Source organism: Centroberyx gerrardi, chromosome 15 (genome assembly GCF_048128805.1).
Source record: "Centroberyx gerrardi isolate f3 chromosome 15, fCenGer3.hap1.cur.20231027, whole genome shotgun sequence".
In the NCBI taxonomy this organism is placed as follows: domain Eukaryota; kingdom Metazoa; phylum Chordata; class Actinopteri; order Beryciformes; family Berycidae; genus Centroberyx; species Centroberyx gerrardi.
In genome coordinates, this window is record NC_136011.1 from 7189216 (window position 1) to 7311111 (window position 121896).

Sequence of the window (121896 nt, forward strand, 5' to 3'; positions counted from 1 at the left end):
GGATAGTTTGAAACATTGGTTTCTACTGAAATGCATTGACTCACTGAGCAAGAGAAAAATTGGGGAATTATTGCAATTATATCCATTATATCCAATTATTTTCCATTTATAGGTTGAACTCTTCAAAAATCTGTTACCTAACCCAAAAATTATATTGCTGAATAAATCATGGAATAAATCTAATAAACCCATTATCTGTAAGTTGATTCACATCATTTATTTTTGACAGTCTAGCTTTCATTTCCTTCCCTTGTAAAGAGCAACGAAGCAGCATCGCTACAGAAAACAACCTTCTCCACGGCATTTTCAAATGCAATTCCATGCATCACCTACAGCACATCTTTAACAAAAGCAGCAAAAACAAAATGCTGCCAAACACTGCACGTGTACACAGGTGCTCTTGTACACCATGCCAAGTCGCTTTCAACTCCTGCATGGTACTGACTCAAAAGGCAATGCACGCTGACCACAAACGATATGATGCTGCTCGCGCAACCACCCACACACTCGCATTCAAATTAACAGGTGCCAATAGCTTCTCCAGGCTGTCTGCGGGGGAGTCCACCTGCGCAGAACAGCTAGGTTATGAACTCTCCGTGACACCAACGTGTGAATGCGCCACGGCATCCAGCCCTGAATAATTTGTGGGCTGCCAGCTGAACCGGGCTAAATGGTCTCCTAGCCCTTCAGAGATGCAGTCTCTGCTCCGCAATCTCAATTGGTCCACATTTCATGCATCTGGCACTCCATGATGAAAGAAAAACAAGGTCACAAAGTGGAGGTTGCACAACAGATTTCTCAAAAATGTATATGCTCAATAAATTATATGCTCCTCCAAGGATGCTTTCCAAAGCTTTCAGTTTGACTGACTTGTATACTGAAAATAGCATATGCTCTACAGATTTGAATAGTATCTCATGTTTCAATGAATATTGTAGTAATCATGGACAACTGGTAACAGATATATCATTTCCACATGCTGTGTTTGACATGGAAAGGCAAACACATGTAGAGTAATATGCTTTGTCTGCTGTCTGTTGTAAGTCCTGGACTGGCTCTTTGTATATGATCTTCTTTTGTCCTTCTATCATGTGTCAGTAGATAGTTACTATGTAAGATGTTGATATGCTTCTGCACCAATTCCACCAAGTCAAATTATTATACATTTATTGTGATTGGGAAATAAAGTGATATTGAATTATTTACATTATTGCAATATTGTGAAGCCTGATTCCCTTGAAGCAAGATGCGATAATTCAGAAATAATGACACTTAGAAAGCTGTAGAAACAAAAGTAAAAACCCAATTTAAAGAGAAAAGTTAGAGATGCAGAAGATGAAGAGAGAGCTGGCAAAAGATTTAGGTGACCAATGAGATATAACTCTGTAGTAGACTGTAGTCACAGTCTCTTTCATCTCCACACAGTATACATCACAAAGACGTAAAACCCCGGTGCTGATATGCTTTGTGAATTGTAACACATTCATTGTGAGGAGTTTCTCCAGCGAGGTCACTGGTGCATGCATGACAGAGTAGAAACAATGGGGATATCAATTAAAAGTGGGGGGCTCACCCACCTGCCCGGCTAAGCTTGATCAGCCCGGGCCGTCTGCAGGCAGCGTTCCTCCACCGGTGTCCACACATAGATCTTCAAATGAGCCAAAGCTTAGGGGGAAATTGCTGGATTCACAGCCCATTTAGCCCAATATTAACATAAATCATTTTGGGATAAACACCTAGGCTAGCCAGAAATGCACTGTAGCTCCACAGTCTATGGTTTCCCCCTTTCCTACTTCCATATGTTTTACCGGAGAAATTGCCTTTTTTTTTTTCCTCTATTACTAATGCTTTTTTTATTATGAAGAGCAGTTTTGCAGGATTTTTCATCATGAGCGATGTGGTGCAAGGGCTGAACCAAGGCACTACTCCCTTTTCCCCACAACGTTTTTAAAAATCAAATGTCATATAACTTCCTTTGATTTTCAGAAGTGAAACAGTTATAGTCCTACAAATAGATCATCTTTTTCTGACAAAGGCTGAACTCCCCCCAAACTTAGGTCATTCAAGGTTACTCAGAATATCCCTACCCACACACACAAATGTAACTGGAGCTGGCACGTCTAATTACACTGAAGATTGCAAACCAACATTCACTATGAATGCATTTGGCCAATGTGAAAAGATACATTTCTCATCTTTTATTTGAGCTTACCTGCATCTCTGTCTGACATACAGTAGTGGCCCCAATTTACCATGCCAATATCTGTATATTCTCATACAAAATGTACTATGACCTGTGGGAATGTACAGACCCTCGGCAGCTCCGATGCATATAACAGTACATGTGGTCCTGCATAATAGTTTTGTTTTTTGAGACGTAGGCAGGGTTCGAACTGAATCCCAAGTCTTGGGGGTGCCCACCCAGAAAGCGGGTGGGGTGGGGTCAGCAATAATAGTATTCATTTGTGGTACTCATTAATATGGGTATATTATTTGTTTATGCCAATATGAAACTAACTTAACCCTAACCTGCCACAGCATAGAGAACTGTACAGGGCTGATGTGGTGGCTGAATCTGCTGCCTAAGGCCATATAAAAGTTGAAAATCACAAATCCCAGAAACCACAAACATTGCAGTACTTATGTGCTGCTGCTGGGCTGGGAGGGTCTGGTCTGGTCTCCTGCTGGTCTGTACTGCCTGATGCTGAAGTGTGTTGGGTTGCACTGGGCTGACCTGAGGTGCTGCCGCTCCTCTGAACTCTACAATATGCAAGTTAAATATGTTCTAAAGAGTGTCTTAGTTGATATCAATGGTACATTATTTTTTTATATATATAAAAACACTACATTCAAAGCCTAACTGAGGCATAAATAACTTTGACACATGCTGTTACTGTTAGAACACATTTTTCAACATGGTTGAACAAACAACTTGACCATTTCTGGGGGGAAATAGTTACCCTTCAAAACAGAGAAGCCGCCTCTTTCCCTCTTTTTTCATCCACTTCTGAAGATAGGTGTGCTTTCTGGACAATATTCCACCAGTGTTTTCCATGTAATGCAGAGACATAGCCTAACTTATGTTTAGCCTTTCAAATTCAGCCTGGTATTTACCTAAGCAGCTAGACCTAGCAAACTTTGGCTAGTGTAACAAGCTAGCTAGCTACTGTTAGAAGTTAAAAATGTTTTTAAAAAATTAACTAATTGAAGAGACAGTACAATTTTTTTATGATAAAAGTACGTACTTAAGTTATTCACACACGCCAAATAGGGAGTTTCAGTAGTCCTGTTGTGGAAGGAAGTAGCTCGTACGACCGGAACCGGCGCGTTTGTTCTTCACGTTATCGACATGGGAAATTTACGTTGCATTCAGTGAAACTCGGAAATTTCTTCTTCTTCTTCTTCTTCTTCTTCTTCTTCTTCTTCTTCTTCTTCTGCTTCTTCTTCTTCTTCTTCTTCTTGTTTTACGGCGGTTGGCATCCAGCAACTCGGAAATTTGGAACACCTATGGAGATGTATACAGTATGCTGCATTCTCTCGGAAATGTGGGGTTTTATCTGACATGGGAACCCGTAAGTTTAGATTTCTCTTTCTTATAATGGGTCACTTGCCTCTTTTGGGGGGTCTCAGCCCCCTCCGCCCCTCAATTTGAACTCTGGATGTAAGCATATAATATCATTGCCATACACTATGTCAGGAAAAGGTTTTTGAGCTATAAGAGTGAAGTACTGAATTCGGCATGTTTATGTAGGTATAAATTACAATGTATTCTCTAAAAGCTTTAACTTTGTGGATATCCATAATAGCCAGAATGGTTAGAATTATACATTTGTTGATAGCTAGCTAGCTAGATGTAGGTTAAGTTATCAGTTGCCTCCTTAGCTTTAGCTAGGGTTAGATATTTTATCTGAATGGTCTCTTCAAACACAGCTATCCTGGCTACAAACATAAAAACGCCATAGAGTTTGCATGTTCGCCACAAGTTTGTGTGTTTCCTCCCACATTCCAAAAGACATGCAGATGGACTGGACACCAGGTGTGAATGTGAAAGGGAGCGATATTCTATCTATCTGTTTTAGCCCTGATGGACTGGCGACCTGTCCAGGGTGTCTTCTGCCCGGTGCATGCTGGGATAGGCTCCAGCCCCCCCTGTGACCCTGTAAAGGATTAAGCAGGTAGAGAAAATTAATTCACTCCGAAATAGAGAAAATAAGAGTTTCTGGTCACACCCTTGTTTCCTCTATGGGCCACCACCGCAATGAAACTACTACCACTACTATCAGTGTTTAGAAATAAATAACACTTTTTTGAAGACTATTTTTTTTTTACATTTTAGCCTTTATTTGATAGTTCACAGTTCACAGATAGAGACGGGAAAGACTGGGAGTGGGGGGGGGACGGGTGCATGTGATGAAGGTTCTGGACCAAAATGGAAATGGAAATAGAACCAAGACCTAGAATTACTCCCACACATCACTGCTAAAAGACAAATATAGAGAAAACATTGGCTCACACTCTTTAGTGCAAAAATCCTTTTCTTCTTCTGAAGGTGCAATTCAGCAATAGGCAAGATGTCTGCAGTCAAAATTATTGCCTTCATAACAGGCCCATTTGAGCACAGGAGTCGTGAAATTCCCACAGGGTTTTGATCTTGTGGCACCAAATACATGCATATTATCCCATCATAATGTTGCTCATTCTGCTTACAGGCATATTGCATGATTTGCATCACATCTTTCTCCGGCCTGAGCATCTGGCCATCCATAGGTCCGTGCATCTGCCTGTCCTGCTCCATTGTACAAATAAACAAAAGGGTTGAATGCATTTTGCTCTGAATAAACACTTCTCCTATCGCTCTACCCCCACTAAATCAAATCCTGCACCTAATTTATTCATCTCTCCCCATTTCTCTATGGCCTGGCATTGAAAAGATCGGAGAGAGGAAGGGAGAATTGCTGTTCTTCCTTTCTGAAGGTCTTCCATTAAAAATGAATGGGCCTCTGATTCTGTGAAAAGGAGGCTGGGATTGGGACCGTATCCCAGAGGTTTGGGCAGAGCGAGGGCTCGACGGGTCCAAGTAAAATTTCTACTCTTCTCTCTTTCTTTCTATTTTAGGCATTCGCGGAAAAGCGCATACGTGCTCGGCAAACCCTTCCCGGATAAAGGTTTGAAAAATATATTTGCTTAGTGACGGCTCTGACTGAGATGTAACAGAGAGGACTGCAGTAGCTCGCTTTGTGCCTCTATCTTGGAATGGTGAAGGTAAGCCAGACAAGGTAAGCTTAGTTTGAAAATCTACACCGGTCAGATTACATAGTTCATTTCTGTTTTAATGCAGACTAGCCAGTAGTTCAGAGCGAGAGAATGTCTTGATTTTCTGCTTTGATGAATTCTGCTTTGTATCTGTTCTAAGAGACACAGAAAATAGTTTATGCACATCCCAAACAGAGTTTAATCTCTGCGCCAGTGCTGAACAAAGGAAAAAGAATACTTGCACACTAAAACTTGCTCCTAGTAAGATTTACATGTGCAATGTTTCATGTGCAGTGTGCATTTTGGTGATGTATTACCTGATGAAGACCAACACTGGGTTGAAACGTAGCACAAGTAAAGCTTACTGGGAGCAAGAATCAGTGTGCAAGTATTTTCTTTTTTCCTATAGAAACAGCACTAATAACAGAGCATCCATAGTAATGGTTTCCTGGCTCTTTTATGTAACTCAGGGTCAAAGAACACGATGCAGGCCTCCATTATTTCCCACTGAATTTTCTACTACAAATTTGTGAATACCGCAAAGCATTATGTACTGTGCACACACACTCACAATGCACACACACACATACATATACATATATGCACATGCATAATCACACTGACATGCTGGCTTATTGGAATAATTAACTTTTTTTTCTTTGTAATGATGTGCGCATCAAAGTGGATGGAGTCGGAGTCAAGGTCCCAAGTTCTGCCTGCATCAGGACTGCTGCAGAATGCCTAACAAGACTGGTGAGCTGATAGGAAGATAGCGTTTTGAAGAGTGTGTGTGTGTGTGTGTGTGTAGCAGGACACGGAGGAGTAAAGGGGTGGGGGTGTGGGAGGGTCCTAAGATCATAGGGCGAAGGCTGCAAGCAGAATGCATCTTTAATTTCGACGCTGATGTTGTTTATCTTTCATCCTGTTAGAAGTGCAAAAGCCTGTGCCATGTAGAAGCCTCGCCGATAATTACACTCCATTTCAGATGATGCACTGAGGAAATCGCCCCTTGGTAAATCCCGAGAACATCTCTAACACCCCTCGGAGAAGAGTGTTCACATCAAAGCGGCATCAAGCGCTCCCTCACAGAAGCTAATTTCCTACAGGTTAAACTTGTGTTTGTCCTCGACAAGGTTAGCAAAGGAGGAAAAGCGATAAATCATGTGGGGAAGTCAATCATGTCCCGGCGTCTGAGATATTAGGTATTTGTCTGTATCCGTTTAGTTAGAGCATTCAGCCAATGCTCCACGGCGACTTACACTGACTGCAACAGTAGAAAATGCTTCAAATCCCAGCTTGCCAATATTACAGGCAAACAAAAGTAGGGCCAGAGCGCTGGGGCCAAAGCCACAGCGCCCATAACTGGATTTACATCGCATTTGCATGAGATCTTTCCACACTACATTAGGCATGTAAAGTGGAGATTGACCTAACAATGTGAACCCTTTTTTTTATTGCAGAGATGAGCTCACTTTGGCCATTACCCTTGAGAAATCTTTCTTTATTACCTTTGGGGAAGGTTTGCTGAGCACGCATGCTCTTTTTCAGCAGCATTCTGCCACACGTTCATACAGCTACACTCTTTCACATGGCAGCTGACCGGTGCAACCGCAGTCTTCTGCTGTTGGCCGCCGAGCAGCTCCACTGGAACTGGTGAGGGTTAAGCGCCTTTGTTTGCATTGGAACTTGTTTTCAAATCCGAACCAGATTTTCCTAGCCGGTCTCAGCTCGCTTTTCCACCCTTTAGGCTACTATCGACCGCATTGTTAGTAGGTACTGACAATGAAATGAATTGCTAATATAGTGAGAAACAAACTCAGCAGCCTTTGAACTTAATCATTATTTTCCAAACCTTTCAGACAAATGATTGACAGCTGCTACATACACCATGCCCTAGGACAAAGAGTGGGAAGTGGGCAGCACAGTAGAATGCCACCTCTATTCATTATTCAGTCTAGAAGTAGGCAAGTAATTATGTGGCAGCACCATAACACCTGAGTGACAGATAGAATTATTTACTAGTCGCAGTGTGGATCTGTAGGTGTTGTGTTTGGACAGTCATGTGTGAAACTTCTGTGACATTTTTCCGCACACATGATTTATGTCCTCGATGGTCACGGCTGTTCTGTCTTCGTCAAAAAAGACAGGCGACATGGAAATGAAGGTGATAGAAATGGAACTGAAATTACTGCATGATTTATGGATGCGGTTCTTTTAATACGCTTTGCCCAATCGTGAAATCGGCAAATTACACCAATCTTAACTGTTAATTGAACGTAATGGAAAATAATGAGATCCGGAGATGTACATAAACCACTGATCTTTATTCACTGTGCGCAACGCGAGTTAATGTCCGGTAATTGCGTCATTACATGCCATCTGTTATTGGTAATGGAAATCAAGAGGGTTTTTAAGTTTGTTCCTTAGTTTCAATCATTTACACAGGTAATTAGCTTGAGCTTCTCCAAAAGACTTGTTTTAAAGGTATCTCTCTTCACGCTATAAAGCCCAGTTCGGACAGGATTACTTTTACAGAGGAAGGCGGGACGATGTAATCATTACCGAAGCGTGTTATTTTAGTTCCTTCCAAATCTGCCGTGTTGGTCATTTTTTACGGACTGCACACGACCGAGGCAGCAAAAATTCTGGCCTCTTTTACGTCCTGTAAAATGGTCAGTAAAACAACGTGGGGCAAAGCTAGTCCCGTCCGAACTGACACCCCCGAGTATTGCGTCATTTCTTTTGGGAAAGCACTCTTACCTTATGGTTGTGGATCGCCAGCCAAGCGGCATTCACCCCAAACTGAGATCAGACCCAAACTCTGGTCCAGCTGCGACTTTTCTTTGCTCTTGCAGCCATGCTGTGTCGCTATTGTTTGAGAACGTCATCGTCAATTGGTACATTTTTGGTACAATGACAATGTTTAAATGGAGTAGACACTCCCATCTCTGTAATTTCGGAGACTGATTTCAAAGATCTCTGACCCCATGTGAATTGGCAATTAACCTTACAGATGTCCCGTGTAAAAAAAATTACTTTACATTGTTCTGAAAAGTCTGTAATATGTTCAAACAGTTGACAAAATCTGAAGTTGTTGTATGTGGAGGACTGTTTGTTTTTAGGAAGGAGGTAAAATTCAATACAAGATAATGGAATTTAACATTTGTGAAGCCTATTACATTTTCAATCTGTGCTTTCATGCACGCACTTTTCCCCCCCATGTTACACGGGGAAGTTAACTCTCCAAGAAAGATAGAATTACTTTAGGGATTTTAATGACTCTAGACAGCAATTTGTTCAAGATTAATTCAAGGCAAGCAGGGAATTTTTAAGAGGTTTGAAGCAATTTATTCTCAATTTGTTTGCCGCACAATGCAGTGGCTGTTGGGTGAACCCACATGTTTGGTATTAAAAAACACCAACACTCACTGTCCTCACGCCATCATTCGAACACTCGTTGAGAAGCCCAGAAGAGGCCTAACAAACTGGCTGCAGACAGCGTAATGCCTGTCAAATGAAGAGCCAAAGTTGTAATTATTTCACTTGCACACCGCACTGGCAGTGAATGGGAGTCATAATAGGCAATGACTGTTGGAGGAGCCCTCCTGTTGTGCATGAAGATCAGATAAATATAGTGAGAGACAGTCCTGAGCAGATTAATGCTATTTATCAGCATCTCTCCTGGGAGGCCTTGTGTCAGTAGTAATGGAATGGCAGAGCTCCAGCAGTCGTTCTGTTGACTTCAGCTAATATAACACAGTTCATTTGGTGATCAGTGTTCTCCAGAGTGCCTTGCAGAGCCACGACTGCATGCATTTTTACAGCGGGGGTTGGATCATTGTGTGTCCTGTCCAGTCCAATCTGTCTTGTGCTGTGTAATTTGAAGGTACTACGTGTAGCGCAGTAAAGTCAATAAGTCATTATCCACAGTCATTTTGAGACGTTAGTATGATTGCCATAAACAAATGAGACCATCATAGAGTAGATTGGTAGCCTCTACCGGCCTCTACTCTGCATTTTACATTGTGTGCCACCTGGTCGGATTTGGCGGGAAATCTGCTGGTTTGCTTTATGGCACAAAGTGAGATTGCTTTACGGCACAAAACAGGAAGAGAGAGCTGTTTTTCCAGCACAAACAGAGCTAAAGCTTTCAGGGTTTCTCGAAACAGCAGAGGGTAGAAAGAGTGAAAGGTTGACATTTGTTGACAACATATTTATCCTGTTCAGTAGAGACAGAGTCCTGTGTCCTGTCCCAGGCCACAGGACAAGACTCTACATTAAAGAGGGCAGGACACAACATGATTTTAGCACGGTTGCAGCAAATGGCAATCGAACCCCGATCCCTGGCAGTTTTATAGCCATGTTCTCCCCACAGAGCGACATAACCATAATACTCATCCTGAGATATTAGGTAGAAAGGAAAGTTATAGTCCATTCCTTTGTTTTTAGCGGTGCTAGATTATTATTAGATCCGGTTATGAACTGACCTTCGTGTTATTAAACTTTATCGACAGTTCTCCCCGGTAATATAAGAGCTTATTTATCCGCGGCAACGAGCGCGCGGGGAGGAGCAGAGGTGTGAGGTATTAGGGATAAATATTTGTCTCTCCGAGTGTACACTGTTTATCGAGGATTATGAGTTGGAGAGAGTAAACACTCCATGCGCGAGGGCGCTCGTCTCCTCCCATCCTCCCAAACCGCCCATCCATCACTTTCCTCGCCGATCCGTCACTCACTCCCTCAGCGGTCTCTTTCATTCCATAAATACAACCTTGCAAACACACCTCTCGCACACCGCAGAGCACTTTCTCGGAGATGTCACACTCAGTGGGACTCATATAGTCTTTGAAGGCGTGAGTGTGCATGTGTGTGTTTGTGTGTGTGTGTGTGTGTGTGTGTGTGCGCGAATGAGACAGAGATGGGGGAGTGGTTTGATTAACACATGAGGAGTTGAAACTCACAATTCATTAGCGCACGCTGCAGCAATATTAATTGGATACAAGCAGCAACCCCAAGGAAGCACCAGACTGCAGGAGCTGATTGTGTGTAATTTGATTTTCACACTGGTGAGAATAAGTCTTACCAATTTCTTTTTTTTCAACCCCACAAGTAACAGCCTCAATTCATCTATGTCACTTGCACTGGCAATGGATACTCCCAGTATAATACTTAAATGATCATCATTACCGCCTATATTACCAGTATCATTTGTCAAGGATCTCTCACAGTTGAAGTGATGCAGTCAGGCAGAATGGTGTGATGACAAAGCTGACATATTGCGGATCTGATATTAGTCATGAGCAGTTGATCTGATTTTTAGGGGCATTTTGGCGAGTTTAGTGAACTATGAAATAACATATTTGCACTGCGTCTTGCCAGATAAACACTCAATTTGTACCACTGAGATTTGTTCTTATTTAAAACATAATATACCATCGAATCAACAGAGTAACAATGAGAGGAATTTTCTACCGCTTCAGGCTGCGTTCTCGCTTGTTTTTCTAATCCCTCCATTTTTTCTCTTCCAGAACACACTGGAAAGAATCGCACGGTCATGGGCTCCCACAAATCACCGCCGGTGGCCCAGGGGGGACAGTAGTAGCAGTCACGAGTGAATAGTTGACAACTCAATGAAGAAGAAAAAAAATGCGAACAGGGTGAAATGCCAAAAAAAAGGGTGCTTCTAATTATCTTTTTTTTGCCCCTTCGTTTTTAATCTCATGGGCATGTTGTGAACTTTCAAGGACGGTAATTTCTGACCCTGGTCATTATTTATGTTTAAACATGACGCTTATGTCAGAGGATTTGAAGGGTAATTGCAAACTAACCCAACAGGATAATCTTTTAAATCTTTTTTTGGATCACCATATCTAAAGATACAGCATATCATTTGATGGAATATAAATAAACATATGATTGGTATTCTGCATGATATTCAGCTACAGTGAGAACTATTGGCTTTGAGGTTGGAGTAGCTGGCTGCATACTGCCGTGTGCATCACCTGCCTTATGGCTGCATCCTTCAAGTATTACATTCAAGAGCCCAAAAGGAAGCTACAGCAAACACGTTTTATGTTTTAAATGTTGTCTGTAGCAGAGCTGCCATGCCTCAGGCTTCCTAAATTCCCTTGTGGTCACCTGGGAAATCGCTTTAGGTTTTGCAGAGCTGTTCAGACTTTAGACAGATCTGTCACATCTAGGCTGTGACCAACGAAAAGCTCCGAGTCAGCTGGTAAATTTCATCTTAGAAGTGTCTTGCTGGCTTCACAGGCTGCGTAGCATGACCTGGGTTTGAAACCAACTCACAACTTTCCCATCCTTCTCATCTTTGCTGTCACTGACAAATGAATAATATTTCTAATAAAGCAGAAGCGGCATAAAAATGGAAATGTATACGGAAATTATAGTAAACACTTGGTTAAATGCTCCCAGAACTTTGTATGCCTGATCAGTTGTGAACCGGCGCTCCTGCTGTCACAGAGAGCAAAGATTACAAAGAAAGACTGTTTTCCTCTGCAGGATACAGTCATAAGGAAAGACCATTTTTCATTCGGCGCAGGTATCGACTGTGTAGGCCTGTCTTCACGCTGTGATCAATAGCAATGTATAATGTCTGCTCTCCACCAGTCTTAATAATGAGCCTTGAACACAGCCAAATTCTCATTTTGTTTGGCTTTGAAAGAATAACAAGGTTGTTAGTAACAAAGGTTACATTGATTAATATCCCTTCTCTCCCGCCGGTAGATGAGTAATTCTTGGTAATGGAACATGCTTTGGCCCGAAGAATCGATCGGCATTCATGGAAGTGATGAAAATCTATCCGGGTGATATCGGAGAAATGAACGAGGGGACGATCGCAGGGGGCCAATGAGACTTGTGCCTTTTCCAGACATCTTAACCTGATGGAGTAGAAACAAAGATAACAGGATGCGACAAGGCCCAAATCACAACAACAATAACACAAAGTCACGTCTGAACAAGTGCTTTCTCCCACCATCTCCTTATTGCCACTACTAGAATTTGAATCTAACACAAGCGAAGCCTCAGCAGAGCTTCACACGCAAAAAGAAAAAAAAAGTATGTGGGCAGCTTGCTTCCAACCCACAACCTGCTTGTGGACAGATTTATAATGACTCATTTGATTTGTAGCCAGGAGTGATTATACATACGCCAGATAATACATGCCGTACCTCCAGATAGGCCTACTACTTCTACCACGTATTACATGCAGTGAAAGCGAGGCATATTTCGCTGCCATCAAACATAAAAAAATTGCACATTTGTGTTATTTTTAAGTGGGAAAAAGAAACACCTTGCCCCGCCCCCCCCCCCCCCCACACACACACACACACACACACACACACATTCTTTTTTTGGCTTACAAGTGGCACCCCTCTTGAGTTGAGGAGGAGACGCCGTTCTGATCGCATTCATCTAATCCTCCCCCCCCCTTCCCACCCCCCTCTCCTCTCCTCTATCTCTGTGACTGAGGCAGATACCGGTGGAGGGCCAGATGGTGTGTGTTACACTTGTTTTCCCGTCGCGCGACTGTTATTTATACGCCACGGAGGCAATGGCAGGCCCCCTAGACGAGGAGCTTTTGTTTCGGCGAGCCAGAGAGGAGAGAGAGAGAGAGAGAAGGAGGAGGCGAGGAGCGAGAAACGAGTAGGAGACAAAAACAAATGTCCCTATTAGATTATCACCTCAGCCCCGGTGGAAGAACTCGTTCCTGTCTTTTGTGTGTAACTCTGGTGGCGTGGGCGTGTGCCCCACTCCTCCCCCTCCCCCCCTTCCCCCCTCCTTCCTCCCGCTGCCAGGAACAGAAAACAGAGGTCTGATATCTCAATATCACTGGTATTAGCCCGGGACAGAGGCCATGGATCATTTTAATGCCGCCTCGCGTACAGGAAGCCCCGGGTAGCCGATCGATGATACATGTCCCCCGGCCACCCCTGACACCTAGCAGCCCTCCGCCCCCCCCCGTCCCGCCCCACCCCAAGTCCCAGCCTTTATACCCCCCCCCACCCCCCTCCCACACACCCCCACCTCGCCCGCCCGCCCGCCCGTTCAATAAGCTGTGAGAAAAAGCAATATCACTCTTGAAGGCGGAGGAATATGATTAAAGCTTTCGCCGCGCCGTTATCATCCCATGAGCCGTTAACAGCGAGCAAAATGAAGCAAAGTGAATTACCTCCAGCTGTCACCGCGTAGCCCGCAGACCCGGAGTCAAGGGCCTGTAATGTGCGCCGCGCTGTTGACACTTAAAATGAGAGATACAAGTCGGAGGAGAGAGCGCCGCCACATAGACAGATGTAGGCCTCCGCCGAAGAAACATTGTGGCTGCGGTTAAAAGTTTCTGCCCTTGTTCTCACTGAGTTTTAAGAAGTAAATACTGTAAATACTATGAAGGGCTTTTTTTGAAAATGGTTTCAGGTGTGATGTGTGCAAACATCTTGATGCTGAATTGATGTTCCCACGACCGCCTACGCCAGTGCTGGAAACCGGTGTAAATATAGCACCAGAATGAAAGTTGAGTCTTCCACAGCTGTGACCTCCATCATTTTATAACAGTTTATAAAGCTGCTTCAATATGATTTTTGACTCTGCCACAATATCAAATGGTGAAAATGTTGTGCTTGCTTTTGCCGCCTCTGTCAAATGTTTACTGGGGATCCTCATATTAAAAAAAAAAATCTAAATAAGCAAAATTAAACACACGTGTCACAAATTAATGTCTATTTTAAACATTTCAAATAGACCAAGTGTAAATATAGCACCAAAATGAAAGTTGAGTCTTCCACAGCTGTGACCTGCATCATTTACAACAGTTTACAAAGCTGTGTCAATATGATTTTTTTTTTTTTTTACTGTGCCATAATATCAAGTGGTGAAAATTTGGTGATTGTCTGGGTTGATGTCGAACTTTGTCAAATGTTTGCTAGGGATCCTCAAAATGAAAAAAATAAATCCAAATAAGCTAAATTAAAACACACCCATCACAAATGAACAGCTATATTTAAGCAGTGTTTTTCCAGGTCAGCTAATATCACACAGTGATGTCTTTCCCATGGCGGGAGGCTGATCTGTTGATCATCCTGGGTAGGGTTAACAGTAAGATTGTAAGATTCAGTGATGCAGGAGACAGTAAATTATTACTCCTGTCATCTCCGTCAGACGGCTGTGCCTCCTGCCTCCTGCGGTGTTTGTCAGAGTGCGGAATACCATATGGATAAAAAAAGACCGAAATGGAAGGCCAAACATTTAGTCATTTCCAACATGCCATTTACTCTGTTAATCCCGTTCCTTATTACTTCTCCTGTTATTTGCAGAGCGCACTGTACGGAGCGGGGACGGGCGCGCCGGGGCGGAGAGATGGCTTATAAACACTCTGTCATTAGAAAAAACATTCGGTCCGTCCTCTTGAAAAGCCGAGGTTTTTGCAATCCCTCAAAGATAACGCTGCGGCTCACCATAAAGCGGAATACCATGAGCTCCGGCGAACTCTAATCAGTGGAGCACATCTGAGATGCCAGAGGAGATGAGATGGGAGCCAGACAAGAAGAAACAAGATAGAAAAGATGAGAGGAGTAAAGTGCGGGGAGGAGACTGATTGCCGTAGCTGGCTGTCTGATCCCTGTCGCTCTGTCCTGTTTGATTGCAGCCTTGTCAGCATGCTCCAGACCTGCTTTTTTGAAGCCGGCGAGTGCTGATGGACAACATAATGGTTTGCTCTGTGATCAGCTCTGAAATGTAGAAGGCACAGATGCATCGTCTGCAGCCTAAAATTAGACAAACCTCAGACAGCATTAGTGTTAAAAATAGTATAGGCAGAAACCGATACAATGGCCATTATCCCATGTGAATGAAAAAGAAGGGTGTTGATAAATGAAGTCATAAAAAATTAGGACAGGGACTCACTTTGTACCAGACACACAATTAAAGATGCCTTGGGATTCGTCCAGTGATAACACCCATCTCCTCTTTCACTTCTATTAAACAGGAGCAATCATCTAGATTGACACAATGAGTGCTTATAAAAAGCAGATCATCGTGACGCGGTTACTTGACAGCGACAGCTTCACTTCTCGGTGACAACTAATCTTCAGTAACCTACTTTTCGCTGTCTCCTTTAAAGGTGCTAAGCGTAACATTTGGTGTTTCTCAAAATTAAGACCACAATTCCAATTAACCCCATTGGTTCCTGCTACAAAGGATGTCGCTGCTTGCGCCCCCTCTCCCTCCCTGGCCTTTGTTGAAGAGCAAGAAGAAGGATGAGAAGAGCCGTGATAACAGCCAGTATGCATTCAGGCCTGGTATGCTGGTATGTGAGGCTGAAACTATGCAGTTAGAAAAGTTTTTGAAGAATTTAAACAGTTTTGTATTAACTGCAAAGTAAAAACATTCCAGTTTTGTTCTGTAAAGCGATCTCCCTTTGTGCTATAAATCAATCCAGCAGGTTTCCTTCCAAATCTGACCTGGTGGCACACTGTAAAATGCAGTGTAGAGGCCGGTAGAGGCTGCCAGGCTTCTCGCTGATGTTCTTGATTGTTTGCAGTATTTATACTGTCTGAAAATTAATGTGGTGATGGTTTATTGATGATAAAATGCTACACCTTTAGCACCTTTAAAAACTTGAAATAAGTAAGCTGTAATGCAGTATTAAGATAGCAATCAAATAACCCATGAGGCATGTGGTACATCTTTAGTTTTGAGACAAACATGCAGGAGTGTTTTTGGGAGTGGAACAGTGTTCCAGCAGTGAATTTGATGATGGAAATATGCATTCTGGTTCAAATTTTTTCTTCAATCTCTGAAAAAATAAATACAGAACAGTATGTTTCGGCCCCTTAAACAACTGGCTCAGTTGTTTGTTTTTTTACACCAAAGTTTGACAGCTGGTTTGTGTTGTGTTTTGGACCTTCGGGCCAGTCACAGCGCTTAAAAATGGAAAACTCCACCCAACCGGCAAGCCGGGCCACAAGCGCACAATGAAATGACAAGTGCAGACAGTTCAATCTGAGCCGCGGAGCTGCCAAGTTGTTTTGGGTGAAAGTGTTGAGAACGAAGAAACTAGACATTGTCTCATTTCCAACCCGATGTGAGTGATAAAACAGTGTGTTCAAGTCAATTTAACTTGTAGACAGACATGTCATTTTCACATTATCCATCTCTGTAACTGAAATGACCATAATAAAATAAAGTTTGCTTACTAGCTTGATTGACTGTAATGTTAGCTAAATATGTTTCAGTGCTGTACCATATATTAACATTGAGTTTATCTGAATATATAGTCATTTAAAACATTGCCTATAGACAGCCATCAATCCCATAACTTCTGAATACATGCACTGCTCTATTCTAACAGTCAAGTGGAGGCAGGAGGATCAATCCTCCAGCCAATCAGAATCAAGTATTCATCCAGTGAATTGGTAGAGTGGTAGAAAATATTAGTGATACCAAAATGTTGTCCATTCTATCCATATCACATATCATATCTTTTCAGCTATGAGTAATTCAAATGGTCTGAGAGCAGATCAGGCCTCTGTGACAGCCTCTGTTTTCAGGCTCTCCAAAACCTCACCGCTCCCGGTAGGCCTCAACCAATCAGGCGAGTTCTCTATCTACCGCCTGTCAATCACACGTGCACATAGCTCCATCTAGTCCTGACCTCCCTGCAAACTGCACAGAGAAAACAAATATATCCACAGAAGAGATGACATGAAACAGCCATAATCCAAACTGAACACTGGGACTAGAATAAACTTCTTGTGTAAGGAAGCCAGTTATTTCCCCCACTGCACAAGACTGTTCATCGTCAGTCAACCGGTGTTAGTAGCTTTGCAACTACGGTAGCTAATCTGTGTGACAAAAAAGTTTTTTTCTATTAATAACTAGACTGAGCATTTCTCCAAAATTCCCTACAGCAGCTTTAAGGTCACAATACCTGCCAAGTTATCACAGTATTTGTCATGTGGCCTAATTTGTTTTTGAGAGTAAATAATGATAAAAACACCATCAGAAACTGGGTTCCGGCAGTAAAATGACTTGGATCCCATCAATCTTCAATACTAGAGCTGCCACGAGTCATGCCAAATAATGTGAAAATGCATGAAATTGCACTTCTGTTTTTGCAGATCTTCCACGGGAGAAACCCCACATGTCCCAACCACTTCTGAAATGAATTTTACACTCTTGTCAGCAAAAGTCACCATCAGGATACACGTGTTTCAGCTGTCTGTGTAATGTTATACTGAGGATATTTTAAACCATTAAGAGTGTTTATTAATTTAACCTTAAAATCAAGTTAAAATTCTGTCTAAAAATGCATTCAAATGGAACCTTTTGCAAAAATATCCACCGGGGCAGCGTGGCCCCTAGTTCCCCCGGTGAATTCTGGCCACTGACACCACTTCAAACCTGTGTGCTTGTCCAAATAAAGGCTAAGGGTAAGACACCATTGCACCATTGTATATCCACACCACTGGCCCGACTATTGCCAAGCGCTCCATGTTTTCATTTTTTCGCTCAATCCAACGCGATGAGACGCGGCTCGCCCCTCGAGGACGCCCAGGAGTAGGTGTTTATTCGGCATGAAATGAGGTGAAGCCTAAAAATACATGGGGGTCGATGGGGGGGCTGCGGGGGGGTTAAATGATTGGCCCTTCCATTCAAAGAGCCGCAGAATGAACAGCGCCGCCTCATTAGCAGCTTGATATGGAAGCGAGTCCATCTGGAATAGCAGGGAGAGGAACTGGTGAGACCGGGACCGGGCACAGAGAGTGAGGGTCACACGCTGCTGGAGGATGGACAGACACACACACACACACACACACATAGACACGCACACTAACAGAGTTACTGCCACATACACAAACAGACAGACAAGCGCACACACATATACTGTACAGATACCCACACACATATAGATACACACTGAGTTACACCCACAGACACACACACACACACACCATTACAGACACAGACAAACACACACACACACATACAGACAGAGTTGCAGACACAAAGACATGCATGCGCAAACACACACACACACACACACAGTTACAATCAGAGACACAGCCACACAGATAAAAACAAAGAAACCCATGCGCACACACACACACACACACACACAAGACACAGACTGACACACACTGATATTCTCTCCCCCCGCTTGTTTGCGACAAAGAAGAAAGCAGAGGGAGGAGTGGAGCGTGGTGACATGTTGCAGCAGATGGCTCATCTCCTCCTCCTCATCCTCCTTCGCTCTGCCTCTCTTTCTTCTGCCACCTGTGGAGGAGGACACGCTGTCTCCGAGACCATCCGCCCCCCCCCCCCCCCGAGAAAGAAAGGATGCAGGTCATTTATCATGAAAGGAATAGGTCACCTCAAAATTAAGTTTGTCTTGTGACGGTGCGATTTGCACATCAGACCGAATACAAGCCTGAAAGTCACACTGACACCGATGGGAGTTTGTCTTCGGGAGTGAGCGATCCCGAAAAATCCATATTAAACATTCCACACAAATCACACAAATCTTCAATTTAATTTTCCAAGCAAATGGAAGGGCTCGTCATTTCCAGATACTGAAAATGAGAATCCATTCCTCTTTTTTTTGCCCTGGCATTTATTTAACATCAAAATATATATTATACCACTTTAAGCCTGTGCGCAATCTTGTGAAAAACTGCCTCTTAAATCAGACTAATTAATTTATTTTCACCAAATGGAGAACTTGGAGGCGGCGACAGAGGTCAAGAGGCGAACTCTCTCCCGAGCCCCGTCACTTTATTCCTATCCGACGGCGAATTCTCCGAGCTAAAAAGTCTTTTTCCCTCGCTCTCCGCTCTTTTGTTTCAGAGCCGGGCCGCAGCCGCGCATCGGTTTCACTTCTCTCCGGGTGAGTTGACGTCGTGACAGGCCTTGAGAGGCAAGGATACACAGTGTCCTTATTCTGTCACCCTCCTCCATTGGCTTTGACTGGCCCCAACACATGCATTCAAGCCCCTACAGCACAGCCAATAAATCACTGTCTTCCGATACAATACGAGAGAAAGTTTGCCCAAGGAGCTCGGCTCAGACATTATCAGCGTTTTGTCCTGATCTATTTTTGTCCACATTCTCTCTCTCTCTCTCTCTCTCTCTCTCTCTCTCTCTCTCTCTCTCTCTCTCTCTCTCTCTCTCTCTCTCTCTCTCTCTCTCTCTCTCTCTCTCTCTCTCTCTCTCTCTCTCTCTCTCTCTCCCTCTCTCTCTCTCTCTCTCTCTCTCCTCCGTTCGTCAATGTCTGACATGCAAGGATAGATATGCCACTCCGCTCAAAGTGCGAGGGAAAACTGCGATTTTCTTCGCCGCATTAAATGTATGGGTTGTAATCAAATCGATCGAAATTTGCGTCCCGGCGTCCTCTCGGCAATTCTTTGATCGGTTTCCCGCACCCTCACCTACGACAAATGACATCCACGCAATTATTCACATTTACGCGCATCATCCCCCAGTTTTCATCATATGCCAGAAAATGACCTTTGTCTCATCATTTTTGGAGGAAAGTGACACTTCCTATCCTATCTTCTGGGAGAGGCTTTATGGCTGTTGCATGTTCCCCTGGGTGTCCAGTGTCTTCCTGAAAGGGCCTCCCATTAATCTTTGAGCACCTCCTATCAATGCAAACTGTCCCGGTATCATCAGCTCTCTCAATCAACCTCATAATATCCGCCGTGATAAATTGACGGAGCCGCGGAGTGACCTTACGTCATTTTACGCCGCGATGTATCACAGCGCACATGCTTGTTAAAAGGTCAGGAGCGAGGCTGCAGTGTTGGGAGACACAGGGTGAGCGAGGCCTACCTGGCATATACCATCAACTTGTCAATACAAAGCTCCTCTGCCGTGATGGATCCGGCTGAGTTAAAAGAATGGGTGTCAGACAGGAATGATTGAAGGCTTCTGCCGGCGGAATCTCACTGAGAGAAAACTGGGGATTGGAAATGATTGCATAGGTAGAAATGAAAACTGATTGGATGGCAAAATACAACACTTTAGTCAGCGAATCAAGCACTTTTATGCAAATTCCGGCAAGCAATTTTTCATACATTCACACACCTGTCATCTCTGTCAGAGCTCAGAAATCGAACATGCAAAAAAGTCTGGCAACTGTGAGAAGCCAAAGGCAATTATTTGCATATAAAATGGCCACATGTGATTGGCTGAAACTGATGAATAAACACATGAGTTAAATTGACATGCTGGATGATGCTATACATTTGCACTTGTACAGAAACAATTTCTTTGGAACAATATTGAAATTTGGACAGTAATGACTTTCTACAATTCTGCTTCACCAATTATTCACCCTGTGCAGACCAATAACAAGCATTGCAGGTTCAGATGGGTGCCTCTCCCTTGTAATTTTGTTTGTTGAGTTTTGGACTTATTCTAATGAAAGTTAATGGACTGTTTTACTGTGAGTGGGGTGAAATGGAGAGGCAATGTAAATGGTTTGTTGATTCATCCCAAGCAGTGTGTGTAATAAAACCAAAATTGTCTGCAAAGTGTTAATATCGGTCCAGCCCAGCAAGCGCTTTCCATTTTCATTTTCCATTACAATTAGTGTACTTTGCTGTCTGTTAGAGTGGATGACCACTGCAGTTCAGCGCTGAAATGTTCAGGCATTTATGACCATCTCCTATGGCCAGAAAATAGAGAGACCCACTAATCTGTGATGTCACACTGATGGGGAATGAATTGTAATCTATTGGTAATGAACTGGAAAAGATGGAAAAGGTGACTCGGGCAAATTTCCTGGTGATATGGCTAGGATACATAATTTTCAACTCTGAAGCAGACAGCGTTACCATGATTAAAACTAATTTGGGTGCTACATTTCAAATAAAATAGCATGAGCCCACAAAGTCCCAGTGATTGTTAATGGTGTAGCTCCGAGCTATACTTGATTCTCTGCTTTTTAGCTCTACAAACACAATTTTGACTCTCCTAGACCATAAAAGTAATGTGCGAATACTTACATTGAGTGGTATACCCCTATAGTTCCTTTACATTGGTGAATATTTAATGGGAAAATGATTAGAGAAAGCTAAAGAGAGCAGGACAAGTGTAAATCTATTGAGGTCAGCTCAATTCATATTCTTAAGAAACTCTCTCTTCATCACCATTTCATAGTAAAAACATCACATAGCCTGGGGGAGCAGAGCCTGCTAGATCTGGTCACAACACTGCATCTCAGATCTCATACAAGTTGTTGTTTTTTTTGTGTGAGAAGAGATCTGAAGAGAAGCAGAGTGAGAGAAAGAAAAAAAAAGAGAGAAAGACAGAGACGGAGAGGGAGAAAGAGAGGAGAGGGGCCCCCGGGTCGAGTCCTCAAAGTGCCGGACTGCTCTACTTAAAGATCTTTAAATAGGGTGATTCACTAGAATGCCTTGCTCTGGTCATCTGTCTCTGCTCTCGTTGAGGCACCATGGGAAACGCCGGGGCTGAGCAACATGGGAAACTGGGCTAGGGTGTGGACAGCGGGTCATGTCATCACTGGAGGAACAACTCCAACTTACCCCATTTGCCCCATACGGGGATCAATGAAGTCCCGTCACGAGCGAATCGGCGTGTCCCTGCGGAGCCGCCGTACATTTGACAAAATAAGAGCGCAAATCTTGATCATAATTAAAACATAAGCCATAAGTCAAACCAGGAAGATAATGCTTTTATCGTGTGTGTCTCAATGGCGCTCATTGGCGCCAAAGTTGTTTAAATGGCGTCAATCCGCGTGCTAAGTGGACCTATTTACCTTCCATGTGAACTCTTCATGATTGCGGCTGATTGCCTCCGACCTCGGCGGGGCATCTGATGAAGGGATCCGCCGTGGCACCAGAGCGGAAGCTGCGGCTCTGCGGAGAGCGGCGTGCCAGCTAAATGATCTCCAGTGGACGCGGGCTTAAATGGAGGCTAAATGGCGACGCTGAACGCTCCTCTATCTGAAGCTCATTACCCGCCTCTCGATTCCCGGGAGACCTGGCTCAGCTTCGCGCCGAGCACTTTCCTGCCAGGAGGAGGGTGATTACAACATTTTGCTCGACAAAGCTCCCTCCCTTCCCGCTCTTCTCATCCTTTCCTGTCTTCTCTCGCCCTCCTTCCCTCTCACGCTGCTTTTCTTCTCCCTCTTTCATTTTTTTTTTTTTTTGCGCTCTCTCACTCCCTCTTTATTTCGCTCTCCCTCTGTTTCAGACTTGCTCTCCTCCACCTTGCAGGCACCCCGGGCGATTCATGCGCCGGCTGATTTGTCTTTGTGTCCTGCGTATGATTACAAGACTCGGAGACAAGCGAGCCGTGAATGCTATAGGAAAGCGTTTACTCGCTAACAGACAACAATGAATAGGCAGAATTATGAATCATGCAGCGGCATGTAATCCAGGCAGCGGCAGCCACAATGACAACAACAACACAGAACTGTATAGGAATCAAAAGCGCTTTGAAATGGAATCACAGGAGAGCAGGAGAAAGGCAAGCAGATGGGATAAATGCTGATGTACATGCAGGGTATCATCCAGCCAGGGAGGAGTGGAGGCCTACGCATTTCTCTGCCAAGGCTCGATGTACTCAAGACCCAGATGGGCAAAGATGTCCTTTTCAGTCTCAGCTGCCAGGAACTCTTCCTAGAGAGAGGACAAACAAGCAGAAAGTCAGTAACTGGATTCAGGAGATACAGCGGGCAGGCCAGTCTGAATCAGAATCACAATCAGCCGAGGGTAATAAATGTACCAGAATTTGTCTTAGTGCAGATACATGAAGACATATTCTCATTTTAGACAAGCTTCACAATTAATGGTGATTTTCATGCATCTTTATTTACAGTACAAACCGCACCGCAAGCTGTCAAAATCCATTTGAGATTTTATTCGCCCGGCTCGTGCCAAGGCTCGAACACGCCGCGACGGCGCAGATTTACATCTGACTGTCCACCTCGCTCGCACCATAAACACTCTAACCTTGCTCTAAGTGATTGCACTCTTTCGGGAGACGAGTATTTTCCCTGACAAATCACGACAGGGCTATTAACTGCTGGCCGTCTACCAACGCCGCGTGACAGGTTATGTCTCTATAGGAGCGGTGACGAGGCCTGACTCACCTTGGGAGCGAGGCAGCCTGGAGAGAGAGCGAGAGAGAGCGGGCTGTGATTCTGACACATCCTGCCTTCAAGTGCTAAACTGGACCTGACGCGCCGCGAAGAGACGGGGGGGGGGCGCCCAGGCTTCCACTGCCAGCCAACGGCGGAGATAGCCGAGCGCAACTGGTAACCGGCGAGGAGGAGAAAAAGCACTTTAAGGCACGTCTCCTGCCATGCCGGCTTGTTATTTATAATGCAAATGACAACTGGGCCGCACTGCAGCGTGGTTTGGGTGCACATCATATTCCTCTTTAAATTCTACTCTACTACTACTGTATTCAGGTTAGGGTTCGGGCCTGCCTGTAAAAATCAGTCTCGCATACAGTCAAGGTTTGGATTTTGAGATGAGATGAATATCCCGAGTCTGTGCTCTTTCTTGCCGTCTCTTTCATTCTCTCTTACACACGAAAAGTGTTTAATCAGTGCTGTCCAGAATAACAGTGTATTGTCAAAGCAACAGTGTTACATTAGAGTGAAACCTTCCCAGGTCCCGTTAAGAGGTCTGCCACTGCCTCTGTTATTATGCTCAAACCCCAGAGCCCCCTTGACTGTTCTAGCTCAGAGCGAAACACATGTGACACACACACATTGAAGCTATATATTCCCTACAGATACAGGATGAAGAGAAAGGGAGGAAAAAAGCAAGAAAGAAAAGAACACCGCTGGACCGGGCCGGAGCCAGGCAGATGTGATTTGTATGAAGTCCACATCTCTAACAACACACAGCCAGGCTTATTGGCCGGAGGAATCAGAGGGAAAACTCCAGAGATCCAGCTAACAGGGAAAAACACAGGGTAGATGAGATTCACTTCGCAACACCACCAATTTAGCCATTGTCCCGGATCAGGACTAAAGCCTGCTCGCCGCCGCCAGTGTCCAGTCTCCTCAATTCCTACAATCCTTACATGCCCTGTGGGAGGAACTGTGCTTTATTTACTTAGCACGGCCCACTGTGGGCTCTCGGAGATAAATCCACAAACCTTACATACGTCTGAGTTTTTCCCCTCAGGGCATACACAGGAAAACTATACTTGCAATGGCAAAAGCAGCATTTATTCCAGAGCTTTATGGTATACATCGCAAGGAGCTTAGACTCGGCGGCGGTTAATTAGAAACAGAGTTTATCCGCGTGACACCGGGCGACGTCTGAGCCACCGGCATTGCACTTCTTAGCGACCGGCAAGCCGCAGCGGCTCCGTCAGCACCGGGAGCCAGAGTGGAAGTGGTGTGTGTTACTGTGAGCCAGCGTCCTTGACTTAATAAGCCGCTAATCAGCTGCATGTTTCTCTGTCCGCCGCATAATGACATCCCTCGTGGACGCGAACACATATCGGTTCCCGCGAAAACATCTGCCCCTTCTCTGCTGCCCGTCATCCTTTCTCCCCGCCACCCGGCCCACCGCTTGATGGATGGAGCTGATGGACATGGCTGCCTGCCCAGCTGCAGCCCGACTGTACCGACGCATCAAAGAGAGAGAGAGAGAGAGAGAGAGAGAGAGAGAGAGAGAGAGGGAGAGAATAACCTAGGTAGACGAACAATCCTTCCCAGCAAGCATTTCACGGAGGTGTCCAAGTTAAATGTCCACCCAAACAAGTGCTAAATTTTCAGGATATGATATTACGGCACTGTAAAAATTCCTATTAAAATGGCTTTGGAAACTGTTTTGAATGGTTGGGGACAGGTTATAATTGACAGTTCACTGTCTGCCAGTTGGGTGGTGGTGGTGGAGTAGTATAAAGTGAAAGTGAGGAAATATATTTTGATTCTTAAAGACATATTTTTTCAGTTTATAATTGATGGTTTCATGTCCCAGTGTTCATGCATATTAGCATGTACTATAAGTTCAGGGTGAAGCTTTGTTATATAAAAGCCTATGTTTATGGTTACATAACACCTACGTAGGTTGTTGTGTGTTGAAAACATTGTTTTTTCATACTTCAGTTCAATGCTTTAACATTTCAACAATAGCAATGATTTCAAGGAGAAAAACAAAGAATTTGGGGGATTTTTACCATTTTAGTCTAAGCCCCGTCCATCCCCAGATTTATTTGTATACAAATGCTAATTATTAGTTTGGTTGAGCAAATCAAAATATACAGCTACAACTTCTATTCAATGTCAAAATGTTTGCTGGCTAACTGTTAGTGTGTGCAAGTGAAATAGATAGAAAGCGAGACAAAGATATAATGAGTGACAAACTGCAAAACTTAACTAGTACATGAGGTAGATAGATAGACAGACAGACAGACAGACGGTGAGACAGAGAGAGAACAGAACCAAGCTAAATGTCACACACAAAAGTATGCAAACACACGTTGGAATCCATGCAAATCCACTTACACAAGCTCACTCATAGGGAAATGTATCTGAACAGGAGAGCAGTGGCTGTGTGACCTCTCTTGTTGTCTCACTTTCAGCAGTCATTGTCTGCTCGCCCACAGCAGCAACAAGCGTGTCTCAAGGATACAGGTATTCAGGTCTGACTGAATGACAGGAGGACATAAAGGTTTCAAACTGTATGAAAGCATCATTTTTAAGATGCAGTCCTTTCACAGGACTAATGGTGCAAGCAACATATTCAGAAGTAAGTATTTTTTGAGGACATCCACCTTTGTATAAAGTGCCCAGTCTGCCCTCGGTGCAGTTCTATCACAGCCAGAGGGCACACACACACATCCACAGACAGAGAAGAATGTGATTGTTTTTTTTCTTCTTCTTCTTCTTCGCAAAAATCGCAGGCTATCAAATCAGCCATTACATGAGTAATGTTCTCAGACTCCTTCCTTTGTTTGGGCTTTCTTTCTCCTTACTGACAGTTGGAAATAGATTGCTTTATTGCCAAGAGATCAGGAAAAGAAAAAAATCCTTTGATTGCCTCTAAGTTAATTTATCTTTATTGCGGCACACAGGAAAGGGCTGACAGGGGCAGAAAAAAAAGTGGGAAGTCGATTATGCCCCTGTGTCTTGCTCCTGCAACGATCCACCGCACACCCACACTCCCCCCCCTCCCCCCGCGCGCCGGCCTGCGAGAGCTCGGCTCACACGACAGCCAGAGCGACCAGAGAGGGCACAGACACCTCACTAATCACACCGGCAATTAGCGCAAGCATCATAAAGCACCGCTGCCCATAAAACAGCTATCGAGCGGAGTGTCATCGCCATTACCTCTCCTCTCCCCGGCGCCGCTAATCAGCCCGTGCGCCGGGGCCAGAGAGGCGAGAGACGTGCGGCAAATAATCACAGCCCTAATCATAAACAATGGCATCTTCACTTGACGTCCCCGGTGTTACGCCTCTTTGCTCCTGTGGACGAGTAAACATTTGCAAATTAAAGTTATTTAGTTGATTAGGGGGCCCAAAGGTAACGGGTAACAGATACAGGGGAGAGCTCGAGGGAAGTGTAATGAAAGTTCAACGCTTTTCGTAGTCGTCTTGTAATGTTGCCGAAGTACAACTTTGGCACTTCTAAATTCTTATTTCCACTTGCATGTCATTGTCATTGATGTGGACCAATGACAATTTCTGACATATTTCATCAGAATGTGATGATACCTCCAAAACTGCTTCTTGCTCATCATGACTGCAAAGAAAATTGTTTTTCTCTGGCACTTTGGAATTCATACTTTTTTCAGTTCGGATACAAAATTATGATATATTTCAATTCTATGATTTTGTATTACTTTAATATCATTCTCCTAATGTTCTCTTGTATTACTGGTGATCGGCTGACTTCTCGCTCAGCTCCACACAGACAATACAAAAAGTTGTATGGATGCACAGGGTTTTGTTGAGATTTAGCATCACACACAAGTTCAGACAATTGAGGGTGAAATGCAACATCAGAGCTTTTCTCACACGGTTTGTTAGCACTCTGATCTGGAAAGTTTGGCTGGAGTGGCAACTTGGGGCTTTATTAATTCAAGATTTTTTTTTTTTTATTTTTTTTTACACGTGTCCAACTTCAGTCAGTTTGACTGATTTAACACATATGGGTCTGGTTTTCTGTCATGTCTTACAGTTTTTCTCACTTGATTTGACATATTTCTCCAAACTAAGATCCATGCTCTTAAAACAGTTCACACAGCCATCTAAGCCCTTCATAACAGTGTAAAACTAACTGTACATTTTCACTGTTTTCACGGAAAATACAAAACTACATATATCATTTTTTCAAACGCTACATACAAAACTCTCCAAACAAAGCTCCAAGCTCTCAAAACAGTTCACCCAGCTCTCTAAACTTTTTGAGTTTGCAAAACTAACAATACCTTTAACTAATAGTCTAATAATACATTTTATTGTTTTCACACAAATTACAAAACTACATACATAAATCCTGGGCTGTCGGAAATAAAAGGGTTGATGAGGAATAAAGTCAATGGTTACAACTTGTGGTTGCTTTTGAAACAAATTGTGATTCATCATGTTCATCAATGCTTCTGCCTTCTTACTGTATTACACATAGACAGGTGATTTTTGATGTCAGTATTTGGTTTTTATAAAGATGTGATCTGAAATAAAGCAGCACTTGCAAAATGAGAGTCTGTTTCGAAGGCAGTGTTCACTGAGAGCATGAACCTTAGCTGAGAACATGAACGTAATGAAGAACATGAACTTTAGTTAAATCAGTTCAGAAAAACTGTAGTCACGGACTCCATAGTCCACAAGCAAATAAACAAAAGTTAAGTCAGGTTCACGGAAGCCACTGAAATATTCTCACCAAAGATAATAAAGAGCGCTCTTACCCCTGACCTAACCATGGCCCACTGTCTTCGCTCTATGTTGTTGCTTGTTTGTTGCCTTGGCTTTCTCTTTCATTTACAAGCACATCCAACTCCTGAAGTTCATGTCTGAAGTTTGGAAGCATCTTTGAACTCGTGTTCAGTGTGAGAACGGCTGCTGCAGTCGTATGAAGTCCTCTCTTATCTTTTGAGCCTGTAATTGTAGCCCGGCTCTCCCTCGTATGGACCCAAACAGAACACTCTTCTAATGATAACAATAAATTAACTTTCTCTGCTCCACTGAAGCCCATAAATAATTAATTGGTTTGTTGAAGAGGGGCTGGTTTTGCATGACCAATTTGCTTCCTGCACCAGACAGTGTGATCGGATGCTGCTGCCTCAGCACTCCCATTCTGCTCAATTAAAATAGCACGTTGGCAAAATATGAGCTTTGTTTGGGAATTTTCACGGCACGTTTTCTTACTGATACGAGCCAGGACCTTCTGACTCATTTGATTTATCACACTATCATAGAAGAAGCACGTCAGTTGCATTGGTAAGCCGGTGGGAGGATGAGGGGCGGTGACAGCCTGAGGGTTAGAAAAGCCGGCTTGTGACCAGGAGATCGCTGATTCGAACCCCCTCCCTTAAAGTGACAATTCCTACATTTTGTTTTGTTTGTTTTTCTTGATTTTGGCGACACCTTTGGTATAAATGATCATTGCTTTGGTGTTTTGCACCCAGTGTAGCCCCTGGCCCAGCACAACTTGTATCCTCACTTTTTTCCTGGCGTTCTATGGCAAAAATCACTCATGCCATTTAGGGGACACAAAGAGGCATGGGGTTAATCCCGGAGACCACAGCGCAGCGCTGAACCACCTCAATGATTGTTCAGCCGAGTGTCCCTGTAAATAAATCATGGGCCAAACTGAAACGGGAGCCACGGATGGATGGGTGCCTGCGCCACCGCAAAGGGCCATGTCAATTAATGTTACATGACAGGCGGACACGGCCCGACGCCGGGCCTCCGCTGAAACCCTCTGCCATTCACTTTCATCAATAATGGAGCAGGATCTATCTCCTGAGCGAGCCGACACCCTGGTTCAGCCCACTCCCCTCCACCCCCCACCTCCTCCCCCAGCTGCAGCTCCAACTTCCCTCCTACTACCACGTCCCCATCTCTCTCATTATCCTCTCCCATCCTCTGTGCCCTCTCCTTCCTTCTCCCAAGTTCACACAGCCAACTCATTTCTGCTCTTTACAACTGTAATTCCGGAAAAATAGATTGCGGGTTGCAGATTTTTTGGGGGGGATAATAGCCTGCTATTGAATTCCCTTTTTTTTTTTTTTTACTGGTGCAAAACACAGGCTCAACACATTCTATAAATACCCCTCCCTTTATTTTTTCTCCCATTTAAAGACTGATAATAGGCAGTGTGTGGGTGGATGGGAGGCTGGGAAAGTGGAGGTGGAGGTAAAGAGGGTGAGGTGGCAGTGGTGAACGGGGTGACACAGAGGGAGAGAGGGGGCGGTGGAACTTGAGGAGGTGAACGGATATTATTCACCTCGGTATAGGGAGTAATTATCCTGAATGTGCTTCTCTTCTGTTATAATATATTCCTTCCCCTATCTGTGTCCATCACTCTTCTTCTTCCCCTTTATTCCCCAATCGCTTTCAGCCTATTTTTCAGCTGTTCGCTCCGGATTCCGCTGTCTGTCATTACCCCCCTTCTGTGAGGCAATAGCTGTCAATATGATTTATCATTGATAGTAATTGATGTCGTCCCACTGCGAAGACTGATTGGATCACCGATGCGCTGATACAGCCTCGTCAGGGACTAAAAAAAAAAACAAGTCCAGAAAAAGGCTTTCTAACCTAGATGATTTACCCAAAGTCAGTAGTGTACTCGCTCTCCATCTCTCTTCTTCTCTCTGTATGTCTGTCTGACTTTCTCTCCCCCTCTGTTTCTCATGACTCAATGCCATCCTTTAGCACATTCCTACATGAAGTCTGTGAGTACTAAGTGCTGCGCCATCACAGGACAACAACTTAAAGCTGCAGTAGCCAAGATTTTTTTTTATGGAAAAATACACTCGTCCTATCAGTCTAAATCACAAACTGGGCCTTCAACAGAAAAGAGATGCTGTAGATTCGTCCTATTTGTCAAAACTAAATTCTGGTGTCAGGTATGGACATTTCTCCGCCCACAAGAAGCATGCTGGGTGCAGTTGGCTTATGTCATGTGACATGATTTCTGGGCATTGAAGTGCAAACAGTTTTCGAACACCTCTCACTAGTTGCCTAGTGCCGCTTTAAAGATACAATCTGGAATGTACTTTACCATCTAATTACTGGAGAGAGGAGGAGGAAAGAGGCATTTTTGAATTTTAAAAGTCTGTAACCTAATGGTATGAACAAGGATTGTTCATACCAAGGAATGGTCAGGGTTTTTTTTTTTTTATTATACTTGGATGTGTGCCATTGTTTTATTACATGTGGTCCTATATGTAGTAGGTTTAAAGCTTTATTGTTGACTCATAGACATGGACCTTTGAAATATGACCTGTTTTTTCATTGGTCTAAGTCTACTAAGTGGTCATAATGACTGAAATGGCCATTTTGGAAAGGTATTTAAGATCCAGTGTTTCTTTGTCACGTGATAATAACGTTTTTACAACATCCATTGGCCTCCAAGAGTAAATGTTCTTCTTCTTTACCATCTAAATTCTTGATCCATCATAACTACAAATGTAAACAAACATTTTAAACCCTCAAAATACATGTAAAACCCAAAGTGAAAATATAAATGAACCTCCATAGCAATAAATCACTATCTAAACAAAAAAGCCACTAGTGGGGCGCCACACTGCAATTATTGATTTGGTCTTTAACACCAGGCTCACTCCCCTCACTGTGCACCATCAATTCACCAGCTCCTCCCAGTTCACACTCCCCCATCATTTCCATTAAAACCCCTTAATTGTTTCTCTGACCTCCATGCAGAACGACCCAATCACATGGCAATTGTAGCCTGAAATGAATGTCCATATTTGCTTTGTTCACATGTCACGGGGGGGGTCGTTACTTGGGTGGCTGGAGAGAACAGGCTTCCTGTTCAAGGAGAGGGAGGACAAAGGCAGGGCTACTACATATTTTCGCTCATGAAATCCATGATTTTTCCTCCATCACATAGAAAGCTGTCTGACCAATATTTGTCTCCGTCTTTTATTTGTTTTGGGGTTTTTTTAAATGTGTTATTTTGGTTAAAAGTATTTCAAAAAAATCTTTTGTACCTGTCTTTTGTCAAAAGGAAAAAGCTGAGATTTTATTGGAATACAACCTGCTTGGCAAATCACTTGGATGCAAAAAAAATATTGGAGGGTCCTAACAATATGGAGAAGCTCTTGAGCGATATTATATGCACATATGTGTTTCAGATAAGTAAGACCACATTAAATTTCCAGCATGATGTTCTCTCCAAGCAAGACAGAACAGCACGTATCATGGCTAGGGATTGGTCAGAAAACCTTTGGAGACTCTTAAGGAGTTGAATTAGATGTCACTGCAGCAAACACCTTATTTATCCACGTTACACTCAAATGAATGCTGCCACTGTATAATCCATTTTACATCCACGCTGATTTACCTGTCGGCAATAATTCCACTCGGCTTCCCTCTTACAGTCACAGCCTTTCAAGACCAGCTCAGGGACACACCAGAGAAAATGTCCAAACTGGTGTGATCAAAGCAAATCCCTGAAATGAAACATTCCTTGAACCCTTTTTGACTGGCAGCAAAAACGGAAATGTGTGCAGGCTTTTATGGTGAACCAGCAGACTCCTGTCTTTGTAATGCTGAGTGGCAGTTCCTTCAGAGGAGAACAGGGTTTTTAATCAAAATAAATGCAAGAAGACAGACAAACCTGTTGCATGGCTACTGCATTAATGCGAACAAGAGAGTCAAGAGAGACATTCCAACCCAGTGGAGGAGATCCTGATTATAGCAGCTGCACTCAGATTGGATTCAGGAGGCAGCAAATGAGCATCAATCAGCGATAACAAGCGGGCCAAAGTGCAGCGCTAAATGACCTAGTCAGGAGGGTTCCAATAAGTTTAGGGGTTGCACGGGGCATGAATGTGTGTGTGGGTGTGTGTGTGTGTGTGTTAGAGAGAGAGAGAGAGAGAGAGAGAGAGAGAGAGAGAGAGAGAGAGAGAGAGAGAGAGAGAGAGAGGGACAGTGAGAGTGAGTGAGAAAGAAAGAGAAAAAGAGAAGGTTCCAAGACCAGATGGAAAATCTGGGTTTGGAAAGTACTATAAATGGTTGCTCCCCTCATCTTTACCAACTACTGTTAACCCTGAACTGTTCCCATGGAAATGTTCTGTAGGCAATTATACAAGGACCTCCTCTACACCTGGTATTAAAATGTGATCTCCATCTGGATATGCTATCCGGGTAATGAACAATCCGATCACGCCCTTGCATTTACACTTGGTATTTATATGCGTTCTGGTGGTCTGCATTCTGTCCGCATTGATCAGATCTCATTTTTCACACGCACTATGCAAAGCAGGTGGGGAGGTGGCAACAAAAACAAACATGGCAAGTGTAAGGTCACCAGAAGTGATGTTACAGTACAGCCTATACTTACTTTTCCTTTGCTGTGGAAGGGGTCATCTGTTAGGAGTCTGTAGTAGGAGGCAACTCCAGCTCACCCATCTCTGCTCTGCCTTCTGCTTCAAAATATCTTCATATATATTGATCTATTTCTACACTCACCGAGCACTTTATTAGGAACACGGTGTTCCTAATAAAGTGCTCAGCACTAATACTGGGTAGGTATCAGCTAGCAAAAAAACATCCGCATCCAGGTTGGACGTGTTGTGCATTCTGAAATGCTTTTCTGCTCACCACAGTTGTAAAGAGGTTATCTGAGTTACTGAAGCTTTTCTGTCAGTTCCAACCAGTCTGGCCATTCTCCTCTGACCTCTCTCATCAACAAGGCGTTTCCGTCTGCAGAACTGCCGCTCACTGGATGTTTTTTGTTTTTCACACCATTCTGTGTAAACTCTAGAGACTGTTGTGTGTGAAATCCCAGGAGATCAGCAGTTTCAGAAATACTCAAACCAGCCCATCTGGCACCAACAACCATGCCGCCGTCAAAGTCACTGAGATCACATTTTTTCCCCATTTTGATGTTTGATGTGAACATGAACTGAAGCTGTAGACCTGTATCTGCCACAGGATTGGCTGACTGGATAATTGCATGAGTAAGCAGGTGTACAGGTGTTCCTAATAAAGTGCTCGGTGAGAGTATATCACCATTGTGACATTTTTACCTGCAGTGATGATGTATCTACCCAAAATTAGGACATTTCTAACCTCAGCGATGACATTTCTAACCTCAGCAATGATGTTTCTACCTGCAGCGATGACGTTTCTACCCTCAGCGATGACGTTTCTACCCTCAGCAATGATGTTTCTACCTGCAGCGATGACGTTTCTACCCTCAGCGATGACATTTCTAACCTCAGCGAAGACGTTTCTACCCTCAGCGATGACGTTTCTACCCTCAGCGATGACGTTTCTACCCTCAGCGATGATGTTTCTACCTGCAGCGATGACGTTTCTACCCTCAGCGATGACGTTTCTACCCTCAGCGATGATGTTTCTACCTGCAGCGATGACGTTTCTACCCTCAGCGATGACGTTTCTACCCTCAGCGATGACATTTCTAACCTCAGCAATGATGTTTCTACCTGCAGCGATGACGTTTCTACCCTCAGCGATGACATTTCTAACCTCAGCAATGATGTTTCTACCTGCAGCGATGACGTTTCTACCCTCAGCAATGATGTTTCTACCTGCAGCGATGACGTTTCTACCCTCAGCTATGACATTTCTAACCTCAGCGAAGACGTTTCTACCCTCAGCGATGACGTTTCTACCCTCAGCGATGACGTTTCTACCCTCAGCGATGATGTTTCTACCTGCAGCGATGATGTTTCTACCCTCAGCGATGACGTTTCTACCCTCAGCGATGATGTTTCTACCTGCAGCGATGACGTTTCTACCCTCAGCGATGATGTTTCTACCCTCAGCGATGACGTTTCTACCCTCAGCGATGATGTTTCTACCCTCAGCGATGATGTTTCTACCCTCAGCGATGACGTTTCTACCCTCAGCGATGACGTTTCTACCCTCAGCGATGACGTTTCTACCTGCAGCGATGACATTTCTACCCTCAGCGATGACGTTTCCACCCTCAGCGATGACGTTTCTACCCTCAGCGATGACATTACTAACTTCAGCAATGATGTTTCTACCCATAGTGATGGCATTTCTTCCCGCAGTAACAGCGTTTCTACCCGCAGTGATGGCATTTTGACCAGCGGTAATAACGTTTCTACCCATACTGATGCAGTTTCTACCTGCAACAATGCCGTTTCTACCTACAGCACTAATGTTTCGACCCACAGTGATGATGTTTCCACCCATAGTGATGGCGTTTCTACCCGCAGCGATGACGTCTCTACCCACAGTAATGGCATTTCTACCCGCAGTGATGACATACTGATGAGTGGTAATGACGTTTCTAACTGCGGCAATGACGTTTCTACCCTCAGCGATGACATTTCTAACCTCAGCAATGATGTTTCTACCTGCAGCGATGACGTTTCTACCCTCAGCGATGACGTTTCTACCCTCAGCGATGACATTTCTAACCTCAGCAATGATGTTTCTACCTGCAGCGATGACGTTTCTACCCTCAGCGATGACATTTCTAACCTCAGCAATGATGTTTCTACCTGCAGCGATGACGTTTCTACCCTCAGCAATGATGTTTCTACCTGCAGCGATGACGTTTCTACCCTCAGCTATGACATTTCTAACCTCAGCGAAGACGTTTCTACCCTCAGCGATGACGTTTCTACCCTCAGCGATGACGTTTCTACCCTCAGCGATGATGTTTCTACCTGCAGCGATGATGTTTCTACCCTCAGCGATGACGTTTCTACCCTCAGCGATGATGTTTCTACCTGCAGCGATGACGTTTCTACCCTCAGCGATGATGTTTCTACCCTCAGCGATGACGTTTCTACCCTCAGCGATGATGTTTCTACCCTCAGCGATGATGTTTCTACCCTCAGCGATGACGTTTCTACCCTCAGCGATGACGTTTCTACCCTCAGCGATGACGTTTCTACCTGCAGCGATGACATTTCTACCCTCAGCGATGACGTTTCCACCCTCAGCGATGACGTTTCTACCCTCAGCGATGACATTACTAACTTCAGCAATGATGTTTCTACCCATAGTGATGGCATTTCTTCCCGCAGTAACAGCGTTTCTACCCGCAGTGATGGCATTTTGACCAGCGGTAATAACGTTTCTACCCATACTGATGCAGTTTCTACCTGCAACAATGCCGTTTCTACCTACAGCACTAATGTTTCGACCCACAGTGATGATGTTTCCACCCATAGTGATGGCGTTTCTACCCGCAGCGATGACGTCTCTACCCACAGTAATGGCATTTCTACCCGCAGTGATGACATACTGATGAGTGGTAATGACGTTTCTAACTGCGGCAATGACGTTTCTACACATAGTGATGACGTTTCTACCCATGGTGATGCTGTTTCTATCTGGAATATCCCATCACATTCCCATCGCAATGCATGCTGTGTGCATTCACACCTTGCCTTAACACGTTTTTCCTTATCCAGATAAGACATGCGGATACAGATTGCATTTTGATACCAGGTGTAAATGGGGTCAAGAATGTGGCTGTGCCAGGCAGTTCCCAGATGTATTTACTGTACGTGTCTAACCTTCCCCTGCAACTAGTCTGCCAGTTCTTTGTACTAAATAAGAATGTGTTCTAGGCCAACTTGTGTGGCTAAATACAGGTTAAAAGTAAAAGAGAGCACAATCCAATACTGAGTGCAAAGTCGAACACTAACAAAACCCACACAACTATAATGAAATAGACCATCCACAAACCAGAGGAGGCCTAGAGGAAAAAAAAACAACTTCAAATCAATTTCTGTTTCTGAAAATAGAACACCCAGTGTACCAATTACCAGTGTAATGTTCCTGGAATGCTCCACTTCCACAACAATAATAAACAGTGACGATGATTCAACTTCTAATCCACTTAGTGTGTTTAATGAAATGCTACATATCGTTTACACCCATGTAAGACAAGGGGAAAAAAAAAATCCCCCCCGGGTCTTATTTCTTTACCTACACACAGCACTCCTCTATTGTATTCTATATTAATATTCTGAGGAAACAGAGGAGAATTAGGTACATCTCTTATTTTAGCACTATGACGTTTGCTCCACACTATTGGTTGCTTGAAATGTTGGCAATGTAATGTAAGAATTCAAGCTAATTCTATTGCTGTATGCATTGTAAATAGCTCTGGATTAAGAGCGTCAGCTAAAGACCTATAATGGAAATAGAAATGGTAATGAAATGGCATGTATGAGATGGCTGTATGTTGTAATTAGTATGGGATGTGTGTGGTATGTGGGGTAAGTGCAAGTCTATGTGCATGTGTTTATATTTGTTCTTCTTGTATCTATGCTTTCCCTGGTATTGTCTTTCTTTCTCTCATTTCCTATGTGATCTTTCCAAGAACAAAGTCCCTTTTTTCCTCATCACCACTAAAAGATGCTTCAATAGTTGTCACTATTGCTCCGAATATGACTTAGGTTGAAAGCTAATAGCTACACACTTGGCACTGAATGAAATAGGGGCACTTTTGACCTTGAAAAATATCACCATGTATGCTACACTCCTTTGTCAAACGTTGCTACACTGGGCCTATTCATCTAACTCTGTTAATTAAAATTCATAAGAACAGACGTGGCACCAAGGTCGAGAAGAAACGTTTGCAAATGCGAGCGGTAAGTGAACAACCTCCCCCACCTACTCGACACATCATTCCATTTATAAACGCTACAGGAAGTTTCCCAGCTCTACCAGCCTGCCACCAGGATGCTTAGAGGACAGAGACCGCACCCTCCTCAGCGCACTTGTCTGTCACAACGTACGCTTAGGTGTGTGTGTGTGTGGGTGTGTGTGTGCGGGTGCGTGTACAGTACGCGACGCCCTGAGGGTCCCTGTGCCACCATCCGCTAAATTAAACCTCTCCTCCTCTTCCTCTCCTCGCTGAGAGGGGCCTCCTTCCAGGCGGCTCCCATCCCCACCGCAAACACCACCTCGCCACGCCGGCCGGGGAGCGTTCACAAACGCCACTCCCCAAAGCCCAGTGCAATTGCCCTGTTATTGTCCACTCATCCGCTGCCCAGAGGGTGGGGGGACTGGGGGGGACGAGGGGAGTTTGGGGGGGGGGGGGGGGGGGTCGAAAGAGCTGTGAGCACTCTACATCCACGGTATTGTAATTTGACAGCGAGCTTTGTAGTAAATTCTGCTTTTTACCCTGGCGGACAACCACAAAAAGAGGAACTGTTGTACAATGTGGATAACGGAGGACTATCTTCACTTTGTGATCACTTTTAACTTAATTGCTTTATGCTTGACAAGGAAAAACTGAGGGGGCTGAGCAATCTGCAAAATTAATGTTCATTCAGTAATGTATTTTGTCAAGTCTTGAAAGGAATCTTTTATGGTTCTTTATACTAGTGTTTCTTCAGCAATGTGTCATAACCCAAGTTTGCGTACCATACGCGGCAACTCACCCTTTTCTGCCCTTGAAAAAAATTCAGCCAGAGTTTTAGATTAGTAATACAAATCAACCAATGATTTGGATTTGGAAGTTCTATGAAGATAGGGTGTTTTCAGAGAAAAAGAAGATTCAATAATGCTTTCCTGAAAATATAACTTGTTATATAATATAATTTGTTCATGGTGTTTGATTTGTGTTCTTGGTGGTTGTTTGCCTTATGATGATCACTGACTGGAGGTTATAGTTTACTCACTTTTTTATTTACCACACATCACTGCGCCGAAATCTAAACATGTTCTCTGTGGATCTAGTGTAACCGCTAGAAATGCAGCTAGAAATAGAGAGGTTTTGGAGCTAATACAGTAAATCTGATTTTTATTAAAAGCCTAGAAGTGTCTGATATTTTTTTTTTCACATTTTCTAAGAGGTTACATCCACAATTTATATAAGATTCTTATACACTTCATAACTGAAACTGCATACAGGTGAATGCCCATGCTTTCCTAGTGTAGTTTATTCTTCTTCTAAAAAACATTTGGTTGGCTGAGATCCACATTGCAGTGCAGTGCAGAGCGAGAGGAGTGTCAGGCAGGTGAATATAAATGTTGCTCAGGTAGGAGGAGAATATGAATGGTCCTCTCATATCAGTAACTGTGCTCCAGGACCAAAGCCAGGACATCCATGCTCACAGCCTTTTGACCAGAACCTCATTAATCACACTCCTACACATGACATAGAGTAATTACCCTCGGAGAGAGAGACACATACTGATACAGCGCACACACACGCACACGCACACGGTTTGTAATACACTGCATGTACATGGCATGTAAAGGTTTGGTTAAATAGCTAGAACACGCACGTGCGGGTGTGAACCGCATTTACATAAACATATTTATATCAGGTGTGCTCTAGTCTACACACTGCATCGTACCGTTGGGTATTACACACAAGCGCACACACACATACACACTGAGTGAGTTTCAAGGGTAGATCCTGCCACACACGGAGGGGTGTGTTTTTCGAGGTGTTGGGCAGGTCATGGATCCCTCCTGCCCGGGGAGGGAGTCAGTCTGTCTGGGCATGATGAAATCCTCCACCTGTCCTCATTCATCAAGCCCACCACACATATTAATTATCACAAACCTTCAGACTTACAGCAGAGGACACACACACAGGCACAACCCACCCCCCCACCCCCGTCCCTCCGCTCGGTCCACTCCCCCAACACGCACACATTGCTCTCTCTTTCTCTCTCTCTCTCCTACACACTCACTCATACGCACACACATTGAATAGTGAACCCCCCCGTCTGAATTCAGACCCTGCACTCCAGTTTAAATTCAACTCTAGTGGCGAGATACTGATGTTGGCTGTAACTGCCTGTGGCACCGCAAGTCAGCAGTGTGTTTTTAGAGGAAGTCCAGATGTCAGGTATTGCAAGCAGTGTCTCAACCCCAAACTTGGGTGCGATCACACCTACAGTTCAGTTTGTTTACTTTGGTCTGAACCAGAGTGGAAAATCTGCCTTTGTTACATTTTTGTGTTTGGTTCATTTAGGTTCACACTGCCCAATTACAAGTGAACCAGGGTTGTAAACAAACATCACAAGGACTCACAAGTAGCTTGTTTATTGGACAGAGTTTTGGTAACCTTAGAGATTTTGGAAGTCAAAAGAAATCTGATTCCAGTCCCTGTACTTTAGCTAAGAATGATGATGCCTCAGTATTCTTCTGCGTTCCTTCAAGGATTTGGGAAAGATGAGGTATTTCACCTCATCTTGATTCCACGTTTGCCCTCGGTTCATTTTGTTATTCTTGCCGAGCAGGAGGAACTGCTGCCACATGCTGCCTCATGCTGTCACCATCCGTCTCCTTATACCCATAAAACTTTGCATTTTGGGGTCATTTTCTGTAGTTGGTGATTTTTTGATGGATTATGTTCTCACTCCTAACAAACCGCACCACAGTTCTCTTGGAAGAGGGCCAAGACTCGCATTTTCAGGCGTCTCAGTGCGGATAGTTGGTGCCACCCGAGTTCGAATGCCATTCTTCTCACCGGCCCGAAGTTCAAGCATGCTTGGCGTGAGCCCTAAGTCATTGTGCCTCTATGTGACAGCTCTCAATCCCCCCCCCCCACCACGCAGCGATTCCCCCTGAGCCTGTCCTTAATTGGGAGGAGATCATTAGCTTGAGTTTAGCCCTGTAATCTTTTTTTAAGCATTTTATAATAAGACGGAGACCAGCTTGTATCCGTCGAGAGCCTCTTTGAAGCCCACACGACAAGATTAAAGTCCTCTAAATGACCGCTTTTGGTCCTCGGCTGAGATGTCTCCCCTTTAATCAGACGCCGCCGTCCTCATCGCTCCCCTGTTTCTCTGACACCAGTCAAACGAGGAGCGCTGACTCTCTCGAAAACGATTGGCCAATTAGAACGGCCGCGGAAAAAGATGAAAGTGTCATTATCGCGCCATCCTCAGCCATACGTCGGACCAATTAATGAGGGCCCTGGCAGCCGGTCCCGGACAAAAAGGGCCGCTCCTCCTTCCTGCCCAGAGCGAAGCGCGCGACAGAGAGAGAGAGCGAACAGAGGGAATAGTCAGCGTTCTGTGAAGGCGGTGGCAGCTAGTGCACAGACACCGGGACAGTTAATTGATCTTCATTACGTTAATTATGGCTGCGATGTGGACCGCGGAATGAAAAACGGGTCACACTGTTGAGCGATTCTGTCTGAACGTACCCGGTTAAGCTATCTGCCGACCTTGAAACTAGCCCCGAAAGTAATGGCACTGCGAAAGTGACTAAGTGTGTGTGTGTGTGTGTGTCCGGGCGTAAATAGTTTGCTCAGAGGGCAGTTGCACTACATATTTAAAGCTCCAACAGGCCGATGGTTATCTACTGTAAATCACCTCACATTCGATAGTTATCGCCGTGGCTGCGGTAATGGAATATCTCCCTCCTCATTTCCTCATCCTTATCGTTCTACACAATCTATTGGCCGTAACATCTTATCTCCTTTGTTTTTGCTCTTCATAGCACTTGACAAGCCTTGCTCCTTCATCAAACTCCGACAAACACATGCCGGGTTTCTGTAGGAGTGTGTGTGTGTGTGTGTTTTTGATTTCCCCCTGTCCACCCCAGTGCACGGATGGCTGCACTGTCAGCAAAGCCTGCCTCTGCCCTTGCATTTGAATAAACACCATCTGAGTTGGCTGCTTGTGTATAATATCTGTCAGGGAGCTGCCACCCCGGTGATCCCGGGACGCTGACCCCTGTCCCCGAGGGAGGCGGGGTGACGGGGATATTGCGGTGACAGGGTGTCTCCCCTGTCGATCCGCGCGGCGATACGCCTACAACACCCTCGTCCCGCTCCGCTCGAGACTCGAGAAGGGGCCCCGCCGCCCTGCCCCGCGCATGGAAATGAGCCGGGACGCCTTGCAGGACACAATGAATGGTTGCCGGGATAGGATAAACACGGGCTCCGACGACGCCTGTCACAGAGATTGATGGTTCCCCGCAACTTCTGTCGTCTTGTCAGTACTATAAACTTCTTCCCTGCTGAATAATTGAATCCTTCAGACAGAAGAGCCGTGTCAATCTTTCTTTTTTTACGCCGAGGAGCGATGTTTCCATATCTCACTTTCTTAAGACTGTAAGTCAGAGGGAAGAAAGAAAGCTGAGGTTGTGCACTTTCAAGTGATGTACAACATTAAAACTCCAAACGGCTCGGATTGACTATAAAAACCGCAAAGTAGCCTGCGATGTTCGACACATTTCAAAACCGGCTTGCATCGTTTTCCTTCTTTGGTCTTCAGTTATAAAGAAAAAGAAAAATGTCGGACAGAATAATCAAACATCCTTACGTGCCTAACATGTTGCTCTTTACTAAGAAAATTAAAGCCGTCCATCAACTTTGCCTTAGTCTGCCGCATAGAAGAGCATGTCAAACGTAATGTCAAAACTGATCTTCACGTGCGGAGAAGCGGAGTCTCAGCACAGCTAAGAAAACCCACGCGTCATGAGTGCCGTCTGGTTTTTGTTGTTACTATTATGACAGCCCATCAACACAGAAAGCATAGCACTGTCTAACAACACTGTATAAAACACCACTCACTTCATCTGCCAATATCTCATGTCTAGATGAACACGCGCCTACATGTTATCTCCTGAAGACGGGCCAATAAGGTGCATTATTCAAACAAAGACAAGGTGTTGCGAAACAAAACCTAATTAACTCTAGCAGTGTGGGCAAAATAAGAGTTAATTGGTTATTAAATCTAATGAGATGTGCCGTAAATTGATTTTTGTGCCTTTATCGTATGCCTTTTATACCAATGTGTAGGGTAAAGCTGAGATGCAATTTATTTCATTTGGAAATGTCGGCACTTCCCAACGCAATTAACTTCACTTTAACAAGCTTGTGCCTTCATATATTGAAACAGATGGATTTTATTCACTCAGCTCGCTCTGATGTACTGTTGTATACACTATACGTGTGAGTGTGTGTGTGTGTGTGTGTATGCGTGTGTGTGATGAAGCACTGCATTAGCCCGCCACCCCTGCCCACCTCTGTAAGCAGTATGCTATAATTAAAAATGTTGTTCTCGCACCCGTATCAGGTTTCTGCTCACTCAGAGTGGAAGCACATATTGCATGGAATAATTTGAGATAATTTGTCTAAGTTTTCCCTGCTGGGGCATTCCAACACACCGGCCTAATCCCTCCAATAACCTTTGAGGACCGGGGCTTGGCGGTAATTCACCATCCAGATTCATAAGCACACACTCCCTAGGCTAGACTTTGTAGCAAATCCCACCTGATAGTACACTCTGTACAAAAACACTGATCAGATTGCCTCTGCACTCGCTCACCGCCGGTGCATTCTGCCTCTCACTCTCTCTCTGTCTGTCTATCTCTGTTTGTCTCTATCTGTCCATCTGCCTGACTATCTCTTCCTCCTAGGAAAGGGCGTTCTTACTATAGGATCAACTGAAGAGGAACTTGCGATTTTAGGGGGTTCACTCTTTGCTTCTGTCCTCACTCAGAATAAACTAGGGCTTATTATTCTAGTATATTTTAGATGTATGTATTTGTTCAGGTCACAGGCAGGCACTTCACGTTCAGCACTTGTCATCTGCCCGGCCTGAGCTGTGAATGAACGGCTCACTAGCACAAATGCCATGAAAGCAAAATACATGCTGGCGTAACCAGTCCACTGCTTAAAGCTGCAATACACCCGTCTTGTCAGCCTAAATCACAGAGTGGGGCCGCAACAGAGAACAGCGTCCCATCTGCACTAATTGAGATGCTGCAGATCTGCCCAAATTAATTTCTGGTGTCGGGAATAGACACTGGTGGGAAAACTCTGTCCATAGGAAGTGGCAAATCGAACCTTAGGAGTGAAATATAATCTGCAGCGAGCGAACGCTCCATCCAGAGAAAGCATTAGATATTTTCCTCTCTCGTCCCTTTGCTATCTTTTGGTATAAAGCATCACAGACCGGCCGGGTTGGAAAACATGAGTGTGCTGTGTGCAGTTTACTGACATCACGTTAAATGATTTCTGGGTATTGAAGTTCAAACAGTTTTCAAACAGTTACCTCTCATTGCCATTCTCTCAAAAATAAAGAAATGACTAAGCTATAAAACAGACAGACACCACCTTGCCTCTTGTCAGTCTATCAGGATTGCTCAATCTAGAGTTAATGGTAAACCTTTTTGTTTTGCACATTACCAGCCAAATGAGTAAGAAATCAGTCCAAGTGGTTGTGACTCTAATAATGCACCGAGTACCTTGGTTTTGTCGTACAGGGCGTGGTTGTCCAGAAGCATGCGCCTCTCCATCCGAGCGTACCTCCTCAGGTCTCTCTCAAACTGCTGCGGAGGAACAGAATCAATAGTCTGAAACCAAATATCTGTTTAACTTGTCTGTTTTCATGGCACTGAAAGGAAATAGTGACTCTTATCTTCTTGGATGCACTTTATTCTTATGTCAGAAGCCAGAAAGCTTTTTTGATATCAGATATTCCTGATATTTTTCTATGTTACTGTACACCTGTATATTACTTTGTGTACAGTGCTCCTATTGATCTTCATGGTAGGTGGGCGGTGTACTTTAATTGTCGAAGATGTCTGTCACCTTTTAACCCGACTGCAAATCAGATTTCCCTGACAATAAAGTCTATCTTGACCTTGACCTTGTCTTTCCTCTCTCCAAGAAACATGTTTTTACTGTCTTTTCTGGAAAAAAACAACAACACTATGTCAAATCTACATATAAACTAAAACATAGCTCTTCAGTTCCTCAGTCATTCCATTCTGTCACTGTTGAAAGAGGAAGGCTGATCGCAAAAAAATGTTTCAGCTTCTACTAATTATCACCCAATAGTTATTGAGTTCACTGATCACCTGATCACTGGAAAACGTGTTGCAATGGCAAATTAAAATCTTGCCATCTGTTTATGAATAAAAGTGGAAACAGCACTGAGATGTTTTGCTGAACTAGCTGTGCTTCTTCAGTGAAATTTTACTCAAAACAGTAAGAGCTCACAAAAAACTACTCAGTGAATGAAAATCATTAAAACTGTCCACACAAAAAATGACCAATTATCATATCTGGCGTGATGCTTGCAAATAATTTGATAGGTCATTGCCAGTCAATGGTTGGGAGATTGTCCATTTTTCATCACATCAACAAAGCTAGTAAGCTAGTATGACTGAGTTTTTAAAAATGCAGGCTTTTAAAGGTACTCCAAAGATAATTGAAAATTTCATATATCTCAATGTTTTTTTTAATTCTTCAGTTATTTCTCACTTATTTCATACTGCATATATTTCATTTTTTGGTATATTGTCATATTGTATATATTTTCATGTATTTTTTCTTTGCTTTCAGTCTGTTCCACTGCTGGTATTTTGCATACTCTCATGCCATAACTAGTTTTTCCATACTTTGTATTCATACATTTCCACTTCACATATTCTTGACACATTGGAATCGTGAGTTAAATTAGGTTTAATATCTACCATTTGCTATATTCTCATTTATATTCTGGCTTTTCTTTGTTGCATCCTATCGCTTTCCTACTGCAACAACCCAATTTCCCCACGGCGATCATTAAAGTGTCATCTTATCTTACCTGACAAATCTACTTAATACAGGGACTAGAGTACTTTTAATTGGCTTCTCTCTACTTCTGCTCATGGATTCCAGCTGCAGCTACCTCACTGTCACCCCGTCTCTATATCAGCCTTCGTACCCTGGAGCCGGTCCAGCCCAGGAGAGCGTAGGCGTAGCGCTCCATAGGTGGGGACACTATGTCCACGCGCACCGCCCTCCAGCCCCTGTCGTCCCCCTCGGCCCTCTGGACTCCCCCCTCCACACAGCCGCCCTCCAGCCGCAAGATCAGGAAGCACTTTGGGAACTGGTCCATGGCCTCAAACCTGTGGCAGGGCAGCTTGTCCATATCAAAGGTGGAGGCCTGGTAGTCACAGTATAGCAGAATGCCCTGGTGGAGAGAGAGGAGACAATATCAACCTGTAAAAATAGCAATTAAAGTGGAAGTGGAGGTGGAGTGGAAGTCTTTGGAAACGAATAATCATATGTTTTTCAATTATATGTTTGGACGTTCCTTGTTGATGGTGAAAAAGCGAAATTTATGAAGGAAGGTGACTTTACTGGGCTCAACCAATCATCTAACTTTTGGGGCAGGGGGAGGAAGGCAGATCCTCTAATACTGCCAGCCAATCAGAGCAGTGGCTATTTCTGGCTGCAAGTAACTCCAAAACGGCCCATAGCTCTTTAGGTGGGACATATAGACACTGGTTAAAAAACAACCAATTCTGTGCACATTAGAGACGCAGAGAGGTGCTCAGCAAACCATGAGATTTGGTTATATGGTTAGACTATTAAATCAAATACTGTGAGTTTTTATTCTGCCCTGTTTTTCTTTTTGTGTGTGTGTATTATAGTGTATTTACAGCATATGGATGACACTTTACAGCTTAAATTGTGTTTTAGAATTTATTATATAGTGTAGTAGTTTATTGTGCTTTGTATTATTGTATTTTAATGTGCTGATGATTCCTGCCCAGGGACTACAGAAGCAAATTAGCCTCTGGCTATACTCTGGTGCAGTATGTTATATTGTTATATTACAAAGAAAGTAAAAGAAGATTAAAAAAAACTTCACAGGTGTGTTTTCTAGAAAAATGTAGGAAAAGTGAAACCCACACTCACTGCTGTTCATGAGATAGTTTATATTTCGCTCTTAAGTTTCGATTTGTCACTTCCTGTGGGCACCAGTGTCCATACCTGACACCTGAATTTAATGTGGACAAATAGAGTGAATCTGTGGCATCTCAGTTACATGGGATGGGACAATCTTCTATGTTGCAGCCCCACTTTGTGATTTAGGCTGAAAACACAGGTGTATTTTTACATAAAAAATCTCAGCTAGTGCATCTTTAAGCTCCAGTTTTCTCTTTTATCTCGAAGCTCTCCCCTCCGGATTCCTCCCTCTGGTTTACACATCTATGTGTAGCAGGTAGCTCTTTGGGACCCTGGGGAGTGGGAGAGGGGATAAAAAGGGAAGTAGAAGATTCAGGCCTTCCTTTTTTCTGCACCAAGCCTGATTCGAGTGTTTGTCAAAGAGAGAATTTTGGAAGCCCAGGTGTTCATTCTATGTTGCTGGGCTTGGCAAAGCAGTATCTGAGGGGATCCTGTTACCCAAAAGAAAGATCTGTGGCAACAGCCTTTGGCTTACCACTGTGTTTTCCCACACTCAATTTGTGACATTTTTTTTAAAGTTCCATTTGAAGGGTCTGTTTGCTGCTCTTGTGCTCAGGCAGTGTGAAATAGGGGAGAGGGAAGACAGGCTCACAGGCTGGTCTCATTGCAGGTGTTATACCCCCGGTTTGCTGTGGATTGTGTGCTTTCATTCTGAAGTACTATTTCTTTGATTAGGACACCCTATTTTATGATACTTATGTGTAGTGATAACTATAAATGTCTTTGCTTATATTTTCTCACCTTTTGATTTGATGTGTTGGTTGCCCACCTAGTACGAGTGAGAGTGAAACTAAGTGAAACTATGGAAAGGCCTTTTTGTACAAAAGGGTTTGAGAAGTGATTTGAAAGGAGGACAGTGATGTAGCCAGTCTAACCTCCTCAGGCAGGGCATTCCAAAGCCCTGACAGCAAACATCCGTTCACTTTTTGTTTTGAGCCTAGACTTAAGAACAGCCAAGAGAGTCCTGTCTGGAGATCTGAGGCTACACACTGGCTCATAGGGGGGTAAAAGGTCTGAAATATAGCTGGGAGCAAGGCCTTGACGAGGTTTAAAAGTTATCAATAAAATCTTCAATTCAGTTCTGAAACTGACAAGCAACCAATGGTAGGATGCCAGCATGGGAGGAATGTGGTCCCTTTTCTTCACATTTTGGCAACATTTCTTTATTGGAGAAAACATGATCAAATTCTTTTGGAATGTTGCTCAAGGTTTAAACTTGGGTTGAAAATGACCCCTTGACTTGAAGTTTTTAGATGCAGCCTTGATGTTATTGGTTTAAGGACCAAGAGTGAATTTGGTGCCTTCAGGGCCAATAACAAGAACTGCTGTTTTGTCAGTTTAACTGCAGAAACTTCTGAGACATCCAGTCCTGTATATCAGCTAAACAGCGATGTAATATGGCAAATTTATTTAAGTCACTGGGTTTTACTGACAGATGTAGTTGGGTATCATTGGCATATTAATGGAAGGAAAGGCCATGTGGTGCCAAGTGGTAGTATGTAAATTGAAAATAAAACTGGACCTAGAATTGAGCCTTGATGTATGCCACATGTCACTACAGAGGCAGAGGAAACAAAGTTATCAATGGAGACACAAAATTTTCGATTTGACATGTAAGATGAGAACCATTACAGCGCAGGCCTAAGTCTAGTACAAAAAATGTTGTGAATTGTATAGCACTGGCACACTCCTGCATCTGCGTTCATTAGGAGATGGTTTAAAACCTTAAGAAAGGTGGTTTCATTGCTATGGTGCTGGAAAATCCTGACTGAAATTCCTCAAAAATGTCATTGCTTTCCGTGATCACTATGAGTTTCTTTAAAACCACTTTTTTCATAATCTTGGAGGTAAGACTTAGAGATAGGCCTGTAGTTATTTAAAATGGTTGAATCAAGGTTAGGTTTCTTTAGAAGAGGCTGGACACTTGCCATCTTAAAATTGTCAGAGACTCAACCAGCAGTGTTTACAATGGAGAAGAGAGTGGGTTTTATCGCCCCGATGACCTTCTTGAGGAATCTGGTGGGTGTAATGTCTAGCAGACTGGGGGACGGTCTCATGCGTGATACAGCAGCCATAAGTACTTGCAGAGAAATAGGTGTGAAGTGACTGCATAAGTCCAAGTGAGGGCATGGTGTAGGGGAGAAATCTTGGATTGAATACCCTGAACTGTTTTTTTGGTGAATGAGTAGTAGTGTTGAGTGGCCAGACACTTGTTACCTAGGTGCTATATTGATGGCCAGTAAATGAGAGTAATTGTCTAGACTGTCTAGATCCTTGTTTCTCCCACGTATGTCCATCCAAATTGCAGCTGGAGCTCAGTTAAATTAAGGTTGAAAAAACTGCAAAAACATTGTTAAGTTGATCGTGACTAAGAGCAGAGGTAGCCAAAGGGTTATCGATGCCAGTGAGAGGACACAGACCACTGTGTGAACATCTGCTCAGACTTGTCATCAGTCTAATTTGAGCCCGGAGTGGTGAAAAAGGGCTGGTCGAGTGTGAGATCCAACAGAGAGACGAGCCTCCAGTCGGCCACAGTAGGAGGCTGAACCCCATTCTCTGGTAAATGGTTCCACTCTGCAGATAATGGAAATCTCTGCCAAGTAAGATGTCAGCGTGTTGAAGAGAGAGAAGGAGAGAGGGGCACTGATGAGAAACAATGCTAGACGTGTAGAAACGAGTGAGATGGAGAGAGTGCAAGAGAGTCAGAGAATACAGGGTTTAACCTGCAAGAGAAAGTAAGAGATAGGAGGAGGAGTAAATAGCAGGAAAGACAGAGAAAGAGAGAGAGAGAGAGAGTCTACGAATTGATTTCCTCTGGGCTTCAGCCTGGCTGATTATGCTTTACCCTGGATCCAGGAGTGCTAAGGCGATTAACATTACAAATTGTCAATTTAATTCCGGCACCCAACGTAATTGTTGGGATACCGCACTCCTCTCACTGGTCATAAATCTGCCGCTCTCTCCTTAAAGAGCAATAATTGGGGAAGGAAGTGCAGCGACCGACCACTCTTCCTGTCCAACCATTGACTGAGGTTAATCACAAAACATTAAACACCTTGTCAGCATAGCCAGAATAGCCAGTGCTGCCTGACCGTCTTACTGCACACCGCCACTTATCAGAAGGGGACAGCGCTTCCCAGAGGGCATTAAGGGAGGGAGGGAGGTGGCGGTGGAGTCATTAAATGACAGCGAAAGGCTTGAGTGACATGCGGGGACCAGATCTCGGCGAAATCGCGAGGCCCCTACTTACTTCTACTCCTCTAATTATCTTCCGGGGTTGACCGGTTAGTCGTCCGGGCGCAGGCAAAAATCCCCGATGTCACCCCCACCCCCCTCCCTCCCTTTTGCTTCACCCCTGGACCGCTCTCTGTCTGCAATTACAGATAACCATTCACCTTCCAATAGCAGGCAGGGAGAAGGATTCTTAAAGTTCCCTTTACGTTCAGTAATAGCTTAGCTAAAGGCAGTGACAGTTCCCACTTAGATAATGAGGCCAGAATGACAGCATAAAAGGACTTAAACACTGACTAATCTGAAATTAAAATCCCCCCGAGCCACACTTGAGACAAGTTGTGGGAGAATGTCTGCAGCCCATCTCGTACATAAGGCCGTAAATGTAGGTCACTTATTATTCTGTCAGATATTTTGGTCCCTCCTGGCAGTACATTTCCTTTAGCCTCGAATCGTACTGATGCCTTAAGAGAAAAGTATTAATGAGTTATGGTGACAGTTGCACAGGCCATTAAACGCCTGAATACGGACGCCCTTCTTTGGATGAGGCTTGTTGCCCTCGTGCCTGTATACGTACACAGTCGATTCTCTTCCTCTCTCACTCTCCGTCTCTCTCTGCGTCTCTGACACACATACACTCGCAAATCCACCATAAAAACAGGATGTCATGAAGTTCCCGTCTCAGCAGCGCCAGGGGCTGTTTAGCCCAATAGCGCTCTGTAATCATCTCCCACGCAGCAGGTAATGTCAGCGAGCATCTGAGAGTAAGCTTATTCCACCAGAACTGTTTACAGAGGGAATTACAGAGGAGGACAGCGGGAAGATAATCTTTCCCCCAAAGCTTTGCCTCTGAGTGGTACAAAACAAAACAAAAAAAAAGTCAAGGGAACATGATTTTTGAAATTGTGATCTAAAAGCTCAGCTGTTTTTTTTTTTTATTCGATTATTTACTCGCGTCTTTTTCTTGAGAGGGCGCGATGAGTGGTCGCCGCGGCCATGCCACCCGCGCGGCCACCTGCGCCCCGGAGGACGAGCGCAATGTTGTCGGGAACGCGAGGCGCTGTGATCTAATGTCACATTCCCTCTGACTCACAGAAAGAGACTTCAAACCCTGCCTTCAAGTCGCAGATTAGCGCATGTTAGCGAGGCCCGTTTGAACTGCGCTTTGACTTTGATTCAGAGCTTTGCCGGAACGAACAAGACTGATTGCTGAAATTACAGTGCAGCATTTTAAAGTGCGCGTGTGTCCTCTCAATGTCAGTGGAAGTAACCATTACTGTTCAGATTTTATTTGGATTGCAAAATGACTAACTTTCCGTGACTGTAAAATAACCCCGACTGTATGACCGACTCTTACTGAATCAGTGATTCTGCCAGAGGGACAGCTCTCAGATCTCTGACCACACTGGCTCTGATCAAATGCGGGACAATAAAGCCGAGCTGAAACGCATTCATAATGGCGGCAACGCATATGGAGCTCTGTCTTCAGAAAACAGCACTTATGCGGTATTCAGAGACAGAGATGATAGATGGATGGAGGATGAAACGTGGCCCTCTCAGTCTCTCCATCGCTATTACCAGGGCCAAGCTGAATCTCATCTGTCTGCCATGGAAGCTGGTGGCTGACCTTGCCTCTGCCCCCCCCGAGTTATGCTTTCAGAATCAGCGGGAGGAGGAAAAAAAAAAAAAAAAATGATGAACCCGTTTTTACAAGGACGTTTTCTAGATAGATGTATTTTTAACTCCCCGCAGGCTGAAGGGGGTGCTAACGGGCGGGGGGGTGGAGGGACTGCCCACGATATTAGTCCTGAGCGAAGACACGTGGGCCCCCGGGGGCTCGATTGCAGATGACAAGGTTACACGACTTAGAGTCAACCTCTGCTACCTCCACTTAATCACTGTCTCTTGTGCCCCCGTCCCCACAGACCGGTCCCTCTCCATCCCCATTCCGCCCTGCTGCGAACAGAGCTTCCGGTCCTAACACGCCGTCCCCTCTTAGGCTCCTAAAACCCTTTTAACGCCTGCCCTCCTTCCTCGCTCGCCCGCCTAACTCACTATCTCACAGCCGTTCTACCTCCCTGACCCCCTCCCCCTCTCCCTCGCAACATACACACACACGCCTTCGCCCCTTTTCCCTTTACTTATAACGAGCAGGAGTGGCGAGCGCTCCACGATAACACGGGAGGTAATTATCGTCAGGACGGGCCTCTGAAGTAGCGGAGGCAGCGTGTGGAGGTGGGGATGGAGGGAGGAAGGAGGATGGAGGGATTTATTTTTAAACCCAGTGATGACAAAGAGAAGCCTGCGGCTAGACCAGACACCGCGGTCCTGCTCTTCATCAAACACTTGTCTCCTCTCATGACCCTCTCCAACTAGGCATTCATCTAAGGGAGAAGATGGTGTTGCCAAAGGAAAAGACCTTCCCCATGCACCTCTATTATTTTTTCTGTAGAATGTGTACTCTTTTTTTGTGAGTGATACGGATCGTCTACCGTCCATAGCCTGTTTGCACTGGTCCTTTGCACTGTATGTTCTGTTGTGCTTGTGCCATGTTGTGTCAGAATGTCCTCTGCGACAGTATAAACTGTGTCTGCATGTCGCAAATTGGAGTTTTACTTTATCAAACATTTCTTAGAAGCAGAGCTGCTCTGGAGGCAGAAATAATCTCATTGGTTGAGTTAAACCTCAATGGACAGAGCCAAAGAACCACAGGTTTTCTTCTTAAGTAACATTAGGCTGAATCCCAGTGGAAAAGGCAAAAGGTAAAAGAGGAAGAAGCTAATATTATGAAGCCTAGCGCTCTTGCTACTAAATGGAAAAATGCAATTTAACCATACTGAGTTATCTTGGTTAGCTAGTTAGCCTAACTGACCTTCCAAGTTTGAACTAGCCATACTAGCCTATAGCTATCTAGGTAAGCTAGTTAGCTGCTGCTAGCCTCATTTCCATTTAGATTTTTATTTAGATTTTGAGTTCCTTCTTTACCATTCATGTTGCTAACTTGTGGTCCGAAAGACTGGTTCTTTGGCTCCGCTCATTTAAATTGAACTCAACCAATGAGATTATATCTGCCTCCAGAGCAGCTCTGCCTCTCACCAAGACAAATTTCTGGATATTTATTATACTTGCCAAATAAAGTGATTCTGATTATTCTTCCTCTCAGTGGCTCAGTCTACATGCATGCACACAATAATGTATTTGCCCTTACTCTGATTTTTAGAATAGTTGGACCAATTTGTCTAAATGCAAAAATATATACAGTACATATATATTCTGTTGAAATTTCAATCATAATCCTGCAAAGCCTGAAAGCTGGATGAAATCAAAAAGCGTAAACATTAAGATGTTAAACTATGTTTGGACAACTGCGCCATGTCTTTTAACTACAGTATAAATATTCTGATTACGACCTCAATGTAATATAATTAGATAAATGTGTTAACATGATCAGAGTTTTAATTGGACATTTCTGGAGTGCGTTGATATTTGTCACTTTCGCTCTCGCTCACACATTCTCTGTCTCCTGTCTCTCACTTTCTGCTTCCTCTCATGCTCTGCCTTAATCAATCACTATCTGTCTCTGTCTCTTCTCTCTCTGTCTCTCTTTCACATTCATCCTCTCATCCCCCTTCCTCTCCTCACACCCCCTTCTCTCTTTTCTTGTCCATTTTCCATTAAGGGATCCATTTTCCATTAAGGGGTCTCTGGCAGTGCCCATGGTCCTTGAAAGCCCCGCTGAAAGTTCTTAAAGTAAGCCACTTCTAAATTGTACTATTTCTCTTTTACTATTTCACTCACCTTATCCCAATCTCTTTCCATTAAAGGCTGCTAAATCGGGGGAACTCAAACCATCTCTCTCTCTCCGTTTTAATAAAAAGACTACAATGAATGTCCAAGGCCACAGCTCTGAATAGTGGAAAAGTGACCGGCTCCTTTTAATGCCTTATTACGAAAACATACTGTATGCACTTGGCTCAGAGATATTCACTTAATGTAATAATTAAACTATTTATATTTTGTAGAGGACAAGCCAATAAGTAGTTGCAAACTTGCATTGCCCGTTGACAATGAATGGGAGATTGACTTTGTGGATTTTTGAGGTTTTTCTGAAATTTTATATCCAAATGAGCTTTATATGACAGCTGTGCTATCCATTCCAAACCATATGATATACTTTGATGAGTCGGAAATCACACAAGACCCGGTCATAGTCACGTTTTCCATCTTTTCTAATTCATTCTCAGTGTAAAATCATTTGATATAACCCTATGAACCCTCTTATTTCTGGGAAACGGTAATGATTGTTCACTAATGGGCTACAGACTGGGAAGACAGCTCATTATAATAAAGCTGCACTTGGCAAGATTTTTATGTTAAAACACACCTGTCTTATCAGTCTAAATCACAATATGGGGCTGCAACAGCAACTATTTCAGACCTCGTACATTCGCCCGATTTGCCCCAAGTAATTTCTGGTGTCAGGTGTGGTCACTGGTGGGAAATCTTCACGGCGCGCAGGAAGAGACAAATCGAAACTTAAGAGCAAATAAAAATAATATTTTAAAAAACCCCAAAGTTTACCCATAACAACAATGAGGCAGCTCTCCATTCAGAGGGAGTTTTTTGACATCGTTTTACATGATTTCTGGGCAATGAAGTCCTTCAAACTTCAACAGAAGTTTCAAACATTTAGTTCTACACAGAAATCATGTACTTGATTCTGTCATTATACACAATTAGCTTGCTATCTCTCTGCCTGATGTTTCCAACTTTATTTTTCAGCTCTTTCTAAAATGCTGTGAAATAGAAATTACTCTTGGGTAAATTGACCTTAAGTGATCATCCACATGCCCATTTACAGCTTTATAGCAGGTTAGTGCAAAAAAACACGAAAAGGAAAACACACTTACTTGCTGTTTCAGTCTGTCAATCACATTGACTAGCAGACCCTCCTCCTTCCCCCGCTGCGGTGTAGTCAGAAGAAAGTCTACATCGTGACCAAACTCTTTCCCCCTGGAGATTGAGAGAGAGAGAGAGACGTAGCACTAGTAACCACTCACTGTATCCAAGAAATAATGAAAAGAGAATTATCTTTTAGTCACAGTCCTTAACTGATGCACGGGGAAGGTGGCAGACGGAGCTATTAAAAGCATAGACCATGCTAATGGCAGTGACTTTTTTCATTATTCAAACAAGTAATTTGTCCTAAGTTGTTAAGTCTAAAGGCTCCCTTTTTGTTGCCTCAGCTGTCAGAGCTTTACCGTTTATGGGAATCATCATTTTCTATTTGGATCACTGTAATAAAGCACACCCATATGGAGGCTGAGTGGGCTTACACAATGCACTCTCTCCGTCAGCAAAACTGCAGGCAGGCAGTGTTACAGATGCAGTATTGTAAGCGATTATCAAGTGATTATCAAGTAGGAAAAGATACACTGAAAAGCTCAAAATATGTACACAGCAGGCATGTTAAAGCTTTCCACTGGGATCAGCTCACTGAGGAGATTATTTAACCTCTGAGTTTGATTGTTCGGTAGTGAAGATTTTAGGTTTTGGTTAGGTAAGATCCATTCACTGTTGAACTCATGCTGAACAATGTATCTTGGCAGTGTATTTTCCCCCGAGGATGACACATTTTAAAGTAAGTATGTTTTTGTCCTTGTGTTTTTGTCACAGACATTACCATATTCTCTGGCTGTTGTTGTGAGTTTAAAGGAAGCAGCCTTCAATATTCAATATTCCCTATGAAGATCTCGATAATCCGAATGATCAAAGAAACACTCTGAAACCACTAGTGTATAAACCAGTTCCTAAGGATTCACAGACTCTTTTTAATTAAGTTTCCTGCTTTGAAACGTATTTGAGAGAATGTGAGGTCTGCTCATTGACTTCCATTCAAGCAAGGCCACAAGAAAATGGTGCCAAGAATCACCTTGGAGAATCATGCTTATGTGATGTCCATATGTTATTTTTGATATAAAAATCACCAGATAGCAGAGCAATGGGAAGCGCTTCCTGGTTTTCCCCACCTAGCTTTGTTTTGGACTTCAAGGTAGCACCCAGACAAATAAGCATAAGCCTACAGGCCAACCATTTGCAATCCACAGGGACAAAACAACCTGCCAACAAGTCAACAAACCGTAATAGAGATCTGGATGTCGAAGTATTTACCCGTGTAATCAGATTTAAACCATCTGTCCACAGAGGATGACTCAGACGGCACGATGTGGACTGATGATGCGAAATGATGGGTCCGCTAAATCGTCCTCGCATGGCACTGACTGTTCGGCTTTTTCATCACACATGAAAGTGAGAACACGACTACGCTGACACAAAGAGACAGCGAACGCGGCCGGTGACTGCTGAAGTCGCCCCTCAAAGGACTGGAGCTGCACCCTGCCAGCCTGTGATCCTGTAGCGCACAAAGAGGGTTGGCCATCGCCTGAGAACCCGAGCAAAGTGGCTCTAACCCAACCCCGCTGCTACCTGCCAAGAGGCCAGACATTGTTTCAGACTGATCACTACACACACACACACACTCTCTGATAAACAATAGGCAGAAATCACACGCACATAGGCGCCCGTCTCGCAGTTAACAACAAAGCAAAAAAACGAGAACAAATGTTTCAGGCGATGTAGCACCAAAGAAGCCTCGGTTTGCTGCAAGGCTCGGCGTTTGATCTCTCCTCGCTGCCTCCGCCAAATGAATGATGGGAGCAAAAGAGACGAACATTAAAGGAAACGGAGAGAGAGAGGCCGCGAATGAACGGCTTGTGGGGAAACTTCAAAAAGGTCACCGCGGCTAATTCAGGGGGCAAGGAAGTATGAGGAAACAGCCATTTAGAGCTCCGCAAGGCATGATAATGGTTAGCGTTAGCGGCAGAGAGAATGTACCCCCTTTGGTATTAATAGAATGAATGTCTGGCTTGCAGGTTCACCCAGCAGGTGTTGCCTTAGTTACACAGCCATGTAATTTGAACTGGAACTTTTAAGTGTGACTGTATTTGAATTCCTCCAGTATACTAATGAAAGCATCTTGGTGGGAGTCGAAGGTACCTAGCGTTCCTCCAATGTTTTTCCCCCCAGTGGTACAGATGTAGGCCTTTTTAAGTCCACTTATGTGAAAACTAGACACCTCTATAATGAGCGGACTGGTAGGACAGGGCTATTTGAAAATGCACCACAGATTCCCATCTGCTGAATGAGCAACTTCCCCCCCCCCCCCAAACCTTCCAATGCTCTTAATTGGCAAAGCAGAGATTCCACAACACTTCTAGCTCATACAGCACAGTGAAGTTGTTAAGTGAATCTCACTGCTAGCCTCTGCTGTGCTGGCAAAACGCACTCGAGTGCACTGCATAAATGTGTGCCATGAATAGCAAAACCAAAGGGGGAGAGAGATCATCAGCATAAATTCAGTTTACTTCCAATCACCTCAGAAAAACACTATGATTTTATCGAGGTGTCTGTGTGTGTGTGTGTGTGTGTGTGTGTGTGTGTGTGGGAGCGTGAGGGGCTGACATGGGAAATTGGTGCTCCTTGAGCTTATTTGAGGAGAAGACACCACGGCATTACACTTTTTAGCTTCTTAACTGATTGCGCTGGAGCATTAGTATGTGTCTGGTCTGTGCAGATACTTCCTCTGAATCAACCCCAGTCAGCGGAAAAAGAGACGACAGCATGTCAGGCACTTTCTCTCCAGCAAAGAGGGTTTTTTCTTTTTTCTTCTTCTTCTCTCCGACTCTAATGGTGCACCTTCACAACACAGTGTTTTTTACTCAGCATTAGGCATCCGCTCTCGCCCAGCGGGACGCACGGCCCGGGAAGACTCCGGTGAAAATACTACCTTTGATGGACTTTTAACGCACATGTGCACAGCGACACCGGCGGCGTTCTGTAACGTATCGGCGGATCTATAATCTTGCACCTGGTGCGAATTCAGCGGGTGTGCACCTCTATCGCGTGAGGAAAAACAGTAAATTATTGAGCGTTTTTTGCGCAGAAGCTATGAAATATACATGGCTATTTACGAGTTTGTGTGGCCGACAGGGCGACACGTATGAATAATACAGATGCGGGAAGTGTCGCTGCGGCTGGAAATTTCGCAAAGAATACATTTGAGAAAGTTCACCAAGGGTAAGAAGTAGCTGGACAGAGAAGGGCTTGTATCTTCCTTGCTATCTTACTTGTTTTCACTGAATTCAGGTAAGAAAACATGAAAACCATGGCGATCGTCAGGAAGATAGAAGCTAAAAAATACAGCAGTAGGCCAAACCTTATGATCACACATCTTGCTCTTTTCTACATTGCTGATAAAACGGTTGGTATACCACTGTTTTAACAACCATGACACGCTGAAATTTACTGATAACAATGAGTTATCTCAGTTGTTGTCCGAGGGAAACAATGAATTTCAATCCTTATGCGAGGATTTGAGAGCAGACGGCGTTGCCACCCTCCGTCGGTGTCACTTTGAGTCGCATTACAGACGATCTAACGTTAAATAAGACCCGCAGTGGGGACACGCCGAAATAAACACAGCGCTCCGCTGACACCGCATGAGCCTTTCACACGCCGCGGTGGTAGGAGCTGTATTTTCAGCCTAATCTATTTTTAATCCCCCCCCCCAACAAACCGCTTTAAGACTCGTCACCCGCCTTCCACAGCTGTCCTTTCAATAAGGCTAATGTCACCGGCATCAACAAATCCTCCGCCACGCCGCTTCCCTCTGAAGTGGATGACGGCTCGGGTGTGCCGGAGCGCGGCGCTTATTTCGTGAAACTTTGGGAGGCAAGTTACTCCTTTGTGCGCATATATATCCAGAGATGAAAGATTTGCCAGAGCTGAGTGTATCTGTGAATATGCAAAAAAAAAAGGGGGTATATATTTCCACTTTTGACAAGGGCTATCAGCTGGAAAGATGAGTCGCAAAGCTAATAAGGGACTTTGAATCATGCTGGAAATTATAGGTAATTAAATTGAGCTTTGACAGGAGTTTAGGAGGAGCATTTTCAAATATGTCACACTGAGAAGAATTAGTGGGTTATTAGTGGTGCTGTTGACATCTTAGAGAGCACCTAACTATACTGGTGTAATAGGCCTTATAATGCTGCCTGCTGCGTTGAAACCATGTCTGGAGAATCTGCTTTTCAGCAAGATAAAGGTAAATTACTTACTTACTGACTTATAATGTACAAGTTATCGTTCTTCAGTTATAGCTCCGCGTGATTCCAATTAGGTTTTGTGTAATGCTCCCCGAGCTTGCACCAAATATCAGATGAGATGAATGTGTGCTTCATCTCCCCGAGTTTGAAGACATAAAACCTCTCTCACAAGGCCCCTTTACGCGTTGCAGCAGCCTCCTGGCCCATAAATCTAGCGCAGTTCCTCCCCTTCACTCCTGATGCTAACTATCCATGATGCTCTAATCACTTTCCTCATCTCTTTCACCACATTTTCCCCTCGAGGAGATGTTATTTACATAATCAGATATCATTCCAGCTGTCATTTCTCCTTTTGAAGATTAAAAATGTTGGGATTTTTTTTTTTTCTCTCTTTTGCTCCTTTGAGAGCATCATCACTCAGGGGAAAAAAAAACACGGACCTATAACCGCCGTGACAAATTAAGAGGTACACACTGCAGTCCAGTCCCCTTTAGACTTTAGCTCAAAGTCACAACAATTTTAGGAGTGTCAAAAGTAGGACAAACTGGTATCTAACAGCAGCCAGCTTCATTTTTTACAACACAAAAGACAGAAACAGAAGATTCCAGAGGGTTTTCAGAGGAAAAAGGACAGAACTCTCCCTGAATACATGTACTTTTTGCAGCTGAGGCACTATTAAAGACCATCGGCTAAGCAGTGGCAGGTCTGTCACCCCCATTGAGAAGCAAGCGCCCGTCCTTACCGCCAGACTGCTTTTGAATTATTTACCGCGCACGCCGATGGTTATGGCTAGATTTTTACAACACCACAGAGCGGAGTGCTCCATGCTTACTCAGGCACAAAGCACTGCACATAAAAAAAAGAGCAGCACAAAGAGGTGGTGACAGAGGGAGGCGGGCAAATAGCCCCGCTCAGTAGGCGGCCTTTAAGGAGTGCTCGGCCCCGCACTCAGCAGCGCCGCGTGATTGACAACCTACTGTATTTGGGCTGCTTAATGTAATTGCGACATTGTGACACACGTGGCCCGCGCGCACGGGTTCCCGTTCTGCACGGTCGAGAACAAAGAGGCCGCGCTGATCCGCCGCGTCGTCCAATTACCTCGTTTTATCCGCTGACTTACACATGCAGCAAATGCAGGGGGTATTTCAGCACCTTCAGCTCTAATGCCTCTACACACACATACATACTGTACTCCTATATGCTAGTAGTGGCCGCAAGGGATTCTGGGAGACCCCCTGAGACATTCCTAATGTCTTTGCATCCCCCAGTGCATACCCAATATGACTTGAACAATATTGGAACTGCATTTATTTAAAGAAAAAAAAAGAAAAAGAAAGAGTGGAAGATAGAAAGTGCTGTTCTATTTCAACTACCATATCAAGACTGAGAAGAGGAGACAAGCCTTGTACCTGCGAAAGCCACCTGTCACTGCCAGTACGGCGTCCGGCGTGATGGCACGGCCAGCTTCGTCAATAATGTTCCCCAGGGCCCGGGCCTCAGCTTTACTGACAGCCCTGGAGATGTCTCCATAATGCAGAAAACCTGCGGGGGGAAAAAGACCACGTGGCTATTAGTCTCGGAGCCAGCCATCAATCACAGCCATTTGCTCAGGGGAAGCGGAGAGTCAGGGTGAATTAAAGCTAAGGTAAAATGTGATATGGAAGCACAGTTCTGGGGCCTGATATTCGGCGTCTACCGTGCGCTGAAAGACGCGACGGGGCTTACCGCCGCAGACGAGATTGAGTTAAATGATGATTGATGCACGTCCTCAATCTTGCAGACTGCGTACAGCTCACTTTGTAGTTGAATTGTCATTTCCTCTCATTGTGTAGACAAGCATTAATAATGTCTAAAAGAAAATACGGCTATTTTTTTCTCATTCTGCTTTTCCTTAGTTGCATATTGATCTATGACTAGCTTGCTGCCAGTTAATTACAAAATCTTTATTGATAGCTCCGTCTTTATGACAAAACAAATTCAGAAAAAATGGGGTAATTCATGTTTCTGCTGCTTAAAACTTTACATGAATACAGAATACAGTGGCAATGAGGCTTCCTATACATTTTCCATGTCAAAGACAACCTTCACTTCACTCACTGCCAGGTATTAAACATATTTCTTGTTTCCTCCCTGTGTGAGAGGAAGACAGATGCTATTCCCCTGCGCAGAGTGGACACTGCAGTGTTTGGGAATGATGGATTATGACTGGGCTGATGAAGATGTCTGTTGGCATAATACATTACCGGATGGAGTTTCACACTGAATGGGATCCTGTGAGCGCCGCGATATAATGCTGTGAATTACTATCTCCCGCTATGCTATATGCATCAAGCAGCAGCCCAGGCAGGTCTGAAGGTGCAGAAAAATGATGCAGATGAATGAAAAAGTCGACATCAGTATTTTCCTTGAAGCCGTTTACCCAGTTACACTCTAAATACTCTCTTCTGTCACTGACAGCAATAGGGGTTAATGCTATCTACACATCCGGATGCTTTTATATTGCTGTATTTGCTCATCCATTCTTTTCAGATTTAAGCGTTGCCTCACCTCAGAGAATCATCACCACACACACCGAACCATTGTTTTATTTTAACACCACATTAAGTGACGACTGCCTTGGCAAGCTTACCAAAAACCTTCCTCCAAGCTCAATCTGTAATTAAACGAAATAACATTATGACAAAAGACAATTAGCGAAAAGACAACTCCCCGCAGAAATACGAACAGGAGCTAAAACAGCAGCGGCGTCTCCCTCCGCATGCGCCAATTACGCTGTAAACAAATCATAACTGTCCCATGGAAAGTCGCAGACCTCTCATGGTCTCTGCTTTGATGGGCCTCTCCGCCCCGGCTGATTGATGAGAGCTTGTGTGTGAGTTCCGCGGCAAGCTTTGCCCTTCACTGCCGCTATTCATTGATTTTTATTACAAGCACCCCCGCCGCCTTTTCCATTGTGTTTTGGCGGTAAGCTCCCCGCTGATCACATCTCATCACACTTTCGGAGAGAAAACACGTTACAGCTAGCGCCTCGGATAAGGAGGCTGCGGCGGGACAAAAAAGGACAAAAAGTCTCAAATGACAGGCTCCCCGGAGGAATATAACTATTGGGCGTTTGAGTCTCTCTCTCGGAGGCAAACTCTTGTGGTATTTTTTCAATCTGTGGCTTGTTCTAAAAGCAGACATAGTGAGGTGTTTATGTACCAGTTTGCTGCATCCGGTTTAGCTGGATGCTGGGCTCCGCCAGAATGTCAGTGAAGGAGCGAAGCCCTCTGCGGTGCCACCTGTCAGCCGTCTTAGGTCCGATCCCGAACACGCTCGTGAACAGCTGGCAGGGAAGGAGGTAAGGACAGAATCAAGAGGACATGCTATGAAACGAGAGCTCTTTCGGAAAGGAGTTAGCGTTCAAAGTCTCGACGTCCTTAAAGATAGCGAATGCAAATGCAACAGCACAGACCGTTTTCAGCGATCATTTCAAAAGAGGCCGACAAATTGACGACGATGGCATCCACTGACCTTCAGCGTTTGATACCTCTCATCAGAGAGTGTTTTCTCGACTTCAAACGAGCGGCCATATTGAAGGATCTCCTGCAAAAGATAAAAGCAGATGAGATTATGAAGGAAAACAACGTCAGTCTTTCTGTTATATCAGCAATTAACAAATAGCCCCAGAAATTGCGGCTTATTTTGAAAATAGATTCCACTTAAATGGAGCACTCCTCATATCCTCATTTCCATTTCTTTTCAAGAAAATAACGGCTTTGTTGTTGTGAAACCTGGGATTAATACCGGTTTTATGGCATTCATAAGACGCTCATGGTAATGTTTTCCCCCAGCTTCTATTGTTTATTCCGAAACGACTTTGTTCCACATTTAATTGCCTGCCGCTCTCAGCAGAGCACAATTAATTTGCTGGTCACATTTTAACTGTCTTCATTATGTAAAAGGCATAAAAATCGGGGCAGCAAGACGGTGTGCAAGATAAACAACATCACAGTTATCTGGTTAGTATCAGCCGCCTTACAAGGCTCACTGTGGAAGTGGGTAGTTTGTTAGTGTTGAGTATGAATATGTATGTTCGTGCCTGTGCAGGATTGTATGTGTGTAGTAGGATAAAATCAGCTGCATTTTTCGAAGAAGCGATGCCGTCCAGTATCAACGAGCGAATGAATTTAGGCCGGAGACTGTGAGTACAGCGCAGTTTAAAGCGAGCCTTCACTGCCCAATGATGCATCCACCCGTCCACCTCTGCTTTTCAACCCTCCAGCTAAGGCCAACCTCAAACGCAAGGATAATGCTCCAACACACTCCTCGCTCGGGGGGGAGACACACTTCTTCGCATGCACAAACTCTCCACACACACACACATACACATACTGACTATTCATCCCTAACAGTGCCTCAGTGCTCCAAAACTTTCAAGTCAGTAGCTTTATATCTCCCCCGTACCCCCCCCCCCCCCCTTTGGATGTTCACTCAGCAGCAACCGATTCAGCGGCTGCTGACAGAGTGTCACTCCGATGTTCGCGGGCACATCAAGCGTTTTGTTTTTACTCTGTTTGGTTTCACTTTGTTTTTCGCATCGTGCCATTTTCTTGTTTTGAGCTGCGATCTGTACAAACAGACAACCCAGCGGAGAAAAAAAAACCTCCCTCACTGCGGGTGTACCTCTGAATCTTGTTAAAAAAAAGAAAAAAAAAAGAGGGAAGAGGTCACTCTCAAGCTAGTCTAATTCAGTCTCCCGAGGACATTTCTTTTGTTTTGTTTAATGAATCTGTCTCGCTTCTGACAGATTTGACACATTTTGAGGCTCGCTCGGAGACCCGCGGTGTGTGTGTTTAGGTTTAGCGTGTCAGGGAGTCGGGCAGCGGAGCTCACCTTGTTCTCCTACAGGGGCTCTGTGTTCTCTCCAAGTAAACATTTCCTGACACTTTCCCTGACAACCTGCCATGATTTCCGCCCCGAGGACGACTGGAGGTGAGGGGATGATTACCAAGTGACCCGATACGACATTTGTTCCAAAGCAGAGGTATGTTTGCGTGACGCCTGTCGGTGCGTGTGCGCTCATGTGTGCGAGGTATGTTTTGCGAGTGTGTGTGCAGGACACGTCTGAATTAGTGTTATCATGATAATCAGAATTTCAGTACTCCTGTGATAGCCTTGCGAAAGATTGAATTCAATACTGAATTTTAGAAAACTTCAATACTTTCACCAAATGTTTTTTTCTGCAAGATGAAATTCCATTTCAATGTCACCTCCAGAGGGCGTGTTCGAGCAGATTGGAATAGTTAAAAGAAGAAGGAGGAGGATTGGATTAGACAGAGCAGCAGTCTGGTTCATAACAGTGAACTGCAGCAGTCAACGGAGTCAAACAGCTGAAAACTTGACAACAGCATCTAACAGTCCACTGTCTTGAACTGAATCCCACTCCACCTAAACTGGTGCCAGGAGCCAAATATGAAACTATTTCACTTACAGAGCCAATAAAAAGACTTGGCACCCAAACTGCATCAAAACCCCTGAGCAAAAGTTGCTGCAAAGCTGTCCAAGTCAAATGCAATAAGACATTGCTTGGTGTTTTTTCTTGTTTGTTGTGGTATTGTAGTAGGACTGAACTTTTAGGTATTAAAGGGGAAATATGTAACAATTTTACTGCCCCATAGCATATCTGTGGAGGGTGGCAGGATTATTGATCAATACCAATGACTCAATGACTACTTATTCAGGTACTCTCAAAACATTCAGACTTTCAAAACTCCCAATCCTCCTCACCTAATTGCATTTTCAACTGCTCAACGAGGAGGGTGCTACGAGAAAGTGACCGGCATCGCAACACATTCCAGCTCCAAAGGCTAATAAGCCTTGCTCTCAAGCCAAAAAAAGCGAATGACAAAGCAGTATTATTATTGTTGTATTTTGCATGGTGATATATTACCTCTTCACTACATGTTTCTGTTGGATCTCTGCTCTAATTGGCTAGCCTACTGAAAATGTAACTTTATTGTTTGTGTCAATTACAGCCTGCTCAAAAGGACAGGAGGGGTGAGAGGTGAGATTTGCATAGGAGGAGATAAAATCTATCAGTGTTGTTGCAGTTGCTACTGGTCAGCAAAAGAGGCCAATAAACATTATAGATTATTTAATGAACCTTTAAAATTCGTGACAGCGCTACTCTGAATTCACGATAAAGACAGTATAGCTGCCCCTGGATTGGTTGAGAGTGATGTGGAGCCAGACTCCGGCCTTTACCTCCATGACTGCCTTGGTGCGTTCCCCCAGGCAGGGAAGGTCCTGAGTGGCCCCCAGAGACTGCACCGCCCAGGGCAGACTCTTCAGGACGGACGCGGCTCGTCTGAAGGCCAGGCATGGGCCCTCCATCTCGCTGAACTCGTAGCTCTCAGCCAGCACTTCAAAGGCGTCCTAGAGGGAGAGGGAGACAGTGAGGGGCGAAAGGCAGAGGAACACGGGAAAGAAAATAAGAGAATAATGCAGGAGGGGAGCCAGGATGGCAAAAACACAGGACTTGCAAGGTCGCAGCATGGGGGACGTGAGCCGAGTCTGTTTGTGTTGCACTGTATATCACAATGAGTTTGCTTGGTCTACAGCTGTAGAACTCGTAAATATTGATAACTTGGCGGCGGGCTCTCAGCTCAAAGTGGGCAGCGATAGGTTCTTTTGCGAAGTCAGTCATCAGAGACACATGTAAAAACATGCAAATCAAATATTACTTCATGCTTTATTGGACAGTTTACAGTGGAGAGACTAGAGATTCAATGGCCATTGAACTCGACATGCGCAGTTGTCCACTTCTGCACCGCAAACACCCACACACTTTCTTCCCAAGGCCTGCGATACCGGTGGGCTCTCTCGGTTGAGTATTCTCTTTGGAAGGAGGCAAAGAGGAATGCGGGAGGGGAAGAAGGAGAGGAAAAACAGGAGACAAAGAGGGAGAGAGGAAGCAAAAGATGTGTCAGGTGTGCACTCACATGTAAGACGCACTGACCCGTGGAGGCAACCAGACAGGGATCGGAGCTCCCACTACCCACTCCCTCCCTCCCTCCCTCCCTCCTCCACCCCTCCCCCCACCTTCCGTCCCTGTCGTAGTACAGTACAGGACCCGGCACGCGGCGCTTCTCTTCCAGCTGACCGGACAGAGGCACTTGCAGGCTGGCGAACACCAGAGAGGAACCTGTCATTTTCCACTTGTTCACAACAGGCTCCCCAGGGGGCAGCGGTGGACTTTCCCTTTCACAAAAGCAGCCCGGCACAGTTGAAATTTCCCTGTTGTTCTTTTCAATATGGCTGCACCGAGAAGTTAAGGTTGTTTTTTTTTTTTTGCCCGAGTGGTCTACGAGGCGGGTGTTCTGGGATGAAGTCCTGACGGAATTGCTATTACCCAGGAAGGCTGCGAGTTGTGCTTTCACCGCAAAACAATATCCATCTGAACAAGTCATTTCATGTAGTATTGAGTCTGATTTTCACAAGATAAGTATAAAAAACTGCCAATGTGGTGAGATAATGCTTCCAGTGCAAATCAACTATTTTCAAGACATGTCTTCAATCATGTGTTATTTTCTTGATACCAGATGAGTGATCTGTCCTGTTCTGCCTTGTTTCAAAATTTCTGAAACAAGTGAAAGTGCATTGGAATAAGTGGAATTATCTCATCCCACTGACAGAATCTTTCACTTGATTTAAGAAAAATAATATTTTTGATATATGGTGCCTCCCTGCCTTCTGCCCAATGCATGCTGGGATAGGCTCCATCCCACCATAAAAAAATAAAAATACTAAATACTCAGCTTGCAGCTTTTTTTTACAGTGTAGCAGTGAATTTGAACATCATTTGCATTTCTCTCCTAATTTTACAAGTTCTACAAGTAATTCTGAGAACATTTGAGCAATGATTTTCCTTGCACTTCCATAAAGTGCAGTGACAAATACATTTTCTGAAACAAGTTCCATCTCACACTTTCTAGTGACAGAGTACTGGCACGCAGACTGAACATTTGGCACTGTGCTCAGCTGGACCGCTTCAGGGTTTGTGCTGTTGCTGAACTGAGCTGCTGTTGCAGAACCAGGCTGAAAACAACAACATGTTGCCAAAGGACAGTTGGTTTTACCATTAGCCATTCATTAGCTAAACCAGTAGTAGTTTTATGGATGGCAAAACATTTAAAATTAGATTGGCATTGTAAATGATTCTGGCTAGGAGGGCGCTGCATCTTGCTTGGTGCAGTGAGAAAAAAGTGCCGCAGGTGGGTTTTGTGCCTGTAACATCTCACCCGTAATTTCTAACAGGAAAAGGGCAGTGCTTTTCTGAAAAGTTTAAGTGTTTTTACTTGAGGCACCCAGATCAGCCCAACTAAAAATGGGGAGTCTCTGAAATAAGGTGCCAGGTACGGCTCTTTACATAGTGAAAGCTGCTTGAGAACAAACGAGAAAGGCATCAACACTCAGAAAAATAAACCCAGTGACCACAAGGCCAAGGAATCTCTTGTCGGTCTGAGATACTTAAATATCAAATCCAATACGACTCCTCAAAAAAGAGTGAGTTTCCTCAAATTTTTATGTGCCATCTCACTCTTTGTTGAGTAGTTGCATTGGATTTGATGCTTTTTGGCTCAGCACTCACAAGAGTTCCATTGTTAATGTGCACTTATTCCCCCTCACACAAACTTTGTAAATAGCTTCAAGGATAGGAAACTGCTATCTCATCATTTTAGTTTTATTTAGAAATACTTTCAGGTAGGCCAAAGCATTGATATTGCCTCTTGTGGATTCTCGCTACAGAATCATGCTACTGCTGACTATTGATATACAACAGCATGTTAGGAACGTGCATTTCCATATTATGCTAATGCTAACATGCTGGTAGATTGCCCTTTCTGTGATGCAGAAATCAGTTGTGTGAAAAAAGAAGACATAATGCTGGAAATACATATCAATGAAATTCCACATTGCGGATTAAACCTGTCTGCCAGAGCACGGTAGACTATGCCTGAAGGTGAAATGCTGACAGCCGACCGCAGGGACTAAAGCTGAGGAATTCTAAACCCAGGACCTTGACTCGATGCAGCACAGTTTGACCAGCAGCCTCGGCCATATTTACGCTGCATTTTCTCCTCTCTGGCCGAGCCCTGGTCTGAGGTCAGCGCACCACCCGCAGTCCTGTGCGGACATGCGGCCTCAGGTCAGTGAGCAACAGACCTTTGTCCAGTTCACCCAGGAGAAGCGCTGACCCGTTCACTGCAGTACATGGACAGGGATGACCCTTTACATCCAAGCACACACACACACACTCAACATTCAGCCGGGCTCCCCTCACAGCATGCAGTAACTAGAAGAAGCAAGCTCTTAATTGGAGAGGTGAGAGGTCATGTTTGTGTTGGGCAAGAAAGTGTGCAGTGTGCGTGTTTGTCTGGATGAGTCAGAGCTACCAGGTGTGGGGTTCCCAGCACCTCACTAATAATACCAATTAAGACAAACTGAAGTTTTACTACGGATTGTAAAGAATAATGCGAACAGATTAGCATCCACTCCTCCCATTCTCCTCTGCTCTCCGCTCACTTCCCATTACGTTCTCTCTCTACCTGTAGCTGTCAGAGGCAGACGACTTGGAGGACTTTGGCCACCAGCTGAGTTGTGAGTTGTGAGTTGTGAGTTAACCATAATTTAGGTAGGGCAAAATGTTGAACCGCTCTTTCTCACCATGCTCAGAGTTCCAGTTGACTGCCTCCTAAGGCTTTGTCCTGTACGTGTCCCAAACTGATGAACAGTTGCATGAGCACAGATTGGACTTACAAACATTTCTCAGAGGCAGAACAGCTCTGGAGGCAAAAATAATCTCACTGGTTGAGTTAAACCTCAATGGGCAGAGCCAAAGAACCAAAGTTTTCTAGCTAAGTAGCCTACCATGAAGCCCAGCAAAGCCAAGGGGTAAGAGAGGAGGAAGCTAATATTATGAAGTCTACTGTTCTTGCTACTAACTGAAATAAATGCAATCTAGCCATACTAAGTTGTTGGTTAGCTAGTTACCCTAGCTGACCTTCCAAGTTCAAACTAGCCATTCTAGCCTATAGCTACCTTGGTAAGCTAGTCATTGGCATTTATATTTTGACCAGAGTTCCTTCTTCATCATTTAAGTTTGCCAGTTAGCTAACCTGCGCTCCAAAAAGCTGGTTCTTTGGCTCCACCCATTGAGGTTTAACTCAAGTAAGATTATTTCTGCCTCCAGCAGCTCTGCTGCTGAGATACGCTTGTATAACTGAAACTCCAATCTGCTGCAGTCGGCCTCAGAGGAGCTGGTGTTCAGAGATGAACTTCTACTGACTCGCTTTTACCTGAGAAGGCTAAGAGTTGTGCCTACATTGCAAAAATATCCATCTAAACAAGTCATTTAATCTAGTATTGAGCCTTATTTTTCCTAAAATAAGTACAAAATGTGGTGAAATTATTTCACTTGCTTCCAATGTAAATTGATTAGTTTCCAGAATTTTCTTGAATCATGTTATTTTTTGATATAGTGGAGTGATCTGTCTTATTCACCCTATTGGCAGAATTATTCACTTGGTTTAAGAAAAAAAGAAAAACATTAAGACTAAATACACACACATACACACACACACACACACACAGCAGCCAGTCTGTCAACTGTCATGTTGTCGAACCAGCAGCATGGAGTCAGCGCTAGCTGGGGGGACGAAACCACGCTGGATATGCATTCACCTAATTAATGAGAAGTTAAGGCTCGAAGGGGGACTTAGTGTGCGGGGACGTTGATATAGCACGCCGATTTACCCCCCGCCACCGGATATTACGGACATGCCTGCAAGTCATGTTCACACAGCAGCCCGCCTCACTGCGTGGGCAAACAGGAACCATGAAAGGAGGACAGAGAACCCGCTGAGAGTAGTTTTAGCAAGATTACCGGCTGAAAGATGGATTTTACTGATCCCCTCTCGAATGAATGAGTAATGGCCATAAGGTTGGATATTCCTTCATGTCACTGAAACATATTTTTAAACTGTACCTCAACTGAAGAAAAGGCTGTACCTTGTAGAAGGTCTATATTGTCCTCTGCAAGTCACTCAAAAGAAAGTTCAAAGCCCTCTGCTATTAATACAAAATCTAAAAGCCTTTATTAGGCCATGGCAAGATTAAAAGCAATGCGTTCTGACCACTATGGTCTCCATCAGGGTCATGGAGAATGGAGTCACTCAAAACTTTATTTTGAGTGACTCCATACTTACAGAGGACAATAAAGCCTCTTACAAGTTACAGCCACTTCTTTTGTTCAATTGAGGCTGATTTCTAAAAAGCTCCTGCAGATATTAATTCTACAAATAAGGCCCAAACAGCACTTCAATTTCTCTAGAAGGTCAGTCGGGAGTGTGTGTGTGTGTGTGTAAGAGACCTGAGCCAAATGGTAGTTGCAAATAATTCTTAGCATTTGCTGTAACCTGGGTGGAGTTTGCCGCATAGGATGATGCTATGAGTACCAGAATTACAGGTTTAGACTAGACTATCACAGGAAAGTTACTTGAAGTCATTTCAGTGCACTCTTCTGTGATCGACTTACCATACCTGACACAATCCGGATTGTTCTGATGCAGTACACCCAACCCATTTCTTTGTCTAAGGCGGTGAAACCAAACACAGAGTATTCCTTGTAGAAATACTGTTTGACCCAACGTCTGATCCATGCAGCTTGTTGTCTGTCGGTTTGCTGAAGTTGTGAACAGTAACTCCACAGGGTGATGGAGGGAATCAATTTGATGCAGTTAAGGATCAGTGACCCCTCCCTCCCCCCTCCTCCTCCTCCTCCTCCTCCTCGGTGCTGCTCCTATCAATATGTTGGACAAGCACCAGAGGCCTTGTGATGAAGGAAAACAAATTAAAGACCTTTAGTCCTCTCTCTCTCTCTCTCTCTCTCTCTCTCTCTCTCTCCCTGTCTCTCACCTTCTCACTCACTCGCTCCCTCTTTTTCTCCCTGCCCTCATTAAAGTTAGTGCCGAACTGTGTGTGCAAGTATGTATGTTTGTGTGCATTTTGTCTGTGCATTTCTATGTGTCTGTGTGTGTGTGTGTGTGTGTGTGTGTGTGTGTGTCGTCATCAGAGAAAAGGCATTAGATGCTGCACGTCAATCAGCCAAGACACACACGTCAATATTTGGATCTGCGTACATCAGGCTTATGGTGAAATTATGACAGGGGAGGACTGAAAGGTACATGGGTAAAAAAAAAAAGAGAGGGTGTAGGCTGGACTTGACAAAGTGTGTGTGTGTGTGTGTGTGCGTGTGTGTGTGCGTGTGTGTGCGCGTGTGCGTGTGTGTGCGCGTGTGCTCTCTATGTGCGTATATCCTAGTCACAGTGAGAGCGAGACAGCGAGAGACAACAAGAGAGACAAAGAGAGAGAGAGCGCAGTGAGAATGGGTAGATGGGGGGAAGGGGAGGGGAGGGGAGGAGGGGTGTGAGACATAACAAAAGGGCAGGGAGAAGTGATAGGGGAGTGAAAAGAGTGAGAGCCAGAGATGGTGAGAGAGATAGAGAGAGAGAGAGAGAGAGAGAGAGAGCGCGGATGAATAAATCAATAGTGCATGGCTCTGGAATGAAGGGCTGCCTGCTGCCGGCGTGTGATTGACAGCTCAAGGGCGCTGTTGCCGAGATGATGCCTCTTCCTCTCTTCCTGATCCTGACACCTCTCTGCGCCATCCACTTCCTCCTCCATCGCCCCGGCGCACCCCCACCGGTCCGGGATCCGCCTCTTCTCAACAACACCCACCCCCCACCCCCCACCCCCCAACAAAAGTCATCACGGGTCGCTTCCTCTCACACTTCCTCTCTGTCTGGCGCCCCCACCCCTCCAAACACATAGAGCGTATACGCACATAGTTGCACACATAGGTACACTCACAAACACATATACAATTGCAGAGGTATTAGTCTACTAAGTACGGTATATAAATTATATGTGTCTATTCTTAAAACCGGGCTTATGACGCACTTAGAGAGAACAGAATTGCCGGCTTGATGAGCAGAATGGTGTGCGGAAGGCTACAGCCCGCATCGATCATATTTACTCCGTAACCACAGCGGCCAGGAACCGAATAATGGACGAGAAATGAACTTTTGCTTGTTATATAGATTTTCGAAAGGCCTTTGACTTTGTTAATAGGAAATTATGACTCGACTGTCTTCTCAAGGAGGGGATAAGTGGAAAATTGGATTGGGCCATTCAGTCGCTCTATAAAGCTCCTGTTGCATGTTTTAGAGTTAATTGGTTTCCTGTCCCATCTGGGGTAAAACAAGGTGAAAGTCTTTCTTCTACTTTGTTTGCCATATTTATTAACAATCTAACAGGTTAAACATCTTACTGTATGCAGATGACATAGATTTGGTATCAGAAAATGAAGAGGATTTGCAATCAATGTTGACTTGTGCTGACAACTGGTGTAAAAAGTGGAGACAGTCAACTGCAGCAAGACTCAGATCATGTATTTAAGGCAATTTGAGATTAAAAGGAGCGATTTTCAGTTTCAGAGTATGTTGACAATTACAAATACCTAGGTTTTAATCTGGATGAGCATCTGACCTTTGAATACAGTAAATTTTTATTGGCTGAATCAGCAGGCAGAGCTCTAGCTGGCATAATAGAGAAAACGAGACAGCTGGGTGATCTGGGATATGCTACTTACTCCAAACTATATGACACGTGCGTGTGCCCAGTTATGGATTATGTGGCAGGGGTGTGGGGCTCTAAAAGCAGTTTGAAAGGTGAGTCTGTTCATAACAGAGCAATACAGCACAAATTTGCCCCCATACTGGCAATAACGGGAGACATGGGATGGGAGCCGTGTGAAATACGATGGAAAGCCAGCCTGGTAGCTCTGTGGAATAGACTGATACAAAAACCGGAGGACAGAACAGGCAGGAAAATATTTGTATATCAAAGTAAATGTACTGCAGACATCTCCTTGGTTAAAGCTGTTTTGATTTGATCCTGATTTGATTTGGTTAAGTAATGCAGATAAACACTAGTTATTCGCATTTGCCGACTATCTAGAGAAAGCATGGGATAAGCATGCAAAGAGAACATACAGTATATCTGATTTTTAATATATTATATTTTTGGATCTTGTGATAGGCTACAAATATTTTAGTATTTCCTCAATCTTTATTTTTGTAAACTATGTTTGCCGTGCAGCTACCATTTACTGACAAGTGATTGTATTTAATTATGTTTTCTGGTGTCTTATAATCCTGTAAGGGATGGGTCATAACACAAGACACGAAAGTAAATTTTATTCATTCATTCATGTACACACTCATTTAAAGCTGCACTCGACAAAATTTTTATGTAAAAATACACCCGTCCTATCAGCCTAAAATCACACAGTGGGGCTGCAGTAGAGAAGAGCATCTCATTCCCTCTAATTGAGACGCCGTAGATGCGGAATTTCTCTGCCCACAGGAAGCGACAACTCGATACTCAAGAGTGAAATACATCTGTTTATTTTTATTTGAAAGTATAATTGATTTTTTTTTATATTGGTGGACAGACATACAAGATACAAACACATACACATGCACCCACAAATGCGCACACCCACGCCCTCACAAATACAAACAGACAGACAAACAGAGTCCTTTCCCTCTGTACCCTCAAAGGCTTTCACGCATTCACAGGCATTACATCATTACTGTGCCGTGTGATCAAGCGGACAGAGCAGGACAGATCAAGGATAGTTTTACAACTCCGGATCAATAGCTTGGCCCTCATTAGCACTGTTACAATACAGCAGATCATTCCCTGCGTCTGGCGGTTTGCTGTTGCTTGTTTCTAAAGAGAGACTTGGTTTGCAGAGACAAGGGCAGAGCGGCTCCAAATTCCCTCTACCTTTTGTAGCCGACTTGAGTATTTGACTCGGTTGTGTTTTGTCTCCCAAGATGGAATGATTTACCTGTGGCTCGCACAGGACCCCCTCTCGAACAGCCATTCATTCTAATCAGTAAAGTCTTCTTTGATGTGCCTTTGTGGGGGGGGGGTAATGAGTTAATCATGGGGATAGGGAAATTGAGTGGGATTGCTAATTATGGAGGTAATGCTGTGGAAAGAAGCAGGGGATAAGGAATGGAGCAGCAGCCCTCCCCAGGTGAGCAGTGTGTGGGTGTGCACGTGCGTGTGTGTGTGTGTGTGTGTGTGTGTGTGTGCGTGCATGCAAGCACACGTGTGTGAACGCGTGTACACGTGTGTGCATCAACTATGTACATTTGCCGTCAGTGGGAACCGAAAAGTCATTATGAAGCAGATGCCTCACAGGCCCTCGGTAAGCTGTGCCTAATAGGTCTTACAGAAACTCATCAGCGGGTCTCCACCCTCCCACACAGACGCACACACAGGTTCGCCAGTCACTTCACAGTCATATGGCACATTTCAAAATTTCACATTTCACATTCCGTGCCAAATACGCCGTCAAGGGAGTGCTGCTGAAATGTATCGCAAAAAAGCAGGAAGGAATGGATGAATTGCAGAGAGCGCGCCCATGTTGATGTGTATTGTTTGGAACCTATTCTCCAACGCCCTCCATTAACTTGCAGTATCTTTTAGCAGGGTTATGGTTGTTCCTTTAGGTCCCAGAGGCAACATTTCTACTCGCACACTGCCAAAACCAAAAATGCTGGGTGCAAGTAAAGTCTGGCTTTGTCTATTTTGTTCACCTGCACAATATTGCACAATATTTCTTTCTTTGTTGGGTGTATTGGTTGGTTGGTTGATTGATTGACAGCGTGCAGACAATGCCTCGTTCCTATTTTCAGACTAGTACAGCGCGGTGCACCTGCAGATGTATCACCATCATCTGAGCGCAACAACATTCCTCTCTTCTTTCATTTTCAGAACCTAAGCCAGATCAGCCGCTTCCCCATTCTGTGCGGGAACCTGTGTATCCCTCCTCTACACCCCTCCTCCACCCCCCTCCACCCATCAGACACTCGCTGCCCACCGGCCAGATGGCGGAGGGACAGATCCATCATTTGCTTGTGAGGAGCGGCACGTCCGTCGCCCATCCCGGCGCGGCGCGCGGCGCCTCGGGGTGTGTCCGTGCCGGCCCGGTGCCAGGGCTCGTGGGCACCTTCAGCTGTTGCGCCTTCGCCGTGCCTCAGCTGCAGATGCTACTCATTTGCAGGTTAATGTATCTTGGGAGAGTTGTGTCAGAGCGCCGGTGAGTGAAGCCAGCCAGCCACCCAATTAGAGCAGAACAGATTAGGGTGGGGGGATTTTTTACATCGCAAAGTCAGAGAGCGAAAAAGCGTCTCGTGGGCGAACATGTGAAGGTGCAGTTGTGTCCGGAGTGCGGTTAGGTAACGGTTTCCTTACTGTGAGAATCTTGTTATTGTTTTCTGTGGTTGTCCGTCTCTGGCAGGCGTACTGAGAAACAGTGGCCACAGGAGTGGGTGTAGAGCCTTCTGACAATGTGGGCAAGGTGTCCTGTATACAAAAATAAATCAGAAACTTACACACACACACACACACACACACACACACATCCACAGGCATACGCACTCATATATTGTTTTAATTGCTAAACTCTTCTAAATGGCTGCCTGGCTAAATGTGTATAAGGCTCTTCTTGGATCGCATAGAGCCAGGAGTTCAAATTGAATTACATAAAAATGTAGCCAATTGCCTTCAAGAAGTTATTTTTATGACTGTGTGTCTCCAGGGCAACAGGCTAATGACACTCATCGCACAGTCTGGTGGCATCCAAATCCATTACGCTACCTAACCCGTGGCATTACAAATCTGCTCGCCATCATCCAATTTGCCTCCTGTAAATTGCCTTTTCATTCTATGAAGAAATGGCTCCCCATTTGTAATATATGTGTCAAAAGGATTACCAATGTAATATTAATATTCTTGCAGACAATTAGACATCACAAAGGAACATTGTGTCCATGAAATTACCCATGGATTGGTCGAGGGTGTGATACAGAGAGGGAGGAAGAAGATGAGGAGGAAGATGGGGAGATATTGTCACCATGCTGAGTTGACTAAGACCGATGTTGAGGACGGAATAGTGGGAGCCTCAGAAAGATAATGAAAAGAGCTAGTACCTCTCACACTGCTGGGCTGAATCAATCAGTAAGGGATTCAAAAAATGTTCATCATTTATTCCCTGCCAGGAGCCTTTCCTGTTCTCCAAAAAAAAAGAAAAAAAGTGAATAACTTTGAATATATTTCACGGCACAATTTTTCTGCCAATCAAAAGTGAAACTGCTTTAGAAACTCCCTAACTGCGCTCCTCTAAATACAACAGGGGGTTTTCCATCACTTTTCCACCTCAGCTGCGGTTTGTTTAATCCAATATGGGATTGTGGGTCCATGGAGACAAACTTCTGTGCATCAGCATGCAGAGGTGGGTTTGGCCCATCTGGGCTCAGTTATTATACAGGCCCATAACTCTGTGGAGGTAAAGCTCTAAGACTGATCTCAGAAGCAGCGCGTCCCCCTCCTGGCCTCCTCTCTGGTGTCCTCGCCACCTTCGCCGTTCAGTTTGGATACATCTAAACTATGTGTTCATGCCGCCTGCTTCATTCCTCGCCGCCCCTTCCTCCACATACACTTCCACCATCTGCTGAGATGAGAAGGTAAGTGTTGCCGGACCCCCCCTCCCCAGCCCATCCCTATCTGGAGAGCCTGTCCCTGCCTCCATGCTAATGCTCGTCACGCAGCCGGGGAGGCGCACTCAGGTGGGTTAATGAAATCCTCTCGGGCCGCCGAGCGGGGCAGGGGTCGCCGAGGTCCCACCTCCTAAGGGAGGCTGCCTGCCCCCCCATCCATACACAACAACCCGCCTCTTAATAGAAGGTTGGCGACAGACTTCTCTCAGGGACACATGTTGGCCGGGCTCACCGAACGCTTCCACAATCTTCTCCTCTCTCATTCCTTTCAAGCAGCGTATTAGAACATCTTATCACCTCCCCACTTAGGCTAAACAGTCTCTCCGCGAGCCGGGATGTAATGGAAATATTACATTTCAATGGGTTTTAATACTTAAAATTCCTCCCTTACTCGCCGTGGAATATTTATGATAGTAAAACACATCGCATTTCCAGACTGTTAAGAAGAGCTGCGGGCAAATGTGCCGGAGAAGTAGCCCGCTTCCGGAATATTGGATCTCTACATGGTAGCTCCTTAAATGGATTTATAACTCATAAAAAACAATCTATTGGAAGCGCCGCGCACATAAATGCCACTGTGTGTTGCCTCGTTCACTTCAGAGAGGGAATGCATCACAAGATAAGCAGAGAAGTGGGCTTCTGGTTACCTGGGGAGACAGGTCAATAAATGTCAGCATGGCATCATTAGCCTTGTCACTTAATGATGCAGCCGACTAGAAGCGGAATATTGATGTGTCACACTCCGGCACGTCACGCGGACATGTGGAAACACTGAGACACAACAAGACAAAGGTGTTTTTTTGATATTTCCCATAACAAAAGGCACGAACACGCCGGACGCCATCGTGGGAAAGCGTGGACGAGGCCCGGCGAACGTGACTTTGGTAGGCGGAGGACTGTGTTTTTCCCTCTCCGGTGGTGGTGGAGAAATATATATATATTATGTCCATTTAAAGCAGGCGACATATTTCTTTATTTTGGATCCATATGCTGCGGAGCCCCCGTAGTGCCATCCACCAGGGAACAAATCTGTGTGTGTGTGTGTGTGTTTTGGTTAGCGGGCCGCTCTGAGCCCTGACGTCCAGCTGATGGGTTTATTTGGCGCTCCCACGCAATATAGAGGGGGGGGTGGGGGGGCGGTAATGCGAGCAGAGGCTGAGGGAAGTTAGATGTGTTCTCTTTTTTTTTTTTAGAAGTCCCTGTCAGTGGGTTCAGATTGTACACATGCAGGGAGAGGAAGAGACTTGCATGCATTGCATTGTCTTTCTCACTTTGAACACACTATTTACTATGAAACACCCTCACGAGAACATGCATATGCATTCCTTGGATGAAAAAACACTGAATATTCATATCACTGCTAACTTCCATTTGTATATCTTACACTTATATTCCATTCTCCTGTTATTGTCTCATTCATATCTCTGTTACTGCCTCCTTCAAATGCCTATTGACATTTTGTTTGCAGTCATCGCATAAACATTTTGGATCCATCGCCCTGACAGCATGGCCAATTGACTTTGTTTGTTGCAGCCTGGTCAATGAAAAGCCTCCTGTTTGGTTTGTAATGCCATCTAGTGCTTACCCTATGGCTATCTAGATAGTTCTTAAGAGATATGTGACACACACACACACCTGGATGCAGTGTCTGGTCTCCACGGCGACAGGTTTCCCCTCTCTCATGCTGTCAGTGAACCAGCTGATGTCCACTACCTGCATCTTGGGTAGCTCCTTCAGGCCGCGCCCCTTCAGCCACGCCCACAGGCCCGCGGCCTCGTTGTCCTCTGACACCACATGGGTGACCTCTTCACTGTAGAGGAAGAAGAGGGTAACTGTTAATCAGTTTGATTGTATAACAGCTGAAGGGTAGTGATGAACATAAGAAATTATTCCACTGTTCAAATTCAAGCTCCAATAGCTATATATTCTGGTTTCTGATCCTAGGATCCCTAGATTTGGTTTAACTTGAAGATCTACTTCACTGTTGGATTTAACAAAAAGAACATTGTGGTATTTGTCTCAGCAGCCTCTGCACAGCGGAGGTTTTCGAGTGAAGCTTTTGAAACGCAGCACAAATCTGAGCATCATGGTCTTCCGCATGCTGTTCGGGGATCAACACTGGGTGAACAACACTCACCGCAGACTCCCAGCGCCTCCCTCCGACATTTGATAGCCGAGCCGTTCAACCAGCATCTTCTACAGCCCCGCAGAGGCTTTCTCAACAGACTTTTTTTTTTTTTATCGCGGCCTCCTCCCTTCTGCTTCCCGCCACGGTGCCTAACTACCATACCCAATCAGGGCGCCCAGCCGTGCATAATTACCCTCAGCACACTCCTCCTCTTCCTCTCTCCTGGCAGGGGTAAATCAGTGGAACGGCTCCTTAAGGGACGTCCCAGCAGAGCTCAGGCTGAGGCCTAATTGGCCAAATCACTGGCGAAACTAATCTGCTCCGCGTACCGGCCGCTGATGGCCCGCGTTTAAAATGCCTCCACAACACAAACAAGTGGACAAAGAGACGCTCACTCAGGACGCATTTCAGGTACTGTAACGCAGGGACATGGCTATTATCTCCACACACTCGCCTGACCGCCACGATGGAGATTTCCCTCTAAAATCACAAGGGGCTGAATTGCTACGTTCGAAACAAGATTGAAGATCATAGAGCGAACACTCTGTTTTCCTCTCCTCTCGCCGTGTTTACCTAGATATAATCCAGCCCCGGACTTGGATCCTTATCTGATGTGCGACCACAGAGAATGTAAAACGGCAGATTGACATGCAAATGAGCTCGAACGCAGCCCGGCACCAGATTGTACTTCCCAGAATCAGTGGGACTCTGAGCCCAGGCACAAGGACGGGCTAAAGTCAATGAGCTTTGATATGGAGAACTGAGTCATCTCCCAACCCGCCTGTTCCCTCCCACAGTGCAAACCAAGAGGCAGATCAAAGACGGAGTGTGTCCATAACAAAATAAATACAACTAAGACATCAATATATTTAATATACGATATGCTAGGGTTGGCTTAACATGCCGTGTTCACAAATTCCCTTTCTAAAGATTCCGCATCGCAGCCAGCAGGCTTCGTGCATTTGCCTTTTGGGGGTGTTCTCATGAGACATCTTCACTGAGGAATACATGACTACTGTAATTAGTTAAGTAAACACTAAGTAAATTAAATTACACAAGATTATTATTAAATTTACCCAAAAAAGAGCAGCTTTCATGCCTCATCAGCCAAGATGTCATATCACGGATAAACAACGAGAGGAAATGGATAATTAGGACAACAACACCCTCTGAGTCTATAGATAGGCAACAACTTAAAGTGACGATGATGATGATTAGGAGTGAACTTGTGCTATGAAGTGTGTGTGTGTGTGTGTATCTTACCATTGGTGAAAGGGCATTTAATGTTGCACATCAAACAGCCAAACGCATCAATATTTGGATCCATGTTCGTGTACATCAGACTTGAAATTATGAAAGTGGAAGACATAAGTGTGTGTGTGTGTGTGTGTGTGTGTGTGTGTGTGTATGTTTATATATTGTGTATGTTTGCCTCTGTATATATCTGGCCATATGCTGGAGGCAATGTGCCCGTTATTTGTGTAAGACTAGATGCGGGAGGTGTTGTTATCAAGCTGCAGCTGATATCAGATTTGTCGGCTTGCAGAATTAATGTCAGTTTGAGGCAGGCACGGTCTACTTCCTGTCGTTGGTTTCAAACAATTGTATCAAGCCAAGTGTAACCGTAGGAGCGCTCAAGCTGTGTTTCTGGGAATGCTGCCATGCCCAAGCTGCCGCACGGCTGGCAGGCACACTTAGACATGCGTAGAGACGCACACACACAGACGCACGCGTGCACATGTGCACACACACACACAAACTTTAAACTCTTCTCACTCAAAGACACACACAAACTTTCTCTCTCTCTCTCTCTCTGTCTCTCGTTCTCTCTCTCTCTCTCTCTCTCTCTCACACACACACACTCAGACCCTCTCATCAGAGCAGCTCTACAGCTGAGCTCGAGCCGCCTAGCCCTGAAAACAAAGACTACTTTCTAACATGGGAGGATGCACCAGCCTTAAATGAACTTGGCATGGCGGCTTTGTGACGGCTGTCAAGTGGAGGACTTCCCCTGTGTTCGCTGTTTGGGATTCAAAGATACTTTCAATTAGAGACTGGAAAAGTTATGAAACCATGCTGTTCCCGTAATTACCGCACAATGGATGATTCATCATTGCTAGGAACCAGGAACCATTTTCACAAATTCGCAAATCCCTCCTAGTAAAAACTCTTCCCCTAAATGCTACTTTTTTTTAAAAAAAACTTTTGCTAAACTCATTAAAAAAGTTTCTATGTACTTTCTTAGGTTTCTTCCAATGTTTTTAGTTGTCTTGCTGCTATTGCCAACAAGCTTCAGCTGGGCTGGCCAACTTTCTTCCCTTTCTTGAACGGATTTATAGGAGCTGTGAGTTATGGTTGAGGTAGAAAATCCACTAAGGCATCTTAGAGACAGGATGGATGCCCTCACCCTTCCTGATTAAGTATTAATGGGACAATAGTGGCTCCCTGATTAGTTAATAGGGCCTTAAGTAAAAAAAAATGTAGAAGTTTCTAAGAAAATGGCAAGATCACGAGTTAGTAATGAACAATTGATCTTCTCAATAACTTCCTAGCTTTTTTTCTACAAATCTTTAGGCTTTTTATCTTATGAAAATGATTGGGTCCGGTGTCTGGAACCCATGACAGTCACACAAAAGACAAAAGTAAAACCATAACAGCGTATACCCAGAAAATCAATCAGACTTTTACACAGCCTGATCTCAGCTAAGCGTAGAGATTAATCTCTATGGCTGCAAGTTCATCTTCACTCTCTTGATCTTCAATCCAAAACGCTTGGCAGACACAATAATTGCAATATCCACATTAATGCATCTGCCTCAACACACTAAGTAGGAGTGATTTGTTTACTTAGGCAAGGAAAGAAAATGTTGTGTCTTAATTTTGCATTTAATTTAACCCTCAAATTCGGTCAAAGTCTACTACACAGAATAGTCACGCTCAGTCAGTCCTCTATACTATGATATTCTGAGGGTTAACTGGTACAACAGGGCAGTCATTTTTTGACTATTTACCCTCAATCACTCAACTGTATGAAGCCGCTTGGCCAAACTTTAAACCAAACTGAGGCCCTATGTTTTGTCTTTGTGTCCCGCCACTGGAATCCATGACAATCAAACACAAGACAATACCATTCTGAAACACAAACAGTGAAAACCCAGAAAATCAATCACACTATCCAGTGATTCATTAAACAGCCTAGTAAGTATCTTATGTCCAAACTTGTCTTTGTTCTCTTGACCTTAAGTCAAAAAATGCTTCTCAGATACCAAACAACAAAATTTCCCAACCTGAGGACGTCTTCCACAATGAAGCCCTTTGACCTGGCCAGCTGGGTCAGGAAGCTCCTCCTGCTTCGGCCCATCTTCCTCTCCACCAGGTACAACCTGACGTCCCGAAACTTCACCTCTCCCTGCCTCTGAACGCCGGCCTCCACCGGCCTCGGCCTCTTCCTCACACCAGGCCCGACGCGAGCTTGGAGCATCTCTTTGCGATGAGGTATCCAAAGTATCCCTACACCTCTAGGAATTTCTGCTGCAAGTTTTGGTTGTTGTTGTTGTTGTTGTGCACCACTTCACTTCCATCCAGGAAAAACACCCACTTTGGTGATGCCACAGTTGTTGATTTCACAGTTTTGCCCAACACCGAGACAGAGCGTCAGCTGGAACAGACTTGGCGAGGGTTGGCAGACAGGAAAAGCCTCTGGCAACAGGTGTTCATGATTTGGTGTTTACCAAACAGAAACCAACCGCCAAGGTTGAACGGTTGAGGATTGTGGGAAAAATTATAAAAACACCTCGCTGGCATCAAGCACTAACATACAGTCAAAGAAGTTCTGCCAACATAAGTTTGGAAGAAACACCACCTGATCCAGCTACTACTTAAAAAGCTGGTCAAGAGCTTTCATGTAATTGTGATTCTACAGCGCTGGCTGGAGTAAAAGCCTCGCTCCTGGGAGACACTCGGGCTTTGGTCACCTCACAAAACCCCCACAGCTGTCCTGCCATGTCCAGTTCGTCTCGCCACCTCACCGTCTCATTATGTCCAGACCGAGCCTGCGCCATCTGCTCCGCCGCTTTAATTAGCTTACCGCCTTAAACGAGCGCCTTTGTGGGCCGCTCCCCCGAGATCCCACGCGCTCCTACACGGCCTTTGCACACACACAGATATGCGAGCCGTCGATGATTGGGCGCGTTTATCTGGAGAAAAGAACTGCACATGCAATGGTCAGGAACACAGAGTGATAAAGGGTTTAATCTGTTTAACTAATTTATTCCTTTTTGCCTCCAAAGAGGTAATTACAAGCTGCGGCGTTGCCTCGCGTTGTTTTGATTTCTCTGCTGCAGCGGTCGGCAATGCGAAAGAATGGGTTTAAATGTCACCATGTTGTAATTATCTACAATAATGCATCTGCTTCACTAGACCAAATAGCAATGATTTGTTGATTTTGGCGAGGGGGAAAAAATCAGTACAGCCCTTGATTCTACATCTAATTACCGATGGCCGTGTTCGTTTCTTCACTTTAATAAGCACACCTTGGTCCTGTCTGCAGAACAGAATATATTACAGCGCTCTCATTAGTGTGGTGTTCCGAGGGTTAACTGGTGTCACAGGGCAGACTCCACTAATTGTTTGACTATTTACCCCCCTCACAATCACTCAGCTGTATATGAAGCCGCTTGGCCCCGGTCCAAACTGAGAGCCGATGAAATCCTAACGTTACACACCAAGACGGATGGCTCCCTCGCCGCCAGCAGCAATCACACAAGAGCAATGAAGCCCATTTCTCATCCGACTTTCCTCGGCCGCCGCACGGCCGCTTTAGAACTTCATCCACTAAAATGCATATCAGCGTCTTACATGTTCAGTTTGGTCATAGTTGGATCTAATGTATGAATATTAAGAGGGTTTTTTGTTTTGACAGCGGTAGCGAGATCGGACTGATTCGATAACGTAATGTTCTTAAAACATAATCATTTTTTGTAATTGCTTCTTACTTATCAGATTTTTTTTTTTTTTTTTTTTTAATATTAACATATACACTACCAGTCAAAAGTTTGGACACACTACATTTTTCTTTATTTTTACTATTTTCCACATTTTAGAATAACAGTAAAGACATCATAACTATGAAATAACACAAATGGAATTATGCAGTGACCAAAAAAAGTGTTAAAACAAATCAAAACTATCTTATATTTTAGATTCTTTAGAGTAGCCGCCCTTTGCCTTGATGGAAAGGCAAAGGCTTTGGAAAGAAATTCATACATTGGATCAACTTCACTATTTATATTTGTCTAAGAAACTAATTTCAAGCATTTAAGCAGAAGCCTTTAGATCAAAATGGCTTTAAGAGAATGAAAAACATGGTGCATCAATCAGGTGTGTCCAAACAGTGTATATATGTATTATTCTACTCCTGTTCAAACATGATAGTATACATCTTTAATATGAAAAAAAAAAAAAAAATAGTGTAACTTCATGCACCCAATACTACAGCCAATGGTTTCTCATATTGCCAGCGTCTTATGTACATGGTACATGCTCTAGTATCTCCCAGCTATTAATGTCTGATTAAAGATGAAAGTTTTGCGTAACACAATGTGGGTGCTGCCAATAATAAGAGCTCTGGGTCCAGTCGGCCCTCTCCATTAAATATTTTGGAATCAATAGTCAACAGAGCATCAAGGACTTTCTTCTCCAAAAAAACACAGCCTGAAGGTGAGTCTCATTATCCAGCTTGCCAGCAGAAGATTTACTGTTTTGTATCATCAATATTTCAGATTGCTTCCCACCAAAGTGAAAACACATTCTCAACACCACACTGAAACAAAGTGATACGTAAAAGCAACAATGATTTCCTTTTGTTTTCAGCAATTGGACCTAGTTGGTGACTGATTTGCATCTGCAAGGAAAGCGTGTAGCTATATGTTAGGATTGTATTCATTATCTGGGGAGTTTTCTGTTTTCTGTTTTCTACTCTTGGAGATCTTCTCAAGATGGCTCTCACAACTGTCCGTGCTTTGCCTCTAGAATGTAACATGCGTGTGACACTTGATGAGAGGAGAGAAGAGTTTGTCTCACCTCCTAATCTGTGATGTCAAACCGATGTACTGCTTTGCTGAAAATGAATTGGAAATTGAAGAAATTATAATAGAAACATCGGTATGAGATCACAGGCTAGAGACTTGGCGGTCCTGTTTCCAGCTTTGAGACGGACTTATTACTGGCATATGTAAGAATAGCATTTGGGAAACACTTTAGATTGAGGAACACATATTAACTATTAATAAGTTGCTTATTAACATGCATATTAGTAGTGTATTGGTTCATTATTAGTCATTACAAACTACTTATTAGCACCTTATTCTGTGCTATTGTATTCTACAAGTATACCCCATTAACTATGGGTTTTCCCTCAATAGCCTTCTAATTAGTGCTTATAGCAGTCAGTAAGGAAGTTTTAAATTATTAAACTTTTGAGGGAAAACCCAGTTAACAGTTAATGTGTTCCCTAATCTAAAGTGTTAAACAACATTTGAATTCTCAAACTGAGTGTTAGTTCCTTTGTAATCTCCAACCCCACCTGACAAGTTTGAATGTCATTTATCTGATCTCCAAAGCCCAGTGGTGTAATCAGAAATGTTAGTCAATGAAAGATCTCCTCACTTCCTAAAAGAATTGAATGAACAAACTCTTACACATGACTTTCATTAGAGACAGTGGAGCTATATTCCCTGATCTAGACCACATCAGCTATCAGCTTGCACCTCATAAAAGATTAGACCTAAAAACAATAGATATAAATCATACAGCCTGCCTGGTCATAAATGAAGCATAGCCTAGCTGCAAGCCGAGGGGAGAAAATCGAGTCACACTCTATTATGGCACTTTGTTTCATGAGGCTTTCATATAGATTGACTTTGAGGAAGTCCCTGGTTCCCTTTTGTAGGTATTTAAGTGCAATCGCTGGGACAAATTTAGATTTTTTTGAAACTCGTATGAATTGCTACATTACTTATGGATGAAAGAAAGTGAAAGAGAGAGAGAGAGAGAGAGAGAGAGAGAGAGAGAATATGTGTTCCCCTAATGAGGTGACCTCCCTGTGTGTACTTCCCAGTGTAGAGGCAGACCGGTGTGCGAGGGGTCAGTCTATTACTGTACTTCCAAAAGCAGACTCCACTTCAGAGGTTCCCCGCCGTGACAGAAATGAACCTGCCGTCCAGAGAGGAGTGCGAGGCGTGGAGCCAGGCACAAGTGGCCTACTTCATGTGCCAAGTGAGTAGAAGAAATATGGGGAGAGAATATCGGGACGCTGGTGGATGCTGATTAAAGATGGCATCTTGAAAGTGTGTATTACTGGAATTGATTTCTCATCCTTTTATACTTCGGCGGTTCATTCTGGCTAATAAGGGCATGGGGATAATGTAGATAGGTGGCATGAAACAAATCCAAATCTCTAACAAGGATGTGTTGGCACTGCCTTAACACACTGTCATCTCATGTTTGACTATATCTTTTTTATACAGGCAGGCTCTGGTTGAAGTGAAGCATTAGAATAAATAGATAAAGACCGAGCTGTTTTTCTTACCTTGAAAGCTATTTAAGAGGACAGCCAAGTGGAAATTAAGTTCACTTAATCTATACAGTTTATAGTTTATGTAAATTCATTCAACAAGGTAAATCTGTTCTTTACTGCACTCAGAACCAAATGCAAGACTGCGCTGTGACTGTGAACAGACTGAGAATTAATGGGCAGAGATTCTTGGTAAGTTGCCTCCCTTCACCTGAATCTTTCCAGGAAATATACTGTTACCGTCATTGCTGCAGTTACATCATTTGTTAATCCGTTCAGGATCATATCTGGATTGAGGCCATGTTCAATTTGTTATTCTAATTACATCAGAATGGACAAATCCTCCCAAGCAATTGTGATTGTAATTATGGGTCTGAAAAAGAGCAGAATAATCACATCTCCTAGAGCTATTTTTGCCAATAGTCGACTGTCAAACTCAGTACAATCCAGTTTACAATGACAAACATTTTGTACTGTTTTAACCCTTATTTAACAGGTTGACCATGTCCATTGTACAGGAGTTTGTTCATTTGTGTTCATTTAGAAGTTTAAACTCTGATAGGAATGGTAACCCTTCAAAATGCAGAATATTATCCAATGAATATAAAGTTTATGTCGTGTTTCAGCATTGCAAAAATCCAAAATTGAAAGACTGAGGAGAGTTTACAGGATATGAAACATCATTAGTCAAGACTCGCTCCCTTGCGTTATTTCCCACACTCACTCAGTATGTAAATAGTGGTCCAGCTAATGTGGAAGTGAGTGTAACAATTGCAACTTCTGCTTTGATAATCCTGTCTCACTGCTGTGCCTCGGCACTCTCAGTCGGTCGCATATCCACTTTTAGGACCCCCCACTGTTTCTGTGAAACAGACTGACATGGTGCTCCAGCGTTCTGTCTCTCTTTATTTGGGAGAGAGAGAGAGAGAATGATATGAATTGAGGCTAATGAAGCTGTGATCCCTATTTATTTCAGTAAATCATTCAATCTGTTTCAGTCATGGAGGGGCAGAAAATTTCAGGAATTTTTCAGCATTGAGACAACTGAGGCGTGGATTGTCAAAGGGGTTTGAACACAATACTAGTTTTTTGAACTGTCAGTGTATTTTTTCTTGGTTATACCTCGGCCATTCTTATTAGATGTGGGCATGCCTATAAAAGCATTCATTCTTTGGTATGGTGGGTCTTTGTGGCGGCCACTTAAAACGCTCTTGTCATCCCAACAAGTGAGAGCAGCAATCTACATTTCTATGCATTATTCACTGACCCTGGGCTGATTCCATTTTAGGTGAAATATCACAGCAATACCTAATAAGCACCAGGGATTCTGATGTTCTCCACGTTCATTTCTAATTCAGCCCTCCCTATCTGGCCGGCTTATTTCCCCAAAAAATTTGGTCAATGGGGATTTCAGACCAAATCAATCAAAGTGATTAATTCAGAGAACTGGCTTTGATGTGTGAGTTACCACAGCAGATCTGAAAAATACATATATATGTGTATTGACAGATCCCATAGCTACACATCCAGCCAGTCCACCTCAGCTCTATTAAGCTCAGGTACGCCCATGCTTGTATTGAACAAGAACATTTCACCATAGCTGCACAGTTGGCTACACACACACACACACACACACACACACACACACACACGCTCACTCTCTCTCTCATGGTTAACCACCTTCAGGCTGTGAAGTTTTAGAAGATGACAACACTCAGACGTTGACACACATTCCCAGTCGTACAGTATCAATTCTGATCTTAACACCCAGTTGTATAGACTTTTATCAGTTCGCTTTGATGCTGTGAGCGGGATTTTTTTACTAGAGCTTGTGTGACAGCAGAGGATGCACTGGTATTGAATGTGATACCATAGTGGCTGAGGGGGAGAAAACAACATAATGCAACATTTGGTGTGAGAATTTATGCTTTCTGGTGGATTACCACACCACTAGTACACCAATATTCAATGTAGAGTGATATATTGTTTGTTGTATGTCTTGCACTGTCCCTTTTTACTGCATATGAGGTCCTGGTGTCCTTGTACCATGTGTGTAAGCATGAACTGCGTTACTATTTAAAGTAGTAACCGGCAAGATCCTCATTTTTTGATTTTGGCAGCATCTTTTGGTGCAGAGACCATTTGTCAAACAGTGTGTCCAGTACTGTGACGTCTTTCTCCTTGGTGGTAATCCTCCTGCTAGCATAAATTCTCACACCAAATGTTGCATTATGTTGTTTTCTCCCCCTTAGCCACTATGGTTCCACATGGCCAAAAAATGCTTCTAATTCCAAATTGACTCATTGGGAATTCAGCGTGTGTCTAAGGAGAGAGAGGGTCGGTGGTGGGGAGCTCTGAATGTCAACCAGTGTGGGTGCTGCTGCTGAGAGCTGCTGGTAGCTGGCTTTGCATATCCACGTGATGTTTAGAGCAAAGATCATAAAAGCTCAAGTAAGTAGGCCCGAGTAAGTAGGCGACGCAGATCCAATCTAGCGTCATAAGACAACATCAGAGGCAGCTATGGCTCTACCCAGAATGCTTGCATTTTCTCCACATTAGGTCTGCAAAGCCTCTTCTTCATTTGATGGATAAAAAAAGAATCTAATTCCGTCTGAGAGGTGGGTGGCTGAACACTAGACTACAGTACGCTGGGTAATGACAGTCAGTCACCTAAGCACATTGTAGATAAAGGTAATCTCCCTCTTTTTGATGCCATGTTCACTCTCACAGGTAGACGGGTTAAAAGAGGTATGTAGATCAAAAGAACTGTCACTCCCCATCTCTGTGACACTGGCTGTCATGTAAGTAAGTCCGTCACTTTCATGTTTTGAGTGTGAGATCAGCAGTACAAACGTCTGCCACTTGATGTAAAGGACAGCGTATCCACACATCAACTGCAGTAGCGCTGACACTACATGGTTGTTTTTGTCATCATTTAAATATCCATACATGTGCAATGCTGAAATTGTACGCAGATGATGATATGTGCTTTACAAGGCAAGTTTTCTAAAAGGTAGTTGAATAGAGGAGGAAGGAATGCAATTTGCCACCAGAGGTTGGGCGTTAATTACAGTGGCACTCAGGTCGGAGGTCTTTCCACCCATCTGAGGCTGGGTGATAAATGAGCAGGATCATGTGCTGGTTTGAGAGAGCAGCCTGTTAGGTCAGACCATGGCCTTACTACATCTGATTTGAATTTCCCCTTGCATGAATGGTATAGGAAACTTTCCAACAGAGCAAAAACCTTAAACCAGAATTCACGTGTTATTCCTGTGAGTTTGGAATATTTAGCACATAGACCAAACTGGTATATATAAAAAAAAAAGGAGTAAAGACTCTATGACGTTATCAAGAACAGGAGGCTGTGTGCAGACGCTGTGACAGAACCAAAGGTAATTTTGTGGGCATGTAGCTGCTAAGCCGTTCCCTCTACTGTGAAATGAAGCTCATTTCAGTGTAAAAGCTCTAACAAATGTTCCATTTGTCAGTGCTGCGGATGGAGCAGCTCCGGAAAGAGCATCTTGATGACACCGCATCGCAGAGTCTGGGGCCCGATCTCAAACCAACCATGTGGCCGCTTGCGATTTCATCAGGCAGTCACGTATGAACGGTTGAATGTTCAAAAGTGATCATCCAAATGGCTTTTTTTGGTGAAATGAGATTCAACATAGTCCAAACTGAGATTTCCAATTGTCATTTGCCCTCTCAAGTGCTGTCATCATTTTGGGGTTTTCGGGTTCTGTCTTTGTGTCTTGCCTTTCTGTTTTTTTTCATCTATGGCAAAAATGAATGGGATTTTTGGATCCTGTTTACCAAACGTTCTGTTCTTAAAATAGGGGAAATAATCTAAGTAGAAATGACATATGACTTATCAGTTATTAGGCTAGATATTTTAAAGCATAACTGAATTTTGAAAAAAAACCATGGTGTGGATGAGGCATTATCTTCACTTCACAAAGCCACAAAATGCTGGAATGCTAAGCTAAGTATGGCTAGTGATTTATTTTTTTATTGCCGCTTTAAAACCCATGAGAATCCACTTGAACAAATAAAGAAAGGCAAAATAGAGGAACCCTCGAAAGTCAATATTAGCGTTGGACTGAGTTACAGGCAATCATTTTAGACCCCTATTCATTTTCACGTTAGACTGAAAGGGAAGAATCCTTTATTTGGGCTGAAAAATGATGTCATGCTTGAGAGGACAATTAAATTACACACAGCTCTCACTAAACAACTAGGAACTCTGTGTGTGATTGCTAGATTACGTGCTGAGATGTTGCTGGCTGTGTGACTGAGGGATCATCCGATGGGAACTCTGTATTAAAGGACTACACCGAATTTTAAGGAGTTTGGCTCATTGGTCACCAAACCCAATATGTGACAAGAAAATTGGCACCAAAATCATCTCTGTGTCTCCGGTTAGATAGCTCTGTCCTGTGTGCATGCTAACACTTTAGCATACAGTATGTTTAGCAATTGTAGGCGACTAGTATTATCCTAAAGGTGCGAAAATGAGAACTTGTTGTAGTTTAGGCTGGATAGTTAGTTCATTTTAGTGACACAGGTCTAAACCTGTCAGTGCTTGTTCATGGGATCGGTAAAATAGATAGAAAATTAAACAGAAACGAATGTACTTTCACCAAAATTATCTCTGTGTCTCCAGTAGCTCTGTCTGGCGCGCATGCTATCATTTTAGCATACAGTATGTTACGTAATCATAGATGATTTTCATTATCCAAAGTATGATAGACCTTTTTGTAATCTAATTGGTATTAGTTTTTATTTTATGGCTTGTAGATTCATAATTTATGAAAACAAAATCACTAGTGAAGTCCGTGTCAAATCGACAGCACAAAAACTGTAGCTGTCTGGCTAACTAGTCTAACTAGTAACTAGTCTTGCGGGAAGAGAGATCTGCTGCCAGTGAAACAGCATTGTTTTTAGTTGAATCTTAAGCTCAAGCTCAAAGGGGCAGATAACCACAGTATTTCCAATACATGTTGGCTAGTCAAACCTGGCAAACATGTCTTACCTTTCTTCAACAGCTTGCATTGGTCAGCAGTGAGCATTTGTGGCCACATGAACATGTTCATCCTCTCCTTAAAATCCCAAGACATTTGCTTCCCTCCCTTATCCAATCTGTGCAGAAAAAAAAAGTCTGGAGCTCTGCCAAAACTGACAAAATTCTCAGATGCCAAACTGCTTTGAGAAGCAACTGTCAGGGCCGGGCCTATATTTCACTTGTGTACTTTTTACACCATTAATGATTACTTTCGGTCTGAATATGGGACAATTTTGTGGGGGGTGGGGGGGCTGGGGGTCATTCAAAAGTGTAAACCAATGGGATATCAGTGAGGGAGAGAAAGGCAGTTTCAGTTGATGTGAATAAAATTTACATGGTGTTACATGGAGTTTTAGCCAACTGAGCCACCAAGACAGACCTTTTAGAGAATGTTGCCCCTGGCTAGAAAGAAAGTAACAGTGTGTGTGTGTGTGTGTGTGTGTGTGTTTGTGTGTGTGTGCATGTGTGTGTGTGGTATCATTGAACTGGCAGATTCACTGCACAAAACTTTCACATGAATGTGATGTGGCATAAAAACTAAAAAAAAAAAAAAAAGGCCATTCATAATGAAGTACAGTAGATCTTTTCTTTTTGATACAGAATAAGGAAGATCACCAAGTTGAGATTCTCTGGAAACAGGCCCAGTGTGCTAAACATAATATTCTACAAGCAGAAATCATGATTTATTTTCAGAATTAGAGTGAGGAAACAGCAGCTGACTAATCTAGTAGGGTCTATATCACCGTGCATATATTACATCGCTCATATGTATTGGCTTTCTGGATGATTACACCTGGGATCTCCATGCAGGGTCCCCCCAGTAAAACCTGTCCATTTCCAGCACTGCGGGCCTGTAATACGGAGGAGCTGTTGTGTCTCATTTGAACAAGCGCAGACACTCCCATAAATAATTCAAAGTGGGAGCAGTGCCTGAGTATGCACTGGAGCGAACTATTTGATATTTTATTCGGTGTCAAAAGGCTAAGTCTGATTTTAAAACAGATACTTTTTTTTCCTCCTGTAAGTCAGTGAGATGATCAAGGGTGGATCTGTGTAGCAAAGTTCATTTCTTTGAAGGAGGTAAAGCCGATCATATTAAGTGATCTCACTCGCTGATTTACAGATGATTAAATCACAGGCTTTGCTTAAAGGGGGTTTATTCCTAGAGGTAATTCCTAGAGGTCTTTTGTTGCACCATGGTTCACACATTCAGACAATAAGGCAATGTGAGCTGCAATAACAAGCCCCCTCTCTATTTAATCTGCAATCAAACTCATAAACTGCTTTGGTAAACTACTATATCATCTACTATAGGCATCTTAGGAATACATCATTGCACTTGCACAGGGGAAATCTGCAGATAAAGAGCCATGCATTATTCATATCCAGATTAACTAGCCATATTAGGTCCATACCTCATAAATTACTGTTACATTTACCTCTTATCACAAGTTTCTCACTTTAATTGTTTTGTTTAAAAACTTCCAAACTTAAAAGTGCAATTACAAACTTTCACAAACTTTTTTTTTTTTTTTTTTTTTTTTTTTTTGTCATGGATCTTCATTACTTTATGACAAATAAAAAAAAAAAAAAACAGAAGAGAGACAGAGCAAGGAGCGACCTGGAGCAATGAATTATGAATGAAGAGGGGAATACATAATTTAGTGGGATTTGTTGCATATTTTATGGTAATCATGCTCCTTTCATTTACAAATCACAAGTGCCTCATTGCAAAACAGACAGGAAAATGTGTCAAAAAATTACAGCGCAGCAGGCAGTCAGATATACGTTCCCGAAATGTTTGATGATTTGTGAAAGCGTATGGTATATGGTTTTGTATCGTTAGTTAGGGGAGCGAGCTCGTGACTGGAAGGTCACAGGTTTTAATTCAGGCAGCGAATAGGGAAATGAAAAATGAGACTTTTTACCACTGCTTTTGAATAAGCTATTTTTGTTTTTTAACCATATACTTCTTACATTTACTTTTTGCACTTTTTAAAGATTGCTTCTCCTGTTCTTGTGTCCCTTTATGATTTATGATGATGTCATGACCTGTTTTTAACCATATTTGTAAAGCAGTTTGGGTTGCATTGCTGTATGAAATGAGCTACAAAAATGAAATAGGATTTGATTTGATTCTCCCATCCCTCCACATGTACCATGTATGATCCCTTGAGCAAGGCACCCATCCCCCAACAGCAGCATGAGGCCAACAACATCAGTCTAAGCTTGTAGCACTGCTAGGTGTTAATATATGTATGAATATAATGTATGTAACCCTCTCTCTCCCCCTGCAGCTAAAACCCCCAGGCCATCGCCGTGCACCACAGAAGAAGTCAGCTCTCTTCCTCTTTAGAAGGGTTAAAAGAGGAAAAAAACATGGGTGCTGTTGAAATGGCCCTTAGTGAGATGCTGCCATCTCCTGTTAGATAAGAGGCGATGCATTGCCGTAGATGTCATGTATTTCTGTGTGCAGCACTGATGCCCAAATACCTGTATTTAGTGATGATGACATACATGCAGCATCGCCTCTGGTGTCACAAGGAATCACAATCTGCTCCGTTCAGTCATTTGTGAACACTGCAGTCTCTCATTTTTGCCCAACTTGTCATCAGGTGTCTATCAGTTCATGACAGCCACTGTTGTTATTTTACAGAACCTGTCTGACAGCGACATGAGCAAGTTTAGTCTCATCCACCAGCCGTAAGTAACTTTCATACAGCATGTCTTCATACACTCTCTTCCCTCCTTCCTTCATTCTTTCCTTCCTCTCTCCTGTCTATTCTTTTATGCGTTCTTCCTTAATCACACCAATTACCGTTCAAGGTCGCTCATGATCTGAAAATATCACCTACGGTACTTTTGCTGTCATGAAAGGGAAACATTTATGGAATACTTAAGTTATTCACAAAATATGTTTTCTTACAAAATTGGAAACTGATATATTTACTTTAAAGTAACTGGAGGCCTCTAAAATTAAGTTAACGTGTGCTTCATTTGTGTGCGTGTGTGTTTGCATGTGTGTGTGTGAGAGAGAGCATGTGTATGCACATACAGTGCTTATGTTGTATGTATGCCGGATGCCTCTGAAATCAAATCACTATGTATGTTTAATTTGTGTGTGTGTGTGTGTGTGTGTGTGTGAGTGTGTGTGCAGGTGTGAGTGCATGCGTGTAGTTTGTTTGTGTGTGTGCACATGTGCAGCTGGCTTTGTGTGTGTGTGTGTGTGTGTGTGTGTGAGGGGCCTTTCTGTCTGTCTGTCTGTCTGCCTGCCTGCATGCACCTGCACATTTAAGTGTATGTTTGTGAAATATGTTCCTGTTCATGGGTCCCCATGTGTATGTGTGTGTGCCAACAGTATGCAAGTGCACAGTGAGCCAAAATGCTTGGGAAACAGACAAAGACATTTTTTGTCAAATGATTTGATCTTCAAAAAAAATTCCAACTTTTTCTTGTTTGTTTCTTGAGGTCAGTTTCAATTCGCTCATTCTCCTGAGTTCCTGTTGTCACGAAGTGAATCAGATGCTCGTTCAGTCAGGAAGTTGCGCGAGGACTCCAAAGAGCTTGACATTGGCACATTAGTCATCGCTGTTGTTTTGATTGGCCTTGTTCAGCTTGGGCAGTAAAATTCCATGTAAACAATTTACATAGAGCAACACTGAAATTCTGCAATGCAGCGTGATGTTTGGATGCGTCAAGAAGAAGAAGAAACCTTTGGCTGATGTATCTTGTGATTACAGCTGCACTTCTGAGATGATTTATAGTTATTACTACAAATATCAACACTAACAACTGAGTTTCAGCTTTGAAACGTTAATTCTATGCCACGGACAAGCAAGAGCATGAGAGAACATTTTCCACTGTCTCTCACAGCCAGAAGCAAGACAGAAATTAGTCAGTCTGTGACATAACGTGGATGCACAGCTCCACAGAGAATGAGCTGCAAAGGCAAATGGAAAGGTGACAGGATACGAGACAAAGTGTAAAGACTTCAGCACGAGGACACAAAGTGCGCTCAGTGGCCTCCCGGTCGCTGTCAGCAGAGCAGCGGCGGGCTGGATGCGGGGTAAAGGCTCCCCGTCGAGGATGAATCATGTACAGTGGGCTCCTTAAAAAGCCAAGCTGTCTCTTTAAATCTTGTTTCAAGTCTGGAACGGTGCGAACGCGTCTCGCCGCAGACGGCTTCCTGGTTCCTCCACATCTGTTGTGGCTGAACCCCGTCGTGGCCGACTGTGATCAGAGCTGCAGCAGACATTTATTTTACCAGAAGTGCCCGTAGTGACATAGTGACGCTGACAACACGCCGTACGCTGCGGATCATCCTGCAGCGCTTCTCACGGGAAAAGCTGCACACTCATCATATTCACTCCCTGTCCTATTCAAAGGTTAGCTGTGGAAACAGAGAGGATTACGCCATGGTAGTTGTGGTACTTTCCGTGAGTCACCATGCATGACCTCACTCCCACACCAGTTGTCAGGCTAAAAGCACTGGCGGCTTAATAAACGCCCGTCTTACACCTACAGCCCATATGGAAAGTGTCAGACCATGCATAGGTATATTTTTTATAAAATGTAGTGAAGGTGATTTAAATGGGTTAGCTGTAATCATCTAAAGGCAAAAAGGACGCCCAACAGCGACCGCAACAATAACAATGTTATTTGTGTTGCAGCTTTCAAAACAGAGTTCAAAGGACTTTATACACAATAGAATATTAAGACTAAGTCATAAAACTGACAAGTAATAATCTATATAAATAAATGTCAATTTTCCTACTCTCTTGCTATAACAGAATAGTGATTCAACCTATAGCCAGTTCATGAAAGCTTTTATTTTTTGCTGATCTAAACACCCGGTGTCTGGTAGGTCTTTATGGGGAAAATCCTCTGGTGCACAAGAAGTGCTGACTTTTATGTTTCTAGAAGCAGCAGTAGCGGTTTGTTTGGAATAAACAGAAGAAGAACTGGGTGGTTAGCGTGAGCAGCGATAGCCACCAGACAAAGAAAAGAAACTCAAACTTCATCTACATAAAATCAGAGGAAAAAGAGGTCACAGTGCTGGACACGCTGTTTGATTGACAGGTGATCTCTGGGAAGAGCAGTGCAGAAACACCACAGCAGTGAGCGCTTAGTGACAAAGATGGAGGCAAAATAAGAAAATGAGGATCTTGCGGATTACCACTTTAATCGAATACAAATACAATGCAGGTCAGTCTCATATAGGCTTAAGTGGATATGGTGGAAAGTGTGGGTGCCCTGTTCCAAAACATGCACCCACCATCTATAGACCTCCTCCAGTGACCTATTTCAAGGGGATGCACACTCTCCATCTCCAGCATGTTACAATCCCAGTCAACATGACTGTGTGCAGTAAGGTATTTAGAGCGGGGATGTACAGCTGGGCCTTTTTCTGTTGGCAGCAAATCTGTTGTTCCCTCCACTATACTGGAGAGAGTCGAGAGATGTGATTGCAAGAGGTTTGTTAAAAATGTGGTCACTGAAGTGTGTGTGTGTGTGTGTGTGTGTGTGGGGAGGGGAGTGGAAAAGAGAAGTGATTTTTCTGACAGAGGTGGTTAGAATGAATTCCCTCCCCTCTGTGACAAAGAAATGACCTGAGCACAGCACACAGTGTTCATTAACAGTCCAGCAGTCAGGCAGCACATGCAGAGTTAATGCATCAGAGGAATAATACCCAAAAATGTAAACTCCTGCATCAGATATGAATATGGATACATTAGGTAAACTCGCTGCCCCTGCCACTGCGAAGATTCGGTAAGCATTTTTAATATTCTTTTGGGCTTTTTGTGCGGACAATTACACAGGAAACAGTGATTTTTTTTGAAAAATATGACTTCTGCTAAATTGCGACTCTATTAGGCAATACTTGGAAACAAAAATCTCATCATTTTTTTTCATATTTGTATTGTGGTGTCAACAAAAGCGTTGTGCTCATTCCATTAACTCTGCATTTACTCTGCAACATGACAAAAGGTCCAAAACTTGGATGGGGAGAAAAAAAAGAGAAATCATCACCATTTATATTAGAAAACATTGGAGTATAAAAACAGTCAACTATTTGTGTGGCCGTGGCATAAATCTACACCTAAATGCAAACCATGCCAGAAAAAGTGAAATTGCACAGAACTACAGAGGAGCTGAAGAGTGACAGACTAATGTGAACGTTAGAGTAATTACATTTCTCCAGATTGCCTCCCTCGCCCTCTGTGGCAGTGTAATTGCGTACTGTGCGGTTTCCAAAGGTCTGAGTGCACCTTTGCGCTTATTCTAAGTGAGAGCTGGAATGATAATGGCCATTACTCGCCCAGAGCCGTTGTTCAGCACATAATGCTGCAAAAAATTCAATACATATTAATCTTACTTTTTTTGTTGCAAAGATTTTTCTGAATGACGTGAGCCCAATAATGTGTTTTTCCCAGGCAGCTTCAGAAGATCGTTCAGGACATCAAGAAAAATGACGGCGGCCTGCTGAATAAACTGAGAAGGTATGCAACACTGATATCAGACATAAAAACAATATTGTGATAATTCAATAATTTTAGCGTATTGCTCAGCAGAGGGCAGGACTCCTAGACGTTTGATCGGCTAAAAATACCATTGGAGTGCAAACACATGGGCGTCAGAAGACAATGTTGATTCCTCTTTCATAACTGTTGGAATTACACAGAGCCACAAACTAAAAATAGTCACTGAAAAACTCGAACAGATGGCTGTTCTCTCACTTTCCTTTCCTGAAATGAAACCCTTTAAGACACATAAGGACACATACTGTAATGGCACACGTGTCCATCTATTCTGTGACTGACTGGTACAATAGTCATCTAGTAACTATGAGTATAAAAATATAGTCATTTTACACGTCTACAGCAAAGGTTTCTGGCATGATGTGGTGTATGCAAATGAGAAGATGTCACTAAGATATCCCCGCTCGAACAATTCCACTCTGTCAATCACTCATCACAATTCACATAAATCACAGTTTACACTGTATATTATATATATATATTTCTATCTGTTTTCCCTGTCAAATCCTGTCATTTATTGTCCGCTGCTATTTTCAATGTCTCTCTATGTGGCAGACTCAAAAGCAAACCACTCCCAAAAGTGCCTGCGAGAGATTACCATGGTAAGCACTATCTCTTTTTAACTGTCTCAAGATGAAATGGTATGAACGAAGCATTAAATACAATTATTTTTCTAGTACATGTTTTCTCTTAAACTGAGTCCTGAATATAAATGGTTTGAGCTGATCACTTAACAGATTCTAAGTTAATTTCTGCTATAATGTATATCAGAGCCACACTGCCTGAGACCTTGGAAGCATAAATATCTCCCAGGAAAGTTTCGGGCCGCTCTTAACTAGAATTCATAATTTTTCAACATATCTGTGTATCTACTTTGGGACAACATTTGTCACACAATATGCTATAATAATAGCAACACATACTGACAAGATATACATATTGAAAATGAACACAATGTGTTGTCATGAACTTGACGCACAGATGTATTGGACATCTTTTTAAAGAGTGCAGAGATGTTTGGATTTCCACGAGGGAAACACTGGTTTCCAGTCCAGTCTGTCATCATTACACAGTAACAACATGCTGTATGCTGTACTCTGCCTGGGAATCAGAGGCAGAAAGAATAAGAAAACAGCACTCATAAAATCATTTGAAACAAGTAAGAAGGAAGGAAGAAGGCACAAGATAAAAAGATGGATGTGATACTTCACAGGCTGTGATTCATTTTCTCTCATATTGTATTTGACAAGTGTGAGTGACGTATACACACTGTACTTCACAGTATACAATATTCAGCCATGGTTTTAGATTCTGGTGTTATACAGACCTAACATCAAGGTAAACTACAACTATACAATATACAGTCCCCCCTTCCATCCCCCCAACACACGCGCCCACACACACACACACACAGAGAGAGTATTTTCAAGCACCCTCACTCTGGCATACGCTGACACACACACTAATGTAGAGACAGATAAATACTTCATATACAGTGGACTACATGATCCCTGAGAAACAAACTCTGCATCAGCATTATAACCAACTAATAAAATAAAAATAAGATATATAAAGTATATTGCACCATACAAGTGTTGCACAAGGATAACCATTGCACATAGCCCTGGCCAAAACCATCAAATCCCTCTCATTTAACAGTCTACTGAAGGAACAAAAGACTTGCTAAACCTGGTATTTTCCTTTGCAGAATCCTACCTTTGCCCCGATAGCTTAGTTGGAACCTGTTGTGTAGAGGAGAGGGTGAGTAGGGTCACTGAGGATGCACTCAGCCTTACTCAGAATGAGGTCTTTACACCACTGGGCAGCTGACATCTGGTCACACCCAATGACTCTACTCGCCATCTTGATAATGCGCTGCAACTTATCTTGGTCTTGGTTGCGCATGTTACCAAACACACAAATCAGGCCAAAGGACAAGATGCTCTGAAGGACAGCCTTATAAAACAGTTGCAAGACATAACGATCAACATTAAAACTGTTCAATTTTCGTAAGAACAACATTCGCTGTTGCAGTTTTTTGACCTTCACAGTAGCACATTCGTTGGACTTCAACTGGTCATCAATTTCTATCCCTAAGTATTTATAAATATTAACTCTTTCAATGGGTACATTGTTGACATTGGTGAGTGGGACTTCTCCTCCACTACGTCTAAAATCTATGACCATTTCCTTTGTTTTAGTCACAAAGTTTTAGTCACATGCTGGAGTCTATGTAATAAGAATATTGGGCTTTCTTTCCTATATCTTGTAACAAGATCGAATGATCTTTTGACAGAAACACTTTCTCTATTGCCCATCAATTCCAGGAAGTCTCTTGTAGGCGCTGAAGTTTTACATTAGCAACAGCTCAAGTTCAGGTGTGTCCTTTGTCGGAAGGAAGGCAATACTTTCATATAAATGTGCCTTTCTTACACAGTAATTGTTCATGGCTGCACCCACTTGGAAAGGGTTTTTTAGACTTACCTGGATTGTACAAGAAAGTGTCATTTCCTCTGGAAATACCAGGTTCCAACCATATCCGTTTTTAATTTATTTCCTTTTTCAAATATACCCTGCATGTTCTGCAACAGTGCCTCGTTAAACATTTCAATTTACTTGATAAGAAAGCTGAAACTGGACTGCAAAAAGAAGCTACACTTAATTGTATGGTCTGACTGGGTTCTTACCACACTCTCTCTCTCATAATCCAATGATAAAATGGAGTTATCCACATATTCATCATCTTTGAATAATTCCTCACATAATGTAGCATGCATGTTCTGCAACAAACAGTGCAGTGTACAGACTAACTATGGTGCAACTGGACTGTTTTCAACTGGACATTTAATTCTATGCCCCCCCACCCCGTCCCCCTCCAGCGTTACAAAGCAAACCATTACAATTTACAGTGTAAGTAATTTGCAACTGAGCTGTAAACAGGAGCAACATTTAATTGTGTGATATTACAAACAAACCAACAGCCAAACAGAAGCAAGGACTGAAACCAGTGATGCATAGCCAAACTTCTCCCTAGCCACACTGCAACAAAGTCCATCTTAACAAGAACTTTAATATAGTACTGAATCCTTAAAACCGTATTTTTATCAAAACAAGTCAAACATTCTGATATTTTGGATGAGATAATTGCGTGTTTCAATACAATTCTGCTTTTTAAAGAATAGAGAAACAGTGTCGATGTATTAAAATAAGGCAGATCGCTCCACCTGTTTCCAGATATGGCCCCTTGTTTAGAGGAAGGAAACTGAAGTGAACTGAAACAAGTGAAATTTCTCACCAAACTGGCTAATACATTTAATTGTGTCTTAAAAAAAAAAATGAAGTAACTCAATACAAGATAGAGATCTTTATATAGTGCAAGAGATGAGGAGACATGGTCCACTGGTTCCTCAAAAGAGAAGTTCACTGAGAGAGGAGGGTCTCATGCCAAAAATGAGACATGTACTTTTTGTAAATTATGACACCTATTCAGATGATTGCTGGCATGAAAATGAAACTTACTATTACCTAATATTTTTTGAATACCTAATATTATCTCTGTGTTTACAGATGGTGACATGCAGCGTGATGAACAACTGTCTGAAGGCGAATTTGTAAGTTGGGCTGAAAACTGTAAACTCAAACAACGCAGGAGTTATTTTGGTAGTGAAACTTTTAACAAACAAAGCTCGTTTGTTAAAGTATGTTCTCACTGCCACAGGATAGTGACACTTATGAGGATCCACATGAAGACCATGATGACAGCTATGAGCCTCCTCCCAGTCACAGGGCCTTCACCACAACATCTGCTTCCTACCCTCAGGGGGAGTATGTTGGTCAGTACAGCCGCTTGAGAAAGGATTGTTTCATTTTCACCATTACTTTTTGGACTGAAACATGACCTGTTTATTTTCGTCACAATACGTGGTGAAAAGGCAGCTAATTGGGTACTGGTTTTAACGATCTTCTCCTTTTTCACACTCAGTCCAGCACCTAGACAGCAGGTCCCCCCACTCACCGTAACCACAGAAAACGAATACATCCAGAATGCCTGTTATCATTAGAATTTGCATGTACCTTCAAATTTCACATGCAATTTCTATATCTTTAGTAGTTTCTTTTTTGCATTAACCACTCTTTTCCCGCACAACTGGAATTGAGTAATTTATACCCTTCAATAGCCGAAACTGATGAGAAAAAAGCCACAAAACACAGACTGTGGTGCTGAGGTTGAAATGGCATTTTATGCAAATGCTGACGTCCTGCTTCTGCTTCTGCTTCTCTTTTCCAGGCAGCTGCAGTAACCGGCCCAGCCAGCCGCCCAGGAAGCCCGGCCGCCCAACCAAGGCCTCCAAACCACTGCCCCCTAAACCCACCCAGATGGCTAGTGATGAGGTGACACAACTTAGTTTCCGTACCATAGTTAGACAGAAGACAGATGTCTGTTATGCTTTGTTGGCTCGCATAAATACTGTACTTCAGGCCCACGTGGGAGCTGAGTTTCACCATAGATACTGCTGCAGGCCCTACATCATGGCACCCTGAGGAGTTACATCAGATCCTGTGTATTGGTCAATAGCTTCCACTGAGCACGGACAGATTTTTCACAATAGTTTGTCTTTGTTGTCTTGTAGGAGGATTACATCAATCCAGACGGCAATAATGATGATGACAACTACATAGAACCTACAGAGAAACCACCTCCTAGTAAGATACAGATAGATCAGATACAGAGTACAGATGAGAAAGATTTTGGTATATTAATATGTGCAATAAGAACAATACTGATACTACTACTATTACTACTACTGCTATTACTACTACTACTACAAGTACAAGTACTATGACTATTATGACTACTACTACTACTACTGCTACTACTATTACTATAATAATGCCATACTTCTCCTCAGATCCTCCGATGCATGGCAGGGACAGAGCAGTGAGGAACTCCCCCTTGGTGTCTAAACAGTTACCAGAGCGCCCTCCTAGTCCTGGTAGGCTACAACATGTTTATAAAGTGGAAACACATACCAGTAGTGAGGTGCTGGCTAACAGAAACAGAATTCCTCTATCCCTAATATTGGCTTTGGTTATGTTTCAGATGTTTATGAGGTTCCTGACGAAGAGGTAGGTTTTCTAATGGTCAACAGCAATTACAAATAAGTATTAATGATCATTTATGTGGAATTAATCTTTGGTCCCTTTTTAAGGCATCGTTAAAGGAGAACTCTCCTCCAGTAAGCAGGTCAGTTTCAGACTCATTGATGACTTTTTCATGAGTTACGTTCATTCATATCTTTTTTATAAACTTTAGCTATACAATATAAAATAAGTGAATTTTGGAAATGATTTTGAAAGCATTTTGAGACAAATTGTTTTCTTCCATCAACATTACAGACTGTGTCCAATCCCCAAAACACATTCACAGTCTTTGCCACCTATAGCCAGCCCCAGGTAGGTCTGCTGACACTGAAAACATTTAATCTAGAGGCCGACACTCAGATTTTCTAAGATACATTGTCAAGATTGCAAAACAAAACTGTATTTGAAGTATAATTGTATTTGTTTGTATGAATGGCCCACCCAGATCATTTTTTTCTCAACCTATACAGCTTCACTATTACTATACTAATAATGATTTTTCCTTTCAGAATGAATATTAGGAAATGTCCTATTCCTGTAAGTGAAATATATATGGTCAGGACTAATTGCACTTTAAAAGAGGGCTTTTGAAGAGAAGATTTGGTGTACACAGCGCATTGAGGCACTTTTAGGCACACGGCACTTTGACTCATCAGTGGTTTTGTAATTATCCAGATCCAGGAGCCCACAGGCGAGGATGAATATGAAGTTTGTGATCCAGATGATAGTAGGTATCAAATCAAGCAATGACTTAATGGAATTGTTTTCCCCTTCATTTCCATTAGATGACAGAGACAGCTACCATGAATCATTCTAGCATGCTGCGCCATCTAGAGGATGGCCAGCGGAATGAGAAATATGTTTCTCCCAATAAATCATCAGTACTCACCAACACATAACTGTTCAGCAAAGACATCGACTACAGCATGAACCAGCAGGTCAGAACACACATTTATCATTGCATTGTCTGTTCCTCTAGGCTCCAATACAAAATCTGAGGAGGATCCTCCCCCACTACTACCAAAACCTTTGCCCAGAGAGTAAGCATCACTTACATAACAACTCTACCAATTACTGTATACTGTAACCCATTCAACTTTAAGAAGTGATTTACTGTATGTCTCATAATCTCATTATATCTTTCTTTTTTAATTTTAGGAGGTCACCTCAACCACCTTTAAGGCCGGTATGAATATCTTCTGATAAAAATCAAGTACTCTATGCCTGAATATTAGCTCAAAATAACACTATAACAATAGCACTCACCATTACTTTTCAGTATTTGACTTTATTAGACTTGTTTTTAAAGGGTCAACTGATGTCAGTCAACATTACTGTCAATGTGCTTATTTTAGCAAGCGGCTAATTTTGAAGACCTTGTTCATGATGCTAAAAATGAAATACGACTCTTTTTACAGAGGCCAGATGTAAAACACAGGGAATCTGAAAGTAAGTGTTTACATTCATAAATGCACATATACATGCATATCAGTTAAGCCAATATCTGGCTTTTATTAAATATTGGATATTGACCAGTGAGTGTTGTTCACCTCTGATATGATGGAGGTTCCTCCCTGACCACAGCTACACATAAACAGTCTGTAAAACCCTGTAGTCAAATTTTATCTGTGCACTTTTTATTTATTCATTTAATTGTTCTGTAAGTTCTCCATGTCAAGGCAGTAATGTATCCCAGATGCGGTCGGTCACCCTGCCTTAAAGAGCTGCTAACCCGGCTGGCTTTCGTTGCAGACTTTTAGTGTCCCACGATGGTAGAAATGCTGTTGCAGAAGTATGGGGGAAACACTGAATGCTTGTAATGTTTGGGACATAAACTTTAAATATATTGAAGAGTAGCTATCGGCACCTACGATAAAAAAATATCGGTATTGGCTTTCAAAAACCTATATCGGTCAAACCCTAATAGACACATACATACGCTGAATTTACAAAATATTAGGGACACTGATGAGGAGAATCCAGGTAAAAGCCATTATGCCTTATTGATTTCACTTACTAAATCTCTAATAATCACAAAGGAGGAGATGTAGATGAAGAGAAGCAGACGAGTTACAGAGGGATTTTTAAGATTTGATTCAACTGAGATGTGGATTGTGCAAAGGGGGCTGCAGCTCAATATCAGGAAGATGTCCCGAGTATTTTGTACATTCAGTGTACATACATACGTATACACTTACCTTTGTCATTTGTGGAATTTATTTTTAATGTCTATATTTATTACTCAATAGCAATGATAGACTTTTTAACTACTGTCTGTCTGGATTTCCACAGGCCGGACACTGCCCATGATGCACAGCAGCCAGAAACCCCCTGTTAATAAAGCACATACAGCGGACTATAAACGACCAAAGTAAGAAATGCAGTATATTCACTATAGGCTTACGTGTCAGTAGTCACACTACACATTTGAATGCCTCTGGAATGGGGATATTTGATTTTTGAACACAGCACTGTTCATTTACTGTGGTTTGTGTGAAAAAAGTCTGTTGCCTCCTCTGCAGGATTCCTCTTCCACAGATATTAACCCTCCCCAGTAAGTACAGGCCTTTCTTGTGTCTCATAGCCGGTTAATAACCCTATACATTTATCATTTAGTGCATTTATCATTTAGTGTTTTACAGTACTAAAGCCACATTATCATGAATTATTCATGTTTGTGTCTCTGCTGTCCCAGGACAAGCCGACAGAAGAAGTGTTTCTGCTGAAGATGGGTCAATAGACACAGAAAAGGTTACCCTCTTAAAGCACTAAATTGTCCAGATGAAGAACTGATTCATAAGTGTTAAGAAACTATGTTTACCATGATGATTTTTAAAGCTTTTCTATACTTGATTTACTGTGTTCCAGGGGGTAGACGTCTATAAGAAACCCTGGTACGCCAGCGCCTGTGACCGCAAGACCGCTGAGGACGTCCTGATCCGGTCCAATAAAGTGAGAACCTCAGCTGAGCAGTTTGTGGATTATATCCCATAAAGTCATGTCGAGTTTGACTGTGAGTTCCTTTTGTGTCAGGACGGGTCGTTTCTGGTGAGGAAGAGCTCCGGCCAGGACACACAGCAGCCCTACACGCTGGTGGTGTTTTACAACGACAGAGTGTACAACATCCCGATCCGCTTCCTGCAGACGACTCAGCAGTACGCTCTGGGAAGGGAGAAGAAAGGGGAGGAGGTACGGCAGATGACTTTTCAGTTTTGTTTTGACATGTCGAAAATGAGTGCATAGGGGCTTTCTGGGTTTCGGCCCACATGCATCAAGCCTCTAGGGATTGTAAAACGAGACATATTTAAGTCTCGAGTGCTTCCTCTGTGATTTTATGTAGCAGTGGTTGGTAGAGGATTGGGTTCGACTGATATGGGTTTTTGAAGGCCAATACCGATATTTTTGGATTGAAGCTTCCGATATCTAATATTTTGTGCTAGTATTAAGCAGTATTTAAATTTGACCATATTCATGCCAAATACATTCCAAAAAACTACAAGGATTCAGTGTTTACAAAACCTAATACAGTATAATCACTGGTCAGGCCTAAACTATTATGAAAAGCAGTTTGGTTTAATCAGGAATTCAAAAAAAAAAAAGAAAAACACAACGGAAAAATATATACTTCTTTTGTCAAGAAAGTACATAAAGTCAGGTCCAGGCACAACTGTGAGTTGAATATAAAATGCTGGAATTCATATTTAACTCACAGTTGTGCCTGAAAATGAATTTATATACTTTCTTGACATTATTTTTTCTATTGCTGTGTTTTCTATTCAGTTCCTCCCAAGCCATAAGCACCTATGAAGTTGATTCGAAATCCTATTCGCTCTGAGTGCAATTCTTCACCGCATTTTGGCTTGTCATTCTATAAAAGTACATTTTCCTAAAATATCCCCAATTCATTGAGTTTTGAGTTTCAATATGAGCTTCCAATATATATGGAAAAAAGATGAGCTGGTTGGAAAAAAAATGCTTTGCTTTACTGTACCTAGACTACACATTTCAAATTAGAAAAAAAACCCAACATTTTTACGCTACTTCAACCATCTCAGGCAATGCATTACAATACAATTTAAGATAATGAAAAAAAGCTGAGTAACACTGGGAAAATGTACAATTTCTGCTGAATAACATAAGACGAAACATTTCCTCAGAGGCTTCGGTGACTAACTGATCATCCTCCCCTCCTCAGCGTTTCAGCAGTGTCTCCCACATCATTGAGAACCACCAGAGGATCCCTCTAGTGCTGATTGACAGCCAGAGCAACACCAAGGATGCCACCAAGCTGTGCTACGCTGTGAAGCCGTAGGTGACCCTCACTGGTCTAGGGCCAAGATCAGACTGTCTGACTTGTATCCCGTACCACTGTGTTTACTGTCAGACCAATGTTTACAGAATTGGTAATCTGATGCTATTCTCGTCCATTGTTATTTTTAGTTCATGTCAACAGGATTGTATATTGGACTAGTCTGCATAGCTGGCCATGCAGAGCCAGAATAGTACTGACTCAGAGGACTCAACTCATTAGTTTATTGCCAACACATAGAAATAAATGATTTTTATATGAAACTCACTCAGTAAAACAACGCAGTGTATAAAGTGTATAAAAACCAAAGGATGAGGCAGTGTTGCTGTAGTATTAGGAAGCGAGTCATAGCATAATTTTAGGGGGCTAACCTTGATGGAGCCAAAACATGCAAGATTGTATTTTTTATTGTTTTAATAAAATTCTTGTTTGTGTTGTATGACTCAGCCCGCACCTTCAATCACCACAAAACACCACCAGGAACTGACAGACTATTTGCATTTATTATCCGTTCAACAAGTAATGCTATCATATTCATGCGGATTCGTTGCATAACAAAAATTACTAGGCACTTGGTGAACACAGATTCTCAGGTAAATATTTAACAGTACCTCTAGTCGGTCTATATACAATTATAAATCTTTTATCTGAATTGAAAAATATGTACACAGTGAGCTGAAGTTTGCACCTCTAAAGTTGGGCTACATGCATAATTTAGGTGCATCTATCCAATGGTCCTAGACTGACACACACAAGCTGCAGTTCCCTTGTCCTGGATACCGAGGGGTCGCGGCTACATAAGGAAATGTGTAGCAGCAGCAGGACGCAGGTTGAGATTGTCATAGGCTTAGGCCTGATGAGGTGAGGTAATGGGAAATACAAATCCTCCCTTCATAGTGCAATTAAAAGATTATCTTTTCAAGTCAAAAGTGAGGAATTTCATTGAGGAAATCGTGCTCAAATTATCGAGGCCTACTGGTGTTTAAAATTCCAAAAGCAAAAATTTTACTAGAAATTCATTGACATCACATACCACAGGTTTAGCTTTAAAAGTAGTTGAATCCTTTGGGATATTTACTCCCACTGAATGAATGCCTGAAAATATGCCTCCCACAGATAATACTATATTGAACATTTTGGAGTTTATATAAAGATTTTACAAATACACTGATTCTTCCAACGGCCCATCATAAAGAATATAGAGGTTAGACCTGAAAGTCATAAATAAATGTTGAATAAAACAGCTTATTGTCTCTTAACACACAATTTTGGTATATCTGAGTAACTTGTGGGTCCTTGCGTCCCATTCCAAAAACATAAATATGACAGCTACCACACTGTATAGCCTACCCGTACGTAAATTGATTCATAAAACTCAGATGGTATGGCAAATACACATACTACAGTGTTCTATGAAAGATTCCATATGACAGTGTACTTAAATCACCTTAAATAACAAAGCTATTGCGTAGACAAAATATAAACAATACAAAGAACCAAGATGTCAACACCACAGCGCTGCGGCTTCTTAAATCATAACTAATCTAGAAAGAGTTTGACTCGAGCTACTCAGACTGGGAGAGAAACAAAAGTAAATGCTGAAATTACCCTGAGTATGTGAACCCTCCAGAAGTGTGACAACAATGGTTTACACTGTATCCTACTCAAAAGCAACCAGTCTTAATTAAGACGTTAAAAATTGAGACTATTATTGTGTCCATTATTGTTTTGTTGTATTGCAAAGCCACCTTCCATACCACTTTCTTTTCCAGTGTGGACGACATTTAAGAATTTTCACAGTTCGGCCTTTTCCACTCCATCAGGTGTCGCTGCCGATGGACCATCCACGTCTCCTGGCTGGCAAAGACCCTGCCGCAAAACCAGCAGCGAAATTGCACCGAAAGATCCCTGCTAGGAGAGACCGCACTGACCACTTCGTACTTTTTCCTGCTCATCCTTCTGAGTTTGAGTTTCAAGATGAACCTCTCCTGCACGGAGGTTTTGAAACGCGTAGGTCCAGGAGATGTGGCATTTGTCGGGCCATTTGCCCCGGGGATCTCGCCGTCAGCGGCTGAGAGAGCATTCAGTGTTTTGCGGGACAGTATAACCTTCTGGACCTCTCCTCCTCTGTACCTGTGGACAACCTCCATGATCTTGGTGACCTCGGGGATGTCGGCGTCTGGATGATTTAGCACCACAACAGGCTGCTCTCCCAACGGACGCTTGACCAGCTGACTTGGACTTACGGCTATCAGCTTCAGGGTCCTCTCCGCGTCTCTCGGGGCCGGCTGACAGTGGCGCGCAGAGGCCGCTGAGGGCTCCTCTTGGATGGTTTGGCTCGAGGGTCTGCTGGTGGTGCTGAGGAGATCTGGACACGGGTCCGTGGGCAGTTCTCTCTTTCTCTTCCCTTGGACACTCTGCTCTGAAACAGCGAGGCTTGAATCTTCAGAGGGCGTCTTACCTGTAAAAAAGGTGGAAATACTATCATTTGAAAATGCTTTGAGAAAAACATAAAAGGCATGCTATTGCTCTCAGCACACTGTAGTATGGATGCAGAAGAGAAAAAAAATACATCACTGAAAATGCTTTTATGACCATGAAAGCAAAATGTGAGCTGAATGTTCAAATGATAAATGTGTAATTAAAATGCTGCAGGTTTTTACGTTCTAAAACATCAGTCTGCAGAGATAATAGCTATATAATTTAGCTTCTTACCCTGTGGTGTAATTACAGGTTGGGGAACAAGGGAGGACTTGGCATAATTCCTACGAGGAGTCTCGCCATCAGTGACTAAAGTCTCTTCATTGTCTGACACATGGCACTCCATGGCACTGTCAGAGTTTTGGAGCAGTACAGTTTCAGGGCATCTCTCTGTAGTTACTGATGGTTCCTCTGAATGTGACTGGCTCGTCTTACCGGCTGAACTGCCGTTGTCAACTTCTGTTTCAACGCACTGCAGCGACTGCTCCGTTTCATCATGGATTTCTTGATTTGTCGATGGCATGGCTTTGAGCGCTAGGGGTTTCTGTCCATCCATATTTTGAAACCCCGTGGGCTTTGTAGTGCAATCGGGCGGAACTGAAATCTTGTTTTCGACCGTGTGCGCACTGAGGTCACTGCATGTGCTGAGATGTTCGCGTGATTTTGGGTCGAGTTCTTCCTCTGACTTTGATTGCGATGTAGACGTGATAGCTTTGGAGATGCTGTGCTGGTCGGTCTCGGGAGCTTTGGTCCAGTTCTTCTGGTCATTTTCTGTTGACGGTGCTATTTGGACAAACTGCTGCGTCTCCTCCAAAGTTGTATGAGGGTTTGGTAGTAGATGATGGTCGTCCGGCAAACCACCTCCTGATGGAGATACAGGGCTTTGCGACGTCCACTGCTTTTCCTTAACGGGATTCTTTTTCAAAACTAACTTCAATCCTGATGATCTTTTAATCCTAGTTTTAGATCTGGTCTTTCTTCTCCATCCTCGTCTGAATCCTCTTTTCCTGCTCTTATTTTTAGGCAGAGCTTTAGAAATTGATGTCTGGTCATCACTCTCCTTTGTCAGCTTCAGCTCTTTGGAGGCATCAGTTCCATCCTCATTGGGATTTACATTTTTAGCCTCCTCACACTTTCTCTTGTGTTCCTCAATATCCCCGTCAATCTTTAATTCCTGATTCTCTCTGTTTTCTTGGATTTGAGCACAACCAGCTGGCTCATTCTGGGCTGAGATCGAGGCATCGTCATTCAGAGTCATTTGATTATGTGCACCGTGGATTTGATCGTTCAAATTTGGCTGACATCTATTTGGGTCAAATACACAATGAGCGTCGACAGCAGCACTTTCAGGGGGAATAGGTTCTTCTTTTTCTGATGGCGTCGTCGTTTTGAACCTTTTGGCATATGCAGTACCATTCTGGGGTACCGTTATCTGGTTCTTGACTGTGAGGACAGTAAGATCCTTGCTGCTGTTTGGGAATCCGGAGTTAGACATTATGCCGTTCTCTGACTTTGGATGAAGATTCACATCCTGAGGAACATTTGACAGTACAGTCTTAAGAGCCTTGGTCCATTTCTGGCCACCTGTTTCCCCAGCTGTAGACCTCATCAAAAACTGTTGAGTTTCCTCTAACGTTGTTTCTGGATCCGATAGGCTGCAGTATTTATCCAAGAATTCTCTTCCCGGCAGAGAGAGGCAGCCTTCTGACAGCCAGCACATTTCCCTAACTCTATTTCTTGTCAATCTATGCTTCATTTTTGGGTTTGCGTCATTTGGCTTGATTGTTATGGGGTGAACCTCCTTCATGTTCTGGTTACCATTCTGGCCAACATGGACGGTGTTCATGTGCTTTGTGATCAGCCGTTTCTGAGGCGTTTCATAGCCACAGTACTGACAATGGAAGGTATGAGTGGTTGTTTTACACCCAAACTGTTTCTGAAAGCCCTTTTTTGTGTGAACTGAAAGATCAATCTCGCTACCACTTTCCAGGCCCAAGTTATGTAGATACATGTGTTCTAAAAACACTCCAGCATCACTTGTGGAGAATTTCTCACACGTTTCACATGAATATTTGCCATTTTGGCAGTGATGCGCGGTCAGGTGTGTGCTGAATTCTGAGAACGTGCGTTGAACATTGTCATTACAAATATGGCAGCTAGAAAAAGTGTCCTTGTGGCTTAATAGATGAACCTGAAGGTAGGAGAACTCATGTGTACTGAAAGCACACATATGGCAAGGAAAAACTGGTGAACTTCCTCTGTGAGTTTCCTCAAAGTGTCTCACTAAGTCTTTGGGAACAAATTCCACGTTGTCCTTGCATTGAGAGCATTTGAACCTGAGTATATTTCCACTGTTCCTCGCCCTGTGTTGACTCTGTTTTGTTTTACGGGGGGACTTCTTTGATGAAGGCCACGGTCTGTTCCGCTCCCACTCCTCTGCTATCTTCTTTGGTCCGTGCTTATCTTCACTTTGCATAGTTGGGGGCTGAACAGCAGTCTTCCTGAGGCGGAGTCGTTTGTGCCAATCTCTATTCTTCGTGTTGACAACCCGTTTATTGTCTCCTGTGGAGGTAGCCGCGCAAATGTCCATGTCGTTTCAGGACTCTGTAAAAGTGTAGCAAAAAAAAAATGTTAAGCAAAAAAAAAGAAAAATAATAGACCTTAAACATGAGGTATTGAACAGTTAATGCAACAAAGAAGATAAATGTCTGTCGATCAAATTCCTGTACTTTTGTTATTAAATGCTTTCAACAGACCTGGCCTTTTCTGCAAGTGGTTTGTTAATCTTGAGATTTAACTGTCAAACTATGACTTTGCATTCTAAAAAGCACAACTTGTTTTTCAATTCTGCATTTGTGACAGGTTATAACTGCAATTAAGAATTTTGCATATATGCAATGGATTGTTGTAACAAAGAATAAGATTAGATACAGTCCATGATACTACCATGCAACAATAACACTTGTTATACCAACCTGAGTAATATTACATGAACACTGTGTGCGATTTGCTACAGTAGTGTCCTGCAACAGTGACTGCAGCTCCACTTTGCATGTCAGTTTAGCTGTGAGTCCACCTGTTGCTGGCTATGGTTCAAATCTATTTTACATGGACATAAATCTATCAAACTCAGATCAGGTATAACAGTCAACTCGGCTGCATATCAACCACCAGGTGCAGAAAAACTATTTTCAACTCAAACCCACCTGTTCAGATAGCGTGCTTGATCCCATACTTAAAACACGACTAAATGCGCTACAGAAGAAGCTGCATTTAAAAAACTTGTAAACGAACAAATGCTCGACAAATAAATGAACAGCGCGTCAATTAGACTTCGTATGAGCAGATTGATCGGGGCATCATGTGCGGCCATTGTGCAATTTGGTTTGACCACAACAAAGTGATGAGACTGCCTTTGTAACGAGCAACAAACGCCTAGGGAATAATTTAAAAGTTAAGATGAAACTATTGCATTGCGATTGCATTCACGCCATTTTCCATTCCTAGGAAACAACACAATGTGTTATTTAGAAACGGAGCTAACTCCGCGTTGCCTGTTAAACGTTATTTGACATAGCGTTTGAGTGATTTGAATTAACGTGACGCACAAGAGCTTACAAAGACGAATAACTTCAACAATAAAAAAGCATGCCAACAAAGTTATGCCATATCCCTTTTTTAACCTTGCATCGAGTTATTACTGCAGATAAACGCACCGGGCGGCCTGGATGAAAGATAAAACTCATGTTATTTAAACACTTCTCTCGGTTTTTACCTTTTCTTTTGTGGGGAGCTTGACAGCTCAGCGAGTGGCAGCCATGATGTTTCATCCGGGGATTACAGCCCCTGAGCTGCTTTAGCCTTTAGCCTGGTTCCTCCGACAGAGACCGGAGCCCGTCCTGGGCCTGCATTACTACCGAAAAACCGACTGTAACCGTTAACCATGGTGTGGGTGCGTTAATGTAGTGGTAAATTCAAAGGTGGCTAACCTACCACCTCCAGTCGGTGATTAGCAGAAGGCAAACAGCCACCACTATGACAAAAATCACCTATATTTTCAGCATGCATCATGCTTCGTCCCTAAAAAGACCCCGTCCCCACTGAACTTACATCAGCTTGATACTACAATGACGTATCCTACTATGAATTTATGTCATAAAAAAATGTGCCAGCCTGTACATGGCTCTGTTTAGGTGTGTTACCCTCCACTAGATCCACAGTGGGTGTTTAAAGCATGGTGAGGATAGTGGTAATAATGAGTAAAAGAAGTTGCTTAATGTTGTTCTTAACAAACTGTACTGAAATAATTAAAAAAAAGAAAATCTACAGGTATGCAAACCAGCAGTTAGGTGCCCCAGGGCAAGCATCTTCAATTGCCTCCCTGCACTGCCAGCACTCACCATTAAACCTTTTATATAATGCATCTGCCCCAGTCAAGTGCCCACCTCATCAAATAGCCTGGGTTAGGCAAACTAAAATGACACAAAAAATTGTTCAATGTACAACTATTTGAGATCGTTTGCAAATTTGTATGCATGCAAATTTACAATTTAAATAAAACTGTATCTACCCACAAACTCAAGGCTTTTGGGGCTTTTGGTGGTCCAAAGCCCCAAGGCCCTGCATGTCCTGTTGGTAATCCGGTTAATGATATAGCGTAAAGGAAGGCCCAATATCCGGCAAAACTGTTGAGAAAAAGCAGGTAGGTCTGCTATACCAAAGGGAAGATGGATACCCTTGGATCTGTCTAGCAGCACAGAAATCACATAAACACATAGTGAAGGGCTACTCCCCATGAATCAATAACAATAGCCATAATAATAGCCTGCTAGACTTGAGTTCAGCAAAAGTGAGACAATTAATGCATCTGGATGTTAGACTATGACATTTTGGTGATCTGTTAGAAAACTATGAATATGTGAAAAATATATTAAATGGTTTTAGGCACATTTGGCAAGCAATTTGATGTAACCTCCTGTAGTTAAAAATAAGCAGGTCATCTTATTTAATAGTAACTTTTTAGGCTACTAGTCACTATAGCAAAATTGCTGTTTAGCCTTAAAGTACATGTGGCTTCTTGCTTTTGCTTTTCAATTTTCCTAGAAATTATTCAGCTTTTCAATTTTCCTAGAAATTATTCAGCCTAACAGACACTAGCTGCCAACTTATTCACAAAGTATTACTAGCTGCAAATGAAATGGGTTTGTATTAAATTGTATATGGCTGGGCTTAGATGTGCTTGTGCTTTGTGACCTTCGTGCTGACAGCAACCTTGAACTGAGCCCTCTCAAAACTAACTTAAGGTTAAGATGAGGACTGAGCTACAAAGGAGCCCACCTGCAGAAAGTCAATGCTTCAATTGTGAACCCAGCTGAGTCATTCAAGATCGTCGGCACCACCCACACCCTCAAATTGAACCAGACTATCTCCTGCATTAGCAGGCCCAAAAGACAATGTTCTTCCTGCAACCACTGAAAAAGCCAAGCATCACACCGCCAGTCCTGGTCCACTGTAATAGATCAATAACTGAAAAGCTCCTAATATTCTCCATTACAGTCCGGTTTTGCTGTCTGTCTGTTGTGAGGACAAGTGGCAGTGTGTTGTCTGCACTCCTGAGCGGGTCAATGGCTATCAACTTCCTCCATTAAGAAACCGCATGACACCAGTGTGAAGAAAAAGAGTAGCAAGGACTGCCACCAACCCTGTCCACCCAGGCAGCCATTTGTTTCCTTGGGGAGACAGTTCCAGTCCATTAAGAAGAAGACCACCTGTCACCTCAGCAGCTTCTTCCCCACAGCGGTTACCCTACTTAACCAGTCCTCTTAAGACTCCCGTAATCTCTGTAAACCTTACCACTGTTGCTGTTTAGTAACATGCTTTTTATTATTTATATTGCACCCTGTATATTTCAGACCTTAAACACAATGACACTTTGTAGCCTCAGGAATATACAGTAGGTTCTCCAGTGTTGATAAATGATTTCATACTTACAGTCTCCTCTTGGCTCAACACACTACACTTCCCTCTACAGATTCAACCAAACTGTTTGCCATGCTGCATGGACACACACATAGCTATTAAATATTGAATGTATATATAGAGAGTGATATATACTGTCTGTAGTATGTGTTACACTGGCCTTTTTAATGATGTATACAAACAATTTCCCTCTGCCACACCACCAAGTTGACTTGTTCAGGTAAAGTGGGACAATGCATTAGATAAAATAAAAGTCCTTTATAGCTATTTTGAAAGTGGGTTGGAAACCATTGTAATTATGACTTTTAGAAATAGGACATCATTTGTAATCCTTGGTTTAATTATCATTAGTACATTTTGGATTATATTAGTTCTAATTTGTGAAGAGAATATGTTTGAATATGCTTGTACGTGTTTTCGAATGGAAAAGTGGTGCAACACATTCTTGAGAATCATATTTTTTTTAAATTATTGCCTATACTACAGATAGATTGCAGATTGCATTTTAAAATGACATGTTATGTCCTTTCACTGTGGCCTGTTCTGTAGCCAATATAATCTACTTTTCAATTATGTTTTTGGAATGGCAATCTATAGATTTTAAATTGGCCACATGGAAGTGAACCTGACCCATATTAGGCTAAATGATGTTCCAATATTAACTGAGTCCTACTATACAGTTTCCCCACATAAAACCAGTGCTTTTTAAAAAGGCAATGGCCATGTTTTCATCATCATGGTTTCTGTTTTGTGGTTCCACTGACATGGGCACAGTGTTCTGATTTCTCACGCAGTCTAGAAAGACTTATTGTAGGCCTATCTGCAAATGTGGCTCACTGTAGACTGTGCATTAACAAGCTGGTACAAAATAACCTAAACTAAAGAAACACTGTAATTGCACTGTATTGCAGTGCACAAAGAGAATATAAGGATTTGAATGAACTGTGGAAGTTTTTTTTTTTATATTAGACAACTTTTTATGGTAAGAATGCAATAGGCCAGAGATCTGAAATCCATTAGTGAAAGGAAGACAGAATGCAGAAATGTTGAGTTTTATTGGACAGATTTTCAATCAAGACTAATCTCCTGAGGGCAATGATTTTAGTCTCCAGTGATCCATATTTCAGACATCAATCAGTTCAGAATATGCATATCTTGCCCCGACTAACATGAGATATTCGATATACATTGTTTCATCTAGCTGGCCGCTATGGATCCCCGCCAGTGATTGGATGTTTTCTGTTGTTGTAAGCTTACTTTTAATTGGCAGCAGCGTCTTGTGGGCTCGTCCAGTCTTTGCAGTGCAGAGGAATGTTGCCTTCATGTGCTCCTCGTAAACTTCTACTTCCAAGATTAGAAGTCGTAAATACAACGGCGTTGCAAATTGAAGTGCTTTTGGTTAAAAACCTTATAAAGACCTTATAGCAAAATTGTTTATTGGTGGCTATTGTTTTACTTTAGAAATCAAGTGGTACATAACTAATTTAGGCTGTAGGGGCAGAAGGAAGAGGCGAAAATATGCACCAGACATGTAATGGTTTTGTTAAATTTATTAGCTAAAGGTTGTTTTATACATCAGTTTTACTAAGAGTTGTTGATACGTTTTCCATGCTATCCGCCCTCTAAACGCATTTCGGCTTTCCCAGTCTACTTTGTTGGGTAGGTCATGTGCAATGTGCATGTTCAATACTACACTCATTTTACTGATAGCACTTGAAGGCAGCAGTAGTGTTTGCTGAACTCGTGGTCGCCTCACTCACTACAACAATGAATGTAAGCATGTTCGGCTAGTTTGAATTGAAGTTTACTTCAGTGAAACAGCCAGCAAGATTCACTACATGTGCTAATTGGGTGAGTCTCCACTTTTCGATGTTTAATATCTGTATTTTCCAGCATGGGGAAAGCCACCGAACGCCTGAATATTGAATGATCAGGGTGCTCAATCCTGGTTTTCTACTCACTTCACATTAGTTTGAAATGTCATACATCATCAGAAACCCTCTCATGAGGTGGCTGTGTTCCCTATGGAGAATACCTTTAAGCCATAAGGAATGACTGCAGTTCACACCTGTTTGTATTTCAGACGTTTCCAAAGCACCCTATTAAATGGAGCTAGAGGACCAATGGTGGAAAGGACAACTCGCTGCAGATATATACCAGGCGCTACGATACAAAGTAAGTGGGATAACCACTTTATGGTTGAGTGGAAAAGCGATAAACTACACTGAGATCTCAAACGCAGTATGTTGTTAACAGGAGCTCAAGCTGCCTTCCTACAAAGGGCAGTCTCCTCAGCTCAACTTCAGGCGATACTTTGCGGACCTCATAGCCATCGTCAGCAACCGCTTCAGGCTGTGTCCTGCAGCCAGACACCTTGCCGTCTACCTGCTGGACATCTTTATGGATCGTTATGACATCACCGTGCAGCAGCTTCACATGGTCTCACTCTCGTGCCTTCTTTTGGCCAGTAAGTGTAACTGGCCTCTTTACCAGTTTATACATGCTCCAGCATTTCACAGTTTGGCCTGTGTGATTGGTTGGTGTGATGTGTTTGTGATGGCAGCGTGTCCCTCTTCTCCCCCCGACTGCAGGTAAGTTTGAGGAGAGAGAGGACCGGGTGCCCAAGCTGGAGACCCTGAACAGCCTGGGCTGCATGAGCTCCATGAACCTGGTGCTGACCAAGCAGGGCTTGCTGCACATGGAGCTGCTGCTGATGGAAACCTTCCAGTGGAACCTGTACTTCCCCACTGCGGCTCATTTCATAGAGTACTACCTGTCCATCGCCGTCCACGAGGGAGACCTCCATGACGGCTGGCCCTTGACCTGCCTGGAGAAGACCAAACTGTACATGGCCAAGTATGCCGATTACTTCCTGGAGGTCTCCTTACAAGGCAAGCCGCATTTCATATGATCGGTGATGTTTAGATAGTATTTGTACCTCTTACAATCAGCGTCAGTGGGTCTCAAAGTGGTTCTAATTCTAATTTCACTCTCACAACTGTTAACTCCCTTAGTAACTGAAACCTAATCAGATATAAGTTGACACACAGCTGAATTGCAGCAGTACAGTGCTCAAGCTGAAGATGGTAATGGGCTGCTGTTTTTTTGTTGTTGTTTTTTCCCCCCCAGATCATGTGTTTTTGTGTTTTGCACCCTCCCTGGTGGCTGCTGCATGTGTGGCCGCCTCCCGCCTCATCCTGCACCTGTCCCCTACGTGGCCACCCCGACTGCAGCGCCTCACAGGCTACACATGGGACAACCTACTCCCCTGCGCTGAGAAACTACTCATGTGAGTGTCTGTCCCCGGCTCCGTATGATGACGCCAAATTGCGCACAAGCCCTCGACAGTTAATAAGAATGACTGTAGTCACCAAGGACAATAAATGTACAGGAATTTATCTTGGTGACGTTGACGCAGATGGATACTGAGAAGTCGGTTTCACTGTGCACACTGACACGCATTGTACAAGGACAACGGGATCTCGCACACAGTGGAAGGCTTTTTATGGACAGTAGACTACACATATCGCACTGCATATTCAGCAAGAGAAACACGTCAATAATTAACAGAGCAACACTTTGTCTTTTTTCCCCCCAGTGCACATGACAGCGACGTCAAAGAAGCCAACAAGCAGAAGTGCCAGCAGCCCAGCCAGCAGCAGCAGCAGCAGGGCCAGACGGTGTACCACAGTTCAGGCCAGGCAGCCACTGTGGCCCAATACCTGCACAGGCCGAGCATGCAGTACCCCCAGCAGGCTCCACAGCCCGCCATGGCCCCCAGCCACAGGCCCGCCTCCTACCTCAACCACTCCACCAGCCTGCAGGCTCCTAACGGCCCCCAGCACAGCAGTGCCCAGACCATCTCTGCCACACTAGACCCAAAGGCTAACCTTCCCAACAGGGCCTACCAAGTCAGCATGCACTACACGTGTGCTGCTCCGTGCTTTGACAGATGACGGATTTCCAGGATTTAGACATTTTCGGGAGAAGAGGAAGGCTGGATGTGACCCGTTTCTCTTGAACTGAGCCGATCACGTTGGATGAAAAGGCACGTTTTTAATTTCAAGAGACTTGCTGAGATTTGTACAGCACTTTGAACCATAGGGTGGACACAATGTGCAATATGCATACTCTGCTGTATTTTTCTATTGACAGCCTGCGTGAAGGTGTTTTTTTTCTTTCTTTTTTCCCCCCAAAAAATCAAGATGATTGAGTTATCTTCAGGTGTGAATGTTGTGAGGTGGATACAGGGTGGGTTTTGTGCCACTATACCCACTGATATTACTGTATAATTTAAAAGTCCTGTATTTATCTAAGCCAAATTACCTCAGAAGCATTGAACTTATATTTCCTTGTTTCCCATAGCCATTATTACTATTACTATGATGGGAAATGTGGCATTAACAAAATGAAGGGATTTATGTCAAGTTGTGGTGGACTTGAGATAAGAGAGCACAGTTCAGTTAGGTGTACCACAAGCATTTTTCTGTTTAAGTATATTGCTTAAGTTTTAAATTGTGTGTCCTAGAATTGATATATAATATACAAGTCCTATACTTGAGGATTGAGGTCAACTTTTTTTTTTTGCTTCTGTGGGAGAGAAACGGATGTGCAACAGTAACCACACTTCATCTCACAAGCGTCTCAGTCATCCAGTGCAGCTGGAACATAGAAGGCTGCATGCTGGTTTTTGACTAGGAAGACCCACACTGACAGGATGTGGCTGGGTTACAGGTGGCTGTAGACAGCCAGAGCAAACTCTGTTCCTGGAAAAGCAGTGCTGTGGAACCTGATGTTGTAGACCGTGTTGACCACTGTCTTCATGTCCTGGTAGGCCATGTGGATAGGGAAAGCAGTAGACCAGTTTCAGTGCGTTTGTCAGCAGATTGGAAAAATGAGCTACCCGCCAAATGCTGGTAAATTGTGGCTGTGGTTGGTACAGTTGTCTCACCTTGGTAAATAACCAAGTTTTTAGAATAATTTCCATTTGTTTGGCTGGTGAAATAGTGACTAATGAGGTCTGGGATCCAGAAGCTAGTGTGGCCAGTGAATGAAAAATGTAGTGTCCGGCCCTGTTATGGATTTTCCAACAGGACAGGAGACAAAGCTCACACCTAAAAATGTCACTGATGGTGAGATTGTACCTTGTGGTGCTACATGGCTTCCAGCACCCTGGTGTTCTCCATCTGGATGGTGACGGGGGAAGGGTTCCCCTCCAGCTTCTCGAGGACCTCACAGAGCGTGGCTGAGCAGCAGGGGTTCCTCCAGTGCATAACACTATTCTTCAGCTTGACCTGGACACTGGGGAGGAGGAACGATATACAGTAACATGATGCTTGCATGATGCTCCTGACGCCAGGATCTAACACAATAAACAAGGGGTTGCAGAGTATTGAGTAGTGTTATGTTACCGCTGCTGATGCGTCATACTCGAAACCACAGGGAAGTAAATGGCTGATGTAAGCTTTGTTTGCTGGATATTGAACCACACCTGAAATACATCCATCATAACACTGTTTGTGCTCTAAGCAGCTGAACATGAACAAAAGCTATGAGAAACAGCCACGACACAATAGAAGTAAAAAAAAACCAGCAAGAGCAGTATACTTTGGACTATTTCATTTAAATCTACTGTTACACACAAAAACATGGCACTCTTATATTTTGTCCATTGGCAAGGCAGTCCACAGCCTGTAGAGGGCAGTACATGTCACATTTCTGAGAGTGCTTCCCATCTCTCAGGTTCAACAACTCTGCATTTTTCTCTTGGGTGGGAATATATGCTGTCTCTCCCTGAAAAATAAGATTTGTCAGGGTTTTCACCTCATATAGTGGACCGACTAATGTGATATAAACATGTCAGCAGTGTATTTTTTCAACTTTTAAGTGCGTTATGCTGCTACTTAGCAGACAGACTTCCCAAGAGAAGCCATGCCTCTGCTTTCTGGAGATGAAAGAAGTTGCACAGAAGAAAATGCCAAACTAATACTGTTTACCATTGTCAACTCCAGGCATCATGCACAGACAATTTTGCATTATTTAATAAAGGCATTGAAAATAATTTGTAGTTTCATCACAGTCAAGATTTAACCTCAGTTCAGACTTGCTTCCTAGACTCTGAACTCCGGTTTGTTATGGTTGGTCGGTCAAAGCTTGGGTAGGAATAATCTAAATATTTATTCTAGTAAATTATTTGTGTACCTCGGAGGTGAACCACATGTCCCCGCTGTCCCCGACGTCACAGGGGAAGGGCAAGGTTGGAATCAGACACAAAGGTTGCCAATCTCTCCTGGGTTACATAAAGTCCAAATCAATGAGTTTTTTACAACCCCAACAGTTTGTTTCTTCAACTTTAGACCTGAACTCCTGGCTATAGTAGTAGTAGTAGTAGTAATTTATTTCGGTCCTTTTTAACAATTTTCCAAAATGTATGTACATAGAAATAAATAATTAACAATAAGGCATTAAATGAAATGGA

The 121896-nt window shown here is 43.3% G+C and overlaps 4 protein-coding genes across 5 annotated transcripts; 2 read left to right on the plus strand and 2 right to left on the minus strand.

The window, feature by feature from the left end:
• Positions 1-22826: 22826 nt before the first annotated feature.
• On the minus strand, positions 22827-81814 carry dntt (deoxynucleotidyltransferase, terminal). The gene is made up of 11 exons (XM_071910484.2): positions 81621-81814; positions 77841-78015; positions 74902-75012; positions 64774-64944; positions 62041-62112; positions 61729-61852; positions 59937-60069; positions 54274-54376; positions 45102-45350; positions 43636-43719; positions 22827-22913 (listed from the first exon to the last, which is right to left on the minus strand). Exons 1-11 carry the CDS (start codon positions 81812-81814, stop codon positions 22827-22829), a joined length of 1503 nt encoding a protein of 500 aa, XP_071766585.2.
• A 3725-nt stretch (positions 81815-85539) lies between these two features.
• blnk (B cell linker) lies at positions 85540-107400 on the plus strand. 2 transcript variants are annotated; one of them, XM_078288837.1, is made up of 24 exons: positions 85540-85608; positions 86036-86098; positions 93625-93671; positions 97403-97468; positions 98063-98109; positions 101075-101118; positions 101226-101340; positions 101796-101899; positions 102139-102211; positions 102418-102501; positions 102609-102634; positions 102718-102752; positions 102905-102961; positions 103159-103186; positions 103325-103376; positions 103629-103689; positions 103808-103835; positions 104068-104098; positions 104942-105020; positions 105172-105203; positions 105345-105400; positions 105518-105601; positions 105683-105838; positions 106845-107400. In XM_078288837.1, exons 1-24 carry the CDS (start codon positions 85540-85542, stop codon positions 106959-106961), a joined length of 1554 nt encoding a protein of 517 aa, XP_078144963.1. In that variant the 3' UTR covers positions 106962-107400. The 2 variants fall into 2 exon arrangements, with proteins under 2 accessions (XP_078144963.1, XP_078144964.1); XM_078288838.1 differs by lacking the exons at positions 85540-85608; positions 86036-86098; positions 93625-93671 and adding an exon at positions 96604-96737.
• A 13-nt stretch (positions 107401-107413) lies between these two features.
• Positions 107414-113275, minus strand: znf518a (zinc finger protein 518A). Its single transcript, XM_071897065.2, has 3 exons — positions 113215-113275; positions 109674-112043; positions 107414-109419 (listed from the first exon to the last, which is right to left on the minus strand). The coding sequence occupies exons 2-3, from the start codon at positions 112027-112029 to the stop codon at positions 108743-108745; spliced, it is 3033 nt and encodes a 1010-aa protein (XP_071753166.2). The 5' UTR covers positions 112030-112043; positions 113215-113275; the 3' UTR covers positions 107414-108742.
• A 3855-nt stretch (positions 113276-117130) lies between these two features.
• On the plus strand, positions 117131-119374 carry ccnj (cyclin J). The gene is made up of 6 exons (XM_071897069.2): positions 117131-117269; positions 117502-117593; positions 117675-117885; positions 118010-118309; positions 118548-118707; positions 119017-119374. The coding sequence occupies exons 2-6, from the start codon at positions 117525-117527 to the stop codon at positions 119372-119374; spliced, it is 1098 nt and encodes a 365-aa protein (XP_071753170.2). The 5' UTR covers positions 117131-117269; positions 117502-117524.
• Positions 119375-121896: the final 2522 nt, after the last annotated feature.

What these genes read in the sequence shown, in the direction of transcription:
- dntt (XM_071910484.2), bottom strand. Translation starts at nt 81,814, where the DNA reads ATGCTCCAAGCTCGCGTCGGGCCTGGTGTGAGGAAGAGGCCGAGGCCG. An exon ending in ATTGTGGAAGACGTCCTCAG is followed by an intron (nt 78,016 to 81,620) that starts GTTGGGAAATTT and finishes CTTCCTCTACAG; the next exon opens with TGAAGAGGTCACCCATGTGG. An exon ending in CCCTGTACGACAAAACCAAG is followed by an intron (nt 22,914 to 43,635) that starts GTACTCGGTGCA and finishes TCCTCTCTCTAG; the next exon opens with GAAGAGTTCCTGGCAGCTGA.
- ccnj (XM_071897069.2), top strand. Translation starts at nt 117,525, where the DNA reads ATGGAGCTAGAGGACCAATGGTGGAAAGGACAACTCGCTGCAGATATA. An exon ending in ACCAGGCGCTACGATACAAA is followed by an intron (nt 117,594 to 117,674) that starts GTAAGTGGGATA and finishes TGTTGTTAACAG; the next exon opens with GAGCTCAAGCTGCCTTCCTA. An exon ending in CTCGTGCCTTCTTTTGGCCA is followed by an intron (nt 117,886 to 118,009) that starts GTAAGTGTAACT and finishes CCCCGACTGCAG; the next exon opens with GTAAGTTTGAGGAGAGAGAG.
- znf518a (XM_071897065.2), bottom strand. Translation starts at nt 112,029, where the DNA reads ATGGACATTTGCGCGGCTACCTCCACAGGAGACAATAAACGGGTTGTC. An exon ending in ACCTGTAATTACACCACAGG is followed by an intron (nt 109,420 to 109,673) that starts GTAAGAAGCTAA and finishes CCTTTTTTACAG; the next exon opens with GTAAGACGCCCTCTGAAGAT.
- blnk (XM_078288837.1), top strand. Translation starts at nt 85,540, where the DNA reads ATGAACCTGCCGTCCAGAGAGGAGTGCGAGGCGTGGAGCCAGGCACAA. An exon ending in ATGAGGTTCCTGACGAAGAG is followed by an intron (nt 102,635 to 102,717) that starts GTAGGTTTTCTA and finishes TCCCTTTTTAAG; the next exon opens with GCATCGTTAAAGGAGAACTC. An exon ending in CTCAACCACCTTTAAGGCCG is followed by an intron (nt 103,836 to 104,067) that starts GTATGAATATCT and finishes CTCTTTTTACAG; the next exon opens with AGGCCAGATGTAAAACACAG.